This window comes from Semicossyphus pulcher, unplaced genomic scaffold, assembly GCF_022749685.1.
Source record: "Semicossyphus pulcher isolate SPU_LCO1_2020_fin unplaced genomic scaffold, fSemPul1.0.p SCAF_2, whole genome shotgun sequence".
NCBI lineage: Eukaryota > Metazoa > Chordata > Actinopteri > Labriformes > Labridae > Semicossyphus > Semicossyphus pulcher.
This window is the reverse complement of record NW_027211693.1, coordinates 7,417,328-7,557,223: the sequence shown is the minus strand read 5'-3', so window position 1 is coordinate 7,557,223 and position 139,896 is coordinate 7,417,328. Positions and strand designations below refer to the sequence as shown.

Here is a 139,896-nt window from a genome sequence, read left to right as displayed (position 1 = left end):
ATATTTGCTCATTTGTGTTAACCACGATATACATGCTGTATGAAGCGGAATGGAATGACATTACATTCACTGGAGGTATTAAAAAAGGCTGTCGCTGGATCAACAGGGTGATTACAGTTGATCCTGAGACATGACTGTCTGATCCAAATTGCGTGATAATCCCTCAAGCAGCTAACGTGCTAAAAACAAATGAAATCTTTTGTGATGAAAGTATCTTGTTGGATAAATTAATCCACATAGCTCACAGCCTTCGATTTAGGGTAGTGCTATTTTTAAAATCTAGCCCACATATGAAAGCATCAAACAGGCGAGAGAATCTTAGATCTCTTGGCGCTCTGCAGATTAGTCCATCCTGCTCCCTCACCACTCCTCCTTGGTCATTCATCGACAGACCCTCCCCTGGCTGCCTGCCATAGTTCCTAATGAGGTCAGACTCCTGCCTGCTCGGCTGCCCTGATCAGCAATATGTGTGTCATTTTGTGTGTGTGTGTGGGAGAGGCAGGGATAAAGAAAGCAAGACAAAGAGAGACTCACAGAAAGGCAGAGCGAGTGTGTGCGTGTGTGTGTGTGTGTGTGTGTGTGTGTGTGTGTGTGTGTGACTTTGAGGGAGAGAAAAGAAGGGGATAAAAGTGTGTAAGAGAGCATGTGTGTGTGTAGGGGGTACTCTCTCTGTGTGCCACAGGTATTGACCTGGAATAGGGTTAGTGCTAATGAGGAGAGGGTGACAGAGAGATGTGAGGGGAAGCGCATGGTTGCCAGGTCAGGCCTAATTCACAGATTTGAAAAGTCATGCACTGGTTGTGCTGAATAGTAGCTCCTCTCAGGGTTCGGTGTCTCGCACGTAAGCTTTGCCAGCAATTTGAATGGTGGGAAGGAACTGTCTACAGGAAGAACGGACACCCCAGCCAGCAGCAATTAGCCTACTGATACTGTAGCAACTGTGTAGCAACTTGGACTTTCAGTTATGCTAATGTGTCTCTGAGATAAACAAAGGACTAAACTTCTATAACCATGCCAACAAAGCTGTAATGGTCATTACACACCAGAAAGTTCAGTCATGCAAAATAGAGAAAAACATTTCTATTCATAGATCCTCACCGGATGATTAAAGACGATAACAGGCATGCTGGCGCCGCGATGATGCTGTCACCAAAGCAGACAAATCGCAAGCTCATGTTTCATTTGTTGGGGCTGATACGTACGATTCCCCTTCAGATTAGACGGACTTCCATCCGACCTGCTTCAATTTAGGCCAATCACAATCTCAGATCCCATCAGCTCTAGTCTGATGACGATATAGCCTCTGGGGACAACGGTGAACATGTTGGGGCATGTAGCCGGCGGTTAGCGATAAACAACTTCTTTTTCCATGTGCTGCATTGTTTACAGAAAAAGAACCAATTTTTTCTTGTGATTTACTTTAATGAACAAGTCTTACCTTTGCCTACATTTCAACATCATGATGCAGATTAGTGAAAAGTGAAAATGAAGCTTAGTCAGGTCTGTCCTTAAGAGGATTGTTAGCTGTTAGCATGCAGATGTCTGTTTATAGAGATTAATAAGAACCTTAATCATTGATAGATGGCTGCTGAGGAGCCGGGGTGTCATTGCAGCGCATTGCCTGCTTTTGCTCTCCACACGGACTGTTTTGTCCTGCATACGCTGCAGCCTGCTGATACGTGATTGGTTAATACAATACTCGGACTACAAGTGTACTACAAGCAGAAACTACAACACTTGCCATGCCTAAAATCCACGTCCCTGCCTACAGATTCTACATTTCTATGTAGAATCTGTAAATAGGGATTAGGCCAACCACAACTGTTTATCTAAAATGAGGTTGGTTTAATACTAAGACTGACAGAGGAGTGCCATTGGGTGTTTTTCATAAACATGGCTGGTGTGGAAGTGTCTGAATTTAGTCATTATTAAACAGCGGGGTTTAAGCCTGCTGCAGCTGGAGACAAGATTAATGAGATCTGTTAGAGAGAAGCAAAACAGTTGATCTGAACGCTTAAAAATCTAAACAATGAGTTGATAACCGATTAAGCTTCTTAGAGCTGAGAGGAGACGGGGGATTACTCCCTGTTGGGTTGTCGTTTAGCAACAATATTACACAAAGTCATTCTATTGTTAATATGAAAAATATTGATTGCAGCTTAAAAGGGCATATGTTTCAGCTGTGCAATCAAGTTTCTATTCTTCTAATGTGTTTTTGAATAATCGTTTTAAAAATTGTATACATATTTTAATTTAATTATTTTTCGGAGCCTCTCCTTCCTCCTGAAACGAACAAGCCGTTTTGCCATTCAAAGGTGAGAGCTTAGCCACGATCGGCTGACAGTATTTGGAGTCATTGCATAGCCCCTCCCCCACATGTGCGATCCTATGTGGCTGAGCGGCCTCACTGCACTGTCACTCCAAAGTTGTAGAAAACATGGCTGCTCTAGGATCGGTTATTCTGCCTTATATGAACGAGCCAGAATCACCAGGAGGTTTTGGAATGATAAGAAATCTTGACAACGACTCGACTACAAGCTCGTGCAAGAAGGCAGCCTCGGGTGAACGACGGTGAATGACGATTGGTCGGTTTCAGCGTAAGCAAGGTTCAATGTAGAAACCTGCAGCTGTTCTGAACGGCCCGTTTCAGAGGCGACCTTTTTAAAAATGTAATTCTGGAAAAACCCAGACTAATGCAACACCCAAAAATGTGAAACCCATAAAAAATATGAGAATATCCATTTAAAAGATACGGCCCCTTTAATATAACTGAGTCTGAATGCTCACATTTCCTGTGTTAGCACGTAAACACTTTGTATGAGGCCTTTAGCATGCTACCAACATTTACAAAGTCAGCTGATGCTAAACGAAATTAGTTTTTCATTGACCTTTTGAAGGGGCTAGAGGAAAAGTGAGGGAACACAAAAGTCAAGTGAATCATCCTGAATATCTGAATCATAAATCATGTAAATGTATTCAGTAGTTGTTGAGATATTTTAGACAGAAGAGCTGGAAAGGCGTGTTGGATGGCCCAGCATTACCATCCCCAGCGAAATGCTGCGCGTGGCTAATCTCTCTGGCTGAACTCAATTCCACATTTGGAGCGAGGGAACGACAGTCTTTCTGGCAACCCAAACGCTGCTCATTTTCCCCACTGTGTGATTTCCTTTTATCCTAATGCATCATTGTAGATAAACAAAACAGATATCTTTGTCCCAAAGCTGCCACCTAGAATCTGAGATCTCAATTTCCATCTCTGCCGTGTTGTATAGACTGTGAAAACGGATATCCAGTGAGGTCTTAAGACCGCTGATTAACATCTGCTGCAAAAGTCAAATCAGGTCAGATCTGTTGAGCTCTCCTGACAAATCAAATCCAAACACTGGCAGAAGCAAAGCAGCGTAAAAAGACTGAATCCAAGAGTGCAGAGTCTGTGCCAGTTTCTTTTTTAATGTGCGAACACTCTCTAACAGTATCCATTTGTTATATCATGTGACATTCTAGACTAAGCCTGCCTTGTCATTTTAATATTGCACACTTTGCTCTTTGCGTCAGTGAAATTGTGGGAATGTCTTTGTTTCATCGTCACTGTTCTCCATCTGTCCCCGGGCCCCGTTACACCCAAGACTCCGAATCGGTCGACAAACGGTGTGTGCGCAACAGAAACAGCAGCAGAGCGAGGTTCTGTCCTGAGATGAACTCTGCAGCAGCCGTGCTGAGGTCTGCTCGCTGCTGACGGAGGGAAGAAACAGAGGGAGCCAGAGCAAAAGGCAGGCGAGGGCAGGAAAACAGACAAAGAGAACTGAGCGACGGAGAAGGCAGACGTGACAAAGAAGAAAAAATCCGAGAGACACTGAAAAACGACAAAGAGAAAATTCCCCCAATGACGGAACAAACAGCACATGATTGAGTGTCACAAAGAGAGAGAATGAGCCACGAAGAGGCAGAGCGACAGGAAAACAGCAGAGACACCAACAGAAACACAGGAAAATATGTAAGAAAGGGGTCAAAGGGAGGACGACAAAGCCATGAACACAGAGAGGCACAGGATACGCAAATGAGGGGAAATGGCACACAACAAATAAAGATACGAAGGATTGAGGTTGGAAAAGAAAAAAAGGAAATGACAGAGCAGGAAAAAGAAATGAATCGAAATACAAAAATGGAGGGTAAACCAAAATACCAACATTGAGAATGAAAAGAGAGTAAACAGGGGAGAAAGAGCGTGACAGGAAGCAACACTCAAAGCAAGTTAAAAAGAAGAGAGAAGAAAAATATAGGAGACAAAGCCAAGAAGAGAGACAGAGCCAGGTAGCAGGAGTGAGAGAGAAAAAAACCCTTTGCCAACAGTGTGAAATTTCCTTAACTCCCGGCGATAATAGTCCTGCATAATAAGCCGATTTCGCAGCTCAGTGCCAATAAAACACCCAGGTGGTGCTCACTTTCTCAGTTTGATGAGCAAACGCTGAGTTTCAAGCTAATCTGCCTCTCAGTGTAGATTTTTTGTGCTGTACTCATGATGGTCACAGTGAAACCAGGAAGGTCGGAGAGTTGAAGGTCCTCGGGGTGGTAATTATCAGTCCAGCTTAGATGGAAATGAACACTGTGGTGCTGTGTATATTGATCGGTCCAGGGTTTTGATACTGTAGGACACAAGAAGCTTTGATAACTCTGTTCAGAGGTGGTTCAGACAAGTCAAACAGATTTCATTATTCTGTACATGAAGGTGTGCACTCTGAGTTCAGCTTTAGCAGAGGGGGTCTCCGGGATAATAAGGTATCACCTTTTATCAGACATCACACCTGAATGTTAATAACAGTGGACTAAAGTTCTATGCAGATGACACCACTTTTTTTGAACGCAAACTCCAAAACAAATCACTGATACGTGGTTATGAATGCTTAAAAAGATCAATTTAAAGCTGCTGATAGTATAGATCATATGCTCATATACTTATACTGTTAATTATTTAAAAAAGTACCTGCATACAGCTGTGGTGGAATTTGGCAAAATAATATTTAGTCATTAAACGTGCAGTAAGCAATTCTGGAGAAAGATGCGGTGTATAAAGATTGCTGCCTTAAAAACCTTGCATGGAAAAATACCATGGTATAATTCTAGAGCAAACAGAGACATAGCACGTCATGCAAGTTATGTTAGCTAGTTTGTGAGTTAGCTAACGTTGCTGCTGCAAAGCTAACATGCAGAGAGGACGAAAAGGCTTCCCAGAGCTATAGCAAACACCACAGCAACACCATTCTGCTTTGGTTGTTTTCACACCATGAATGAAACGAAATGAAACAGAAATGTTGTCACTAAAATGGTCGGACACAGTTGTTCCAGTTTACACTATCCTTGCATAAAATGTTGTAGATCGCAAATATATGTAAAAACAACAGCAATAAAACCCTTTGTTGTACTTAGCTGTCAAATTGTTTATCCCCCCCTGCCCTCACCATCTGATCTAAGGAAGGAGGTGTGGGTGGAAGCAATCAGTCACCTACACCTCTGTAAAGCTTTGATTCTACAGACTCATTTTTCTCTGAGCTACGCCCACTTTTGTGCGATCCAATCAACCACTTTTATCAAATCCCTCTCGAGATGTTACTCTGCCCACATAGTGTGTTTCACTCTGAAATACTTGACATTATGGGAACTAGAGATGCTCCGCTGTTTCACTGTGAGACCTCTGTCAGGTCAAAGTAACACTGTTTACTTTTCATTTACATGATAAGCCTTCACAGAATTGCCAGACTCTTACTCTTCCAGAGGTCACTGTGACTCACCTTTTCTTCGTTTCTTCTCTTATTTCGGAAATTCCAAGGATGAAGACAAACTGAAGAAAATGTGCTTTTAGTCACTTTGTCGTTTAGCCGTAGAATAACAATCAGACTCCGCACACCTGGTTACTCACAGTCTCCCTCTGTCATTGAAACATTGCCACAAGCTGAATGTGACTCTTTTTAATTTTCAGTTCTCTGCTTCAGTTGTGAACTTTTCATCCCCATCTATACATCTGCACATTTGTAAAACGTGTTCAGTAGAGTTTGTGATATTGCTTTGTATCTTCTTTTACCATTTGTATTCATATTCACACTCAGAGATTTTCTCTGAAGTCAAGCTCAGGAGTGGGAAGTTCAAATGCTGTCATGATGTCACACAACTGCTGTTTTCTAGGTTTTTAATTAGTCTAACTGTCGGGAATCTGACGAATCATTATCGCTTCACTGCTCCCAAGTCCTTCAGCAACTTCAAAGACCGGAGGAACATCAGCCATATCTCAAAGTAAAACAACAACCCATTAGCTTATTAGCTTAACCCATTAGACAACATTAGAAATCAACCACTTCCTAGCTAGGATTGCTGTTTGATAGTGTTACACCATACAATAAGATCAGATGTAAAATTCCTCGCTAAAGTTTATTTTTAGCTAGCTAGCTGTAATGTTAGCTTCTAATTGTTTCAATGCTAACGTAAGCTGTTGTGACTTAGATGCTGTACCTAATGGCTTATTAAATATGTTGTTTTAAAGTGATGATCTTGAAGATTTTCATTTAAACAAATGTCTTAAGTCTCTTTCTATCGCCAAGTGAGGTAACACAATGGTGATTGAGCCTATGGCCCACTTATAAAAGCCTTTGCATTTACAGTATTATTCTGGACTAGGTGTCTGGTACGACTTCGTGGAAAAGATCACAAGCGGCGCACAGTTAGTGACGCATTTTCCATCAGCCAGCGGTGGTTGGTCTGCTAGAGAGGGTAGGCGGAGCTAAGCGGCTGCTTTTTCGGTCTCTGCAAGTGTTGCGAGTAAACAGTAATCTACTATGGCTGAACAAACAAAGAAGAGATGGATAACAATACAACTTCAAAAAGAAGTGAAAATCCAAAGAAAAAGAAACAAACTCGACGCTCAGATGAAGCAAACAGTCTAAAAAGGAAAGTGACGGTCAGCCAGGAAAATCAAGAGTTACAACCGTAACAAAGGGAGCCAAACGTAGACGTCTGGTTAAATTGGGAAGTGTGCTACCTCATCTACCGTTTATCGCCAAAGGTGCCGCCATAGAGAACGCAACAGAAATCTTTGAGATTAGACCTTTAACTTGAAATATGCCGTAATGTTCTTCCAATATTTTTGCTGATCTATTCAAAGTCCCTGTGTTGATGAAAATTGCAACGCTGCTACACAGGCGGTGGTGAATATGCTGAATTTTATACAAGCTACTGAACAGGACACTCTTTAAATAGTAGCACTTGCACCCTGTGAGATCCCCTGTATATATTTAAAGCTTTCCATTCCCAGCTGCTTTGTGCAGATTCCACTCTCCCACATATCATCTCTGCTGGGTGCAAACCTTGTAACTCAAATAACGGTGAATTAGAGGATTACATGCTCCACAGGCTGGGAAAACTCTCTCACTTCTTTGGCTTTCAAAACCTGTTCAGGACAGAGAGTTGCTGCAAAACTGGATTGTCTTCAGGATGTCAACAAAGCTGTTTTTCTAAGTCCCTCGGAAGCTGACATTTTGGAGATACAGGGTTTGCATGTGAAAGTTTCTGTGAGGGAGTTAAAGCATGGAGCTGTGAAACACTGATCTCTTTGCTTTACAGGCAGCTGCTTTTGTCTCGCACCAGAATATCTCGGCCTGTGGAGCTACAGTCCTTCCATTGTGTAGAACTCTGGTCCATTTATTGTCCTTGGCTTCAGCTGTAATGATTAACGATGCACAGTATGATGGTGCATTGTAGCCAACTCACCAGCGTTCAAAAGACTTGTGCTCCAGTGTTTAGTCTCCCCAGCAAAAGACATTTAGATTTTACAGTCAGATGTTGTACCTGTACAGTGAAAGTGGAACACCTGTGTGCATGTTTGGCCACTGTGTTGAGCTTCAAAGAAGAAAACAGGTTTTCCACAGAGAGTTGATGAAAGCTTTTCAACCACGCTTCTTGATGAGAGACTGTGGGGATTATGTAAACAGGCAACAAAGAGGAATACAGTGTGTATAATCTCTCATTCTCCAGCTTTGTTGGCCGGGAGTTGCTTCATTGTTGTTGAGCGGAAACTTCTTTTAAGCACAGGCTTTTATTCCCTCTGAATTTTGAATTCAACTTCTGCTGCTCTGCAACAAATAGCAGGGTAAAGTTTGAAAAAGAATCGTCCTTTTGTAAAATGTGTATTCATGACGGTACATTCAGTCCTTTTGATGGATCTAAGAGCTGTTTATGCAAACAGATGAGCACAAGCAGGCCTCTTAAGCCATCTTTTAAATACCGGGTTTCCTGAAGGGCTCATGAATACCCCTTTCCCCATCTGCCGAGCTGCACTGACACAAATCCAGACTACAATGGCCTTGTTGAACCTAAAGGCTTTGTATTTGAACTATTGCCAGTAGAGAGTATAAAATTCAGGAGGCTGTCTGTCACAACAGCATCTTAAACCCACTTTGTGATCTCTGCTTGTTGGCAAAAGTTTATAAAAGCTGTAACTGAGATTTATACTGGCCCATCGCACAGTGATCATAATGCATCTGCAGCGGCATGATGGGGTTTTTGATCAATACCAATGACTAAATGACTTCTTCAGGAGGTTCAGAGACTTCTGGCTTTCAAACTCACTTTGGAGGTTGTTGGAACGAAAGCAAAGTTACAAACGCAACTACAATTCTATGAATTATGACTGCCGCTGAGTTTATCAGTCAGTCATTACGGGGAGGAGTCAAGGAAAACAAGTTTACACAGCATTTAAATGGATAATAAGAGAGGCTCTAAGTCTAACATGGTTACCAGCAACTAGCTATTACAGGACATATTTGGACTTTTAAAGTCAATGCAATACTTATATTATGCATGTAATAGCATAATTAACATCTCTGTGTTCCACATGAGTACTACTACATGATAAGACATCTGCAATAATGCATTTTAAAGTTCAGCTGAGGCTAAATGAGATATATTTAGCAGTTAGCTGAGTTGGTCAAATCGAGTGGGGATTTACTCCCTCGTTAGCATAACTTTCCCTGAACTGTATTTCCTTACTGAACAGCGAGTGGTGGAGGGGTACATGTAACTGCCATAATGAATCCAATTTGGCCAACTCTATTAGCTTCAATGCTATATATAAGCATCATGCAACATCTTTGCCAAAAGCAACTCAATGTAACATACTCTACCGATTAGCCAATGATAATGCTAACAGCTAAAACTTAGCGTAACAGTAAACAAAAGAGGTGAGTCATAAAGTCAGTGAACTGACACAGTCATGTAAGCTAAACAGCTATGACTGTTTGCCTACATGAGCTAACATTATCGGCATACAGTCACACCAGACCTAAAGTTGTACTAGTGTAACCTCCAACTGTATTGGATTGAGAAAGGTTTTATTCCTTCTGGGTTTCATTTTTTCCTTCCTCATCTCACTTTAAGAGTTGCTGCTAGGCACAAATTTTGTAAATAGTAAGTGGGGCTTTGCTGAGAACAGGTGTGGTCAGGAAAAGACGCTCTTGGATAAATTAGAAACAGCTACGGGATAAAAACACTGGAAAAACTCTGACTGACCCCATAACTTCTCAATCATGTGAAAACAACCAAACATTAGGTAAATGTAGCTGTGAATGTATTTCAAGCTTCTCTCAAGGTCAGTGGACCTCCAACCTCAACATTAATTTCCATTCAAAATACTTAAATTGTAGTAATTTCCTCTTCTGAATAGTCAAGTAATTGCTGTAGGTCTGGAGAAAAAAAATCATCTTTTTCAGCTCACAGTTTGAACAATGCTGCTACACTGGAAACTCCAGTCGATCTAATTTGAAACCCGGTATGATGAAGGGCTCTGCATGGCTGCACTTGTGTCATTATAAAATGGATGGACAGATTTAAAGACCTCTTTGTAAAATTTCTCCATGAGTCTGCCACTTGGCAGCCGCCTCGCCAAATCACTGCTGGCACCGATCTGCAGAAGTTGACTATTTGTGCCTGTACTGATGCAAGTTTCCCAGAACAGCGATTAACATTTGGAGCTTAAACGTGGTCCGACAAGATGTACTCTTAAACAGCGATGCACTTACTGTATACTGTGGGAGTTGTAGAATGGCTCATATTTGCAAAGTATATCATTCTAGAAGTTTGGGCACAGTCAATTGCTATTTAATTCATTAATAGATTACATTAAACGACTCTCTGGTGGCTTTTTCCACTTTGGAATAATAGATCTTAAATAAAAGAATATTATGGCAATTACATATCCGTTTTAGTGCCAGGTTATAAAGATCAAATGAAACCATATAAAACTATAACTGAACTTTCCTGAAACACAACATCTGCAATCACAGAGTTGGAGCCAAGGCACCAGGCACAGCCATGCCAAGCTGCAAAGATATCTTTTCAATGTTTGCATTCTTGTTAAGTTCCTTCTTGCAAAGGCATGCTGGGAAAAATACCCCACACAAGGTCACAAGAATCAACAGCATTTTTTGATTTGGTAATTACCTCGAGCAAGTTTAGTTCCACATGTGTGCAACAACACGCTCTGTTAGCTTGAGCTGAAAAGTGCTCAGCATAAAAATCTTTTGCTAAAGTGTTTTTCTGGAGTGAAAACTTGTAGGATGGCACGTAGATGAAGGCGTTTGGGTTAAAAGTTGCATTTGGAACGTCCCGGCCACAACTGTCGCCATGTTGTATATATTGCGTGGGAGCTTGTTAGTGCTGTATCCAAAACAAGGGCATGGGTGGAGAAGAACCAGATGTGGCCACTGGCAGATGCTTCACAAGGAGATCCTCCAAGCTTGGACAGGACATGCTACATTACATCAGTACCAGATGGTTTCCTCATTAACACCCGCCCTCTCAAGAAATGCAGAAAAGACTGTTCTCAAAGTCCCAAAATCTTAAGCTGCTCTAGCAGTTATTTTTCCTGAAATGTCGGATAACGGTCAGCAATTACGCCTAATTACTCTGTGTAACAACTCTGTCCAATCCCCGTTCTTGGTGCCAAAAGCTAAAAAGCTGCTGATTCAGTTAACTGCTTTAGAATCGCATGCATGTATCCTGAAATGAAATAACATGTGAGATATGATTGATAATGACAGCAAAGGAATCCAGTTACATTACCTCAAACTGAAAGTATGTCATTTTGTAAGATTTCATAAAATGTGAGTTGAAACTAAACAAATGCCATCTGTATTTGATCTCTCTGGCAGCTCCTGTTTGACTGGGATGAACTGAGTGAACTGAAGGGAGGGGGGCCAGTGGTAGCACTTGGCACACTCCTATGTTCCACTTCAGCTTGATCCATGTGTCGTGCTGCCTGCAGTGTCCTGGTTTGGCCCTCCACCATCAAATGACCAACAGGGACGTGAGTATTAGCAGTTATAGCCTGGGGGTGTGCAGACCTGACACAGGAGAAAATTAACTCTTCAGTGGATTAAAAAAAAAGGCCTTTGGATGGGAACAAATATCTGTGAGGAAAAAAAAAATCAGTCACAGTAGATTTCTCCGTTTCAAGTTGCAACCCCCCTCCCCCAATCGTCTTATTATCTGTCTTCACAAAAATGCCAAGAAGTCAATGGAGCATCAGCGCTAGCACAAGCTTTTCTGTTCCAGACATATCAATCAGTCTGCCTTGAATTCAGAAACATTGGCAGTTTAACTATGAAGAAGTGATAAATCGTCTTCTATAACATCCGATACCAGACGTATTTATTTACTGTTGTCTTTGATGATTCAGGGGTTGTGCAATAAATTAGATGCCCTTTTCTTTTTTGTTGTCTGTAATTTATATTTATGTCTTGGTGTACTTTTTGAATGTCTTTCAGCTACGTATTGAATGAAGAGTAGTACCTTAATGCCTAAGGCAAATTTACCCTGAGGGACAACAAATTATATCTTATATTTTCTTACTTTAAATGTCCTCCAGCTTCTATAACAAGAAGGCCCAAGACTGAATATTCAACCCTGTTTAGGTTCAAAGAAGTTTGCAAAAAGAAATCTTTTTCAGCAGTAAAGCAAATATGTTTATTAAGCACTTTAATATACATCAGAAAATTCCACTTCATATTATACAGGAATTCTTTTTTAAATGAAAGTTGAATGTACATGTTAAGCTATTTACAATCCAATCACTGACAGTCAAATCAAAGATGACAGACAAAACACAGTCAAGACAAACAAGAGAACTGTTTCATAAGACTATACAGTATGTTTTCCAACACTGATTCTATACCTGATCCTGCCTTGAATCCTTCCATTGACCCTTCATGGCATATGTTTGAGCTACTGTAGCGCTGAAGAGCAAGGATCTTTCACTAGGGCTTATAAGTGTTTGTGCATGCGATAGGTTCCTACTCCCTCTGATCCCAAAATATAGCTCACTGTTGACAATATGAAAAGCCTGCAAAAATATGACAGCCTGTAAACGCTAACGCAGCTCCCCACAGTTCATGAGAAACAGATGTTTCAGTTCCCTCAGCATCACAGTCGGGCACCTCCTCCCCTCCATCTCCCACAGGGTTAAGTCCTGTTGAGCTGATGTTCAGCTTCTCACAGGGAGGAGGTGGGACAGAGTAATGTTGTTTCAACTTTGGCTTTACAACTCTGCATTTCAAACAAAACCATTCACAGCTATGAGTTGTCTTAATGGCTGAACCCTTTCTGAGCCGTTTTTGTGTCATGCCCCCTGAAAAATCCAGCAGGAATTACTGGAAACTAACCATGTGACAAGACATTGCAGGTTAGACAAGTAACTCTGTGGACGAATGCATTTCTTCAAAGCGCTGCTTTCACTTTAAATTGCTGCATTTAGCACCAAACTTTTGCTGATGGTACACAAAGAGTTATTTAAATATTTTTATGCACACACACAAAATAATAACACAGAGGCAACTGAAAAATCCCATAGGGACAAAATGAAGTTTTTTTTTTTTTTTTACTTTTTCAATGAACCTCCCTCTTTCTCAGATATGTAATAATACACAAACGCACAAAGCCAACAAAATTGGGAGTCCAAAATAACTGCAGGCAACTTCTGAACACAGCACCATGGTAGAGCGTAATGCAACACAAAATGCAGTAAAAGTGGCTTTTTTTTCCAAAAATAAATATGCTTGTATATACTTGTGAAGTAAACTGCCGTAGCTATTAACATATTACACACAACAGAGGTTTAGCACACTGATCAAGGTTAACACAGATTATTTGGGGTCTCTAGAAAGGCAGACTATCAATGCGCTGAAATTCATACCATGGCAATCAGTTACTGTGATGTCCTGTGGTTTGTAACAATGTACTCAGTGGCACACTGCTGTCAGTGTGAAAAGTAGACAGAACGAACATTATATAAAGCAATAAAAAAAATTGGTATGTTTCTCTCAAACAACTTTTGATAAAACATGGATGGGATACAAAGTGAATCGAACAAATGCAAGTCTGTCATTTTACCCTTTTAAAAGTGCATACACTGTTTATTAAATAGCATTACATTAAATTAAAATGAAAGTTTGCATGAATACATGAAGAAGGCTGTAACAGATGTAGGCACATTGATGTATCAGTTCACATAAGCCTTAGGCAGCAATCAACAATTGTCCCCAGTATTGTTTTGAGGTCTCCCCCTGATGACAACAAATCTGGTGTTTTTGTATGCAGATGAAACAGTTGCTTTGGCACATTCCCTCCAATGTATGCATGATGAATGGCATTCAAGACATCTGAAACAGTATAGGAAGGATTTGGGTTAATGTTTTGTATGGGAGGGAGAAGTCTGCTTATCCAGATTGAGGCATTCCTCATGCAATTAAATCCAGCTAATTGTGGTTGTTTTGAGTGCAATCCAGGATCATCTTAAAGTCAGTTAGTAGCCTCTGTATCAGCCACTGCAAATGAATGGACAAGCCAAAGTCTTATCTACTCGCTGTCACCCTGACCTTAATTTCAACTTTGAGCCAAATGCTTGATGTATGTCAACAAGAGCACACACTGGAGGGTTATTTTGAAAAGTATCTCTTACCAGCTATAACGGAGTCTCCTTTTTGTAGTTAAACCCAGGGTCTGATCCTTCAATCTGCAGTTTCAGGGCTTGTTTAAGGCTTAGTTCGGTTTCCCCAATGGGATAGTTCTCTAAAACATCCTGGTGGCCTTTGTTCTGTACAGTCCGAGGAACCGATACCCTACTCAGGAAAACCTGATTACCCTGTAGATGATAGTTGGGGTTGGTCATGATGCCATTTCGCCTCTTGTCCGAACAGCTCTGCTGCTGGATAAAGTATTGATCTTGGCTTTGCCCCCTTTCCTGCCGAATTGAACCACCGATCATGATCTTGCAATGGGGATCCTTCACTGAAATGTTTGCCACTGACTTGTTGAGGGCAATCCTCTTGTCAAACTGTGTCATTTCGTACTCCAGAACCTGACCATGGGTTGATCCACTGTTTTTGACTTTCTTCTTGTCTCCCTGTGCTCCTTTACTATTTGATGTATCATTTCCGGTCTTACTTCCCTTTGTTGACTTGAGACCAGGTTTTAACATAGACCAGTCAAAGTCGCTGGATGGAGATGATGGCTGCTGACCAATGGACTTTGTTGTTGAGGAAGGGGACACAATAGACTGTCTGCTCCGACTGCGAGGCAGAGAGTGCTGTTGGATTTGTTCTGTGAATGTCAGTCCATGAAAACTGTCGATGGGCACAGTCTGCGCTGTGGCTGTGGACGATGTGGTTCTTAAGGAGGAGTTCTTTGAACTTTTGAGGGAATTATTTGAAAGGGAGGATTTCTGTCTATCTACTGTTGAATCGGGTGATTCCGATGGTGAGCTGAAAGCATGGACAGGGCCATTGGTTAGACCACGTCCGGACGACTGCAGATCTCCCGCCCCGGTGCTGCCAGAGCTACTGGATTTTATGGTGAGGGACTGCATTTTACCAGTCACAGCCAAAGGTGTTTTTTCTTCCATGGTGTGTACTGGGGATGGATTGCAGCCATTGAGAGTTGTGGCCCCATATTTTTCCAGAAGTTTGATGATCATTGAATGGCCACCTTTTGCTGCCACTCTCATTGCTGTGCGTCCAAATTGATCGGCGTGATTGGGGTCAGCGCCATTTTCAAGAAGTATTTGCACAACATCAATGTGACCTTCTTGTGCAGCTATGCCTAGTGCTGTTGCTCCCTGGTTGCATGTATGATCCACATGGGTGCCGTTCTCTATCAAAAACTGCACGACTTTCGTGTGTCCTTGCCATGCAGCAGACTGGAGGGCAGATCGCTTCTCATTGTCACAGGCATTCACATCAGCGTGATAGTTTATCAGCAGCCTCACCATTTCAACATGCCCTTGCCAGCAGGACACGTGGAGGGCTGTTCTTCCCTCGGTGTCACAAGCTTCCACATTTGCTCCATTTTCAAGAAAATACTCTGCCATGGCAAGCTGATTTTCAAGTGCCAATATGTAGAGTGTGGGGCGTCCATCTGCATCTTTGTAATCTATATCACCACCATGGCTCAGCAGCAGTTCAACAATGTCCCTGTGGCCTTCTAGTGCAGCCACCCTGAGAGCATTCCTCCCATCATACCCTCTCTCGTCAATGCATGACTTGTTTTCCAGAAGAATTTGCACACAGTCATAATGCCCCTCTTGTGCAGCTAATATCAGGGGTATTCTACCATCATTATCAACCTCTGTGCAACGAGCACCTTGCTCAATAAGGGCATTGCACACTTGGCGGTGGCCCTCAAATGAAGCCATGTGTAGCGGGGTCCAGCCTGCATCGTCCCTGTGGTTCTCATCCAGACCTCTGTCCAGCAGAGTTCTGACCACCTCCACATTACCCTGAGCAGAGGCAATGCTCAGAACAGTCCTTCCCTCACTGTCAATACTATCAACAGCAGCCCCCCAGAAAAGTAATGTGTTGACAACAGAGGCGTGGCCCATTGATGCAGCAGCAAGAAGAGGAGTGCGACCATTGTTGTCTGTGTGATCCACATCAGCCCCACCTTCCAAAAGCAGATCAACTACATCCACATGTCCTTCATAGCCAGCCACAAGAAGGGGAGTCATACAGTCTTTATCACAGTGGTCAACCTCTGCTCCTCTGTCAATAAGAAGGCTCACCACAGAAGCATGGCCTTTACTTGCTGGAACACATAGAGCAGCTACTGATAGGGCAGTCCTCCCATCCACATCTTCATGATTCACTTCAGCCCCATGGTCCAAGAGGTGCTCAACAATCTCTCTGTGTCCCATGTAAGCTGCAGCAATGAGAGCTGTTCGTCCTTCATTGTCTGCCTTGTTGACCTCCGCCCCATGCTGAAGAAGGTTCAGCACTATGTCCTCGTGGCCTCCCCAAGCAGCGGCTCTCAAAGCAGTTCTGCCATCAGCATCAGCACAGTCCACTTTGGCGCCAGCATAAAGCAGAGCAGATACAACCTCTGAATGTCCACCCCAAGCTGCTGAGCGCAGGGCGGTCCATCCATCATGATCTGTGTGGTTTATGTTGGCCTCACAACCAATTAGGCAGTTAACCACTTTGGTATGGCCCTGCCTTGCAGCAAGAGTAAGTGCTGTTTGCCCATGGTTGTCTTCTAACTCCATGTTTGCCCCTCTAGATATGAGCAAGTTGACCACATCAAGGTTTCCACTGTATGCAGCGTTGGCCAGTAGAGTTCTCCCACTGGAATCACACTGGTTTACAGATGCCCCGTTGTCAAGTAATGTCCGTATTGAATCCTCTCTTTCCAGGGCCTGTTGCACAATACATGATGCATGGTCATCCTCATTGTTTACATGAGCTCCGGCTTTGACCAGAAGTTGCAAGACCTCCTGCTCTTTTGGTATGGAGGTGGTCAGAGAGTCGTTAGCAGGAGTTCCATTCCAAACCATCCAAAGAGCCAGATTAAATGGCTCGATCTGCAGATTGGAGTTGACAAGGTGGAGTGCAAATTCCTGCACTTCAAGTGGTTTGAGCTGCTTTGCCCGACAAGTGTAACTCATCGCCAGCATCCTATGTCCCTCTGCTGCATTGCACAAGTACTTCTGGGTGCAATGCTTAACATCCAGTAGCCACTCTGCAAAACTGTAGTGAAAAAGGATTTTAGTACTCCCGAGGCCATCAACCAACAACTTGGAGAGAATGTCCATCTTTTTCTGGAACTCTTCCATTGTCAGTGTCATGTTTTTGGTCCAGACTGCATGGTACAGTTCCTTGACTGTGAGTGGCCTGCATGTTGCCAGGATTACATTTAGAATGGGCTGGACTTTGGCAAATTGTTTTCTGACAAAGAGTCTCTGGCAGAGCCAAAGGTAGAGGCCATTGAGAGTGCCAGGGATGTCACGGATCTCACGAAGCATGATAAAATTCTCCACCACGCCGTCCAGCACTCGCTCCAGGTAGAGGAAGCAGCCACTGCTTTTGATGTGGAGTTGGTTAAGCATCTCGGCTGTCTCCTTTGTCAGATGCTGCCTTAGGGCCTCCTCCTGGTCCAGCCGGTGAAGGATGTACTGTTGCACGTCCTTGACGATGTAGGCCTTCCGCAGGTCATCAAGGCTGATTTTGCGGAATCCTGAAAGAAAAGAAAGTGACATAAGAGGAGTCAGTTTACAAATGTAAAATATATAGAGGTGATCTTGAGGATTCATAAAAGGCATTTTACAATGAACATAGCGAGTATATGAGGAACATGAAAAGATTTGAAGGATAAATGGCTGTCGAAATCATATTTTATGTGCGAGTCTTTCCACAGTACCCCATGAGTCATTATTGCAGGTCTGACCTTGAGATCATACCCAGTATTTATCCAATGATCTTGAGCCTTTGGATAATTAGGTTAAGCCAACCTTTAAATTCAGGATAATTAACAGTAAAGCCATGTTGATAAAATAAGCCTTTCAGAGGAATTGAGAGCATAACCCCTCTGGCTGCTGGAAGCAGAGGTGATCAACAGGAGTTCACTATCGGTTCAGTCCATAAAGAACTAAGGAAAACAAAATCTTTGTAATTGGTGCGCTATGTTGTGGCTGGTTAAGAGGAAATTTCAGCTTTCATAATTAAGAGTCTGCCTGTAAGAGGATAGAAAATATTTTCAGTAGAAAAATGACTGAAATAACATTTAAAAAAAACCCCAACATTTTATGAAAAATATAGGCTAGTTGTGTTGTTGCTTATACATGTACAGCAACATCCAGATGTATAGATACTCGTCCAACCAACAACGAAAAGGAAAGCAACAATCAAGCAGAAAGCCCTAAAAAAATGGTACACCAGAACTATTTTTGTACAAAAGCCCATTAAAATATAATTTATATCACTAAAGTTGAGTTGATTTGTCATTCAGTACTTAATCATTATTACAATGGAGTACTTCAGTACTTATTTGCACTTAATTGGCAGGAGTGAATCTGTACTGGGGGCTGAAAATGGAGGGGGGCAAGGGAGCCATCATTTCCATGCCTGTAGCACATCAGTGCTCCGTAAAACATCTCTCCAGTGCCTCACTTATTATCATGCTACATGCTCCCATGCTCCCAGCACAGACCTTTACAAATCCTTCCGGAAAAAAAGGAATTATCACAGTGGGTCTTAATGAAAGATCTTTAATGGGAATTCCTCTAAGAGATGTGGAAAATGGCTCCATAATGGCCTCAGCTAATGGGCATTAAGTGAACTCTATGTTAAAACAATCTGTTCATGATCTGTGTGGCCACTAGCCTGAAGGCAAGGAAGGCATTTTTGCATACTTACACTTACAGTTCCCATGATTCCCAGGGTTACTGGGACAGAAAAAAACCGTCACCAGAGGCTCTCTCAGGGTTATTGACATTCTGTATTTTACTGAGACTAACAGGGCTGTAACTATGGGAAAGCAGTTGCATTTTTCTCCCTGAACGGTGCACTGATATGCCACGCTGGATGTGGGCTCATAAACACTGACCTCTTTAAAGTAAGGTATTTAAAGTTTTAATTTTAGGCACTACATTATTGACTGAACGTTTCATGTACTGACATAAAACTAAATTTTAAGGATGTTTTTAAAAATTGAGCACCAGCACGTTTATCTTCAATCGTTAACTGTGACGGCTTTGATTATATAACAACTTTTCCCTGAACATAACATGAATCAGACTCTGTCACCGAGCCCGAGGCAGTGCTCTGTTCATCTGACTGCTATTGTGTGGGTAGAAAAAGACTGTGAAATCTTACTCCACACAGGGCCGGTGCTAACCACACCTGGAAGTCAGATAACAAACCTGGCACATTTAATGAGAGTTCCCAAGCAGGCACTGACAGTTTGGACAACAGATCCTGGTAAACAGAAGGACCGGTGGGTTTTATTTATCATCTGCTTCTGAGTTTGTTTAAGATAAGCATGCTTCTGCTAGTGTGTGCCTCACAATAATCTCTTCTTTCTTTGTCCTTGAGGCCTTGGTTACATTTCAAACTGATGCAAACAAATGAAATTAAGCTTTCACACCTCAGATACTGACTGCGTTTAATTATGGCCTCTTATTCTTGGCAGAAAATAAGAATCAGAGAAGAACTGATTTTGTTTCTCATAAATCACACCCTTAGGTTGGACTTTGTTAAAGGCACAATTGACCACCCATTAAATATTTTATGATATCATTTTTAGATCCAGACAATTACGTTTGGGGGGTTTGGGACTTTATTGTAATAGCGATCATAAAGACAGACAGCTGTACGATATAAACTGAATAAAACCCTAAAAATTATATAAAAAATAGCTAAATGTTTAAAAATAACTTCCCATTAAAAACACAAGAGCCTGATTCATATGGGACTTTTCAGACTCGTCTCCACAGGCATTGTTTTCTGCATTGTATACTCAGTAAACAAACAAAAACAAACGTCACATATAGGAAAACATATACGCTGATAGCAATAGTCCTCTGATAGGCCCATAGCCACAGATGATTGGCTGACCAATCCATCTGTCAGGCTGATAACAAAAGCAATACTTTGCTGATTCTGAATATTCACGTCAATAGATATAATTTAACGTTTGGAAGAGGGACAGCTGTGCAAACACTTTAAATTAATAAAGCCGTAAAGTATAACTCCCTAGCATTATACTATATAATTGCCCAGTCATTGCAAAAACTCAATGACCCTAACCCACTTTCAGAGTGCCATTGTTTTCGGTGACTGAGTGCATTTTCCACCCTCCCTTCAACCTCTTTTCTCTGGCTCCATGACCCCCTTTACCAGCTCCCACAACAGTCCTGGAAAAGTCATTTCAAGAGAGACAGATTCGTGATAAGCATGCATAGTAGTTAAAGGGAAGTCAAGCACTTTTGCCTTCAAGTACTAAAAACCATTAAAAATGTGTGTTCATTCAAGACTTTGTCTCCCTTTGCTCGTTTTGACAGAACCACGGAGGAATAGATTTGGGTCATTCTGAGTCTGGCAACGGATTCTTTCAAGTTCATATGAAAAGATACAGAAACACTTGGAGGGACCTAATGATCCTTAGGTGCATTCCTGTTCTCTGTGTACTCACTAGTCCTCTGGCTACAACTTCAAGCATTAAAGCTCAAATTTCAGCCTCATCATCATAAGACTTCTAACTCCTCCTCTTCTTATTTCCTCTAGCCTTTTGTTTCATGTCAGGTTTTTTATGTTGTTTAGCTTTAAGGCCAAACCAGCCTGTGCACATGCTTCCTTTCCCTTTTATTGGTATTTTTGAACTCAGTCTTTTCAGGCTAATGCGCCATAGCAAGTACCTTAGTCGACTTGAGCATATAGCATGAAATTTGCATTTACAGTTGATGTGGAAAGGCAGTTATCTGATGCTTGGTGTGATCCCGACTATGTTTGTGACTCTCTTCTGCTCTGACGTCCCTGACTGGTTCTCCTACTCTTTCTGGACCCAATCCTTCTTTGGACATTCTGGGTTTGCTCCAGTTGGGACAGGAAACCCACTAGCTGAGAGGGGGGAAGAGGCCTTTTATGGGGGGAAAAGGGATTCAGGGGACCATAAGAAAAAAAAATAGTTTTCATTCAGCCAGGGACTTCAGCGAAGTGCGACATTTATGATTTGTTCTTGTTGTGATTTGTTGTATTCACAGAGGGACTAAGAAAAACAGTGAGTGTACATTACAGCCCAATTCTGGAGATGTTACTCTATCATGAATATTCTCTCAGGGGAACAAAAGAAAAATGCTTCTGTGCTGTATTTTATGATAAACAGTTTCTCCTACTTTCCACGGCTGCTGACACACCAATTACGAAGACACGGTGACTTGGAAAGTTGGAGGAGGGAGGAATAGATAGAAATTTGACTGCAGACACCATGAAATAAAGAAAATATCCATTTCTATATACACGGAGCAAAGAGTAGAACAAGCAAGAACCTCTAGTCAGAACATACAGCACCAAAAAGAGTTCTGTCAGTGACTGGACTGAGTTGAAGATGACCTACAATTTCCACTTCAGTCATCAGCACACATCAGTCCATAAGGCTTGGATGTCAACTATGAAGTCATGGCGCTATTATGGCCCAACTCCTGCAGATAAAGCACTAAAACAACCACAGGGGGGGACGTCATCCAACCTGTATTTGATGACTGTGGTGTAACAGGAACTGCTATTAAGTACTACACAAGAATGCGAGAACTTTCACTGGCAACAAATCTTCAAAGACTTTCCAAGAAAAAATGTCTTTCTTTCCAAAAGCTGAACAGTCATGAAGGCCTAGATTTCTTTTGCACCCATTAAAAAGTGGGTTAAACAAACTGTAGCCGAGTTTTTGTGTGAGTTCTGGCTATTAATATGTGTGTGTAAGAGAGGATGGTTCAGAGTCTGAACAAAAGCGACTGCAAAACAAGCAACAAATGACACATTCATCAGGGTGAGGGATGCGGCTCCCGAGTACAGGCCTCTGAGCCAGCTGCTGCTCGTTACAGAACTGGATACCAGCCACGGGAGACAGAGCCCCGCTTACAAAAGAGGGACTGTTTGCCTTCTAGATTAATTTTTTCAGATGACAAACGAGGCAGCGTGCGTGCATGTGAGAAAAAGAGGTCCGAGCTCAGAATTTGAGAGTGGCAGCGTCTCTGATTCGGCACGTTCTTTAGCAAGACACCATCTTAGGTCATCTGATCCATAAAGAAAACAGAAACCCAAGCCTCGCTGCCCTGTCCTCGGGCTCTCCAGTAAACCCCAGTTCGACAAACGTCTGCTCGACAGCTGCAGCGTTCCCGGCTCCAAAAAACCTGAGAGCGCCAACCTCCTAAACACAAGTATGTGGATGAGAGTCAGCTCCAACGGTCTGCAAACAACAGGCCTTTGAAAAGAGTGCAGCTATATAATCTTTGTAAAATCCTGTTACGTTCCTTGTTTGATTATATACACTCTCTAATTTCTGCTCTTACAGACATGGAGATAACACTCTATTTTATCTCATGGCTTATTCACGCACAGAGCAGCTTTGACTCTAATGGGGCACTAACTCAACTGTGCAAAGATAACTGTTGCTGGAGAAAATCATTTGAGATTAGCAGCTACGTTTTATGTGCACTGTATATATACATTTCCTGCCATGCTAAACGACCACCAGGCGAGACACTGAAATGATTACACTTTAACAATTAATTTATGTTACGCCAGAGGCAAAACACTCGTGCCCAAACACGCCTCGCAGGCTGAATTTCAAACGTGATGTGAGAGGATTTCCAGTCAAACCTGTTGTGGTGCAACTGAGCCGGGCCGTGGAGGTGAGGGGTGGGGCTAACAGGAATACATTAAACACACTTAAGCTCTCTTCCCTTAACATTGCAGGGAGAGAGAGAGAGAGACAGACAGAGAGTTAGGTAACATCAAGTTAAGAGTGAGTTATGATAGCTCTGAGTGTTTTCTCTCCTCTAACAGGCTTCATCACTGATGGAACATATTTTACCGTTGAGGCCTTAATTAATTACCATGGTGAGCGAAAGGGCCGCTTGCCACCGCGTTTAATAACGATCCTACTTATCACATCACTTAAATCATGTGATGTTATTAAAAGTGAATTCTGCTGCTTTAAATCATCCGGGAAGGGCATGTGAACTGAACAAAGGGATGTTGAATTGGGACTCTCATTCATTTCTTCAGTCATGCAGTTGGCATGAATGAAAATAGGAAACCACGGTTGCAATAAGCAGATATGATATAGGAAGTATATCGAGATGACATCACAATGAGCCAAAATACCAAAGTAGTAAAGTGTTATTCTATCGCAAATTAAAGGAGTTTTTCACTGGTTATGAAACAGACTGAAATTAATTCTGATGACTCTACATGACCAACAAAATCAAACCAGACCATCAGTGACATCATTGATTATTTCTATATTGTTACTTTTAATGTCTGAAACGGCTGCCTGGGGGGGTAGGTATCAGGCGAAGCGATTAACTGCACGCTGCCTTTGTTTACATTTTCCAGGACAAAAATTTTAAGTGAGTGATACATATGACTTTTTGTTAAAAATACAACTTAAGCATGTACAGGACAAAATCAGCAAAGAGATAAGAGGTATGGTTTTGTCCACAGAAGGCGCCAAAACCAACACAAACCGAACGTTCCTCACAGGAACTTTAGACTCTTTTGAGATATGCTCGGAACATCTGTGAGCATGTCTCAAAAAACAGAAAAAAGTACATGATTTAAATAACATATTTTATAAGATTTTGGGCATAAGAGACGATACGTTCATTACAATCTGGCAGACAGCGCAAGACACACATTTAATCTCTCTCCCTGTGCATGGTCCTCTCTCTCTCTCTGCATGTTTTTCCAAGTGTTGCTGCTGCAGCATTTACGTTAATCCAACAGCATTCATTTCAGTCAGCGCAGTGTTTAAGTGACACAGAACCATTACTCAGTCCAACCTTGTAGGATCTAGAGCCTTTACTTAAATGTGATCAAGGTGCTTATTCTGAAACAAGACCTACATGTTTATCTGCAGTCATGTTAACTTCCATGTCTGAAATAGGCTTTACAGCATGGTTCAGTTTTAGCAGATACTTGGTATAAAATATAAAACCACCTGCACAAAGAAAAAGACATCAATCATCCCCAAACCAAAGACAAAGTCACTGTATGTATGATTTTGAATGGCAGGAGCTCATTAAGATGGTGACAAGAGACTGATTCATAAGGCCGTGCACCTGGCCACATGTGCAGGCCTTCACTCTCTGTATCCCATTATGGATCTCCACTCTAAGAGAGTTGTCATTATATATCATGGAGCTTCTTGCAGCTGCACAAATGACTGGAAACTTCATCCAAGTGAGGAAATTCCAAAACAGAACTGTAATAACAGATTGTTAAGCCTGGGACACACAGATCAAACAAGTTCAACAGCACAGAAAAAGCATGAACTTCATTTAAACTGCTCATTTACCAATTTCTTTAAATGGAAATAAAGTAGGGATTGTACCGCCAATAATCCATCTTTTCATGCCACATGGTACTTTGATTTTTTTTGCCCTTAATTTAAAAGTTATGCACCTTTTATTGTGCTAATTACGTTCCATAAAACTCCCAGAAATATGCCCTCCTGTCAACATTAAAAAGCTTTTTCTCCCCCTGATAATCCAAGTTTTTTGTTTCCATGGTGGCTGTAAGCTCTTGTAGTGCTGGGGGCTCCCTGCCCCACATGGGATCAAATTTCCTCAATCCCTGCCCGTGTTTTTGTTCATCATTACACTGGCTGACCTCCCGCTGACCTCATTTAGCCCGACCTGCACATGTTTCCATTCACCTGCTCAAGAAACTACTCGGTCTAGCACGTCAGTTGTGTTTTATTGGCCATCAAGTCAAACAAGGCATTATCTCCTATCGACGTGCAGAGCCAGGAAGGTCTGGAACCGTTTTTAGAAAGATTTCACAGGGAAATATGTCCACAGTTTCAGTTCGAGGAAAAGCTGCGGCGGTTTGCTGTGCAATCAGGTACTTGCAAAGTCATCCTTGGCATGCGGGTCAAGAGGCGGTGAGGTATGAAATAACCCTGTCTTTACTTTAAAGGCCTTTAACCCTGCAGCGAAACTAGCCCAAAAAATGTACCAGGAATTCCACCGCATTCATTCCAACAAACTTACATTAAAATGAAATTTAAATACCCTTCAATTAAAGCAAAAGCTGACATGTCGTGCTCTGTGCTGCCGCCTTGAAGAACCAAAAATGACAAGTCCTAAGAAATTTGGCAGGGGCATGCCACATACCAAAGGGCATCACCTCAGGAGGAGGGAGGCCAGCCGGCTCGTCGGCCATGTTCAGAATCATGTTACTGCAGTGCAGCACCAAAGGTGTTACAGATACAGACAAGGTAGACCTGTAATTTGCCCGGCTGTCAGACTGCATGGTGGTAAATTACAGTATTCAGTGAGGATTATGGTCTTCAGCTCATCCAAAGTGAGGCCCGACATGCAGCCTCACAGACGACAACTCATACATGAATACGGACATAAATCAGCTTGTCTGTGTAAGCCAATTTCAAGAAAGGGGGGTGGTAAGCTAATTAAATACGTCGTCCTTGCTCTTGTAACCCGGGCATTGAGGCACGGAGACAATCAATACTGAAAACTCTGAGAGAGGGCTTTTATTATGTTCTGGTAGCGTGAGGCATTTGTCGATTGTGCTCTTTGGTTTAGAGTTGTGCTATTAAGTCTCTCTGATGAAGGCCGCAGCGTGGCCAAAACATGTTGGAAGCTCTTTTAAGTATTAAATAAAGACTTAATTTTAGTGCCTTGGAGCTCCTTCTTTATTTCAGCACTGAAAATTGTTCTTGGCATCTAATTCCTCATAAAACTTACAATGTATTTCATAGTTCAGTTTCAAATTCATCCCTCGCTTTCAAACAGCTACACATCCAACCGTCTCAATGATGCCGCAAAATGTCATTTACTGGAGAGTCGGTAAGCAGAGCCATCTTTGTCTGTCTTCAGGGTGCATTCCTCGGGCCCAGAAGAAATAAACCATCCTCACTGCTTTACGACTGTGTTTGTGTTGTCAGTCGGCCAGGAGAACTCGCGGTCCCTCCAGTGAGGTCTCTCATTTGACCGAATAGAAAGCATGCACAAAAAGAGAAACACATCCAGGGAGATGTTAAGAGTTTTGTTGACCTTTCAGCGGAGGAACGATCATGCCTTGTGTCAGATTCACCCGCAGGCCTCGAGGACAAAGGGCTGCTCAGAGAGGTGGAGGAGGGAGGATACTTTGAACAGGGCTGCTCTTTTCAGTTGTGATCATTGGTGGTAAATCAGTTCTGTCTGTGAAGAAAGCTCCATTCACAGCAGGCAGAGTGGAGGTGGGAGATGTGGTTCAAGTCCTTGCCAGGGTGGGCTACCCCTCTTGCAAATACAGGAAACAAAAACAGTGGCCCACCCTGGAGGCGCATAATTTCCTGAAAGTGTAGCTTTTATTATACAATAGCTGTGGAATTTGCTATGACTTATCTTTGTACTGCGGGGTTCAGAAGAGGACCTGCTTGGTGTAAAACTCAAAGCATGTGCAAATGTGTCATCTCAACAAGGAAATGAGTGAAACCCCCCCCTCAATCGAAATTCCTCACGGGATGAGTGTCTTCTTAAAAGTGCCCACACGCTCCTGTAACATTCCTCAGACTGAGCCAGGAATATAACAGTCTTAATTACAGCTGTGATTCATAACTAAGAGGGGCTTTTATGTGAGGTTTTGTGTGGCTATTTTCCAAGTTCCTTGCTGGTACATCTCTCCTCCCCCCGCGCCACCACCACCGACGCCTGCCAAGTGCCCCTCTGACCAACTGGAAGAGTAAAAATGGGAAAAGACTGAAAATAATAACGTATTTACGATCAGTCTAATTGAAGTTGCTATAACACTACAGAGCAGGAATGTGGTTGTTTTTAGAGGAGCTGTTATATTTCACGAGTACAGTAACAGACTGATGCTATAATATTACAACTGCTGGCACTGCACATGACAAAGCCATCCCCATCCCTTTCTAATGTCGGCTTTTCTCTCAATCCTAAGCACAGCGTGTACGAGATGTTGTTTTGTGTTCACTGTAAATTGGGCTGTATCATTGTCATCTACCTCCTCCTATATTCAAGGATTAGTCACAACATGTTCCACACGAGGGGAGAGATTGCAGTTGCGATGCTCTTCTCATTCTGGTAATCTCAGATCTTAAAACATGCCTTATACCTCTACAGGGCTGCGTTGTGACAGCTTGTGAATTGGCAGGATCTGATAAGAGATAAAGACTCCGATTTAGTCTTTAATCTCTTTTAAAGGTAGTAGTGAAAATAATATGTGATCTATCTGATAAAACTGGAGCATTTCTTAAGTATATTTTTGAATAATGCCTGCCAAGCTCTTTGTTTTATTTCTTTGAATATCAATCTTTGACATTTACTTCTAAACTATGAAGTCGCTTGTAACTTTGGCTGCTCAAAGCCTCTGGAAATGTGGCTTGAAATAGTAAAAATGCAAACACGACATCAAAGTTGTGAGTCTCATTAAGCAGCCACAAAAACGCTCACAACAATCAGAGCATCTCCCCCACACACAGCAATGGCACATGTGACAGTCAGCGCTGTGCAACCTTTAACAGAATCAGAAGAAGCAGCAGCCCTGCTATCTGTTAATGATTCATTCCGATTGGTCACTGACTGTTGAGTTACAAATGCTTTGCTAGTATCCATATCATAGCTAGCAGTTAGCATACATAGCTTAGATGCTGCTATTTGATCTCAAAGCTAGGAATGCAAGGCTAAATGATGGCTCTGTAGCGTCAGCTAGCAGCATTTCTGTCACAGTGAGTTAGTGTCCAACGGCTGTGAATGATGCATTAGAAGAAAGCAGGATATTTTATTTTACGTCTGTTGGATTGAAGGCTGCAGTGGAAAGATGCCTCAGTTGTGGGGCAAGTGCCAATCTCCTATCAGGATCTTTGCCCATTCATACCTGATGGCTATGCGACCCGGAGCAATCTGGGGTTCAGTGTCTTGCCTAAGGACACTTCGACATGTGACTGCAGCAGTCAGGGATCGAACCCCCAACCTTCCAAATGAGAGAGGACCGACTCGACCACTGAGCATAGGAAGGAAAGCATAAAGATGAATGTAAACGTGCCTACTGAAGGGCAAAGAACATCAATGATAATAAATATTACATTAATATCAGGGATGAGGGCAGTGTGTGGACTTAATCAGCAGCTATGTGGACCAATAAAAGTGTATTTTCTCTGCTTCCACCAGCTTCTATATGTCTCTTATAGAATTATTAATGAATACAAACTCCAAAGACGAAGCCTCGAGTGCCCCACACCGAACTCTCTGCTCCCCCTGGAAGCGGCTCCCCATGCTTACTACTTGAGAAACAGGGACTTTGACAAGCATGCAGCACAAACAATATCGGGCAGATGGTAGCCATTACAGTTCAGTGATGCTTCCAAACGATAAAAAGATCACACACTAGGCTGGTTCAAACGCTATGAGGGGATTATGATTCAAATGAGTCTGTAATTATTTTAATGAGACCATAAGTGAAGATATATTTTTGGAACGCAATGCAATGGATGCAAAGAGTGTCCTCAAAAAACCCTGAATAAAAAAAAGCATTTTATAAGGTATTAAATAAGGTTTATTTGGTTAATTTTAAAAGTGATTTCTGTCAGATTTTCTCCAATTTAGAGAAAAGGGTAAGAAAACGATGAGAGTTATGAGCTGTTGAAGAAATACATGTCTGAGAGGCTGTTTCTATTTAAAAGCCCAACCCCCTGTCTCCCACCTCCACCCCGCCCTCTCGTTTCCCTTCCCCTTGCTCTCCCTGCTGCCGGAGGCCTTGTTAAATTGGCACAGATTCTACCCGGCTCCCGACCAAAATCGCTGCCTAAGTGTTTCCACTCCGCTACCCCTATCATGGCCTTACAGTAGCTCAGCACACAGAGGGGGTATGAAAGGCAGGGGCAAGATTCTCTCTGTAGGTCTGCTGTCACTGGGGACTACACAGAAGCAGCACAGGGACAGATTCCATGTGCTTATTTACATCTAAAAATTGAATTTCAGCCAATTTCAAAGATGACACAAAGACTGAGGCTTAATCAAAGCCGACTGATCACATAATGTGAGTCAGCCAGAGGGATACGCTGCAAAAATTCTTGTACTCCTCCTCGCAAACAGAACAGTCTTTGTTTGTGAGGCTGTTAGCCGAGCGGATGCGAGCGAGTCATTCTGCAGCAGAAGTCAGAATGCCTCCTTCTTCCTGCTCGGTCTCAGAGGTGTTGAAAACTTCCCAAAGCACATTCCACTCCGAGACAGACACGAGGAAAAACAGTTTGAGCAAGGAAAGAGGAATTCAGACTTTTTCTGCTCCTGGGGAGAAAGTGGTCTCTGATACAGACAGTATGTGTCAGACTCAAGTGAATTAAACACAAATCAAAGACAACTGAGAAAACTTTCTTCAGAAAGGATCCTACATTATGAAAAAGTCAGGAAGCCTAAAAAAAAGCATCGGAGCGGCCTCATGGTCCGGCGAATTTTCTGCACAATGACCTTCTGGTTAAAGGTCACTCGTCAAACTTTATCGACACTATATTCACACGACCACAAAGTTCCCATTGCCGCAGACCAGAGTATACAGGGAAACCCACACAACCTCCACCCCAGACGAAGTAGGCCGCTCATATAAAACAGGAGTTGGCTCTGCACTGAGCATGAAAGTGGAGTCTTTTGGCAGGTCACCGCCATCTCTGACTTGTAAACAATATGGAGGGTATTTTTAGGGGACACTTGGCCTTGATTTCATACTCTGAAGTCCTTTTGGTCTATTTTCGGTCCAGTGCTGCATAAATAAGGAGTATTCATACTGCTGTGTTCATAATACAAGCTAATGGAGGACGAGGGTGGATGTATTTGTGTGCATGTCTACATCCGGTTATATATGAGTGGGGGGGAGTCAGTGTAGCAGAAGAATTTCCAGTGTTGAACTAAAAGCCGAAGACTGGATGTAGACAAAACAAAGACGCAGCTAAAAGCATCCACAAAGGAGAAAGACTCGGGCTTATTGTAGTTCTGGAGGAGCTTCTCAATGCACAAACTCAATAGGATCCAATGAAACGCTGAAATAATGAAAGCAAGAGCACGGACAAACAAAATCACATATGTCCTTTGCCACTTCAAATAGAGGGCATCACATCTGATGTGTTCGTCTGGCTCTGTTCAGAAAGGAGAATTGTTTTCTAAAAAGCCATCGCTGGGTGCAGAATAAAAGCGATAAAAGCTTGGCCATCGCCAAAGAGGCAGTAAAAAGGGAAAGAGATGAGAGCCTGTCCAAAAAAAAAAAATGAAAGAAAGAAAGCAAAGAAAGAAGATAACTGCTGTTTATCAGATTGCTCCAAGATGAAATTCCCTTCAAACTGTATCAAAAACAAAAAGAACAGACAGCTCAACATAAGAGGAAAAAAGGCAAATAGGCAATCACAGAACTCTCCGAGATACTCTGAAGCAAGTTACAGATAAAAAATTTCCCATTAGCATTTCCATCCATGGCAAACACAGCTATATATTCCCCCGGTGACTCCGCTGTCAACTTTATGTGCAACTGCAAATAAAATCTGACAATTTAAATCTACGGTTCGAGCCAGACACAGCAGACAGCTCGGCACACACACGCACGCAGGAGAAAGCAGAAAATACGATTTAATGCAAATTGCTGCTGAAAGGAAATCAAATATAAAAGTTCTGCTCCGTCTGTGTTGTCTGTGGGCTTAAAAGTTTGGAGAATGCTGTGAGGAGGCTTTATACTACACCAGGATACCAATCCAGAATCTAATCTACCACGGGCACCTACGTGAGAGCTTTGATGTGAGAGGGAAGCGTGGGTGGGCATGTCTTTGTGATTATGAAGTGGGCAGCTTGCAACACAGTTGGTTTGTTTGAATTAGATGCATGACGCCCACTAACGACTCAAAGCGAGTTCTACGATCCTAAAACCCGGCAAACTCCCCCCCTCTGGCTGCCTCTGTCAGCAGAGTGTAGTTTAGGTGTGTGTGCATCTGATCAGTCTGACGCTGACACTCAGGCTTCCCTTAATTCCCAACTCTGCACCCGACCAATCACAGTTTCAACTACATTGAGTTTAGGCGTAAACATACGTTAAGCATTCTAAAGGGAGGCAGGCACTCTGATGACGGTGACACAGAACTGCACAATGGAATAATACCCATCCAATACACAATGCAGCCATTTGAAAAGAGGACTAGGCCCTGTTCAGACCCGGTATTAACATTTGGTTTTCATGATCGGATCACAAGTGGACAGCTTTAAGTCTGAACACACCGAGGACTGATAGAAGACGCATTCAGATCCGATCACTCAGGCCACATACGGAGGTGGTCTGGGACGCATTTATCCACATACGTCTGGTAGTGTGTATGCACACGTGTCCTGGGCCACTTTAAGGACCGCCCACTCTCCCTCCGTATCCACGGCAACGATCACATGGAGATCACTCGCCTTCCATTCCTGTCTGATTTAACATTTCTCTGCTGGGTCTCGTAAAAATCTCATTTATATTTACTTCTCATGTCACTCCAGTATGTGTAATCGGAGTTTGTGCATAAGAGCAAAGTGTGCACGGAAATACAGACAGATTTATTTATTGATACGGGATGATCCCCAACAGACGAGGAGGGGAGACTGGAGTATGGTCAGTCCTGGTTTTGACGCGTTTTGCCCTTAACAAGTATGGTACCTCATGTGATTGGGAGGTTGTGGTGGTCCCTGAGGCACTTTCATTGAAGTTACGATTACTTGTTTGGCCCAAACCAATGCATTTATGCAATATTCTCCATTTATATAATGTCTATGTATTTATCCCTTTTATCACACAGGGGTTGTGCAGAATTAAAAACATATTTTGTTGTATATAATATGTCATAAAACATATCATTAGTAAGTCATGTATTGCTTTCCTTTGAGCTGCATATTTTGTGGATTTGCAACTTATTATTTCTACTTCTTGATGAAGGTCAATTTTTATCAATGAAAAAGTAATTTCACATGATCCAGGGTGGATCCCTCGCAGTTTTTTGTTTTGTCCATCAGTCCACAAGATATTCAGCTGACAATGAAAGAAACCTCAGAATGTGTTGCTTCATGACTGACAAGTCTGAAGAAGAGCTTGTTGACTCGAAACGTCCCTTTGTGCTAAATAAAACCCTTTATGGGAGCTTCCTGGTGTGCGGATCTTGATATATATATTTTTTTAATATACTTGATTGTTTTGGATCCAGCACCCACTAAGGGATGTGCATGTCTGTATTTGATTTTTTACCTTGCTTCATGACTGAACCAGCTGGTCTAAAACATGCCTACCCACCTTACATCTCACTTCTAGCCAGAGACTAAATTCACCTAAAGCTAAATGCTGTCAAACTTGTTGTTGGTTTGAATATCAGCAGATTTTCCCTGTCATCAAGGCTATTTCAACGCCTCCTTTTTTACCTCTTAATCGTCTTAAAATGTCTCAACAGTTCACAGCACACTTCCTGACAGAGACAAATCAATAAACGATCATGCCAGTGTTATACAGGCCCCTTGGCTGCCTCCTGCGCCGCTCTACACAACAAAGCTACTTTTTAAGTTCCAGAAAATTTGCATAATTTTTAGATGCCAATGCAGAAAACAACCAGGAAAACAACATAAAGATTTAAAACCTGCTTTTATCTCGATGCCAAATCCTCCTCTGCCTGAATCTATACATTAAATATCACTGAAAATGTGCAAAATGACACATTACATTCCTGCGTTTTAACATTATTATTTATGCAGTGAAAGAAAGAAAAGTGTGTCGCACACTGATGCATCTTTTGAGCGGGGAGTAGAAAAGAAATGATTGCTTAGACTGCTGGAATATTGCGTAATGTTTTAAGAGGCAAGCCGAGGGCTCGAGAAGCTCCCACGTTTAGTGGTTTTGGAAAGGTAGAGAGGGTACACACAGCAGCGCGAGTCTGCGGAGGAGACTTCCTCCCACACAGGCAGGTTCTTGATTAATGTTATGCCAGCTCATCACCACAGAGTAGGCTGCTGGCCTGACAAGCAGATAATAGCAGCTGGTGTGGTACAGTGTCACAGGACATCAGGGGAGCTCTGCAACCCTTCTAGGGGTCTGCCACGGTGACCCTGATCTCTTTCGGCATGTAGTGATGTTAGAGCAGCCTTCTGCATCTGTACTGTCGGAACAGCCGTGACAGAAAAGGAACAGCCGCCGGCTTTGTTTGTAACCGCATTATCAGGTGAAATGTATCATCTTAACACAGGAAAATAGCTGCCACTGAGCGGAAACAAGCATGAAGCAGGAGTGACAAGTGCAAATATTGTCTCATCTATCAAACTGTCTCCTAACATCGGTCATGCTCAGCTGTGATGAAAGTATCACAAATGTTTTGACAATGATGTATTGATTTGAAAAAAATTCTCATACGACACCTGAAAGGGGAATGTTGGTATTTTTAAACCTCGGCTCTATTTTTTTTTTTAACAGATTTTGGAGTATAAGTGACTAATAGGTACAAAAGAAAGCTGGAATTACTCCAGGAGATTGATTCAGCCGGCAGCCACACAAGACTCCTACCAAAAAACTATAACTTTTTCTACTTATGTCATTTAGACTCAAAAATATATAAAACATAAACAATAAAAATGTCCTTAATTGAACAACAGCGTGAGTAAAAGGTGGATTGTTTACCTGTGAAAAGTTTAGTAATGGCCTTGTTCTGCCGCCGTGCTGAACAGATGAGCAGCAGCCACGGAGGCAGGAACTCGTGATGACTGGCCAGGAGCTCTGCGATGGTCCTGGGGGAGCCGGGAGAGGACCTCTGCTCCCCCTCGCCCAGCTGACAGCCTTCATCGATGGAGTCCACCAGCAGAAAGAGAGACTGCTGGGGAGGTTTCACACTCAGGAGAGGCAGGAGGACACATCTGAAGACAGAGAGAGAAGAGAAAGAAAGTGTTCACATGTCGTCGTCTTTTTGATTGCTGAAGATAGACCAACATTTGTATGCACGATAAAAAACATACATTCTAACTTCCCAAAAAATTGGCGTTTGCTTCCTTGTAGGGAGCAAAGATAAGGAGATTTATTCTGTCTGAGTTACTGTGTTTTTGTCTCTTTACACGTCTTCTTGGTAAAGAAGCCTTGAACCTTTAGAGATTCTCTATGCATAAAACAAGGTTAAAGACTCCTCACCAGGACAGAAACTTTCAGACTGGGTGGCATCACATAGCGTGTGATCAAGCCTCTTCAGAATTAGATTGATTACCTTGAGGTGTACCGTTCTCAGCTCATCATCCTCAATTGGTTTAAAATGTAGGCGTTTAAAAAGTCTCCATCTACCCCAAATTGCTTCCATTAAGATGCCCTGTGCAGATGACTTGAGCTAACAGTAACATCAGAACAGACACCCTTCTTTTAATAATTCAGCGAGCCTTTTTATGCAACTAAAACCTTTACCAAAGAGCTGAATGTTTAGCCCTGAGATCGGAGATCGAAAATGTGTTCTGCAGCTCTCACGACAGCTCAACAAGCAACTCAAAGCACAGCAAAACTCCTCTCAACAACAATATTGATGTTTTAATATGAGCACCAATTAAAACCGGCCCTGTGGCATCCACAGGTAAAGCAAACATGATGTATCGCATTCCGCACGAAGCATTACATCTATACTGAGCTGAGAGCAGATTAAATGCTACATTCATCTTTTAATAGCTGCAAACTACAAGGCAGACATGGAATCTACTTGCCCCCGTGCTAATGTGTCACTTTGCACACTAACACTCGCTGAAGCAAGAGAGCCAACAAATACATTCTCTGTCCTGTGGAGTTGTGTTTGTGCTGGCAGGGCCTCTGTTCCACTGCGACCGCCACCAACAGTTTGAAGTCAGACGTCCATTTGGGGAAATGTCATTTTCCAAGACTCATAAAATTACTTCCAGCCCAACTGTGATCCGAGGATTTCACACGAGTGGCGTTTTAATCTGGGTGAAGGTTAATCAAACATTGGAGAAGCAGAAGAACAAATAAATTAATTGACATGAAAACTTGATTCGAGAGTAGATGCTCCTTCAGGGTATCAGAGGCTCTTCAATGGGCGGCTTCAGGATGATGAGACTCGTCCACTACCACTCTTCCTTAATGGAAGTGACATTGGTTGTAAGCTTTGTCATAAAACACTAAAATACTGTTTTAATGAGACTTCCTCTGGATGCTCAACAGCCTGTCACTAAGCCTGTGGCACCAAAGCCATTCCCTTTTAAGCATCTACCATTTTAGCCCAAGTTCATTATCCTTAAGCACATGGGAGCACAAATGGCTGTGGTGAAGGTCTGTCTGCTTTCAGCCCAAACGACTGAGACATTCAGAAGAGGGCATTTTCACAATGACTTCCCTTTGGTTACTTCTCTGCCAGTATTGACACAGTTATCCTGCTTGACTCAATCCGGAGCCGTGTGATGTAACACAGCTCTATTAGCATGTAATGCCATGTCTTAGTTGCAAAACATTTTACCTCTTTGCAACAGTGTGCAATATGTCAAACTGAGATTAGATGGTTTTATACACAGAAATGTTTGTGCTGACAATTTGTACTTTATAAGTCTGCTTTGCATCCATCCCACGTCTGAATTGCTGGAGACAGAAGTACATCTATTTTAAAGAAGTCTGGGATCATTCAGCTGGACAAACTTCATGTTGCCACCAAAGAAAATGTTTAATATCGGCCCATATTCGAGAAAATACAAGCTGATGCAGATATATCTGACCCTTCAAAGTGTAGCTTCCCCTCAGGTGGATGAGGGACAGTTAAACCTCTTTTTTCAGATCTTCTACAAACTTGTAACAAGCTTGTATTCAAAACTGTCTCCAAGCAGTGTGAGCTCTCAAAAGGACAGAGAGCATTGCAAATGGTCTCCAACCTTTACGCTCTGCCATGATGTTGCTCTGCCTTACAAAAACACAGTTAATCACTCCATCTGATGGCTGTAGCACACAGAGAACCTGCAGCGCCATCTGGGAGCCTTGCCAAAAGGAATGTCCATCCACAGGGGTGACTGTGTGAGTGCGTGTGAATGGCTGTGTCTGAGGCCATGTTGCCTACTGAGACAATCAAATCCACAGTGACAGCAAGTGGCACAAACAAAGACTCATTCTTCTCTCACAATCCAGCTACTTTTCGGGCTGTCAAAGAGTCAAAAGACAAGGACGGCAGACAAAGGAAACTCCACTGGATACTGGAGCTGTGGAGTAATAGGCTCAGGAAAAGCTGATTCAGTTTGCCAGAGCAACCTGCAGCATACCTGAGCCAGAACATTAAAAGTAATTCAGCCACAGGCAGTGGTCTTGGACATTATTACCAACTATTTTGTTTCTCGCTTAAGCCCTCACACATGCCCGAGTAGATGCCAATTTCTATTTAAGACATGAAAAAAAGGGTTAGAAGGGGGGATGTGAAATGCATCTAATGCACTCACCATCTGTCGTGTTGTGTTCAGGGCGGCAGCGGCCCTCGCTCCCACTGCAATGTGCAAAGTGAAGCTTTCAGCGTGACGTTTAGTGAAGATGTCGGGGCAGACGGGGCAGCACCGGGCACCCAGCCAGAGTCCTACAAATTTACACAGCTCATTTTATAGAGCCGGCGCAGAGCCTGAAATGCATGCCACATACCCAAACACAGACCACACGTACACACATAAACACTGACCAGGACACAGCAGTAGCTCAAGGAAACAGGGTGAAATATGCCATCCATGTCCGGCCTTGATGCCACTCTATTAATGGACGAAAGGCCAACTGGTGAGGCGAGCTCTTAGCTTTGGACAGATCACCACACAGAGAGATACTGACAGCGCTTTCCACCATGATCAGGAGAAAATCAGAGAGGCCTTTTCATTAGAAGAACCCCCCCCATCTCTTCATTTAGTATCGAGTCAATTTGGAGGAAGCCTGCTCAGCGTCTTTGCAAAGTCAGGAGAGCTTAGTGCCACGGAGCTGAACGACAACAGCTGACTCATGCACCGGCTCACCCAAAGTGAAGGAGACAACTATCTTGCAGATGCTTCCCTCGCACTTTCTTGTTCGGTTCGTACATTATGCATAAAGTTACTGCAATCATCTTGTTCTAAGTAATCACACTGATGAGGACAATAAGAGTGACTGATGGTGGAGGCCCAGACACTTAAGCTGTCTGCTTCCTGTTACATCAGCCATATGCTCTCGTTTCCTCCTCAATCTGTTAACATCTGACTCCAGTGTTATCTGATTGAACATAAACTCCACATCTAGGGCTTTGTCACAGTTTTTGCAAATTGATATGCAATGAATAAAGCTTGTTTTTAAAGCTTTCAGCAAATCAAGGGGCTGATGCAGAGTGGTTACACTGGAGCAGAACAGCAGTTATGTAAGCTGCGGAAAGACATATTTACATTCATTTGTGCTGAGAGCCTTTCATTAGACAAATAACCTTCTGAGGATGTCAACCTTGCAGCAGTAAATTAGTTATTTTTCAAGTATACAGAAATGGCCATTATATTCAGTTGTTCAGAACGACTGAGTGGAGAATTGGACGACATTTTGAAAAATCCTTGCAAAGCTCCATCAGCTATATTCTGTCTAAACAGTAATGAGGTTAAAACACGCTGACGTCTTTGGTGCACTTATTATAAACACGTCCCCTGACATGAATCTGACCAACACGCATCTCACCGAGTCGTTTGCTCAATGGGTAGGGTCGGGTCATAGAGTCTGTATTAGTTTAAGTTGGTTAAACAGAAATTCTGGTAAATTTTTCACGTTATATCATCTCTGTTTTTAGCCCCATGAGCGGCGTCAGGCTCTCGGCCTGTTAGTCAGTCTGTGGAAGGAATGCTATAAAACTTAGTGCAGACATTGATTGTGCCCAGTGTGTAAACTCCTACTCTGGTGATCCCCTGACTGTTGATCTAGCACCAACATCAGGCCCAATTTTTAATTTTTCCAATACTTTCATTTCTGACTAAGTACCTACTTAAAGATCGAATCTCGAAGATTTCAGTTTCATTCTTTTTGGCGGCAGCTTTGGCAATAATCGTTAATTGCTGGAGTTCACTTCCCAATTTGACCAGATGTTCGCGGTTGGCTCTGGTTGTAACTCTTGATTTTCCTGGCTGACGGTCGCTTTCCTTTCTAGACTGTTTGCTTCATCTGAGCGTCCAATTTGTTTCTTTTTCACTTATTTTTGAAGTTGTATCTGCAGTCGTCCATCTTTTCTTTGTTTGTTCAGCCATAGTAGATTACTGTTTACTTGCAACACTTGCAGAGACCGGAGAAGCAGCTGCTTAGCTCCGCCTACCCTCTCTGGCAGACCAACCACTGCTGGAAAATGCATCACTTGTCACAGACATCCAGTTCATAGCTATACTATATATCAGTGGGTCATAGGCTCAATCACCATTGTGTTATCTCATTCGCGACAGACATTTATTTGCAAGAAAACCTTCAAGGTTATACCTTTAACTAATTATATTCCCATTAGCCTTAGCTGCACTTTTTGTCTAGAGCTAGTTAGAAGGATGCTAACAGGCTAAACTCAGTATTGCTGCTGATCGCATGCTGACATGAGCAGTTAGCTCAAAGCATCTCTTTGCCAGAGTTCAGCCTCACAGAGCCTCTTCATGGCTGTTGACTCTCCACATTGTTTTATGAGCAAAGATTGGCGTCAAAAACATTCAGGTAGTCTTTAGTTAATTATACAGGCTCAAGTATTTGTTGTTTTTACCCATCTACTATTTCAAACTTTTGTTCTTCAAAAATCTTGCACACGTGTCAGATGTTATCAGCCCTACGCAGAAACTCTCGGGGCACTGCTTTCTATTCTGGCTGGGTTTTAAATAGCAACACATTTTAAGTACTAATCGATAAAGAAAACAAGTACCACATGACCATATCCTGACTAAGATCTGGCATTTTATCCCTGATTCTTTAAAACACATTGCCTGAGTTAAATAAGGACTTACTTGGTAAGTTCTCATACAGCTGTTTGTGTAAGGACACATTAAATAGTGACGCTCTGGTCTGGATTATTTTGTTACATAAGAAAAAAAAAACAAGAACAGCACATTAATATTCCAAAACTCCACCTAGCCCCGCTCTCTAAAAGCCAAAACACTCGAGCCTGTTCCACTTCAGGCCACACCTCAGCCAGAGATGTCAAAGCAGGTGCTTTCCACAAGCTGTCAACAGCAGACCTCATAAACCAGCAAAATATTCCACAGTCACCTTTAGACTCCGGCGCACTCCTTTGAACAGTCCAGTAAGTATTTAAAAGGTGTTTTTTTTTCTGCTGATCTTTGAAACGTGCTGGACAGTGCAAGAATCTGATCTCAGCTTAATGGGTTTGCACAATCGATTCTGTGCTGGATACCAAGCAGGCGAATGCCTCCAGCTGTCTGAGAAACACCGTCCTGGAGACTGCTTGGTCAGGGGGAAGCGAGGAGAGTTTGAGAGACCAAACTGGGTGACTGAGGTAAACAAGAAAAACAACAGATTCTTTTAAAACACAACCCAAAATGGTTCCACATAAGCGACCGTGTATAAGTCCTTATAAAGACAAACTATCTGCTGATCATTTGGATAAAGTCTTATGATGTTTTTGAGTCCTTACACCGCGGTCATGGGACTGGTCACACACAGCGATCACACTGTTTTAGTGACGACATCCATCTTGAAATCTAGCCAGTTCCACACCCTGCACTTACATCATACCAGACTGTAGCTGTTAGAAAAGAATGATTCTTTCATAACTCCTTTTTATGTCAACCCATCAGTTCAAAGTTCACTTTAAAAATCCAAAGCCTCAAAATACACCAAATATGAATGAAAAACATTTAAGTCGCTTCAGTCAGCGGTGAGTTTATTTAGCAGCCTAATAATGATTCGCCAAAGTGTAAACATACTGCACACTTCTTTTCTTGGCCGGCAAACAAACCCAGGATAACTATTCCAAATCTCCGAGCTCTTCCCAACCCAGACGAGGTGTGCATTCCTGGCCGGCTATCCAATACTGTCAGAGGAATCTGAAATTTCATCCCTTTCCAACCCCCCCCCCCCTCCTCCCTGCTGACAGTCCTGCACCAGTTTGGCTCCAAAACACTCTCTGCTCTCCTCCTGCTGTCCTCACACATGAAAACACAACTGTCCGTCCAAATGAGCAAAAGCCTCTACACAGGTGAAACTAGCCAAGACGGGATTTTCCGGAAGGCTCGGCCAAAATCTGACAGATTTCTTGTAACTGCAAAAAGCTAACATACTAACATTTAAACATCAGAAATGTTAATGATGTTAAGTCACATATTTTCTCAATCAGCTCCTTAAGATGTCTGTTTTTCTCTTGGCTTTTGCCCTGGTTAAAGTGGGCGGACTCAACTGGAGAAAAGGTGATGTCACACATCAATTTGGTCCAATCAGAGCTTAGGTGGTATTTGAATCAAAATGTGATGACAGCTGTGGGGTTGTTTGCTTACCTAGCCAAACCTCTGTCAATCACATGTGATTCAACCACGCCCGCACAGGCCTCATGAAGCATAAAGGCTGTGTGTTAAACTCTGCACACACAATGCCTTTAATTTAGCTGTAATTGTTGCTAATTTAGCAATGAATGGGCAACATTTAAAGCTTAGTAATATATCACGTAAAAATGTCAAATACAAGCTATTTCCAGTTTGCCAGAAGTTTGTTTCTCTTCTTTTTATCACAGTGAATTGCAAACCTCGAGTTAGTCTGACCAGACTGCAACTCAAACACTAAACTCACCAGTGTCTGCGTCTGTCTTTTACTTGTTGAGTCGCAATTTCTTAGATGCAGCAGCATTGTCATGACTTCATCAATGACAGTAAAGTAGTACAGTGCAGTTGCATGCAGCTGTTGCTTTTATGGTTTAAATCCATTAAAGCAGCATTATGTACAAAACCATCTCCTGTGGCCAGTAAGCGACCATCTGTACGCTGTCACACCACAGAGTCTTAACTTCACCACATCAGTCAATCGGTGTCACCATGGTTAAAAACTCTGCCTCTCCCAGTGTTTCCAGTGCTCATTTAGCAAACAGCTACTGGTATTTTTCCACTACCTTTTGAGTAAATGATTACTCTTAAGTTACAAAATCAAGTTATTACAAGTTACTTAATTGCCTTGATGAATGAGTCCGAACTTGCATCGACGCTTTCTTTATGAGCTTCTGTTATTGCTCTTACACAAGCTTGAGCGCTATCAAATATGAGCTTTATTTACTGCGTGGGATAACAATAATATGAATGAGTTATGGTTGCCCACACAAGAACGTAGGCACATCCACACACACACACACACACACACACACACACACACACACACACACACACGCTCACACTATCCGCCGGTGGTGTGGAGACAGAGGCAGGCCTCAGATTGCTGAGTCATCATTGCCGCCGCACCAGTGCTGCTGTTTCTCCTCATCTGCCCAACTGGGGCTGATGCGTCACACTGGGAGCCCTTTCTTTTGCTTTTTTTTTAGGTTTCTAAAACGTGGCCCTAATCTGCAGCGACTTTTCCACAGCCGTGCACCACATGAAAGGCACGGGGGGACCGCTTTCATTTAGCATCCCTTAACCCCAATAAGCAGGGGCGCCCGATGTGCAACAGTCAAAAAGTCAACACAAAAGGAAAAAACCCACAAAGCTCCCTCTGCAACTTCATAAAAATGTCTGAGTTGGTTTTATTTGAAACTGAACGGTGTTTAAAATCACAGATGGAGGCAACAGAAGTGTTTTCTAATTACATATTTGAGGATTTCTCTTGTACAGATAACCATCAGATTAAGATATCTTTAAAAAGTCTTCATATTTGTTTATACATTTGGCTCTATGCCTCACAGTTTCCTACATTTTCAAGACCCAATAACGGGAATTCTTGGAACTGGAAATATACCAAAGAAAGTTTGCTAAAGACTAGTTATGCCATGCTGTCAAGCCATCTATGTTTATTGGAGGCCACATAGATCTAGCCTAATCTTGTTTTTGTTTGGTTATGTCGCACCTTTTCTCAATTATCTACAGCTACTTGTAACAAAGCAACAAGTTTAAGCAAGACATGTTTGTGTAGCTATTAGAAAAACCATCTTGTAGAAAAATATCTGAACAGCAGCATCAATTTCTTCCATAGACAACATGAAGGACAAAAAGTCTGTTCCCGCTCATCAACACTTGTTTGGAAAAGGTCACCAGGCAAAGTTTTAGGAAGTAATGTTCGATGCAGCTGCCAGAACATTTTTAAAACGTCTCTGCTTGAAATGAAACATCAGTTTCTTCCACTCTGCCCAGAAACTTCATGTCTTGTTCACAAATTTAAGCTCAGCTCATTCATCATCTCTGAAGCCTGTGCCCTTTACAGAGAAATGGAAAGTTGTCCAGCTGCAATTGAAGCCTAGCTCATGCTCGGTGGCGAACAGCCCGACTACAGATCCACATAAGGTCACACCTAAACTAAATGGCAGCTTTGTCCCATCAGCAGAAAAGAAAAAGACCTGTTGCCTTTAGTTTGACCCACATGCCTGCGTTAACTCCACCTTTTTGAAGCCAGCTCTTTTGTGCAGAAGAGGGAGAAAGTGAGGCATGTCGGAGGGCAGGAGGCTGACTGGCTGTTTAAAACTCACAAATTCATTCATACAGGGGGGAATGCAGTCAAAACATGGCTGTGGCCTTTGACTGATGAGACAGAGGAATGTGCTTTGAAACCTTGATGATAAACTACAGCTACAAGTGTCACAGCCTTCAGATAGAACTAATGGCGGTGCATTGGTCCTATCTGAGCAGACGATGCACCACAAGTATCAAGTTTATCGTCTGGACGAGACGTCGGCTTGTCCTGGAAGACTTGAAGCAGAAGAAAAGCAAACTGAAAGGTGAACCTGCCTTTTATCTGGAGAACTGAGGCTGCTGACCTTTGCTGTCAGGCAGCTGCCCCGCTAATGCATCACATTACTTTAGGTTACACTGGAAATTAAAATGCTTTCTACTCAGGCTGAATCAATACAACCATATTGTATAAAAACTTAATATTAAAGCTGATACTTACTATTATTGTCACATGCAATTCATCTTTATTATAACTAATGTATTAGATAGATTGTTTAGTCTATAAAATGTCACCTAGTTGTGAAAAATGTTCCTATAAGCCATTTTTCATCTGTCATGTTTTATCCAACCAACAGTCCAAAACCCAACGATATCTAATGTACTGTCATAGAGGGCTAAACACCATGATAGATTCACTTTAGAGATGCTGGAAACAGTAATAGCTCACATTATTAATAATGTAGGACTCGTGTATTCATAATAGAAGGCTTAACTGACGTTCGAATCAGCACAGTTTGTCTTTCCATTATGTTTAACAAGGTTATATAACATAAAAACTTTCAGCACTAACTTTTTAAAGATCTATGCCTGGAAGGGCAAATAAGGACAACAGAGTGCATAAATTTAATTATCTGAGACCTCAGAGTATCTCTGCTTCTTGTACTACAACTTCCTCTATTGAATATTATAGCGTATCAACAAGATACTAGATATTTGTGCTCAGGGACAAAGCCAACTGTGAGGACATGAAGGTCATGTCCTCAGTTATATATAGTGGGGAATTTGAGAGAATATAACATTAAGAGGAGTTTACATTCAACTATAACTCACATAGTACACATGTTGCGTCCCTATGAGGTTTTTTATGTTCTTTTAAAACTAAAAATGTGACCGTTGTTAGACGAAGCTATGAGTTAAAAGAGGGTTTAAGTCTTCTATAACAGGATTATAAGCTGTAAGAAGTATATCTTTTGACACATAAACTTTATGTGGACATTATATATTCACAAAGAAATCTAGCTATTGGACATTTCACTCAAAGCAAATTTATTTCACATCATCATTATTAGTTTTTAGTGCCTTCAGTTACTCTGCAGAGTCAGTTTTAAACAGGAATTGTGTGATTAGCTTCTTAAATAGCACGCAATGTAAAAGAGTGCCTTACACAGCAATATACAAGGCATGAAGTAGCTACAATTAGCTCCATACCAAGCAGCTACAACACTGTAATGCTAAATACATCATACGTAATATGTCACTACATTTTGATCAACTTCTTTTGAATGCAGTCCCTTAACTTTCAGTGTTTTTCCATTGCAGTATCTCTCCTTTTACTCAAGTCAAGGATCTTAATACTTCTTCTTCTACTGACTTGTCCTCACGCTGGTTATATTTCATATGATACGGCTGTTTTCATTTATATTTTTGCAGGGATATAAAACATAACACTGAGGTAGTACAAAAACATTAAAATGCCACCCAAAAATATGTGCGAGTAAATAGGAAATGTGCAGGGTTTTAATCGGTAACCATTTCCAAAACTCAACTTAAAAAATGTCCTCCGTCTGGCTGGTTGTGGTTGCAGACGTACAGATGGGAAAAGCAATGATCTCACTGCACAGAGTGGACGTAAACCCGTGTCTGAACCAGTTTCAGTGTATTAACACAGGACTGGTGATTACTATCAACAAACAGACTTGTTTGTCTTTGACCGGGCTGAAGAATTTGACAGGGCCTCTTGCATTCACTCACTAGCTACCATTAAAGCGGCAGCAGGAAGGGGGTTTGTTGAACAAGACCCTTAAATAAATGACACGTGTGTAACTTTTATTGAGGCTGCATTTTGTTAGATCAAACCGAAGTATGCACCCCTCTGTGAGTTGTCATACCTGATGTTAAATATTGGTCATAATGTTGGACTAATATTACGTTTAACTCGCTGCCATTTCTCGCTCTGTTTTGAAGTCTCTTCGGTCGCTGCCAGATACAGTCGACAGGCTCGTCTTCCTGAAGCAAGATAGCATCTACAACAGCAGGGGAGCCGTTCACAGTGTTTGTGTACAACAGCGCCTGGAACGCTTTTACACCTGAGATGGTGATAAGGCATTCACCCAAGTGCTTATTTGGCTCACAAACAAAATAGGCGGTGATGATACGCCTGTTTTTGTTGTCCGCACATTTAGAGCCTGAGGTTTCAACTACTACACAATATTTGCTTCATGAAGCGAGGCTCACCAAATGTGAAAGTCTGGGACAAAAAAAGGCCCTCGACTCGGCGTGACACAGAGCAGAGCTGAAGTGAGCAGTCCGTCCCTGCTGGGTTCAGCCTCCGTTTATGTCCCTACGATAACCTGCCTTTTATCCGAGAGGGTCAAACTGATGTCAGAGTCGTCTGCAGAGGCCGCATGATTACGAGCAGATGACAAGAGGAGAGCTCACTTCCTTGGGAACGAGCGTGTTAAAAAAAGGAAAGGCGTGGGTTGAGCTGTTGACTCTGGTGAGCGTTTAAAAAATGATTTACCTTGCTGAACGTTTGACCTACTTTTCCCCCGTGTGTGTGATGTCGAGATGGTGCAATAAGCATCACCAGATGGCCAGACAAGAATTGTGTGTGTGTGTGTTCAGCGCTGCATTCCAGCCTGTGTTGCATACACTGCCCTGACCTATACTGTGTAGACAAGTCGTGCAAGTAACCCACATACACACATGCTCACGCGCAGCTCCCTTTAAAGCCTCTGCCTACAATAACAGTCCATCTTGATCGTGTTACATGCCCAGGCACGGTGCTGGAAGCCGACAAGCCTACTGTACTTCAGTTTCACGTGTGCACTTCATCTTTTCTGCAGCACACTCACTCTGGTCAGAGAGTCAGTGAGTCAGTCAGTCACAGTTCAAAGCTCCTTCCCTTCCTCGAGTCTCCGGCCACCTGAGCTCGACTGCGACTTAAAAATATCTGACCTTTTCTTGAATCACAAGCCAAGCAGGGACAGTCCCACCCAGCATGCCACACCAGGGGGGAAAACCAACAAACCCATGACATCAAATAAGTGGAGAGGCTGCTGAGGCGGAGCTATGCGGTGAGTGTGAGCAGTCAAAAAAAAGGGAGGGGGGGAGGGGTGCATCAGGGTCAGGAGGTGGAGAGGGAGGGGAATGGAGGGGGGAGGGGTTAGGTTTGCATTTTACAATTTGAGCCAAAGCAAATTCCTGGATTTCAAGCTTCACCTGGACCAGCCAGAGAGGATTTCTGGGAGCAAATCCGGAAGTCTTTGGTTCAGATGATACAACGTGTTGGGCTGCAACTATCTGTTGTTGTCATCAGTCATTAACCAGTTATTTATTTTTCAATATATCATTCAATCAACAAATGTTTGAACTTAATGCAGACTTTGCTCAAACACGTGTCCAACACTCTAATATATTATAATAGCAGGGCTACCACTAATGATTACTTCTGTTATCGATCATTCTGCACATTATTTTTAAGTTCAATCAACAAAATGTGTAAAACGCTCATCACAATCTCCCAGAGCCCAAACGGATGTCTTCCAATTGCATCGTCTATCAAACTCAGACTGGTCATTTATAATACTTTCATTAAAAGCTGAAACCAGCAACTGTTGACATCACGAGTCATGGATTATCAAAAGTATTTAGTGATGAATTGTCTTCCAATCTATTTAGCGCTGCTGCTTAGAAAATAAGTGAATCACAGTATTTGGGAGACACGTTTAGGCAGTTGTTGATAAATGCTTTGAACATTGGATTGACAAAACTGTAATTATTTCATTGTCTTTAGATCGACTACTCATCAGCAATAACCTCATTGATAGTTTTCTCCTCTGAGTGTGTGCTCAACAGGCTCTATTTGATAGTAAGAGCAAGAGGAAAAGGTGTGTGTTTGTGTGTGCTTGTCTTCGTTCTTACCTCTTGAAAGCCTCAGTGGGGTTCCTCTCACACTCTCCCGGCTGCAAAGTGCTCTGCACAGCTGGGTCGCGCACCTTCTCCTCGTACCCCAGCACCAGCCCGCTGCGACAGATCTGTGCCACCAGACCGCGGATGAACCCGCCGACGCACAGCGTGTCCGAGTCGTCCGCCCGGCAGAAGTGGTACGCCAGGCTCTGCTGGTGCAAACCTCGCTGTGTTCCCTGTGCTGATGTGGGCCATAACAGCTCCGTGCACAGCGCCGTTTTCCCGCTTCCCGGCCCGCCCACCAACAAAACCCCCCAGGAGCTACCTGACTTTGAGGATCCTGTTGTCAAGGTGCCAGGGTTGGACGCACCCCCGCCGGGCGCCAGCAGGGGCTGCTTACTGGGAGTGCTGGTCACTCCATTGAGGTTGTTGGTTTTCTCCTGGAGGCAATGCTGGATCTTATGGAAGACCCACTCCCGGCAGTAAAAGCGTTTCCCCTGCAGCAAACTGGTTTGAGCCATTTCGATATAGTGCTGCTGATCCACCTATTCCTCCTCTTCATAGGGGTCCCTTCATCCCCACCCTCACATTTTCAACTCCAACAAAGGCCGGCAGTAAATTCGAACATCCATTTTTGTTTCAGAAAGCAGGTTGCAGTCTCTCTTTCCGTCCTCGGTGTTGACGTTTGGAAGAAGAATGCAACTTGAGTGAGAGCGGAGAAGAGAAGCAGATGGCAGGAAAAGCAGGCGAGCTTTGGTGCGTTTCAGAATATCTAGGTCAAAATAAAAAAATGAAAATTGGGACTTAGATTTTCCACCAACTTTTTCCACAGCTTTCCCACTGGTTGAACTGAGTGCTCCTTGTTATGATGAGTATGTTGCTTTAGCATGGCGCTGGGCATGGCAGGGCACCCAGCTCTTGAGTGCATCCACTGGCAAAGTCGAGCCACCGCCGTTTGATGCAATTAGCCATGGGAGCTGCTGATATATTTCCGCTGATGCATTTCAGATGCTACCGGGGGTGACCAAAGCGCGTTTCCATTACATTAACACTGAGGAGGCTGCCAGTGCAGAGTCAGTTTCTCCAATAACATGCACAGCCTGGCTCTTGCCCTGGAAAACAGACAGAAACAAGGGCTGAATTAGGACACATTTAAAAACACAGCTTTAAGCTACTGCGGGATTAACCATCTTCTAAAAGTAAAAGTTTGTTGAGACACAATTTACAGTCTTTATGCAAAGGATTAAGTGCAAAATAAAACCACCAATACAAGCTGCAACAGTTTGCCTGTGTGTGTTATGATGCACATTGCTGCTACAGATATTTCCACCATGCAGAGAAGGGTTAACTCTATTCCTGCAGTGTACAAAAGGTGGGTATGTTGATTTTTCTGTGCTTTTATCCTCCACAACCCACATCACCGCCTGCCTGCCTGCCCTGCAACTAAATTCTTGGCAGGGGTTCGTCCAGTTTCTCTAGTCTATCCACTGATCCCCCCTTCCTTCCTATGTGGCTTTAAATCCCAAACAGTCCACATCCGTCCTGAACTGTGGGGGTGGGAAAGTCCAAATGGGAGAGGACCCCCCCCCTCTCCTTCCTTTCCTGCACTTACAGGGGTCATTTACAGGGGTGGAAGTGGTAACCTAAAAAAAGGGGTTAACAGCTCTGCAAGGTGCTGGAAACATTACAGTTTGAGAGTTTAATGCACTAAAGTCTGCGATTTACGGTGTTAATTAGGACTGATCTCTAAAAATGGGCAACGGCATTAAATTCAGCTTCTTTTGATTTGCTTTCTGGTGCTTTACAGCTAAATGCAGCTTTTATTTAGCCCCTCATCACTGCCTTATACTAGTGCTTCTCTATTATGGAGCAAATGCAAATATTACCCAGCCTCTCCAGCCAAGAAAACACACACACACACACACACACACACACATACACACGCTCAGACAGAAACACACACACACACACACACACTCTCACACTGAGTCTTGCTGGTTACTTTGTAACGCTGCCAAATAACAACACGAGCTGCGATACATTTCCACCTTTCTGTTTTTCTAAGGCGCTCCCTGCCTCCAACACAAAGCTTCGCAAAATAAATGTGAAGTCTATCAATGAATGTGTGTTGTGAGGCGGAAGGCGACAAATAATCTATCAGAGCAAAACGACACCAATTGACTCCAGTGACTGAAAAGGCAGCACAAGTCTTTTGTATGGCCAGACAAACCTCACCCATTTCACATACAATTTGCACCTATGGGGGGCTTTAAAACCCCAGTCCAGACTAGCTAACAGTTGCATGCTTTAAGGAGGAAACCCCTAAATATAACGGTAGCCTGTCGTGTTATTGCAGTCGAGCCAACGTGTTCCTTAAACTTCAATTTAGCCAATTGTGGAGCGTTTCTGTTCTCGCTACAGTTTCAAATGTCTCACATCCCCAAACGGTTTTTCCCCCTCACCTCTTGCCGATTCCTCTTGGTGGTTTTGGGGGGTCTGCTTGCTGTGTCCGTAGTCAACACCCTTTCTGTCCACGTTAAAAGCTTCAGATAAACCATTCGAGCGTTTCCTCCGCTTCAATTCAAAGCCCGAATTTCTGCGTTTGAGCGACGTTCATGCCTTTCTTTGAATCGCTCTTTTCAGTCGGTGTCGGCTCCTCCTGCTGCCCGACACAGCTCCACAGTGAGCCAGCCGACTGACTCTCCGCCTCCAAACACTCTACATTTCTCTCCACTGCATGCGGAGCACACACACATTCATGAGCCGCGCAAGGCCTTACGGGACTTGGAGTTTTAACCTTTTACTGCCATTAGTAAAATAAAATTAGGTTAGTTAGGTTATCAGAAATACTTGATCTATCCCCGGGGGGTATTCGGGCGTTAGAGTTGCTCTGGCACAGAGAGAAGCATGAAGACATACAGGAAATATAAACAGAAGTAAGAAATAAATCATGTGCAGTATACAATAATAAGAAATGAAGATAAAATGGGCTCTATGGTGATTTAAACATGAATGTCAGAATTAAATATAATAGCCAGATTAAGTAGGCTACAATAAAGTTAATGATCTAATATTTGGTGGATTGATATGTGTAAACATGATTGGACTTTATTTATTAAACAGTAAAACTTATTTGAGAATCTAAATGTTACATTTTTTATGTTTTAAATTTTAAATCTAAAATCAATATTTATTTAATATATTGATTTTATATTTATTTATATATTTAAACATGTTTTATATTATGAATATAATTGTGAACATACAGTAGGCTATATACCTACTCATATATATATTATTAAAATATATACGGTATGTATACTACGGAAGCCCTTAGCGGACATGCATCCATACATTTTATTTACTCTGTTTCTCTGTGATAACGAGTCATTTCTGGTCGGTTTCTCGAGATCTCAACTTATTTTTCCAGTTATCTCGGAAAACAAAGCTAGTTTTCCCATTATAACGGATTAATTTGGTCCATTATCTCGAGATAACAAAGCTTGTTTTCTCGAGACAACAGATAATTTCCTGTCGATCTGGAAAACAAAACAACAAGCTGCTCACTGTGATATTACAGACCAGGACATGCCATGCTGCCAGTGCCCTCACTCATGAGGTAAGTTAAGCCTGTTTGTTTTGTGCTTTTGCAATGGGGATACAAGCTATGATCATCTGATGTGACAGCGGTGTCGTTATCTCGTCATAGATAAGTCGAGATCTCGAGAAAACGACCAGAAATTACTGTATGGATTCATGTCCGATTTATATTTATTTGTATCCATGCATACACTATATACTTAGATATCACCTAATCCATACTCTGCAATCGTGTCTGTGCAACCACTGTTTTTATACTGTGCAGTTTTAATCCACAATATTTCACTTAATCTAATCAACATGTGCTCTTAACATTAAATTTTTCTGTGCAATAACGGATCCATCTCTCCATAAGTAAAAATACAGAGGTTACAGTATATAGTTTATTATTCTATTTTATGATTGACCGTTCTTTATTACTGTTTTTGCTGCATTTTGAGCTGCTAACAAATACATTTCCCTCACTGAAAGATGCCTTGTTTTATCTTATCTTACATCATCTTATCTAACATGAACTTTTGTACTCCCATTTTAAGCTTTCTTTTTTTTTTCTTATATTCTTATTAAACTGTTGCTGTGAGGTATCTTTGTCTCTGTCTGCCCTTTCAGTTGTCCGTCTCGTTGAACCATCACACAGCTGTCTTCATGTCCTTTTTTTGCAAGCCCCTCATACAAAACAAGAACAATTTACAAAGAGGACTGGGATGCGAGTCAGCACCTCCAAGTCTGAGGCCATGGTTCTCTGCCGGAAAACAGTGGATTGCTCCCTTCGGGTGGGGAGTGAGTCTCTGCCTCAAGTGAAGGAGTTTAAGTATCTCGGGGGCTTGTTCACGAGGGAGGGTAAAATGGATTGTGAGATTGCCAGGCGGACCGGTGCAGCATCAGCAGTAACGCGGGAGTTGTACCGGACCGTCGTGGTGAAGAGGGAGCTGAGTCTGAAGGCAAAGCTTTCCATTTACCAGTCGATCTACGTTCCAACCCTCACTGTGGTCACGAGCTTTGGGGAGTGACCGAAAGAATGAGATCGCAGATACAAGCGGCCGAAATGAGTTTCCTTTGGAGGGTGTCTGGGCTCAGCCTTAGAGATAGGGTAAGGAGCGCAGAGAATCGGAGGGAGCTCAAAGTAGAGCCGCCTCTCCTTCGTATCAAAAGGAGCCAGCTGAGGTGGTTCGGGCATCTGGTTAGGATGCCTCCTGGGCAAGGAGGTTTTCTGGGCACGGAGGAGACCCCAGGGCAGACCCAGAGCCCGCTGGAGGGATTGAATATCCCGTCTGGCCTGGGAATGCTTCAGGATCCCCCAGGAGGAGCTGGAAAACATTGCTGGGGAGAGGGACGTCTGGGTTCATCTTGCTGAGCCTGCTGCCAACGCGACCTTGCCCCAGATAAGCACAAGATAATGGATGGATGGATGGATACAAAGAGGACTCTCTAACCTTAAAGCATTAAAGACCATTTAAGAATGCAGAGTAGTCCTCTCACCAATTTGACTGCTAACAATGAAGCTTTTTAGGCCGGGGATCCAAAATTTAGAGCTGTAGAGTATCTACCCGGGACTCCTGGAGTAGTCGTCCCTCCTAGAACATATCAAGTAAGAATAATTGAAAGTAGCACCAAAACAATTTCTCACTTACTTAAGAAAAGGAAAGCATACACACAACCCAAAAGCTTACTAATGAAACTGTGTGTTCATGTATCATGATTGCTTGTTGCTCATGGCTTAAATCTGTGGTTTGTATTCACACACACATACACACACACACAGGCATATTGTAAAATACACCACCCACAAACAGACATGTTGTCGCTGCCAATGATGCAAATGATGAAATGTTATTCTTCATCTGTGAGAGTAAACAAACATTCTCGGTTGAAGTGTTGTGGAAGCCGTCTTGACTCTGGAATATGTATTTTGGTGATGCCATGAGATGCAATAGTTTCATCTTTAAAAACATCTTGTTGCCATTCTGCTCGAGGCCTTTCATTTTAGGACATCCTGTGCGTTTGAAAAAAATCTGCCCAAGGTTGTTGATGAATGCGATGGGACAGCTCTGCAGATTGAGAATACGACATCAGACAGCTGAGCGATCTCGTACTCAACAGCAATGCTTTATGGGAAGTTATCATTCAAGCTGTGCCACGGGTCTAACCGCATCTTTTATGAAAGGAATACATATGTGATGCGTATTTGAGCTGTCTGTTTGTGGATCTGCAGGAAAATAATGAATAAAGCATTAATCACAAATAAAATAAACACACCCAGGTTGCTTCTGCCGTGGTCCGACCGTTAACTGTGGTTTGTTTCAATCCTCACAGCTGACGCACCAGATGTTGGTGTTTGTAAGCAGCAGGCAGGTGTAGCTTTTGAGATTAAGTTTTACCTCTGATAATAATTTGAAGAGGCTTTCCACTATTACACACAGCCTGAATATAAAGGTCTGTCTTTGGAAATCTCTGAGTTATGTCCGTAGATTTTCTTCTGATTTATAGTGAAATGAGAAATAAAAGCAAAAGTTCTCTGCCTTGAGATAAATCAGCATTTCGTTGTGTAAACTCCTGTGAAATCTGAACCCTTTGACCTGCTGTTTGCTTCCTTCTCAGCTTCAGTTAAGAACAACATAATATTTGTTGCATAACCCACTTTAGATACAAAATAGTGCCAAGTTATAGCAGCAATGTTTTCCTTCTTCCTTCCTGCAGTGATGCACGTGGGAGCATGGAGGTTGACGTGTTTTGATCTAACTTGAAGCTGCTGATCTTACAACTTATTTATCACTCTCTGAAGGATCACTTCAGGGACTTCCTCTTTGAGGTGAAGTTGCAGCAGGCTGTAATAACTGACTGATGCTGTCTGTGCTTACATGAAGATAACACAGCCTTATGTTGGAGTCAGTTTCCACTTCAGGTTCTCTTTAGTGCTGCCCTCTGTGTTTGGGGTTGGGGTTTAATTGAGGTTAACAGTAGGTAGTGGTTAGGTGTCAGGAGGTGATCGGTTGGGGTTAAGGTTTGGGTCAGGTTAGTGTAAGGGCATACACACATGGGTGTGGAGACAGACTTTTAACACACATTTAACACCCCTTGTTTTCCACTCATCAGCCATAACATTATGACCACTGACAGCTGAAGCGAATAACATTGATTATCTTGTTACAATGGCCCCTAGCAGTCGGTTGGATATGTTTGGTGGCAAGTGAACCTCGGCGTTCATGTGTTGGAAGCAGGACAAATGAGCAAGTGTAAGGATGTGAGCGACTTTGAAGAGGGCTGAACAGTGATGGCTAGACGACTGGGTCAGAGCATCTCCAAAACAGCAGCTCTTGTGGGGTGTTCCCGGTCTGCAGAGTCAGGACCTACCAACAAGGAACCAAGGAAGGAAAACTGGTGAGCCAGCGACAGGGTCACGTGGGTGGCAAGGGGTCATTGATGCACATGGGGCGTGAAGGCTGGTCTGTGTGGTCTGATCCAACAGAAGAGCTACTGTAGCTCAAATTACTGAAAAAGTCAATGCTGGTTCTGATAGAAAGGTGTCAGAACACAATGCATCTCAGTTTGATGTGAGAAAGCACCTACAATGGGCACCTACAATGGGCACAAGAGCATCAGAACTGGACCACGGAGCAATGGAAGAAGGTGACTTGGTCTGATGTATCATGTTTCCTTTACATTGTGTGGATGGCCTGGTGCGTGTGCGTCGACCTCCATAATCCCCAGATCTCAATCCAGCCGAGCATCTGTGGGATGTGCTGGACAAACAAGTCGGACTCATGGAGGCCCCACCTTACAGCAACTTAAAGGACGTAAAGGATCTGCTGCTAACATCTTGGTGCCAGATACCTCAGTGCACCTTCAGAGGTCTAGTGGAGTCCATGCCTCGATGGGTCAGGGCTGTTCTGGCGGAAAAAATGGCCCTATATACACAACATTAGGCAGGTGGCTGATCGGTGTATATTCCATATCATAAGACAAGCTTGTCGAGACTATGCAGCATTGTTACACTGTTTGGTTTTATGTCTCTCAACACTGTTCAGGAGAATATTATGATTCTGATTCCATAAAGGTTGCAGTGAATTAAATCCCAAGGCACAACATGTAACTCACCACAGATAAGAGTCTGCATGCAAAGCCCGGAGTCCTTCACCTTTTAGATCCAACATCCACCCAAACGATTAACGACGGTGCCAGTCATTAATCCAAAAATGTGTAATACTTAGAGTACCTTTTTAGTAGAGACACGCTTGTCCCAGCCTGTAGATTCTACAAAACCATGGGAAGTAGCTGATCCCTCAAACACTTATAGAGTGAGCAAAGTGTCTGACTGAGGAGGACGATGATGTTGTTTGATGGAGCAGAATGACTGTAGATTGACTCAGTGAGAAGTATGACTGTGACTTACACACCCTACACAACCGGCACGTCAGGGTGAGTTCGCCGAGGGGAAAGAAGCGGATGACTCTTGTAACAGTGCAGTCTCAGGTTGACAATATGAAATACAAGCGTTCAAACACTTATATTTATAGACCATCCTTCCAAAAATACGGCTGTATGGGTTGTTCGTGCACGCCGCTTGTAATGATCCATATTTACGTCTATCCTCAGGTGGCGATCATTAAAGTACTAATGAGAGGAGCAAAGCAGGAAAAAAAGTGAGGGAGGGGCCTGGGGGATCAGGCTGTGGTGGATATTTGTCAAACATTTGTACTGTGGTAGCGGGGCTCACTCATGCTCTCTCTCATTGCAGTCAGTCTTCTTTTTTTTTAAAGACGATTTTTTTTTGGACCTTTTATGCCTTTATTGAGAGAGACAGTGGAAAGTGTCAGAAACTGGGGAAGACAGAGTGGGGATGACATGCGACAAGGGGCCAAGGGTGGGAGTCGAACCCAGGGCCGCCGCATTGAGGGCACATGATTTAACCGCTGAGCCGAGCCCACTCGCAGCAGTCAGTCTTATTTAACTGTGAATTAATTAAGTTGCAACAAGGGATATAATGACCTAATGATGCTTTGTAGAGGGGCCTTTGTTTTTTATATCTTGCTTTAAGATCTATCCATTACCCATGCCGCTTATCCTGGTCAGGGTCGCAGGGGGCTGGAGCCTATCCCAGCTGTCATTGGGCGAGAGGCAGGGCAAACCCCCAATCACAGAGCTAACCCATAGAGACAACCTTTCACGCTCACTTTCACACCTACAGGCATTTTTTAGAGTCACCAATGAACCTAACGAGCATGTCTATGGACTGTGAGAGGAAGCTGGATTACCTGGAGGGAACCCGCGCGTGCACGTGGAGAACATGCAAACTCCACACAGAAAGGCCCGCTACATCCGAACCAGGATTCGAACCTTCTAGCAGTGAAGCGACAGCGTTAACCACAGCACCAATGTGCAGTCATGTTTTATTTTAGGTTATTATTGCGCTCACATATTGTACTGTAAATTTATGTCCCCGTTGCCATTTGCAGTTGAAGTTTTGGAACAGTTTTAAAGTTTTTTTAAACGTCAGTAGAGAAACCGTAAGCTAAACACTGTCTGTCTGTTAAAACAACAATGATCAGCCTGAAACAATCATTACTGAGTTCTACAAACATATTAGAAGCTCCTATAGGAACAGAGTAGAGAAATTAAAGTGATCTTTTTGTTATTGTCGAGCAAAATAAACACTGCATCAAGATAATAACTGCTCTGAAAAAACACTGTTTGAACAGCAGGGAGCCTGCTGATTGGGGAAAACAAAACCCTCTCTCTATATTTACACGCTGTCCGCCGTCGATTCTGTGACAAATCAAGCTTGAGTCCCTGCAGAGCTTCTAAAACAGTCAAATTACTTCGCAGACTTTTATTATTGAGCATCATTCGGTGAACTTTCCTAGAGGTTGGGGTTCATTCGGTTCCCGTTCCGTCGGATGTGTTGTGTTAGCATGCAGAGCGGGGAGCGTGGAGGTGCCCCCTGTGGATGCACAGAGGAGATAAACAAATCCATATATTGATCTGCCCTCCAGAGTTATCACAAACACTGATCGACCTTACATGATACTTCATCTGCTAATGCTGGCTCCTCAACAAATAAGCACGAGACAGGCAGGAGGAAGATGAACTGCGCGGGTCGAATTTTACCTCCTACTCCAGGTAATTGAGGGGCTGCAACTAATGATTATTCTCTTCATCAATTAATCTATACATTACTTTATGGATTAAAGGAGCCACAGCAGCAGTTGCAAATCCAAACATACCCAATTATACAATAATATAAATGCATATACTGACCAACCGAAGGTTTTACAGTGTTGTTCTAAACATTTCTTATTTCCTGGGAGATTCCTTCAGTGCTCGTCTAAAGTGATGCTCAGTTCATCTGCAGTTTGTTTGGACCAGCTATTTATCTAGTTATATTGTGCCTGTTGACCTCAGGATTTCCTATTTCTAACTAACTAATAAAAGTAGTGTTCACCAGAGAACTCCATGGCTCTCCTTTAATAGCTAAAATATCTCTATTGTTAAGGCATCAAGCCTTCGTCAGGATGTCAGAAGAGGCTGATGAAGGCTCGATGCTGAAACATGTCAGAGTTTGTTATCAGGTCTAACATGACCACGCTGTGGAAATATGTCATGTTAGACTGCCTTGGATTTTTAAGTCTACATGTTTGCTTATCTATAAAGCATCTCAAACAAGCTCTTCTATCTTTTTATTCAGGGATTCTGAAATCATTTGTCTGCCCGCGCAGTCAACAGTGAACAACTGTGTGACTTCAAACATTTTAAAATGGGCTACTTGTTACAGTCATTTCTTAAATTTTAGAACCATAAAGTTAATTTCTCAAAGCCCCCCTCCAGTTAAAATCAAGTGTTTAACCTTGTAAACATCTCCATGTGGTGTTTTTCATGTGCTACAAGACATATCAGGGACAACATCAGCAGTCATCTCCATGGCTGGGCCTGTCTGCTTTTAAACTGCAGTGTACCAAGGACAGGCTGAACAACACGTTTTCAGATTGGCAGGTTTGAGACGTCACAAACCTAAGGAGCCAATCCAATTAATGGACAGGGTGATGCTATGCATATCATTATGTGTAACCTATGGCAACCACTTCAGCGATGTGCGAGCCAGCTGTAAGCGTCATCGTAATTTTTGCAAACTCACTACTGACTGCTAACGTTAACGTTACTGCTACTAATAACTACATTTCAAGCTAGATAAGTTTCAACAAGTTGCCACTAAACGATGGCAGAGACGAGTTTTTGCGACGGAGGGGGCGGTTGGACATTTGCATAGTGGGCGGGGACTATGCAGATTCTGGAATTTTTGATGAGGGAGAAGGAAGAGATGCTTCAGAAGGTAAGTAAACGTATGTGCTGAACACATCAGACACAATTTATTACTTCAAGCAGAGCATTTTATATGTCTTAACACATGACTGGAGCTGCTCTTTAACATGTTTCAGGCGCACATTTGTCCTATTTGACTTCCCTTTAAGAGTAAAAGTCAGATCCAACTTTTGAATGACTACAGACCTCTTTCTTGTGAATATACAGCTTTTTGTAACAACAGTTTTTGACAACAAGCTGCCGTGTTCATGATGTTATTTTAGTTTAAGCATTTAGCACTTGAAAATAAAATGTATTTCTGATTCAAACAAGTGCACGTTAAAACATTCCCATCTTAAAAAGACGTAGAAAACACACAGCTGAGATGATAATGATGTATTGACATCAGGTAGGCCTTACAATGCCTTTATTCTCAGAGTGCCATCTCTCATTGAGTTCTTGGTTTGGTTCTAGTGCCGTCGTCCAGCTCTAGAAGATGTCTATTTACTACAGTTTAGTTTTATGCAGTTGTTCTTTCATAGCTAAGAATAAACATCAGTCATAGAACATCAGTAGTACAGTCATATCTTTATACCACATTACCCACAGACTCTCACATTACGTGGTCAGTTCTTAGAGAGTGCTCAGCAAAACATGAGCAGTCTCCAATCTGCCTGCAGCTCCAGTATCAACAGGAGCAAAGTTACACGCTCACTCTCCCCACAGGAAAACTTCCAGCCTCATGCTGATATGTATTCCATTTTTTCACACCAAGATCAACATGTAAATCTACTCCGGACCACACTCACCGATCTGCCAAACTCACATAATTACAGTGCTTTTTTACCCTTTTGCCGACTAAATACTAACATGTCCCAGTCCCCGTCCCCGGGAGGCTGGATCAGCATGAGTCACCACCATTATTCCCCCTCTTTTGCAAATATTCAGAAATATTCTCCATGTTGTTATAAACAGCGCGATGACGCACGTTTGGTGATTGGGGTTTGGCTGGGGAACGCTGGGTTGGACTGCTTCATGTCTTCTCTGTTTTGTGCCTCTTCTTCTCCCAGACTTGGCTGCTGCTGCTGTAACAAGCAGGCGATAGATGGTATAGTTAATGTGGCTTTTCAGGATGGTTTTATGTTCGTTAATGAGCTTATTATCATAAAGCGCACTGCTGCAGCCATATCTGTTTTTTAAGTTGTTTTGTTATTAACTGTAAGTCATGAGTTTTTGTAATGTGCTTCAGGGAAAATGTCTTCAAGTAGTATTAAAGCAATTACTTTGGAAATGCTGCTGTATTAAGCATTGTGAATCTCATATTTGCTGAGCAAAAAACACTAATTGTTGACAGTGTTGACGGGGTTAATGTTGCTGTAGAACCAAGGGTTCATATTGGGTGTTGCACATTGTTTACAGTGGCAGTTCCCAGTAAGCAGAGGAGACAGAAGCACAAAGAGAGAAAAGGTTGAGACAGCTAAAGGAAGATTTGTTGTAAAGCGGGTTTAAAGCAGCAGAATCCTGCAGCTGAATAATGATGACTGAAAGTTTCAGCAACAAGGACTTACAGACAAACAGCCAAAGTATGTGTGTGCCTACGTCTTTATTCAGCTGTCAGTAACTCGGCAGAAAGATCACGAAGAACTCACTTGGTTATGCTCTAGTATAGAGAAGAATATGGTGGGTTATCAACATATTTGCAGAAACTGCTGTTTTATGTGATCATGACAAATATAATAGGTTTAATTTGGTATCATCGGATCAGTTTTTTATCCACCTATGCAGTTAAAATTGAGAGTGGTAGTTTGCTTATTGAATTCTAAGAACTGAGCGGGACTATTGTTGAGTGTTGTTTCAAACTGTTTAATATAAACGCTGAGATTTTAAAGCTCCTATGAGCAACTTTCAGTTTGCGTTGATTTTGGCGACACCTGTGGACAAAGCTGTACCTCTTATTTCTTTGCTGATGTTGTCCTGTACATGTGTAAGAAGTGTTTAACAAAAAATCTCATCTTTCTTTCTTTTAACATTCAAACGTATCACTCGCTGTGAATCATTGCCATGGAAAATATACTGTAGAATAAAGGCTGATTTGGCAGCACGAAGTTACTACCTTGTCTGACACCTACCCCCCCCCAGCAGTGGTTACAGGCATTAAAAATAACAATGAAGACATAATCAGTTTTGTCGCTGATTGTCTTGTTTGCTTTTGTAGCTCATAAAGAGGCCTCAGTGTTTATTTCAGTCCGTTTCATAATCAGCAAAAAACTCCTCACAGGGGCTTTAAAGTGATACCAAAAATAACTTTTTCTTACACCAACACCAATTAGCACCTCATGGTGCTTTTTCATCTGCTTACCAGTCAAGTTGCAGCCACCCATGTGTTGTTTAAATGTATTGAAACATTTTTCAGAAGGGATGTATAGCATGATACACCAAATTGAACAAGTCGAATATATATTCCAGGTTAAATAACTTTCTCCTAAATGGACTCTTTCTCTTAAATAGCTCCTTCTCCTCTGAATCTGCATCGTCTCTGCCACCTCTGTACTCCCTTTATAAAATGAAAGCTGAAAACTAAAAATTACGATGACAGTTACAGCTGGCTCGCGCATCGTCAAAGTGGTTGCCATAGGTTACACATATTGACATGCATTGCGTCACCCTGTCCATTAACGGGATTGGCTCCTTAGGTTTGTGACGTCTCAAACCTGCCAATCTGAAAACGTGTTGTTCAGCCTGTCCTTGGTACACTGCAGTTTAAAAGGAGACAGGCCCAGCCATGGAGATGACTGCTGATGTTGTCCCCGATATGTCTTGTAGCACATGAAAAACACCACATGGAGATGTTTACAAGGTTAAACACTTGATTTTCACTGGAGGGGGGCTTTTAAGGGAGAAAAAAAATGGTGAATTTGTCGCTGTAGAAGTCACAGGATGACCAGGTATTTTACAATACCTCGAATAACAGAGCTTTTTAACAGCAGACATTTTGACCCATAACAGCAGGAAAAGCACCCGTGAAACAAATTTCCCTCATGATGGCTCAGTTCCACTAAGTGTACCATTAAGCCATGACAGTGAGCCAGCACACACAATACCCTGGAAGTGGCTCAGCCAAATGGCATTAATCCTTTTAATTACACCTGTGCTCTTCCTGCTATGACAAGCCAAAAAGTCTGCTGTGAAAAATGTCTGTTCAACAAATAGAAAAATTCAAAATCCATTAATACTGAACCCCAGGACACAGAGGGAGGTGTGACTGCGCGTGCATACTTATGAGGGATGAGTGTGTGACGATTCAGACGGGGGAGGGGGGGACCCTTTTTTAGAATTCAGCCACCACCTCTCAAAATGTCCGCGCACGTCCTTGCAGAACAAATACTGCGTCACATTACGAGGATGACTTCTGCGCAATGACAAGCGAAATCAATATTTCACCACCCAGAATGATAATGTGGTAATAATGAACAATGAGGATGCTGACCGGGATAACTCATGCAACAGCTCCTCACTCAGACTCTGAATAGAAGCTGAGTAAAACATAATTGGCAATCATGGAACCCGGAGCTACAGGCCTGTAAGTGCTAATTTGCAATCACAGGACGGGGCAACGATAGCACTCCAGGAGTTATATATACGTGTGTGCGTGTGTGTGTGTGCTCGTAGGCCACAAAGTGCAGAAGTAATTCAGATGCATGATCAATTTCTCTTATTGTAGAAGATGATAAGCTGTGCGAAAACTGATGAAAGCTGGCGTGTACCTTGGTAGCATTCGCAGCTGATTAGCGCGTCCATTTATTTAAAGAATCATTCTTCATTGAAGCTCCGTGTGGTGGCACATTCTCAACTCATAAACTAGTGCGCTGCTACGCTTAAATTCAATGCAATGCTTTGAAAGTCTCCCTGCAAGCCACACACTACAAATATTTCTCTTTTGTTTTTGATGTTCAGATCCTCATTATTTTTTATTTCTTATATATTTCATCCATATTTTATTGTATATGCCTATAATAACTTGTCTTGTCTTGACATATTTTTTATATTTTCTCATATTTTTTGTTTAAATTGTTTTATTATATATTTGAGTTTCTTGACTGTTGGGACACTTATTTTACCTGCTGCCTATTCTCTTATTATTATGCACCAATATACCAAGGCAAATTTCTGGTGTGCATAAATCTACTTGGCAATATAACCTATTGTGATTCAGATTCTGATAAGCCCCTTTCACACATGCACTGCACTGCATGTGTGAACATAATAGCTGAATGTTTCCCCCCGACTTTATGCAGACTTTTTCCTGTCAGCCTCCCAGTAAAAATGTCCGCAAGAAGTTGGGATGAAACGATGTGTGAACGCAGCAGGTAACAGTCAGGAACATTCACCGCGAGAGGGTGGGAGGGGTGATGACGTTCATATCATGCAACTGGTGCAAAACCAAAAAAGCAGGACGTAACAGGATAATTAAAAACATCCGAGGTTAAAGAAGAAAGATCCTTTACAAGACGAGAACAGCAAAGATGTCTGCAAATTGGAGAGATGAAGAGATTGGGGAGCTTCTGGCTGTGAGGGCCAACAGCAAAATTGTTCACCAGTTGCTGGGATACTTGCGGGGGCACTGTCTTAAAATTTACTGGAAATTGTCTGCAGTGCGTGTGTGAATAGGGCCAATAGTTTAGTCTGTGAAATGATTAATGCTCGAAATAAATGCAATAAAAGCGACCTCACACTATTGTTGTAGTCCCACCTCTGCCAGACCATCAATCCTATTCCCATTTCCATTGCAGTCTTAACTTTACAATTGTGCAACATCGTAAGGATTTCAAAACTCTGAACAATCCCCTGAAGGAAGGGTGTCCACTTAGGTCATCCACTTAGCTCACTCGCCCCATGCATAGGGGATCACATTCGCACACTGCTTTGATTCCCACCTCTGCCAGACCATCAATCATATTCCCCCTCCCGGTGAAGTTATTTAACTTTAACTCTTGCGACCACTCAAAGAGCTTTTACACTACATGTCACATTCACCCTTCCACACACACATTCACACACTGATGGCAAAGGCTGTTGCGTAAAGTGCCCAACAGTCAATCAGTCATCACATTCACAAACCGATGGCTATGCCACTGGGAGAAATGTGGGGTTCAGTGTCTTGCCCAAGGACATTTCAACATGTAGACTGAGGGAGCTTGGGATCGAATCACCGAGTGTATTCCCCATTCCGGTGCAGTCATTTAACATTACAATTGTGCAACATGGTGAGGATTTCACAACTCTGAACGATCCCTTTAAGGACGGGCATCCACTTATTTCATTGGATAGAGCACCTGCCCCGTGTATCAAGGTGTACATTCGCACCATGGTTCAAATCCAACCCCAGACAAAACAAACAACAGTGGGGGCGGGGCCTTTCTTTAAATTATCATAATGTAATGGAAAATAAAAATACTTAACGAGGTAAATACAGCAGGGTTGCAAGGTGGTGTGATGGTTGACTTGCAGGAAGAAGGCTCCAGGTTGGATGCTGGCTGGGTTTTTCTGTGTGGAGCGTGGTCGTCTCACTGTGCATCTACAGGCACTGGTTAGTCTGGCTTCCTGAGCGTGCAGCGATTCAGATGGGTGACCCCTCAGAAAATGAGGGAGCACATTTGGCAGTTTCAAGGCTTCCGAGCCGCACAGAGTTTGAAAGCAGAAAATTATGTTGTGTTTCGCAGCAGTGCTTTCCTCAGATCAGAGAGATGAGGTGATAAACATGTCAGCAGTCTGGAAGCATATTTACTTCAGGGGGGAAACTGGAAGCGTCTGCTCGGGAGAGGAGACCAAAACTAAAACTTCTTGTTAAAATATGTTTGGAAGAAAAGTTTGAATATTTTTATGGATTAGTTTTTGTGATACTTTCATCTCTAATTACACTTCTAAAATCCTGCTTTACTTAAAGCCAGTGTATTTATTAATATTGATGTAATATCAGTAGGATATTCTTCATTCTACATGTCAACACTTGATTCTGTGAATATAAATTTGTCAAATGATTCAAAACGCTATGTTTGAAGATTAGTCAAATATATTTACTCGGTTTGTGATTGCAGAGACTGAATCTTATAGTTGATGTTTAAGTGAATAACTTGACAACTATGGCAGTTGTAATCGAATATCTGGAAACTCCGATACTATAATGAGACTAATTGATTTGATGGGAGTCACAGGTCAAGTCGAGCCTGTCTGACCCCATCCATGTTCAACACAGATTCATGAAATAAGAAAGAACTTACACAAAACAACATTTACCGCCGCCTTAAACACCTGAATTTATTTTTTTACATTATAGTTTCTCCCTAAAAGACTTCCTCTAGCAGAACAAACTATAAAGTCATTAAGCCAGATTGCTTCTGCTGACTTTATTTCTTCTATGTGGGTCATGAACTCGTGTCCCTTTCGTCTAGAAATCAGTGTTAGCTCCTTCGCTACGGGCACGTCCAGCCCAGCAGACTGGAACTAACAACAACTCGCTGAAATATTAATGTCCCTGAAGAGCGAGAGTGTGTGTGTGTGTGTGTGTGTGTGTAAAAGTGGCACAACATAACATCTAAGCTAATGCAAGCAAAGGTTCCTGTTTGTGTGTCTGCAGGCTGTATCTTTCTCTGTCACTGTCAACAATATCTTGAGTTCCCTTAATTACCTTTGTCGTGAGCACACCGGGATTCCTTGCAGATTTCTTCTAGGATATTTACCATGACAGGATTATCTTAAAATAAAGCGACATAGTGGTTATTTTTTATGTGTCAGTTTAAAAGTTACTTTAATTTCAAGAAAACTTTAACTAAAATGATTTTTTTCTAAAAAGTGAGGTTTATTTATGCAACATCTTTGGTGTTATATTCATATTTTAGTGCAAACATGTCTGAGGTCTGGAAACATGTTATCGCCATAACAATGTCAGACCAGGGAAGACATGCGGGCAGTTAGATGATCAGACAGGTTTCAGACAGTTTAACTGGATTATGTAAACCACTTTGTTTGAAGGTAAAACAGAAAGCGAGCAAAAGTAAAAGGTCATTAAAGAGCAGCTCCAGTCTTGTTTTAAGACAAATAAAATGCTCTGCTTGAAATAATAAATTGTGTCTGATCCGTTAAAAAAACAAACAGTTTAATTACCTTGTAAAAATCCTCCCAAGGCGTCTCCTTCTTCTCCCTCATTAAAAATTCCCAAATCTGCGTAGGCCTCGCCAACAATGCACATTTACAACCGCCCCCTTGGTCGTGCGCCTGTAGCTCACTGTCGTTACGTTAGCTTCCCTATGCTACACAATGGCAAGTCGTCATATAGGGGTAATTCAGCCACAAATATGGCGCAACTACGTTATCAGTCACTTAGCATTGGTTGCTAATGTTAGATAAGCTTAGCTAGCTTAAAATGTAGTAATGAGTAGCAGTAACATTAACGTTAGTAGTCAGCAGTGAGTTTGCAAAAATTACGATGACGGTTACAGCTGGCTCATGCATCGCTGAAGCGGTTGCCATAGGTTACACATAATGATATGCATAGCGTCACCCCGTCCATTAACAGGATTGGCTCCTTAGGTTTGTGACGTCTCAAACCTGCCAATCTGAAAACGTGTTGTTCAGTCTGTCCTTGGTACACTGCAGTTTAAAAGCAGACAGGCCCAGCCATGGAGATGATGCTGATGTTGTCCCTGATGTGTCTTGTAGTACATAAAGAACACCACATGGAGATGTTTACAAGGTTAAACACTTGATTTTCACTGGAGGGGGTCTTTAAGAGTCCATTATTGTGCACACACCTACAGCAGGTACACTGTGTCCATGTTAAAGCAGAGAAGTCAGTTTGCAAACTGTGGTGGATGAGAAGTACAGTGTTGGTGATAATTTTATTGTTTTCCTTCTTCTGCTTGTTTACAATCTGTCTAATTGTCCGACGGTTCTTAAATCTGAGCAATAAAGCTCATCAGTACTGATTTTGTTACCGATAGGGACGGTGGCCAAAACTATAAAAGTTGCACAGAGTGTGTAATAAAACAAAGTTGTCCTTTAATTGCTGCAGTCAAGACACACTTTATTACAACAATAAAACAAGGAAGCGTTTCTTCTTTTTATTTCTAGTGTCGGCCTGTTGGTGCACAGCTCCAGTCTATAGCTGAAATATGTCCCCCACAATGACTGCCATGGTCCACAGGGGATGAACAACTTCAGGGGTCCTCTTACTTACCAGCATCAACATTTTGAACGAACACACATTCAAGCTTCCAAGACAGTGAATCCCATTTTCCGATGTAGACTACAGTTTGCAACACACAGCCTCTTACCTGTTTATAGTCCTCTTGTGCGATGTAAACAAACCAACTCACCAGCAGTTAGCAAGGCAGATATAGACTGAGTATTAAAAGTTGACGTAGCCACTGTGAGGAAGTTTGGCATCATTATCTTGTTTTTTTTTGCACCCAGAAGCGACCATATTTGGACAAGAGGGTATACACGCATAGCTAAGTCTCAATCCAGTCTCTCCTATAGTGCCCTGCGACATCAGTAAAGCACCTCACTGCTGTTGGCTCATGGCATAACTCCAGTTTCGGTTCTCAAATTTGACACAAAATTCTCATTTTAAATTCATAACCCCTCTGAATAATTGATCCTAAAACAACACAGGAAGACGTCTCACGCTACATGTCATCTCCACAAATCTAGGACATGGAAACGGCTGGTAAAACTGCGCATACAGTTTGTGCATCATTAATGACGGATCTGTGAAGGAGATGATAGAGGTGAGTGAGGTGTGTGTGATGTTTGTTCCTCTACCTCTGCACAGGGCCGGGTTTAAAAATATCATCCTGTTTTTGTTTCGGTTACATAACCACTACAAAGCCAGTTACCGGCGTCATTCTTCTTTGCTTTTCTCCTCTTTCCTGAATCCTGACATTTAATATTTTTATTTCAAAGGCAGTTTTTTACTCTGTAGCCTAAAGGTTTGACCCACTGAGTGAAATAAAAACGTTTCTGTGTGTGTGTGTGCAAGGAAATGACACCACACAGATAGCAACAGCTTTTATCATGTCTCTTTGCTTCTTCTCTTACTTTTAAATCGTACATGTATAAACCTTTTTCATTTGATCCAGGTTTGGATGCACAGACATTGCTAATACAAGTGTGAATATTGCTATATTGTCAATAATTTATAATCCAAAACTTTAGCTGAAAACAATCACAGGATGATGCTGCTTGAGATTGCATCCACTGAGAGAGGCAGGTTTCTCCCTGCAGAGGAGACAGCACATAAGGGGACATTAACTAATAGCCAATAATCCACTGTTGTTAGTCTTCAATATCAACAAGTATAAGCTACTGGTACAGAACCAGAATTCCCAAAGTTAAAAGAAGTGAGTTGCTGGTGGACGTAATGAAGCACATGACAGTAAATGAGTCTTTGTCTCGTTAGGTGGTGGAGACCAAAGCCGAGCTAAAAGGAGAGAGTTTGGACTTACATTCACAGAATGACCAGAAATACAACTTCAAGTGAATGCCGTATTGTCTACAGATGTAAACCATAGACTGTATAAAAAGATGGACGAAATGACAGCTCCCTAAAAGTGAAGCCAAAACCTCTCTAACGCCCCCTGCTGACTGGCTGCAGTATAGGTCATAAAGCCCGCCTCCTCCATGTTAACAGATGGGACATGTCAAACTATAAAATCTAAATACACAGCAGATACATTTTTCTCAAACATGGTTTCTGTCACTATAGTTAGTTCTTGTGCTGATTTAGGACCAAGTGTTCATTTTTCTGACAAGTTTATTTTTAATTAGTTATTTAATGCTGTAAAAAGGATGATTGACAGCTCTGTTGACAAATACGGCTCCTGCTGCCGATCTGTTCTGGATTAGCAGCATAGAGGAGACACGGCGAGAGGAGAAAAATCAAAAGTACAAATAAATGATTTGAAATAGTAAAACACAGTGGTAGACTTTAGTAACTCCCTTGTTTTGTTGTCTGTAACAATAAAAACCACAAATTGAGAGTCTCAGTCCCGGTATTGGTTGGTTTATGTTTAATTGCAAACAGACTGCATGAACTAGAAATGCAATGAAAGCCCGAGTCTGCTGCTGTAAAATACTGTTGTACCAAAATGGATCTTATGATGTTTGCTGCAAAGAATGCTTGATTAAACAGGATTCAGTGAAATGAAACGAATAAAAGTTTCTTTTTGTCGTCTGGTTCTAGCGTCTGTTTACATCCACTCGTTTCTTCCAGTGTTTAGAGAGGAGCCTGTCTGTGTGATTTTATGACCATGAGTCTGGTTGTTTAAAGGACACACACTCTCAGCTGAGGCTGCAGCTTGAGTTTGCCGAGGCCATAAAGTCAATTAGAGCGAGGTTTCACCAGGCTTTCCTGTTTATTGTGCTTCCTTTTTTTAAATGGAGAGAATAACTGATGTGATGCAAAGACTTGTCCCAGAATATTAAGAGATCTGAATCAGGTACATCAACCATACAGGATGATATTGTGAATGTCAGAGCAATCTGATCAGCTGTTTGTTAATAACAGATTTTTTTCACTGTAAAATAACATTTGTCGACCTGTCTAAGTAATTTTAACACTAACATTACAGTAAGTCAGTGAAAGAGTTCAACTGAGAATCAGTTAGTTGCTTTTTTGCACATCCAGCAGTTATGAAGCAACAATGAATTCATGTGCAAAAACTAAAAACAACAAAAAAAGTTATAATCTGGAAGATCTCAGTTTCGTTCTCTTTGGCACCACCTTTGGATTTTCACTTCTTGTTGAAGTTGTATCTGTAGTCATCCATCTCTTCTTTGTTTGTTCAGCCATAGTAGATTACTGTTTACTCGCAACACTTGCAGAGACCGGAAAAGCAGCCGCTTAGCTCCGTCTACCCTCTCTGGCAGACCAACCACTGCTGGCTGATGGAAAACGTGCACCACTTGGGTTTTTTTTCTGCGAAAGTCCACACACACACACACAGGGGCTGTGTTCAAAATGCCGTACTATATACTACATACTACATACTACATGCTATATACTGTATACTGCGTTCGGCAGTAGTCTGTAGTATAGAGGAGCTTTTCATATTCATTTTGCCGTTTCTTTAGCTATCGCACCCCTTTTGCTGGAATGCTGTTGCTTTTCTACCAGCTTGTGACTAACTGATCCTTTCACGCTGTTTGGTTCTGAACAGGTAGTGGACAGTAGGTTTTTAGAGCTTGCAGCTGAGGCCAAGTGCTATCACAGCTGTGAGAGTGAACCAAAACAGTTCAGTTGTGGGCCAGACAGCTTCAAAAACCAAAATGAAGCTCACTTCTCATACAGTCCTGATACTGTGAATACGGCAAATTAAAACAGAATGCAACAACTTTCTTGTTATACATAGACATAATAATTCCATTTGATGCCATTATTTGAATATTGCCAATTACTTTATCAAATTGTTTCATCCAACATTTTTAAAATCAGGCCTGTAAATGCAATGCTGAAAAAACAGAACTGGAATGATCGTCTACCCAGTAAGTCCTGTTTTTAAATTCCTGCATTCTATGTGTCCTGATGCTCCACCTCTGTATTCTCATAGATTGAGATAGAAAATTGGCCACAAGAAGTCCTCACCATTCCTCTGCATATTTGCTGATCTTACAAAAGCATGACTGCCGCTCTGGTCAAGGCTGCTGATAGCTCGAGGTCTGTGGGGGTTTGCTCTGCAGTGACCTTGCAACAAATGGCTCAATTATCCGAGGTACCAGCAGACTGCATGCATTCTTTGGTTAACCCCTTGCTGTCACACACAGTCACACACACACTCACTCAAGTGTGCACCGGCCGAGGAGGTCAGAGGTCACCGCACTCTTAACTTTTCTTCTCTCTCTTCCACTTGGACTAATTTGGTGACTTAATGACCGCTGCCTCGCAGGAGGGCTCGGCTTGCAGAGGCTTATAAGAGAGGCAGTTTAAGTCATATGCAGTAAAACTTCTCATAAATGCCAGGTAAAGTGTATTGAAGCCATAAAATGCATCGTTAAGACTTGTTGCAGTTAAAAAAAAAGTTGTATGAAACAAGGAGCCCTTTATACTGTAGAAGCTGCTTCTGGTTGTGTGACAGTCATGGACAGTGGAAACCATGGTCTCAGTGATTAAACATCTGAATCATTAGCCTTAAAATAAAAACTCTGCAACATTTTAAAGTCCAATGTACTGAAAGAAGAGTGTGTGATGGGATGTGAAATTAAAATGAATCACTAGTGCTTTGGCTGTCAAATATGCCTCCTTATTTTGAATAAGATGTATATATTTGGAGCATTTAAATAAGAAGACAAACCTTCTGAGGTATACTGCAAACTATGCAACTGTGATGGTAAAATTCATCTCATTCCTCTCCTCTCAGAGTTGAACTTAACGCGAAAATCAGATGATGTTTTTCAAAGTCTGTGTCGTGACCCGCCCATGAGCTGTGGGAGTGTTGAGAGGGTCACCAGGAGGTAACCAAGAAATTATTAAATTATTAACCAAACGCTGCAAACGGTCTCGCTTGTCCCTGAAGGCCCCGCTGCCCACAACTTACACTTGTTAAGATCCTTTCATCATTCGGGGTAATACTAAAATAAGCTGTATGAGCATGTTTCCTGCAGTAACATCCAACAGTGTTAAAAAGTTTAGTGAGTTATTTAAAGGATTTTAAAAACAACTTAATAGGACCAGTGTGTAAGATTAAGTGCAATCTATTGGAAAGAAATGACCTTATAATTAGCTCTTCATATATACAGAGGGAGCAGGTCCTCTTCCACAGAGTAGGCCATGTTCAATTTATTTTTCTCAGGGATGCTGGGGTGAGTTAAACATTTCCCGCATGCTGGTCAGTGATAGTAATCCAGTCTGTAGTCCGCATTTATATCAGCATTTATATTGTTGTCATCTTAGAAAAATCTTGCTCAGTATGGTTTTAATACTCAGCTTCATCCTTGAAATAAATATAATTCCTATAAATCTTGCAAGCATCATGTTCCCCCTAATCCAGTCATACAAAAGCACCATGAGCTGATTCAATAAGTGTCATCTGGAAGCACGAAAGCAAAACACCAGGGACTAAATACCTGCAGAAATATACAAATGATGTTCAACATATGCCGGCTGTTCTCCTCTCCTCTTTCCATCTCCTCCTCCCCTCTCCCTCTGAGCGTGCTTCAGCGCTCCTCCGATGCATTTCAGAGAAGATTGCTCTGTCAACCTCTTTAAGGTGGCGATTCACAGCGTGTCACTTCCTTCCCTTCTACAACCAATATGCAATTATCGCCTAAAGTGGGCTCTACGCCGTAGCGGCTGCTGGAAGATGTGTGTTTTGTCGGAATGCTATCTGTTCAGAGTATATTGACATTAACTTTGTTCCCCCTGTGCTATTATGGACCTTTTATGGAAACGCACTGTTTTTTCCTAAGCAGGCCTTAAAAATAATACAGTCTGAAAATATGAATTGACACTTCTGGGGACTTCTGGGGACTTCTGGGAAACTGCTCTTTTTTCTTCTTATATAACGTTGGCTGTCTTCCTCTATTGTTGATTCTGTGGGAGTCAGAATAAAGAAGAGGGGAAGATGCAAAGAACTCTGCACAGCTTCCTTCACCCAGCTCTTAAGTTTTTTTTATTCAAATTGTTACTTATGTTTATTTTTTTACCCAAATAAAACCAAACTTTCTGTAAGTTTTGTAGGTTTAGTTTCTGTAAAGAAAAAAGAAAAGAGTGGGCGTGTTTACTCCTTCGCTGAGGCTCAAAGTAATGTCTGTGTCTGTCCAGCAGCATCGTGTCCCCAAAGCATCACAGGATTAAACTTTCTAATTAAGCAACATTTATAAGAAGTGTATCAATTGTAACTGATGGTTAATGAAAGATATACTTATGCTGCCAGGTTTTGAAAAATATCTTTTGTTAAAGGGCTGCCGAGGATTTAAACCAAAACCCATTTAATGCACTAACATTTGAGTAAAATGTTTTACTGATGCATTACTTATTAAATCATTTATAATAAAATGGTAAACGCCCACCAAGAGGGATTTTTCACAACCTGGCAATCCAAATTGTGTTTTTATTAATGGCTTATAAATGATCCATCAAACATTTGTTAATTATTTATCAACCACTTCTAAAGCAATTAGTCATAACTTATACAATATTCATAAAGGATGCCTGTCAAGTTTGGTATAAACACGAAAAGGGGAGCGGACCCAGGTGCATTTAAGATTTATTGAAACACAAAAGGAAAAACAAAAGTCTTATTTCCAACAAAAAAATAAAAATGAAAAGGTAGAATAAAAGGCTTACTGTAAAATCCACATGGGGCGCCACAAGGAAACTAGTGCTGTGTTTGAAATGCCATACTATACTAGCAGTGCTGATTTGGCCCAAATGGTATGCAGCGTGTAAACAAAAGCAAAATGTGCAGTACGCCAAAAACACCCGGATCTCGTACTGATTTGGAAAAAATCTCCAGCATGCATCGGACCAGTCTGCCTCACCTACTGTATCCCACAATGCAAAGCGCTGGAACGTCACAAGTAATAGATACAATAAAGACCGTAACATCTTCACTGTTTACTAACCCTGTTTCGGGCACGTCTATGACGCCAAGAGACCAGCAGGAGTATACTTCACTGGCAATGGGAAAAGAGACAATCGACATCTATACATCGGGGCTTCACGGGTCTGAAAAACCTGTGTCAATGTGCTAATTTCTGTGGGAAAGGGGTATAAGATTAATGTGATGAACATTGTTTTTTGGATACATTGAGTGCACAAAGACAATTTCTATTTCTATCTATATTCACCTTTTTTCACATTCTTTGCAACACTGTTTGTTCTCAGCAGTTCAGCTTTTTCTTTTTCTGTGTTAATAAACTGAAACAATGTAAAGTAACTCCTTTTATGTGAACACACAGTTTGCCAGTAAAGCTGATTGTAAAACATTAAGTTCTCTGACTTTATATCATAGTGTTTGTTCTTCGGCAAAAACAGAGCGTGTTTGTTCATAAATATCTCTGTTCATGTGTTGGCTTTGCCTTCTAGTGTGGATCATTGTCTGAAGTATGTCACTCAGAATCATGTTGAATGAGGGGTGTTCTTGTGGTCCAACATACTACAGTCATTTACATCTCACCCCTCTGTATCTGCTACAATGACTTATGTGTGTACAGCATGAAACAACAATGCTGCATTCAGAGACACAGAGAGTCTGCAGGCCTTTTCTATCACTTGTTTATTTTCTGTGGGACAGTGGCACCAGCCACCAACACAGGCCTGCTGGGTATACAGACACTCCTTATGTGAAGATGGCTTCTCTTTAAACTGTGAAAAGATGCTTCTTGTTAGAGGGGAGAAAAACTTCCCTGAAGCTGAAGTGAAGCGAGCTCACAGAGTGCGCAGATGGCCGGGTCTGTGTGACTGTTGAGCAGTGGAAGTGCTGAAGAAATGCAGAGCGAGCTATGAAAACGAGCAATGGACGTTTTTTCATTATGAGTTCAGCCAGAATAAGGACTAAATGCCTTCAGAGTGGTGGGGAAAGGTTAGAAAGAGGTGACATTATAAACGTTTCTGCAGCTGCAGTAAAGAACGATCAAAATTCAACTGAGCAAATGGAAGAAGAATGAATATAGTAGGTTTGCTCAGTGATTCCTTTGCATTATATTATGAATATTGCTAATAAGGTGCACGTATTTAGTACATTCTTACTCTGAAAAAATCTCAACACATATTATTCGAGTTATTCTTGGTCTGTTGGTTTAATAAAAACAAGTTTTGGGCCTTTTTACAGGCCATACAAAATAAGTATGCCTCAGTTTCTACACTAATAGATAGTGTAGTATGTCATGATGATAACAAACGCAAAACCAAGAGAGTAGGTAAGTTTATTTAGATAAATGGATATATAACTGAAAACCTGACACCAAATGTCTCAGAGGTGTTGCTGCAGCAGGATGGAGAGAGAGAGAGAGAGAGAGAGAGAGAGAGAGAGAGAGAGCAGAACAAAGGCCCTGCCTCCTGCAATCATCCTGCACGGGTAACAAGTCCATATAAAAGGGCAGCAGTACTTCAGCTCATGTCAACAGTGCTGGGATTTCAAACTATTTCAGAACAGGATTTTTAGTATTTTAGAAACATATTCCAAGATTTCCCAGTACCTAATCTCTGATCCCATCAGCTATAGCTGGAGACGATATAGCCTCTGGGGACCCCGGCGAACGTGCCGGGCGGTAAGCGATAAACAACTTCCCGTCAAGACTTCCTGTTCCGCGTGCTGCATTGTTACAGAAAGAGAAACCGTTTTCTTGTGATTTACTCCTTATTAACAGGTCGAACCTTTCAATTCTAATTTCAACATCACTTTCAAAATGCTCGTTTGTTGAATGGAGGTCGGATCGACCTGATGCATTCGAGGAAGTCGGGAAATCTGAACGGCTTTCGTGGAACAGCATGGATTACCTGTATGGACGTATTTTTGTGAAAACGTCTGAGTTTTTAATATGATTCTAAGGTTTTATATAAAGTTTAATAGCAGCTGAAAATCCTGATTTCACTGACCTCCAGTTTTTGAAGCGCTCACCTTGCAGCAGTGATGTAGACGTGTACTTCATAGTGTGCCAGTACACAGTGACATCACTTCTGGGTGACCTCGGACAGTGAAACACACACATAAAAGTGAAAAACAGCTTTTCAGCTTGGTGTTATTTTATACTTTATGGACATATATATGCGCTTCAGTGATAAACATTAAAAGAAACCATGTTTGTTTACAAGAAAAGCCTCAGTGTGTCTTTAATCCAAGTATTAAAACAAATTAACAAAATGAGCCGCAACTTGCAGACTAATTGAATTTATCCAGCATAATAAGTTTCCATTCATTAATTTATTTTAATTAGCCTGATATTTTGTTGAGCAGAGACTCATCAAGTTGAATGAGTCTTTTGATGCAGGGTAATGGGGGAAATTAGTTGATTAACTTTAAGTGACAAACCTGAAGGGTATGCGGCACCGTGACGACAATGACTGACAGCTCGGCAACACAAAGCATCATTATGACGAGGAGGTTGAGAGCAAACATCCTGACCGCAGAGATGTTGTGCTCTAAGAAAAATATGAATAGATAATGGGTTCATGTGGTTGTATAAGCATTAGGAATTAAGTCTAAGCTAAATCCAAAAGGCAACAGGACTTCTGGTTTTGGGAAATTTGTGTTTTTCAAAATAAAAGTAACAATGAAGGATGTTAAACATGCCAAATTGTTTAGTAAGTATAGGTAATTCTTGGTACACATTCTTGGGATATTTTCATAAATGGTGTTTCAGTTTAATTGTCAAGGGATTTATTTTTCTTTAAATCACAAAAAGAAATGTTAAACTGCTTCTTAAAGTGGTTGGTGCATAAACGTCACATTCTGGTTTGTAAACTGGTTTAGAACATAAATCCATCATCTATACTGTTTGTCCCGTTCAGAGTCACGGGGGCTGGAGCCTTTCCTAGCTGTTATTGGGCCAGAGGTGGGGTACACCCTGGACTGCTCGCCAGTCAGTGACACATGGAGACAACCATTCACTCATATTCACACCTACAGGTCATTTTAGAGTCACCGATTAACCTAACGAGCAGACCTATGGTGCACAGACAGTCACAGGACATGAAAACTCCACACAGAAAGGCCCCCTACATCCAGCCAGTATTTGAACCAGGAACATTCCAGCTTTGAAGCTAACCACTGCACCCCCGTGCAGCCTGCATCAGAACAGTTCAATGTCAAAAGCTGACCAGTCATCTAAGCAATCAAACCTTTATTTATTTTTGTATTTCCAAACAAGTTTTTTGGTATGATACAAAATGTGAATAAAACGACTTCATTTGAACGGTTACGGATTTGTTTCCTGTCTTTCTCCTCTGTAGGAGCCATTTCTATGTGAATGTGTGTAAGGTACCAAATTGGGCCAGTAGGTGTCCTCGTGGTGTTTGGTGTACATTTTTATATAGGTGGGAAACGGAGGAGCACACAGTTTTTCGACCGCTCCGGGCTCCGTCGCGTTTGTTTGTTGTATGTTGACACAGCTGAATGGACTTTATATGCACTGGCAATGGATTCTTGCATGTTATTGAAGATCATTGAAACTGTGAGAAATAAAGATCGCATCCAAAGAAGAAGCGAATCCAGAAGCTGTTTGTTTCACTAGACACAAGTTATAGTCGTACAGTAGCCAGCGCGTCGAATAGTTCTATAATCTATGCAGCCCCTCAGTGGCTTTAATTTCAGATTCTTCTACCTGCTTCCCTTTCTCTTTTTTGGGGGGTGAGAGTAACTCCAGCAGACATTGTGAAGAAAAATCTGGTAAAACAGTGTTTTCAAAACTCATTGGGCTCTGCCTGGTGGAAAAGTCTGGGAAACTGATAGAAACCAGAGAGCTCAGACTCGGCCCGCTGGCTCACGAGTCAAAATCTGCCATGTTCCTTCCTCACACCATCTGCTGATGTATTCTGGAGACCTGTGGGTGATATGTAAGAGCTGTGTGTCTGCATGCGTGTGAGTGTGAATGTGTATGCTCTGTGTGTTGAGCATGTCAAGTGTGAGTCCACGTGTTTGTGCAGGAAGCGAAACCGGAGCATATGGCCTGTGAACTTATACATCAGAATAGACAGAGGGGAGGCTGAGAGGCTGCGAGGTGACGGTGAGGCTGTTAAACCGCTCGCATCGCTCATTAAAAAACATTCTGAATGAAAGATAATGAGATCAACGACAGGTTTCACATCTTTCTCTCATCTTTACACCCTCTCCTTCTGCTTTAGAGCGGATTCATGAGACTTTCACGCCAACCTTTGTGTCATTCATGTACAAAAACATAAATATAAATGTGCTGCAGCTGCAAGGAAAAGAAGGCGTTAGATTTAATTTGGATTGTGTAAATTTTACCGTTTAACGAGAGTAAAACCTTTAATCCAATAAATTAACTGATTGATCGCATTGTGTACTTTAAATTGGTTCCAAATTTGCTTTAGTTTTCTTACAAAATGCAGCATGTTCAGTGAATAATGAATGATTCACAGGCCGTGTTGCCCTCAGCTCCCAGTTCCTCCCACATAATTAACTCAACGCCTCCAAAATGCAGCATTATGTTATGTGTGAGCAGACAGTGAACAATCTCATCTGAAAACCTCATTCTTAACCCAAAAAAGGAATTTAAAACGTGTGTGTTTTACTATCCCCATGTTGGTACATAGATTTATTATCATCTTTCAGTTTGCTCTTCAGATTGGATCTCTGTTGTAATTTGCCAGATTAATCGTTTGAGGAATTTTGATTTTACTGCTTCTGTCAATCTAAAATAAGACTTTAAATTGTGCAGAAATGTTTGCCTAGTTGTCAAACATTGAGCATTCTTAAAATATTCTTTATATTAAAGTAATAATCTCAAAGATTTTTTATGTAAATAAATGTCTGTTCGCTATCAATCGCTGAGTGAGGTAACACAATGATTGAGCCTATGACCCACTGATGAAAGCCTTTGCCGTTGCAGTATTATGTACTGGATGTGGCTCTCGCGTTTTCCATCACCCAGCAGTGGTTGGTCTGCCAGAGAGGGTAGGCGGAGCTAAGCGGCTGCTTTTCCGCTCTCTGCAAGTGTTGCGGGTAAACAGTAATCTACTATGGCTGAACAAACAAAGAAAAGATCAATGACTACAGATACAACTTCAACAATAAGTGAAAATCCAAAGAAAAACAAACAAACTCGATGCTCAGATGAAGCAAACAGTCTAAAAAGGAAAGCGACCGTCAGCGAGGAAAATCAAGAGTTACAACCGGAGCCAACCGTGGACGTCACACATGCAACACTGTCTGATATCTGGGAAGTGTGCTCCCGCAGTTACTGTTTATCACCACAGGTGCCGCCAAAGAGAACAAAACAGAGATCTTTGAGATTATAACTTTAATCATGAACAAATTTGATAAATGATTAAACAAATACTGCCAGAGGAAAACATATTGAAAAATGTAAATGGGAAAACAAACAAAAAACTAGAATAACCACAAATGTGTGAGTAGCCATGCTGCGATAATCAGCGTGATTTACACGTTTTAAATTCTTCAATGTGTTTATGTTGTATACTAAATATCTTTATCAAATTAAAATGAAATTTTGATGTGCAATGTTCATTGTTGTGTGCTATTTAATATAGATAACATTTTGGGACAGACTAAAGATAATCTATAATTTACACAAACAGTTATATAATGAACAAACCAGAACAGGAAATCAGAAACGCTCCTGACAGCAGAACAGTTCTGGGAGGAAACAAACTAAGAAACCTTCAGTCAAAAGCTTGTAAATATTGTGGATCTTCGTAACTGGTGAACTTCCAAATAATGTTTTTGTGTTTATGTGTTAAAGCAGAACGAGACCAATTGTGTACATTTTTTTTCACTGTCACATGAGAAAAGAGTCAGATGTCATCTGCCTGTAGGAGTCCTCCATCACAATCACTGAATCGTTACACAAAACAGATGAAGCCAAAGTCTTTTCCAGCACTCGGCCACGTCTCGGTGGCATGTGAAGTATGTGTGACGCTTCATAAGGCGTCAATTGTCTGACTGTAGCTCGAGAGGCCAAAGACGTCAGTGTTACAGTATGAGTGATCAGCCGTCACAGTCTGAGATTTTACAAGACGTTAACAAAGAAAAAGCAAATGTAAAGCCAGATTTCAGGAAAGACTGTTGTTTTATTTTACTTCTTAGCAAAAATTAAAGCTAAACAAAGTCAACAACATTAAGTTACTGGTTGGAATTATTGTAATATGTCATCCAGAAAGACTGTGATATATAAATATCACATTAAAGGAGGGGGATTAAAAGTAATGCAAACAAATGTTTGTCATTTTAAATTAGTTTGAACTTAAATTCTTGAAGTACTGACAGCCTGAATACCCAACAAAAACCAGAGCAGGACGATAGGCAGTTAAGAAATACTGAGACATGTTGTAGTAACAAGTCAGAGGCCTTTTGACTGACAAAAAGGGATAAAAGAAACATGTAACACTGTCTTCTTTTGGTTAGCCCCATCTACATGAACACTTTCACACAAAGGAAACACACAGAGATCCACAGAGGTCTCCGCTGTGACAACAAACAGAGCGGCGTGTGACCTGCAGAGTCAGGAGGCGTCTCTTAAAGCAGCTGTCCTCAAGTAAAAACACTCTCCTGTTGCTTTGTACAATCAGGAACTTCCTAAACTCGGCAGCCTGGGTGGAAACGTGCAGGGGAGAGCCATGAATCTCCAGATAACATCTCTCTTTTAAAGGTCGATTAACGTGCTACACTTACACAGTTGTGATCCTTGGGAAGCTTTTTCACACGATGCAGATGGACAGCACTGCACTGAGCACAGAGAGGAGCTGGTGAAAGACAGAAGTTGATGTTTAAACATTTCTTTAACCGACACTTAACAAAGAACACATTCTAGTTTACAGACATGGTCTGTCAACGTGGCTGCAGTGAGACAGAGAGCTCATACAAAACACAGGTGTCTAAAGCACAGCCTCCCCCTCAGTGTGGTGATGGTTTGCTCAAGGGCAACTGGGCAGAGGAATGTTGCTCTCTGCAGTCCTCTGATCTGTTTCACTTGATGGAATTCAAAGAGACTTTACAGCTTCTCTTCAAGGCTCACCAGGGTATACTTTGACTTTTTGTTCCTTTACCAAATTCTTCATAACAATTGGCAAGGAACAAGATTTTTGGTGTTGTAAGCGGCTGTGGCCTAGAGGTAGAGTGAGTTGCCCTACAGTTGGAAGGTTGGCGGTTTGATCCCCAGCTCCACCAGTCTACATGTCCAAGTATCCTTGGGTAAGACACTGAACCCCAACTTGCTCCTGGAGTCATAACCTGGGAGTATGAATCTGTGTGTTTGATTAGTACATCAGTTGCCTTTGGTGGCACTAAATTAGTCTATGAATGTCTGAAAAGGTGACTGCAACATGTAGAGTGGACTACAGACTAGAGAGACGCTATATACCAATCAGCCATAACATTATGACCTAGCATTAAGTAGGTCCCCCTTTTTCCGCCAAAAGACCCCTGACCCAACAAGGCATGGACTCCACTAGACCTCTGAAGGTGTGGCTGAGGTATCTGACAAGACTTTAGCAGCAGATCCTTTAAGTCCTGTAAGCTGCGAGGTGGGCCCGCCACGAATTGTCCAGCACATCCAACAGATGCTCAATTGGATTGAGATCTGGGGAAGTTAGAGGTCAAGTCAACACCTTGAACTCGTCATGTTCCTCAAACCATTCCTGAACCATGTTTGCAGTGTGGCAGGGCGCATTATCCTGCTGAAAGAGGCCACTGCCATTAGGGAATACCGTTTCCACGAAGGGGTGTACTTGGTCTGCAACAGTGTTTAGGTAGTTGGTACGTGTTAAAGTAACATCCACATGAATGGCATGACCCAAGGTTTCCCAGCAGCATCAATGAGCCATGACCCTGTCGCCGGTTCACCGGGTTTACTCTCAGGTTTCTGGTTGAAACAAAAAGGGAGGAGAGGCCCCAGATACAGACAAAAATTAGTTTAATAAACAAAAAGGCAGCACAGAGACTAAGTAAACTTAGGAGGTGAGGCTAATCAGACACAGGTGAGACAATCAAGGGGCAGGTGAAAACAATAAGGGCAGGGCACATAATAAAACAGGCGGGAAATACACAAAGGCAGGAGGTGCATCAACACGAGAGACACGATGACAAAGTAAAACAGGAAATTATCAAACCAACAAAACACAAATTAAATACATAACTAAACGAGACTAAATGAAAAGAACATAGATTCGATTAAATACAAAACTAAAAAACAAGAACCCTTTACCAGTCAGTGGTCATAATGTAATGGCTGATCAGTGTAAGTGCAGTCCATTCAATGATGATTGCATTGATATCAACACATGCTTTTGGACTTATTCACAATATAAATGAAAGACTGGAAAACAATTAATAGGCAAGGAGAGAAGAGCACGAAGCAGCTGAAGCAGTCACTCAGCAACAGGCCCACTTGGAAATTTGGAGCTGGAAGGGTAAAGTCACATAAGTTGATTTAGACATTTGTGGTCTGTTTCACATCAGAATAAGTTCATGGTTGCTGTACATGTATGAACGTGGCAACCCAAACATATGAAAGAGAAAAAGAAAAACACATAAGCTCAGAAATACATCCGTTTCTTGCTGGCAGTGTAAACCAGGTCGCAGTGACAGCTTTTATGCACCAAACAGGAGCATCATGGCTGGTAAAGAGTCTCCTCCCCCCGGCCCCTCGCCCTCCTGCAGACAGCAAGTCAACTGTGTCATTGGCCTGCTAATGGGAGGGATCATGCCTGGCTGTATAACAAGAGCAGGACAAGCTGTCAGTGGTCCTGTGACAGGTGCTGCTTTCCCAGAATTCCTTGCAGCCGTGCTGCAGAGCGCCGTAGAAGCCCCTGAATCTCCGGCTGCTCTCTGCTGACGAGCCAAACGCGTCCGTCTCCCACAGACACAAGTAATTAGGTTTTCACCCGGGTCTTACACAGCAGACTGGGAGCATACTCTGCTGCTCCCTCGCTCTCACTGACTCCCACTCTGCTTCTCTTTCACCTCCAATCAAACTACCTCCAGCTTTCAGGAGGCTGTGTGTGTGTTTCTGACACACAAGGGAAAAGAGAAGGGAGAATACGAGAGAATGAATGACGATGATGCATAAAGCTCCAACAGCTAATAATGATTCTTTACAATACAGTACCAAAACATCTCATGGAGCAAACAAGTGTGGGGGTGGAGCTCCTGTCATTCAGTAATGCCCGCTGAGCAAACACTTCATCTCAACATCAGCTATTTATTTCCACACTTACATAATACATATGAATCCTGATGCAGCACTATGAGGTTAGTGCTAATCAGACTGCTCAGGGTAAGAGCTCTCAGAACAATCAGTTTGTAATAATGCAAGTTATTGTAATCAGATGTGAGTTTTTTTTTGTCACCTAGGTTTGTATATTTCTAAATCTGTGATATTAGTTTCAGCTTCCATGAGTCATAATCAGCATCTGAGCAGCATCTATAGCTGTGAGTTTATACACCTTGGCTTTGGTGGAATGTGAACACTCAAAAGTTCTCAACCCTGGTCATTAAATATCCATATTATTAATGTGCGTTCACACCGAAGGCGAAGTGAATATTTGACTGCCGATTCCAAATTTGCATTTAAATAACAGGCGAATATTCGCCCTTCGCTTCCGGAATGGAGGAGAGGAGCAGGGCTTATCTCCATGGTTACCAACGGCGTCAGGAGAATCTCGATGTTGATAGGTTTTTTCTACACCACGTGACGCAAATTCGTAGAGGAAGTTAAATTTTTTCAACTCAGGCGAATTTGCGTCAACTCGCTTCATCGCATTGGCTTTGTATTGAATCTCGCAGCAGATTCGCATCTATTCACATCTGGTTTGAATGCCCAGTTGGTATCTCATACAGAACACAAGGAACCCTTTAGCGGCTGTTTACTTTTGTTTTGTATGGTAGTCAAACCCTAGTTTCCTGGGTAAAAAGCCTGTGTTATAAAGTTTGAGTTTATTAACAAAAAGGGAGAGGACCCAGATGCACACTATGTAGATTTCTTCCAAAAGGCAGAATAAAAGGCTTACTTTGTTACTGAGTCCAGGTAAATCAAAATCCAAAAGGAAACTACAAGGTCCAACAAACAGTCCAACTAAACAGGTGAAAAACCCAGGAGGAACCTTGAGGAAAATCCAGACAGGTTACAAGGATAGAAAAGTTTGACGAGGATCAACAGAAGTCCAGGAATACACTGAAAACACTGGTTCAGTCACACAAGGAAGAAGGTTGCATGGTATGACGAAGATTTGATGAAATTGCTGGCAAACAATCACTAAAGTGGGAAAAGAAGCAAAAGAAGGAAGTAAATCAACTCGAAAGTGATAACAGTGACAAAGTAAAACAGAAAATGAAAATTCAACAACCCAAAGCAAATGAAATACACAACTTAACAAGAATAATTCACCACATGCCTTGTTTTTAGCTCTTAACATTTACCATTATTTTGCCGATCTTTTGCGACCACAATCTTCCCACGTGCCGAACGGCTTGTGAAGTTTCTCTGACCATCTACTGTAGCGTTACTATCAATTAAAACTGCGGGCCTTCCAAGTTGAATACATCTGTTTTCTATGCAAAGAGAATTTCAGTCATTATTTCAGTCATAAGTTGAAGCTACAGAAGGAGAATGTACTGAAATGTACTAGATGCTGGATAGCTGTTTATATTCTGACAGACTTTTTTAAACACTGGATGGAGAAAACATATGTTTGTCTGCCCCTTCACTTTTACGGCCATTCCACATAAGTAGGGCAACAGGAAGAGACACAGCATTTTTCAAAAGGCTGTTTGGAACACACACACACACACACACACACACACTTAAGGCCAGAAGTAATGTTTTTGATTCTGTCGCTGAAAAATGTGAAATGATGCATCTCACTGTGTGCATTTTCTAGGCCAGGACTGTATGCCAGATTCACAGCGCGTCCCGCCATGAAGAGGGAACAAATGTATCTTGGCACTTACTTCCTGGCTGCAGCAGAACAAGTCTTCTAGCTGTCGCGTTGTTTCTGCTCCACGACGAAAAAAGTATTTTTGTCGAGCATGGAGTGACACAGTCTGTTTTGTGTTTTGTTTGTGTGTGCTGGTGTAAGTATGTGAAAGAAGGGAAGAAGAAAAGAATTGCCTGTTGGTTGAAGTAGTTGTTCTTCTAAGCCTGTTTATAATAAGACATGTTCAAAAAGTTTCTATTAACTTGATTCTCTTATAATTTGACATTCCCAGTGAGAGTTGACACATGGAGCATATAAAAGTGTTAACTTTTCAGGAAGTTCCACATAGTTACAACTTTATACAGGGGGGTTTGAAAGGTTGTCTTCAGTCCAAAGATGGTAAAACTTTCTGAAACTGTGCCCTGAAAATCTCCAACTGTTACACAAGCTTGCCAGTATTCACGACAATTAAGGCTACATTTTTTTTATGTTCTCTGATTAATTGGTTTAGTTGATGCCAGGATGTTTACAGTTTACATCTGCACAGTAAAATAACTTTATTTTGGAGCCTTTTTATTACTGTTCTTGTTTGGTTTTCTTTATGCTTTAGAAAACAATAATCTAGATCAATGTACACATGATTACTATTTTTGTCAATGCATATGCTGTGTTCGAAATGCCATATTGTACTAGCAGTACGTACTGATTTGGCCCAAATGTAGTATGCAGTATGCAAACAAAAGCAAAATGTGCAGTATGCCAAAAATACCGGATATCGGATATACGGATGTCGTACTGATTCAGAGAAAATCTCCAGTATGCATCGGACCAGTCCACCTCTCCTACTGTATCCCACAATGCAAAGCGTTGGAACGTCACAGCGGCAGTTGAAATAACGGACAGCAGCAGCATTCCAGCAGAAGGGGGCGCGATAGCTAAAGAAGCGGCGGTTATTGTTTACTTCGGCCTGACGTAGCATACTGCAAAATGAATTTGAAAAGCTCCTCCATACTACAGACTCCCGCTGAATGCAGTATGTAGTATATAGCATGTAGTATATAGTATGTAGTATGTAGAACGGCAAATGACTGAAGCCATTTTAGAAGCTCACAGTGGACCAACAGCTCGCTAAGATATTTATTGCTTTTTCCTATCATTTGTCAACAATCTCTAAGTCTGAACGTACAACAATCACTGTGAGAGGAAGGAGGGATTATTTGACCCTCAATCTTACAGATTACATTTTAAATCCTCTTGTATATTTTTAATATATTTTTTATTCATACATCAAAAGATGAGTTTGTTTTTCTTTAATCCTTAATAGTTGACTTTGTTGAGATGTAGGGCTTTAACAGCAGCAGCCAAAAACACCAGCATGTGTGGAGAAATAGTGTGTGGAAAGGTAGAGGAGGTGCTGAGAGAGGGCCAGATCTGCCAGCTGACAGCTTCCATTAAAGACAGACTGAGCTGCAGATTGGGGTTAACTGGTGCAGATCAAGCTGATATGGCATGCCAGCAGCTGCTTTCTCATTCACTGCCTGCTCTGTGCAGCACTGCTTAACGAGGATCTTTATTGTTAGAATATGAGACTGTGAATGTCTAAAAAGAGAAACAGTTCTAACTCTGTTGTTACCATTCTATGTATACCTGTGTATCTGCTATAACAAAAAGTTAAGCTACAGGTACTTTGTCCAAAACATTGGTGGTCGTATAGTACACTGTGTTTTTATTCAAATGTATAAGTAAAACAATAGAGAAGTAAAACCTTGGCCGTGCAAAGCCAGTGTTTAATTTGTCCCTTCTGGACTACCATAGAAGAGTGTAACATGGTGGAATACACTAATTAATATACACTATATATATATATATTATACACTAATTAAAGCATACTAATGAATATTATTTTCCATTTCTGCTAATAGATCTCACAGGTTACATAACTGTGATGCTGCTTTCACATGAATGACATCTAACACTTTCCAGAATTTAGCTCCTGTCACTTTGCCAGAGACCAAGGTTTCAGTACGGCAACAACAGACAACAGTGTTTTTTTTAATTTTGTGTTACGTAGATCAGGGAGTTCTTCTTCCATACCCCCCCTGCTTACATGTGTCACCACGGAGGCAGCGGAATAGTGGAATGGAGGTGCGTAAAGGTCTCTACAGCAGTAGAAACAGAAGAAGGTACAACAATGTAAAGGTTTATGTGAAAAATCTGTCAGCACTTATACAATCATGTGATGTGCCAACCTTTTCACCTCTTACTTTTGCTGTATATTTTAAAAAATATATATTTTTTCTTTTTGAACTTATCTTCCCCACCAATTTTCTGGAATTCTTATGTGCAAATTGATTCATTGATGTGAGTTTGACATGCTGTAGTTCTACTGTAGTACTATATCCACTCAGTTATTCTTATTCAGAACATACAGTTGTTTTGGTGATTTACTATCAGTTAAACTATTGAACCAGTTCTGCAAAAGTTAAATGTTACACAGTGAAGTTCTGTTACATTAAGACTGAACCTTTGATGGGCAAATTAGAGTGGTGTGTGAGAGTCATTACTCTTTCATTTCTATTTCTGCAGATTGCAATTGTCTCACCTGTTTCTGTGATCCACATTTCAGTGCCTTAGATAGATGTTTGAACTCTAAAGAGGAGTGAATGGGAAGTAAAAATTGATATCAAAATTTGCAAAAAGGAACTTATAACTTTAGACAATTGTGCAATTGTTGTACACTCAGAAACATTGGCTGTGGTAATCAACGATTAACAGATTTGTAAACTTAACCCAGTTTCATATATAATTCCTTAGCATGCAGCAAAACTATTTCAAGATTCACTGCCTTGGAATAATGTTCTGCTGCTTTGAGTGAAATATAAGTGCAAATGGTAAAAATGTGCTTGTGCCAAATGCGGAGAAGAAAGCTCTGTCGCTCTGTTGGAAAATATGTTTCAAAATGAAACCCTACTGCAGTGGAGCTCAGCAATACCTCTTTAAAACAGACCTCTGACATCCATGTACGAGTTGTTTCTCTTTTTTTAAACTGAACCACTGGGAGTATAGGATGGAAAGTTTGGCTCCTATTTTCATGTTTACATAAAAATGTGATTCAGGATTTCTAGATTACCATATGAACGTAATTCAAGTGAAAATGGTTAAAGTTTTTTTTGTCAAAATGCCACCAAAAAAAGAACTAAAGCTTTGAACTGGCTTATTACAAAGATCTCTATTCAAGAATTATGACATTCAAAAGTCTACTATTTCTGTGTAGCATACTGCTGCTACGGACTATTACTTGGAATGCATCTCAGATCACATGTTGTTCTGGAACTACAGTTTATCCAGTAAGGTTTGACTAAATGAACCATGCGTGCCGTGAGCGTTGCTCCAGGTCAGTTCCTAAGTCAAGGTTGTCATGGGCATCCTTGTGCAGAGGCAATTTCATAGTCTATGAAGTTCTACTGAGATGTGATTATTGCTGGTTGAAAACTTAACCCAATACCCCGCCTGGATGACTTGAAATATAGTCAGCTGTGGCAATTTTTGTTAGTCTTTAAGGAGACTTTACTGTTTGTACCAATGTCAAAACCTGAACCGTTCAGTACTGTAAAATAGGTTTAGTTGAAGGCTGGCTTACATGAGTTTAAGCTTACAAAACGTTGCTTAATATTTGTTACCCTGGTTAATATAAACATTATCACAAATTAAATTATCTGAACAGCATTTGATGTCAACATCCAGCTACGACTACCATAAAATGCAAAGGGTGGGGTTTGTAGTGGAGCAGCCAATCAAGTGGCATTGTTCTGAAACTACAGTTTATCCAGCAAGGTTTGACAAAATTAACCACGTGTGTAGTGAGCGTTGCTCCAGGTCAGTTCCTAAGTCAAGGTTGTCATGGGCATCCTTGCGCAGAGGCAATTTCATAGTCTATGAAGTTCTACTGAGACGTCATTATTGCTGGTTGAAAACTTAACCCAATACCCCGCCTGGATGACTTGAAATATAGTCAGCTGTGGCAATTTTTGTTAGTCTCTAAGGAGACTTTGTGTGTACCAATGTCAAAACCTAAACCGTTCAGTAGTCTGGAATAGATTATTATCAGAAATAAAATTATTTTCACAGTCTTTGATGTCAACATCCAGCTACGACTACCATACAATGCAAAGGGTGGGGTTTGTAGTGGAGCAGCCAATCACGTGGCATTGTTCTGAAACTAGTTTATCCAGTAAGGTTTGACAAAATGAACCATGTGTGCAGTGAGCGTTGCTCCAGGTCAGTTCCTAAGTCAAGGTTGTCAAGGGCATCCTTGTGCAGAGGCAATTTCATAGTCTATGAAGTTTTACTGAGACGTGATTATTGCTGGTTGAAAACTTAACCCAATACCCCGCCTGGATGACTTGAAATATAGTCAGCTGTGGCAATTTTTGTTAGTCTCTCATGAGACTTTACTGTTTGTACCAATGTCAAAACCTGAACCGTTCAGTAGTCTAGAATAGATTTAGATGAAGGCTGTCTTACATGAGCTTGAGCTTACCAAACTTTGCTTAATATTTGTTACCCTGGTTAATCTAAACATTATCACAAATTAAATGATTTTAACAGTCTTTGATGTCAACATCCAGCTACGACTATCATACAATGCAAAGGGTGGGGTTTGTAGTGGAGCAGCCAATCACGTGGCATTGTTCCGAAACTACAGTTTATCCAGTAAGGTTTGACAAAATGAACCACGTGTGCAGTGAGCGTTGCTCCAGGTCAGTTCCTAAGTCAAGGTTGTCATGGGCATCCTTGCGCAGAGGCAATTTCATAGTCTATGAAGTTCTACTGAGACGTGATTATTGCTGGTTGAAAACTTAACCCAATACCCCGCCTGGATGACTTGAAATATAGTCAGCTGTGGCAATTTTTGTTAGTCTCTAAGGAGACTTTATTGTGTGTACCAACGTCAAAACCTGAACCGTTCAGTAGTCTAGAATAGATTTAGATGAAGGCTGTCTTACATGAGCTTGAGCTTACCAAACTTTGCTTAATATTTGTTACCCTGGTTAATCTGAACATTATCACAAATTAAATGATTTTAACAGTCTTTGATGTCAACATCCAGCTACGACAACCATGAAATGCAAAGGGTGGGGTTTGTAGTGGAGCAGCCAATCACGTGGCATTGTTCCGAAACTAGTTTATCCAGTAAGGTTTGACAAAATGAACCATGTGTGCAGTGAGCGTTGCTCCAGGTCAGTTCCTAAGTCAAGGTTGTCATGGGCATCCTTGTGCAGAGGCAATTTCATAGTCTATGAAGTTCTACTGAGACGTGATTGTTGCTGGTTGAAAACTTAACCCAATACCCCGCCTGGATGACTTGAAATATAGTCAGCTGTGGCAATTTTTGCTAGTCTCTCAGGAGACTTTACTGTTTGTACCAGTCAAAACCTGAACCGTTCAGTAGTCTAGAATAGATTTAGATGAAGGCTGTCTTACTAGAGATGTCAACTCTCGTTCACTTCAGTGACCCGGATCTTCGAATCTCGTTCAGCTGAACGATTCGTTCATTACATTCGTTCACCAGGTCGTTCAGCGACATTTCCGGTTTACCCGTAACTCACTCACTCTCACTCGTTCACGAACAATACGGCTCCCATTGCATTACTGGTCTACTTGGCCCAACTTGCCCATTACAAAACCTTCTGACATTATAATTTCTAAATAAATGTGAAGTAGAGATGTCAACTCTCGTTCACTTCAGTGACCCGGATCTTCGGATCTCGTTCAGCTGAACGATTCGTTCATTACATTCGTTCACCAGGTCGTTCAGTGACATTTCCGGTTTACCCGTAACTCACTCTCACTCGTTCACGAACAATACGGCTCCCATTGCATTACTGGTCTTCTTGTTCAATCATCACAAAATAACAGTTACTTGTCCCAACTATATTAAAAAGAAAATATTATATTTATATAAAAATAAACATTCATGTGTTATCTCATCTTGCTGTTGTGTCAGTTTATTTTTGAGCTGTTGTAATATCGTTTCTAGTATTGTACTTTACTTTATTTCTTTATTTCAGACACATACGTCCATATCTGTACAAAACACAATACATAAAATAAAATACGAAGACTACAACTTCATTGTGCGATCAGTTCATCATAGTTTATAACGCAGCGCGGGGAGAACACAGACGTTTAATAACGTGGACCTGTGTTCAGATCTGTCTGTCAACAGAGACTGCAGTCCGCTGTGTACTACATATATTTTACACAGAGCTGTAGATGATCAGGCTTTATGATCAAACTTTTATATCTCGTCATCACTTCAGTCCGCGATGACCCGCTCCCCCCCTCCCTCTGTGCAGATGCTCTCTCCCTCTCAGCGCTGCGAGTCTGCATCACCGTTTTTATGATATGTTGTTTTTAAAGTTTAACGGAGGTGAATGAGGCTCCTTATATATTCACAGGGCCTGATGATGTAATATATTTAATCAGAGTCTGAGTCTGTGAATTGACTTGTATGTACAGATGCACCTAATCAGGTCGCTTCGTTCAGTGAACGAGAGAGAGAGAGAGAGAGAGAGAGAGAGAGAGAGAGAGAGAGAGACATTCGGTCAAGCGATACGTTCAGTCACTGTCACTCGTTCATGAACGATGATACGTTCAGTCGTTCTCCTAACCAATGATGGTGATTTGATACATTAGATGTGATACAAACAGCCCTCCTCTGAAACGCAATTGGCTCGTGCTAACATCAATCAGTCTGGTTTCCTAAAAGAAGAAGTGGGGAGCCAAGTGAACGAAAGGAACGACTTTGATGCTTGAAAGTGAACGGATCATTCCGTTCACTGAAAAGATTCGTTCTTTTTGAACGAATCGTTCAGGACCGAAACATCTCTAATAGTCAGCCGTGGCAATTTTTGTTAGTCTCTAAGGAGACTTTATTGTGTGTACCAATGTCAAAACCTGAACCGTTCAGTAGTCTGGAATAGATTATTATCACAAATAAAATTATTTTCACAGTCTTTGATGTCAACATCCAGCTACGACTACCATACAATGCAAAGGGTGGGGTTTGTAGTGGAGCAGCCAATCATGTGGCATTGTTCCGACACTAGTTTATCCAGTAAGGTTTGACAAAATGAACCATGTGTGCAGTGAGCGTTGCTCCAGGTCAGTTCCTAAGTCAAGGTTGTCATGGGCATCCTTGTGCAGAGGCAATTTCATAGTCTATGAAGTTCTACTGAGACGTGATTATTGCTGGTTGAAAACTTAACCCAATACCCCGCCTGGATGACTTGAAATATAGTCAGCTGTGGCAATTTTTGTTAGTCTCTAAGGAGACTTTATCGTGTGTACCAATTTCAAAACCTGAACCGTTCAGTAGTCTGGAATAGATTATTATCACAAATAAAATGATTTTAACAGTCTTTGATGTCAACATCCAGCTACGACAACCATAAAATGCAAAGGGTGGGGTTTGTAGTGGAGCAGCCAATCACGTAGCATTGTTCCGAAACTAGTTTATCCAGTAAGGTTTGACAAAATGAACCATGTGTGCAGTGAGCGTTGCTCCAGGTCAGTTCCTAAGTCAAGGTTGTCATGGGCATCCTTGTGCAGAGGCAATTTCATAGTCTATGAAGTTCTACTGAGACGTGATTATTGCTGGTTGAAAACTTAACCCAATACCCCGCCTGGATGACTTGAAATATAGTCAGCTGTGGCAATTTTTGTTAGTCTCTCAGGAGACTTTACTGTTTGTACCAATGTCAAAACCTGAACCGTTCAGTAGTCTAGAATAGATTTAGATGAAGGCTGTCTTACATGAGCTTGAGCTTACCAAACTTTGCTTAATATTTGTTACCCTGGTTAATATAAACATTATCACAAATTAAATTATTTTAACAGTCTTTGATGTCAACATCCAGCTACGACTACCATACAATGCAAAGGGTGGGGTTTGTAGTGGAGCAGCCAATCACGTGGCATTGTTCCGAAACTACAGTTTATCCAGTAAGGTTTGACAAAATGAACCACTGGTGTAGTGAGCGTTGCTCCAGGTCGGTTCCTAAGTCAAGGTTGTCATGGGCATCCTTGTGCAGAGGCAATTTCATAGTCTATGAAGTTCTACTGAGACGTGATTATTGCTGGTTGAAAACTTAACCCAATACCCCGCCTGGATGACTTGAAATATAGTCAGCTGTGGCAATTTTTGTTAGTCTCTAAGGAGACTTTATCGTGTGTACCAATGTCAAAACCTGAACCGTTCAGTAGTCTGGAATAGATTATTATCACAAATAAAATGATTTTAACAGTCTTTGATGTCAACATCCAGCTACGACAACCATAAAATGCAAAGGGTGGGGTTTGTAGTGGAGCAGCCAATCATGTAGCATTGTTCCGAAACTAGTTTATCCAGTAAGGTTTGACAAAATGAACCATGTGTGCAGTGAGCGTTGCTCCAGGTCAGTTCCTAAGTCAAGGTTGTCATGGGCATCCTTGTGCAGAGGCAATTTCATAGTCTATGAAGTTCTACTGAGACGTAATTATTGCTGGTTGAAAACTTAACCCAATACCCCGCCTGGATGACTTGAAATATAGTCAGCTGTGGCAATTTTTGTTAGTCTCTCAAGAGACTTTACTGTTTGTACCAATGTCAAAACCTGAACCGTTCAGTAGTCTAGAATAGATTTAGATGAAGGCTGTCTTACATGAGCTTGAGCTTACCAAACTTTGCTTAATATTTGTTACCCTGGTTAATATAAACATTATCACAAATTAAATTATTTTAACAGTCTTTGATGTCAACATCCAGCTACGACTACCATACAATGCAAAGGGTGGGGTTTGTAGTGGAGCAGCCAATCACGTGGCATTGTTCCGAAACTACAGTTTATCCAGTAAGGTTTGACAAAATGAACCACTGGTGTAGTGAGCGTTGCTCCAGGTCGGTTCCTAAGTCAAGGTTGTCATGGGCATCCTTGTGCAGAGGCAATTTCATAGTCTATGAAGTTCTACTGAGACGTGATTATTGCTGGTTGAAAACTTAACCCAATACCCCGCCTGGATGACTTGAAATATAGTCAGCTGTGGCAATTTTTGTTAGTCTCTAAGGAGACTTTATCGTGTGTACCAATGTCAAAACCTGAACCGTTCAGTAGTCTGGAATAGATTATTATCACAAATAAAATGATTTTAACAGTCTTTGATGTCAACATCCAGCTACGACAACCATAAAATGCAAAGGGTGGGGTTTGTAGTGGAGCAGCCAATCATGTAGCATTGTTCCGAAACTAGTTTATCCAGTAAGGTTTGACAAAATGAACCATGTGTGCAGTGAGCGTTGCTCCAGGTCAGTTCCTAAGTCAAGGTTGTCATGGGCATCCTTGTGCAGAGGCAATTTCATAGTCTATGAAGTTCTACTGAGACGTGATTATTGCTGGTTGAAAACTTAACCCAATACCCCGCCTGGATGACTTGAAATATAGTCAGCTGTGGCAATTTTTGTTAGTCTCTCAAGAGACTTTACTGTTTGTACCAATGTCAAAACCTGAACCGTTCAGTAGTCTAGAATAGATTTAGATGAAGGCTGTCTTACATGAGCTTGAGCTTACCAAACTTTGCTTAATATTTGTTACCCTGGTTAATATAAACATTATCACAAATTAAATTATTTTAACAGTCTTTGATGTCAACATCCAGCTACGACTACCATACAATGCAAAGGGTGGGGTTTGTAGTGGAGCAGCCAATCACGTGGCATTGTTCCGAAACTACAGTTTATCCAGTAAGGTTTGACAAAATGAACCACTGGTGTAGTGAGCGTTGCTCCAGGTCGGTTCCTAAGTCAAGGTTGTCATGGGCATCCTTGTGCAGAGGCAATTTCATAGTCTATGAAGTTCTACTGAGACGTGATTATTGCTGGTTGAAAACTTAACCCAATACCCCGCCTGGATGACTTGAAATATAGTCAGCTGTGGCAATTTTTGTTAGTCTCTCAGGAGACTTTATCGTGTGTACCAATTTCAAAACCTGAACCGTTCAGTAGTCTGGAATAGATTATTATCACAAATAAAATGATTTTAACAGTCTTTGATGTCAACATCCAGCTACGACAACCATAAAATGCAAAGGGTGGGGTTTGTAGTGGAGCAGCCAATCATGTAGCATTGTTCCGAAACTAGTTTATCCAGTAAGGTTTGACAAAATGAACCATGTGTGCAGTGAGCGTTGCTCCAGGTCAGTTCCTAAGTCAAGGTTGTCATGGGCATCCTTGTGCAGAGGCAATTTCATAGTCTATGAAGTTCTACTGAGACGTGATTATTGCTGGTTGAAAACTTAACCCAATACCCCGCCTGGATGACTTGAAATATAGTCAGCTGTGGCAATTTTTGTTAGTCTCTCAGGAGACTTTAGTGTTTGTACCAATGTCAAAACCTGAACCGTTCAGTAGTCTAGAATAGATTTAGATGAAGGCTGTCTTACATGAGCTTGAGCTTACCAAACTTTGCTTAATATTTGTTACCCTGGTTAATATAAACATTATCACAAATTAAATTATTTTAACAGTCTTTGATGTCAACATCCAGCTACGACTACCATACAATGCAAAGGGTGGGGTTTGTAGTGGAGCAGCCAATCACGTGGCATTGTTCCGAAACTACAGTTTATCCAGTAAGGTTTGACAAAATGAACCACTGGTGTAGTGAGCGTTGCTCCAGGTCCGTTCCTAAGTCAAGGTTGTCATGGGCATCCTTGTGCAGAGGCAATTTCATAGTCTATGAAGTTCTACTGAGACGTGATTATTGCTGGTTGAAAACTTAACCCAATACCCCGCCTGGATGACTTGAAATATAGTCAGCTGTGGCAATTTTTGTTAGTCTCTAAGGAGACTTTACTGTTTGTACCAATGTCAAAACCTGAACCGTTCAGTAGTCTAGAATAGATTTAGATGAAGGCTGTCTTACATGAGCTTGAGCTTACCAAACTTTGCTTAATATTTGTTACCCTGGTTAATATAAACATTATCACAAATTAAATTATTTTGACAGTCTTTGATGTCAACATCCAGCTACGACTATCATACAATGCAAAGGGTGTGGTTTGTAGTGGAGCAGCCAATCACGTGGCATTGTTCCGAAACTACAGTTTATCCAGTAAGGTTTGACAAAATGAACCACTGGTGTAGTGAGCGTTGCTCCAGGTCGGTTCCTAAGTCAAGGTTGTCATGGGCATCCTTGCGCAGAGGCAATTTCATAGTCTATGAAGTTCTACTGAGACGTGATTATTGCTGGTTGAAAACTTAACCCAATACCCCGCCTGGATGACTTGAAATATAGTCAGCTGTGGCAATTTTTGTTAGTCTCTAAGGAGATTTTATTGTGTGTTAGAGATGTCAACTCTCATTCACTTCAGTGACCCGGATCTTCGGATCTCGTTCAGCTGAACGATTCGTTCATTACATTCGTTCACCAGGTCGTTCAGTGACATTTCTGGTTTACCCGTAACTCACTCACTCTCACTCGTTCATGAACGATACGGCTCCCATTGCATTACTGGTCTTCTTGTTCAATCATCACAATATAACAGTTACTTCGCCCAACTATATTAAAAAGAAAATATAATATTTCTATAAAAATAAACATTCATGTGTTATCTCATCTTGCTTTTGTGTCAGTTTATTTTTGAGCTGTTGTAATATCGTTTCTAGTATTGTACTTTACTTTATTTCTTTATTTCAGACACATAAGTCCATATCTGTACTCGTGCTAACATCAATCAGTCTGGTTTTCTAAAAGAAGTGGGGAGCCGCGAGAGGAGCCAAGTGAACGAAAGGAACGAATTTGATGCATGAAAGTGAACGGATCATTCCGTTCACTGAAAAGATTTGTTCTTTTTGAACGAATCGTTCAGGACCGAAACATCTCTATTGTGTGTACCAATGTCAAAACCTGAACCGTTCAGTAGTCTGGAATAGATTATTATCACAAATAAAATTATTTTAACAGTCTTTGATGTCAACATCCAGCTACGACTACCATACAATGCAAAGGGTGGGGTTTGTAGTGGAGCAGCCAATCACGTGGCATTGTTCCGAAACTAGTTTATCCAGTAAGGTTTGACAAAATGAACCACGTGTCCAGTGAGCGTTGCTCCAGGTCAGTTCCTAAGTCAAGGTTGTCATGGGCATCCTTGTGCAGAGGCAATTTCATAGTCTATGAAGTTCTACTGAGACGTGATTATTGCTGGTTGAAAACTTAACCCAATACCCCGCCTGGATGACTTGAAATATAGTCAGCCGTGGCAATTTTTGTTAGTCTCTCAGGAGACTTTACTGTTTGTACCAAAGTCAAAATCTGAACCGTTCAGTAGTCTAGAATAGATTTAGATAAAGGCTGTCTTACATGAGCTTGAGCTTACCAAACTTTGCTTAATATTTGTTACCCTGGTTAATCTAAACATTATCACAAATTAAATGATTTTAACAGTCTTTGATGTCAACATCCAGCTACGACAACCATAAAATGCAAAGGGTGGGGTTTGTAGTGGAGCAGCCAATCACGTGGCATTGTTCCGAAACTAGTTTATCCAGTAAGGTTTGACAAAATGAACCATGTGTGCAATGAGCGTTGCTCCAGGTCAGTTCCTAAGTCAAGGTTGTCATGGGCATCCTTGTGCAGAGGCAATTTCATAGTCTATGAAGTTCTACTGAGACGTGATTATTGCTGGTTGAAAACTTAACCCAATACCCCGCCTGGATGACTTGAAATATAGTCAGCTGTGGCAATTTTTGTTAGTCTCTAAGGAGGCTTTATTGTGTGTACCAATGTCAAAACCTGAACCGTTCAGTAGTCTGGAATAGAATATCACAAATAAAATTATTTTCACAGTCTTTGATGTCAACATCCAGCTACGACTACCATACAATGCAAAGGGTGGGGTTTGTAGTGGAGCAGCCAATCACGTGGCATTGTTCCGAAACTAGTTTATCCAGTAAGGTTTGACAAAATGAACCATGTGTGCAGTGAGCGTTGCTCCAGGTCAGTTCCTAAGTCAAGGTTGTCATGGGCATCCTTGTGCAGAGGCAATTTCATAGTCTATGAAGTTCTACTGAGACGTGATTATTGCTGGTTGAAAACTTAACCCAATACCCCGCCTGGATGACTTGAAATATAGTCAGCTGCGGCAATTTTTGTTAGTCTCTCAGGAGACTTTACTGTTTGTACCAATGTCAAAACCTGAACCGTTCAGTAGTCTAGAATAGATTTAGATGAAGGCTGTCTTACATGAGCTTGAGCTTACCAAACTTTGCTAAATATTTGTTACCCTGGTTAATATAAACATTATCACAAATTAAATTATTTTAACAGTCTTTGATGTCAACATCCAGCTACGACTACCATACAATGCAAAGGGTGGGGTTTGTAGTGGAGCAACCAATCACGTGGCATTGTTCCGAAACTATTTTATCCAGTAGGGTTTGACAAAATGAACCACGTGTGCAGTGAGCGTTGCTTCAGGTCGGTTCCTAAGTCAAGGTTGTCATGGGCATCCTTGTGCAGAGGCAATTTCATAGTCTATGAAGTTCTACTGAGACGTGATTATTGCTGGTTGAAAACTTAACCCAATACCCCGCCTGGATGACTTGAAATATAGTCAGCTGTGGCAATTTTTGTTAGTCTCTAAGGAGACTTTATCGTGTGTACCAATTTCAAAACCTGAACCGTTCAGTAGTCTGGAATAGATTATTATCACAAATAAAATGATTTTAACAGTCTTTGATGTCAACATCCAGCTACGACAACCATAAAATGCAAAGGGTGGGGTTTGTAGTGGAGCAGCCAATCACGTGGCATTGTTCCGAAACTAGTTTATCCAGTAAGGTTTGACAAAATGAACCACGTGTGCAGTGAGCGTTGCTCCAGGTCAGTTCCTAAGTCAAGGTTGTCATGGGCATCCTTGTGCAGAGGCAATTTCATAGTCTATGAAGTTCTACTGAGACATGATTATTGCTGGTTGAAAACTTAACCCAATACCCCGCCTGGATGACTTGAAATATAGTCAGCTGTGGCAATTTTTGTTAGTCTCTCAGGAGACTTTACTGTTTGTACCAATGTCAAAACCTGAACCGTTCAGTAGTCTAGAATAGATTATCACAATTAAAATTATTTTCACAGTCTTTGATGTCAACATCCAGCTACGACTACCATACAATGCAAAGGGTGGGGTTTGTAGTGGAGCAGCCAATCACGTGGCATTGTTCCGACACTAGTTTATCCAGTAAGGTTTGACAAAATGAACCATGTGTGCAGTGAGCGTTGCTCCAGGTCAGTTCCTAAGTCAAGGTTGTCATGGGCATCCTTGTGCAGAGGCAATTTCATAGTCTATGAAGTTCTACTGAGACGTGATTATTGCTGGTTGAAAACTTAACCCAATACCCCGCCTGGATGACTTGAAATATAGTCAGCTGTGGCAATTTTTGTTAGTCTCTCAGGAGACTTTACTGTTTGTACCAATGTCAAAACCTGAACCGTTCAGTAGTCTAGAATAGATTTAGATGAAGGCTGTCTTACATGAGCTTGAGCTTACCAAACTTTGCTAAATATTTGTTACCCTGGTTAATATAAACATTATCACAAATTAAATTATTTTAACAGTCTTTGATGTCAACATCCAGCTACGACTACCATACAATGCAAAGGGTGGGGTTTGTAGTGGAGCAACCAATCACGTGGCATTGTTCCGAAACTATTTTATCCAGTAGGGTTTGACAAAATGAACCACGTGTGCAGTGAGCGTTGCTTCAGGTCGGTTCCTAAGTCAACGTTGTCATGGGCATCCTTGTGCAGAGGCAATTTCATAGTCTATGAAGTTCTACTGAGACGTGATTATTGCTGGTTGAAAACTTAACCCAATACCCCGCCTGGATGACTTGAAATATAGTCAGCTGTGGCAATTTTTGTTAGTCTCTAAGGAGACTTTATCGTGTGTACCAATGTCAAAACCTGAACCGTTCAGTAGTCTGGAATAGATTATTATCACAAATAAAATGATTTTAACAGTCTTTGATGTCAACATCCAGCTACGACAACCATAAAATGCAAAGGGTGGGGTTTGTAGTGGAGCAGCCAATCACGTGGCATTGTTCCGAAACTAGTTTATCCAGTAAGGTTTGACAAAATGAACCACGTGTGCAGTGAGCGTTGCTCCAGGTCAGTTCCTAAGTCAAGGTTGTCATGGGCATCCTTGTGCAGAGGCAATTTCATAGTCTATGAAGTTCTACTGAGACGTGATTGTTGCTGGTTGAAAACTTAACCCAATACCCCGCCTGGATGACTTGAAATATAGTCAGCTGTGGCAATTTTTGTTAGTCTCTCAGGAGACTTTACTGTTTGTACCAATGTCAAAACCTGAACCGTTCAGTAGTCTAGAATAGATTTAGATGAAGGCTGTCTTACATGAGCTTGAGTTTACCGAACTTTGCTTAATATTTGTTACCCTGGTTAATCTAAACATTATCACAAATAAAATTATTTTAACAGTCTTTGATGTCAACATCCAGCTACGACAACCATAAAATGCAAAGGGTGGGGTTTGTAGTGGAGCAGCCAATCACGTGGCATTGTTCCGAAACTAGTTTATCCAGTAAGGTTTGACAAAATGAACCATGTGTGCAGTGAGCGTTGCTCCAGGTCAGTTCCTAAGTCAAGGTTGTCATGGGCATCCTTGTGCAGAGGCAATTTCATAGTCTATGAAGTTCTACTGAGACGTGATTATTGCTGGTTGAAAACTTAACCCAATACCCCGCCTGGATGACTTGAAATATAGTCAGCTGTGGCAATTTTTGTTAGTCTCTAAGGAGACTTTATTGTGTGTACCAATGTCAAAACCTGAACCGTTCAGTAGTCTGCAATAGATTATCACAATTAAAATTATTTTCACAGTCTTTGATGTCAACATCCAGCTACGACTACCATACAATGCAAAGGGTGGGGTTTGTAGTGGAGCAGCCAATCACGTGGCATTGTTCCGACACTAGTTTATCCAGTAAGGTTTGACAAAATGAACCATGTGTGCAGTGAGCGTTGCTCCAGGTCAGTTCCTAAGTCAAGGTTGTCATGGGCATCCTTGTGCAGAGGCAATTTCATAGTCTATGAAGTTCTACTGAGATGTGATTATTGCTGGTTGAAAACTTAACCCAATACCCCGCCTGGATGACTTGAAATATAGTCAGCTGTGGCAATTTTTGTTAGTCTCTCAGGAAACTTTACTGTTTGTACCAATGTCAAAACCTGAACCGTTCAGTAGTCTAGAATAGATTATTATCACAAATAAAATTATTTTAACAGTCTTTGATGTCAACATCCAGCTACGACAACCATAAAATGCAAAGGGTGGGGTTTGTAGTGGAGCAGCCAATCACGTGGCATTGTTCCGAAACTAGTTTATCCAGTAAGGTTTGACAAAATGAACCATGTGTGCAGTGAGCGTTGCTCCAGGTCAGTTCCTAAGTCAAGGTTGTCATGGGCATCCTTGTGCAGAGGCAATTTCATAGTCTATGAAGTTCTACTGAGACGTGATTATTGCTGGTTGAAAACTTAACCCAATACCCCGCCTGGATGACTTGAAATATAGTCAGCTGTGGCAATTTTTGTTAGTCTCTAAGGAGACTTTATTGTGTGTACCAATGTCAAAACCTGAACCGTTCAGTAGTCTGGAATAGATTATTATCACAAATAAAATGATTTTAACAGTCTTTGATGTCAACATCCAGCTACGACAACCATAAAATGCAAAGGGTGGGGTTTGTAGTGGAGCAGCCAATCACGTGGCATTGTTCCGAAACTAGTTTATCCAGTAAGGTTTGACAAAATGAACCACGTGTGCAGTGAGCGTTGCTCCAGGTCAGTTCCTAAGTCAAGGTTGTCATGGGCATCCTTGTGCAGAGGCAATTTCATAGTCTATGAAGTTCTACTGAGACGTGATTGTTGCTGGTTGAAAACTTAACCCAATACCCCGCCTGGATGACTTGAAATATAGTCAGCTGTGGCAATTTTTGTTAGTCTCTCAGGAGACTTTACTGTTTGTACCAATGTCAAAACCTGAACCGTTCAGTAGTCTAGAATAGATTTAGATGAAGGCTGTCTTACATGAGCTTGAGTTTACCGAACTTTGCTTAATATTTGTTACCCTGGTTAATCTAAACATTATCACAAATAAAATTATTTTAACAGTCTTTGATGTCAACATCCAGCTACGACAACCATAAAATGCAAAGGGTGGGGTTTGTAGTGGAGCAGCCAATCACGTGGCATTGTTCCGAAACTAGTTTATCCAGTAAGGTTTGACAAAATGAACCATGTGTGCAGTGAGCGTTGCTCCAGGTCAGTTCCTAAGTCAAGGTTGTCATGGGCATCCTTGTGCAGAGGCAATTTCATAGTCTATGAAGTTCTACTGAGACGTGATTATTGCTGGTTGAAAACTTAACCCAATACCCCGCCTGGATGACTTGAAATATAGTCAGCTGTGGCAATTTTTGTTAGTCTCTCAGGAGACTTTACTGTTTGTACCAATGTCAAAACCTGAACCGTTCAGTAGTCTAGAATAGATTTAGATGAAGGCTGTCTTACATGAGCTTGAGCTTACCAAACTTTGCTTAATATTTGTTACCCTGGTTAATCTAAACATTATCACAAATTAAATGATTTTAACAGTCTTTGATGTCAACATCCAGCTATGACAACCATAAAATGCAAAGGGTGGGGTTTGTAGTGGAGCAGCCAATCACGTGGCATTGTTCCGAAACTAGTTTATCCAGTAAGGTTTGACAAAATGAACCATGTGTGCAGTGAGCGTTGCTCCAGGTCAGTTCCTAAGTCAAGGTTGTCATGGGCATCCTTGTGCAGAGGCAATTTCATAGTCTATGAAGTTCTACTGAGACGTTATTATTGCTGGTTGAAAACTTAACCCAATACCCCGCCTGGATGACTTGAAATATAGTCAGCTGTGGCAATTTTTGTTAGTCTCTAAGGAGACTTTATTGTGTGTACCAATGTCTAAACCTGAACCGTTCAGTAGTCTGGAATAGATTATTATCACAAATAAAATTATTTTTACAGTCTTTGATGTCAACATCCAGCTACGACTACCATACAATGCAAAGGGTGGGGTTTGTAGTGGAGCAGCCAATCACGTGGCATTGTTCCGACACTAGTTTATCCAGTAAGGTTTGACAAAATGAACCATGTGTGCAGTGAGCGTTGCTCCAGGTCAGTTCCTAAGTCAAGGTTGTCATGGGCATCCTTGTGCAGAGGCAATTTCATAGTCTATGAAGTTCTACTGAGACATGATTATTGCTGGTTGAAAACTTAACCCAATACCCCGCCTGGATGACTTGAAATATAGTCAGCTGTGGCAATTTTTGTTAGTCTCTCAGGAGACTTTACTGTTTGTACCAATGTCAAAACCTGAACCGTTCAGTAGTCTAGAATAGATTTAGATGAAGGCTGTCTTACATGAGCTTGAGCTTACCAAACTTTGCTTAATATTTGTTACCCTGGTTAATCTAAACATTATCACAAATTAAATTATTTTAACAGTCTTTGATGTCAACATCCAGCTACGACAACCATAAAATGCAAAGGGTGGGGTTTGTAGTGGAGCAGCCAATCACGTGGCATTGTTCCGAAACTAGTTTATCCAGTAAGGTTTGACAAAATGAACCACGTGTGCAGTGAGCGTTGCTCCAGGTCAGTTCCTAAGTCAAGGTTGTCATGGGCATCCTTGTGCAGAGGCAATTTCATAGTCTATGAAGTTCTACTGAGACGTGATTATTGCTGGTTGAAAACTTAACCCAATACCCCGCCTGGATGACTTGAAATATAGTCAGCTGTGGCAATTTTTGTTAGTCTCTAAGGAGACTTTACTGTTTGTACCAATGTCAAAACCTGAACCGTTCAGTAGTCTAGAATAGATTTAGATGAAGGCTGTCTTACATGAGCTTGAGCTTACCAAACTTTGCTAAATATTTGTTACCCTGGTTAATCTAAACATTATCACAAATTAAATTATTTTAACAGTCTTTGATGTCAACATCCAGCTACGACTACCATACAATGCAAAGGGTGGGGTTTGTAGTGGAGCAACCAATCACGTGGCATTGTTCCGAAACTAGTTTATCCAGTAGGGTTTGACAAAATGAACCACGTGTGCAGTGAGCGTTGCTTCAGGTCGGTTCCTAAGTCAAGGTTGTCATGGGCATCCTTGTGCAGAGGCAATTTCATAGTCTATGAAGTTCTACTGAGACGTGATAATTGCTGGTTGAAAACTTAACCCAATACCCCGCATGGATGACTTGAAATATAGTCAGCTGTGGCAATTTTTGTTAGTCTCTAAGGAGACTTTATTGTGTGTACCAATGTCAAAACCTGAACCGTTCAGTAGTCTGGAATAGATTATTATCACAAATAAAATTATTTTCACAGTCTTTGATGTCAACATCCAGCTACGACTACCATACAATGCAAAGGGTGGGGTTTGTAGTGGAGCAGCCAATCACGTGGCATTGTTCCGACACTAGTTTATCCAGTAAGGTTTGACAAAATGAACCATGTGTGCAGTGAGCGTTGCTCCAGGTCAGTTCCTAAGTCAAGGTTGTCATGGGCATCCTTGTGCAGAGGCAATTTCATAGTCTATGAAGTTCTACTGAGACGTGATTATTGCTGGTTGAAAACTTAACCCAATACCCCGCCTGGATGACTTGAAATATAGTCAGCTGTGGCAATTTTTGTTAGTCTCTCAGGAGACTTTACTGTTCGTACCAATGTCAAAACCTGAACGGTTCAGTAGTCTAGAATAGATTTAGATGAAGGCTGTCTTACATGAGCTTGAGCTTACCAAACTTTGCTAAATATTTGTTACCCTGGTTAATATCAACATTATCACAAATTAAATTATTTTAACAGTCTTTGATGTCAACATCCAGCTACGACTACCATACAATGCAAAGGGTGGGGTTTGTAGTGGAGCAACCAATCACGTGGCATTGTTCCGAAACTAGTTTATCCAGTAGGGTTTGACAAAATGAACCACGTGTGCAGTGAGCGTTGCTTCAGGTCGGTTCCTAAGTCAAGGTTGTCATGGGCATCCTTGTGCAGAGGCAATTTCATAGTCTATGAAGTTCTACTGAGACGTGATTATTGCTGGTTGAAAACTTAACCCAATACCCCGCCTGGATGTCTTGAAATATAGTCAGCTGTGGCAATTTTTGTTAGTCTCTAAGGAGACTTTATCGTGTGTACCAATGTCAAAACCTGAACCGTTCAGTAGTCTGGAATAGATTATTATCACAAATAAAATTATTTTCACAGTCTTTGATGTCAACATCCAGCTACGACAACCATACAATGCAAAGGGTGGGGTTTGTAGTGGAGCAGCCAATCACGTGGCATTGTTCCGAAACTAGTTTATCCAGTAAGGTTTGACAAAATGAACCACGTGTGCAGTGAGCGTTGCTCCAGGTCAGTTCCTAAGTCAAGGTTGTCATGGGCATCCTTGCGCAGAGGCAATTTCATAGTCTATGAAGTTCTACTGAGACGTGATTATTGCTGGTTGAAAACTTAACCCAATACCCCGCCTGGATGACTTGAAATATAGTCAGCTGTGGCAATTTTTGTTAGTCTCTAAGGAGATTTTATTGTGTGTACCAATGTCAAAACCTGAACCGTTCAGTAGTCTAGAATAGATTTAGATGAAGGCTGTCTTACATGAGCTTGAGCTTACCAAACTTTGCTAAATATTTGTTACCCTGGTTAATATAAACATTATTACAAATTAAATTATTTTAACAGTCTTTGATGTCAACATCCAGCTACGACTACCATACAATGCAAAGGGTGGGGTTTGTAGTGGAGCAACCAATCACGTGGAATTGTTCCGAAACTAGTTTATCCAGTAGGGTTTGACAAAATGAACCACGTGTGCAGTGAGCGTTGCTTCAGGTCGGTTCCTAAGTCAAGGTTGTCATGGGCATTCTTGTGCAGAGGCAATTTCATAGTCTATGAAGTTCTACTGAGACGTGATTATTGCTGGTTGAAAACTTAACCCAATACCCCGCCTGGATGACTTGAAATATAGTCAGCTGTGGCAATTTTTGTTAGTCTCTAAGGAGACTTTATCGTGTGTACCAATGTCAAAACCTGAACCGTTCAGTAGTCTGGAATAGATTATTATCACAAATAAAATTATTTTAACAGTCTTTGATGTCAACATCCAGCTACGACTACCATAAAATGCAAAGCGTGGGGTTTGTAGTGGAGCAGCCAATCACGTGGCATTGTTCCGAAACTAGTTTATCCAGTAAGGTTTGACAAAATGAACCACGTGTGCAGTGAGCATTGCTCCAGGTCAGTTCCTAAGTCAAGGTTGTCATGGGCATCCTTGCGCAGAGGCAATTTCATAGTCTATGAAGTTCTACTGAGACGTGATTATTGCTGGTTGAAAACTTAACCCAATACCCCGCCTGGATGACTTGAAATATATTCAGCTGTGGCAATTTTTGTTAGTCTCTAAGGAGACTTTATTGTGTGTACCAATGTCAAAACCTGAACCGTTCAGTAGTCTGGAATAGATTATTATCACAAATAAAATTATTTTCACAGTCTTTGATGTCAACATCCAGCTACGACAACCATACAATGCAAAGGGTGGGGTTTGTAGTGGAGCAGCCAATCACGTGGCATTGTTCCGAAACTAGTTTATCCAGTAAGGTTTGACAAAATGAACCACGTGTGCAGTGAGCGTTGCTCCAGGTCAGTTCCTAAGTCAAGGTTGTCATGGGCATCCTTGCGCAGAGGCAATTTCATAGTCTATGAAGTTCTACTGAGACGTGATTATTGCTGGTTGAAAACTTAACCCAATACCCCGCCTGGATGACTTGAAATATAGTCAGCTGTGGCAATTTTTGTTAGTCTCTAAGGAGACTTTATTGTGTGTACCAATGTCAAAACCTGAACCGTTCAGTAGTCTAGAATAGATTTAGATGAAGGCTGTCTTACATGAGCTTGAGCTTACCAAACTTTGCTAAATATTTGTTACCCTGGTTAATATAAACATTATTACAAATTAAATTATTTTAACAGTCTTTGATGTCAACATCCAGCTACGACTACCATACAATGCAAAGGGTGGGGTTTGTAGTGGAGCAACCAATCACGTGGAATTGTTCCGAAACTAGTTTATCCAGTAGGGTTTGACAAAATGAACCACGTGTGCAGTGAGCATTGCTCCAGGTCAGTTCCTAAGTCAAGGTTGTCATGGGCATCCTTGCGCAGAGGCAATTTCATAGTCTATGAAGTTCTACTGAGACGTGATTATTGCTGGTTGAAAACTTAACCCAATAACCCGCCTGGATGACTTGAAATATATTCAGCTGTGGCAATTTTTGTTAGTCTCTAAGGAGACTTTATTGTGTGTACCAATGTCAAAACCTGAACCGTTCAGTAGTCTGGAATAGATTATTATCACAAATAAAATTATTTTCACAGTCTTTGATGTCAACATCCAGCTACGACAACCATACAATGCAAAGGGTGGGGTTTGTAGTGGAGCAGCCAATCACGTGGCATTGTTCCGAAACTAGTTTATCCAGTAAGGTTTGACAAAATGAACCACGTGTGCAGTGAGCGTTGCTCCAGGTCAGTTCCTAAGTCAAGGTTGTCATGGGCATCCTTGCGCAGAGGCAATTTCATAGTCTATGAAGTTCTACTGAGACGTGATTATTGCTGGTTGAAAACTTAACCCAATACCCCGCCTGGATGACTTGAAATATAGTCAGCTGTGGCAATTTTTGTTAGTCTCTAAGGAGACTTTATTGTGTGTACCAATGTCAAAACCTGAACCGTTCAGTAGTCTAGAATAGATTTAGATGAAGGCTGTCTTACATGAGCTTGAGCTTACCAAACTTTGCTAAATATTTGTTACCCTGGTTAATATAAACATTATTACAAATTAAATTATTTTAACAGTCTTTGATGTCAACATCCAGCTACGACTACCATACAATGCAAAGGGTGGGGTTTGTAGTGGAGCAACCAATCACGTGGAATTGTTCCGAAACTAGTTTATCCAGTAGGGTTTGACAAAATGAACCACGTGTGCAGTGAGCGTTGCTTCAGGTCGGTTCCTAAGTCAAGGTTGTCATGGGCATTCTTGTGCAGAGGCAATTTCATAGTCTATGAAGTTCTACTGAGACGTGATTATTGCTGGTTGAAAACTTAACCCAATACCCCGCCTGGATGACTTGAAATATAGTCAGCTGTGGCAATTTTTGTTAGTCTCTAAGGAGACTTTATCGTGTGTACCAATGTCAAAACCTGAACCGTTCAGTAGTCTGGAATAGATTATTATCACAAATAAAATTATTTTAACAGTCTTTGATGTCAACATCCAGCTACGACTACCATAAAATGCAAAGCGTGGGGTTTGTAGTGGAGCAGCCAATCACGTGGCATTGTTCCGAAACTAGTTTATCCAGTAAGGTTTGACAAAATGAACCACGTGTGCAGTGAGCATTGCTCCAGGTCAGTTCCTAAGTCAAGGTTGTCATGGGCATCCTTGCGCAGAGGCAATTTCATAGTCTATGAAGTTCTACTGAGACGTGATTATTGCTGGTTGAAAACTTAACCCAATACCCCGCCTGGATGACTTGAAATATAGTCAGCTGTGGCAATTTTTGTTAGTCTCTCAGGAGAGTTTACTGTTTGTACCAATGTCAAAACCTGAACCGTTCAGTAGTCTAGAATAGATTTAGATAAAGGCTGTCTTACATGAGCTTGAGCTTACCAAACTTTGCTAAATATTTGTTACCCTGGTTAATCTAAACATTATCACAAATTAAATAATTTTCACAGTCTTTGATGTCAACATCCAGCTACGACTACCATACAATGCAAAGGGTGGGGTTTGTAGTGGAGCAACCAATCACGTGGCATTGTTCCGAAACTAGTTTATCCAGTAGGGTTTGACAAAATGAACCACGTGTGCAGTGAGCGTTGCTTCAGGTCGGTTCCTAAGTCAACGTTGTCATGGGCATCCTTGTGCAGAGGCAATTTCATAGTCTATGAAGTTCTACTGAGACGTGTTTATTGCTGGTTGAAAACTTAACCCAATACCCCGCCTGGATGACTTGAAATATAGTCAGCTGTGGCAATTTTTGTTAGTCTCTAAGGAGACTTTATCGTGTGTACCAATGTCAAAACCTGAACCGTTCAGTAGTCTGGAATAGATTATTATCACAAATAAAATTATTTTCACAGTCTTTGATGTCAACATCCAGCTACGACTACCATACAATGCAAAGGGGGGGGTTTGTAGTGGAGCAGCCAATCACGTGGCATTGTTCCGAAACTAGTTTATCCAGTAAGGTTTGACAAAATGAACCATGCGTGCCGTGAGCGTTGCTCCAGGTCAGTTCCTAAGTCAAGGTTGTCATGGGCATCCTTGTGCAGAGGCAATTTCATAGTCTATGAAGTTCTACTGAGACGTGATTATTGCTGGTTGAAAACTTAACCCAATACCCCGCCTGGATGACTTGAAATATAGTCAGCTGTGGCAATTTTTGTTAGTCTCTAAGGAGACTTTATTGTTTGTACCAATGTCAAAACCTGAACCGTTCAGTAGTCTGGAATAGATTTAGATGAAGGCTGTCTTACATGAGCTTAAGCTTACCAAACATTGCTTAATATTTGTTACCCTGGTTAATCTAAACAGTATCACAAATAAAATTATCAGAACAGCATTTGATGTCGACATCCAGCTACGACTACCATAAAATGCAAAGGGTGGGGTTTGTAGTGGAGCAGCCAATCATGTGGCATTGTTGTGAAACTAGTTTATCCAGTAAGGTTTGACAAAATTAACCACTGGTGTAGTGAGCGTTGCTCCAGGTCAGTTCCTAAGTCAAGGTTGTCATGGGCATCCTTGTGCAGAGGCAATTTCATAGTCTATGAAGTTCTACTGAGACGTGATTATTGCTGGTTGAAAACTTAACCCAATACCCCGCCTGGATGACTTGAAATATAGTCAGCTGTGGCAATTTTTGCTAGTCTCTCAGGAGACTTTACTGTTTGAACCAATGTCAAAACCTGAACCGTTCAGTAGTCTAGAATAGATTTAGATGAAGGCTGTCTTACATGAGCTTGAGCTTACCAAACTTTGCTAAATATTTGTTACCCTGGTTAATATAAACATTATCACAAATTAAATTATTTTAACAGTCTTTGATGTCAACATCCAGCTACGACTACCATACAATGCAAAGGGTGGGGTTTGTAGTGGAGCAACCAATCACGTGGCATTGTTCCGAAACTAGTTTATCCAGTAGGGTTTGACAAAATGAACCACGTGTGCAGTGAGCGTTGCTTCAGGTCAGTTCCTAAGTCAAGGTTGTCATGGGCATCCTAGTGCAGAGGCAATTTCATAGTCTATGAAGTTCTACTGAGACGTGTTTATTGCTGGTTGAAAACTTAACCCAATACCCCGCCTGGATGACTTGAAATATAGTCAGCTGTGGCAATTTTTGTTAGTCTCTAAGGAGACTTTATCGTGTGTACCAATGTCAAAACCTGAACCGTTCAGTAGTCTGGAATAGATTATTATCACAAATAAAATTATTTTCACAGTCTTTGATGTCAACATCCAGCTACGACTACCATACAATGCAAAGGGTGGGGTTTGTAGTGGAGCAGCCAATCACGTGGCATTGTTCCGAAACTAGTTTATCCAGTAAGGTTTGACAAAATGAACCATGCGTGCCGTGAGCGTTGCTCCAGGTCAGTTCCTAAGTCAAGGTTGTCATGGGCATCCTTGTGCAGAGGCAATTTCATAGTCTATGAAGTTGTACTGAGAAGTGATTATTGCTGGTTGAAAACTTAACCCAATACCCCGCCTGGATGATTTGAGATATAGTCAGCTGTGGCAATTTTTGTTAGTCTCTAAGGAGACTTTATTGTTTGTACCAATGTCAAAACCTGAACCGTTCAGTAGTGTAGAATAGATTTAGATGAAGGCTGTCTTACATGAGCTTGAGCTTACCCAACTTTGCTTAATATTTGTTACCCTGGTTAATCTAAACAGTATCACAAATAAAATTATCAGAACAGCATTTGATGTCAACATCCAGCTACGACTACCATAAAATGCAAAGGGTGGGGTTTGTAGTGGAGCAGCCAATCATGTGGCATTGTTGTGAAACTAGTTTATCCAGTAAGGTTTGACAAAATTAACCACTGGTGTAGTGAGCGTTGCTCCAGGTCAGTTCCTAAGTCAAGGTTGTCATGGGCATCCTTGTGCAGAGGCAATTTCATAGTCTATGAAGTTCTACTGAGACGTGATTATTGCTCGTTGAAAACTTAATCCAATACCCTGCCTGAATGACTTGAAATATAGTCAGCTGTAGCAATTTTTGTTGAGAGATTGAAAGGAAACAGTCATGATATCTTACACGTCTGACCCCACCCATCGTATGTCCGACCCCACCCACATCTGACCCCACCACATTCCGCGTGCTGCAGCCAGGGATTATTGGTGTAGCCCACTACCTTGCCTGGATGGCGTGGTGGCAGTTGGCCTGCAGGCATGTGTAGGCAAATGAGGTCAGATAATTTGCCAAAAAACACAAGAATAGTGAGTTTGCTCCCTTACTTCTCTGTTACTTTTTTGATATGCTGGCTCCCAGCATGCTCTTGCAGAAGTTTGAGGTTGTAGATGCCCTTTAAAGACAACAGAAAAACTCACAAGATAACAGGAGCAGCTGCGACTTGCAGGCACGGGTGCAGCGCCATCTTTTCATGCACCGAGTGAAGGTAATGACATGACATGTCTGGAGCAGATATGTTTTCTACATGTGTTGAAATAGAGGTCTGTTGTGATCACCCCCCTTTTTTTCCCCTTCTCATTAAACCTTGGATTTTGTCCTTGTTGAACGTTTGTTTTGACTACAACGGATTTGAACAGATTTTATCTGAGAGGAGTCATAACTCTTTCCACATTTGCTAACCTCGAGAGAGTTCTAATCAGGAGCCACTTCTAAAATCAAAGAGAGCTGTAGTCAACACTAAGTGATAAAACAGGAAACACCAAAGTAGCTGTACATTATTAACAGCAGGGATTTCAAAACAGCTTGTTTAAAAGGGCTTCTTTTCTGTACAAAACAACAAAGATGCTTATATTTTGTTGGCGGAATTTCTCCTCACAACATAAATCCCAAAACAATAAACCAGTCAGTTGCTCACTGAAACTATTTAAGCTATTTGCATATTCACAGAAATTGACTAAAGATTGATATATTCACACCTGGTAAGTTTAATATTCATGTCCTGATTTTAATCATTCTTTGTTATGCCATATGGACAGTTTAAATTAATTCATCTTTAGAATCTGTTGTTCATGCTATGCTGCATTTTGCCTTTGTTTTATACCTTCTTTTTCAAATTAATATTAGTCCTTTTTAGTTAATCTAAAGACTGGATAAAGAAATACAGATTGTTGATTTCATCAGAGCTGCATAAGGTTATTTAGTTATAAAAAAAGACGTTGTAAATGCTCCAACTAAAGAGAATTGGCGGCCCTTGCCTCGACACAACATCATTAGGAAATATTTTTCTTAACTTTAACGATTATGTTCATTATTGTTTCATTTTTGTGTTTTCGTTATGTGTATTTTGATTGATGGTGATTCGACTGATTTATTGGAGTAATCCACTGTGATTAAGTTTATAGGTCATCTCACTTGGCCAATGAAACCTTTAAGCATGTTCATTTGCACAGCCTCAGAAGCAGGAGACTAAGAAGGTGGAAACATTGTTACTCTTCTGTGTAGCTGGCAGGTGTACATTTGTTATCTCACATGAACTGACCGCAGTCAGTTATGTAAATGGTTCACACTGTGTTCCGCGTGTAGTATTATGTTACCTTCATTTGTCCAGCGCCCACTGCTCCCTTTACCAATTTGAATCAAAAAGAAAACTCACCGAAACAATCGCACAATCACCGAAATGGTTGAGAAACTAAAAGAATCAAGCTTTGCACACATTCAACACTAACAAGCGCTAATGAGCTAAAGTGTTTGCAGGTGAAGGACTGCACTTCCCGGTCCACAGGCAGTAACAAGTGGACAGAGTGCACTGGAGTGTAGGGTTCTATCAGAGGTCAAATATTTCATTATAATGTCAGCATAGCAAATATTTGACAATATAAAAATTGCCATTACATTTCCATTAAACCCAAAATGTAGTATCCATTGCTCTTCTAATGCCTGGCCCACACTAAAACATTTTACCTGATGTTGAAAATGCGAGAGAGCCCACACATGACGATTTATAATCATAGATTTAACAGTTATGCTTCTACAGTGTGTGGACGCCATAACAGCACACCACACACTAACAGATTCATTCACCAACAACCAGAGTCCGACTCTCAAAACTGGAAATCTCGCTTAACTCGCAGTCAAACGTGACTTTAGAGTAAACAAAGATGGTGGACAACTGGCAGGAAGAATTGGCGATGATATTTTTTAGACTCTTTTGGATTCAGGAAGAAAAAAGAACAAACTGTGGATGAAGTGGTGGAGACGGCGTGAACACGGGCTGTACACGTTACTTTATGCTCCCCGTTTGCTTTTGTCGCCATGGCTGCGCTTGTTGTGCTTCCTTCTTCAGTCAGCTTGCTTCCCCATTGGCCATTGTTTGGTTCCACGTGACGATCCACAGACTGCGGGCTCGGCTGCCATCGTGGTTCCCCCACTCAACAGGATATCAATGTTATGTAGGACTTGAAATCGGAGCGGCCCGACGTTCCTCCGAGCAGATTGGGGGAAGTACAATCACTCTTAACATCCCTCACACCACAGGATCATCTGGAGAGATAATCTCTAGAACCATCGAAAAATCGGGACTTTGCTTATGATTATCTGAAGGCGGGAATCGGGCCCAAAATTGGCCCGATTATCTTGTAGTGCATACCCCACTAAAGGCCCTTGAAGCCAGCTATTACTTTCAGCAAATTAAAAGCTCAGTGCTGCAGAGGATAGACCTGACCTGCTCCTGTAATTCACTCCTCACTGACTGATTAAACTTGACAGATACTTAACCATCCAACGCCAAGTGAAGAATACACGTCTTCTCCAGCACGTTGTGCCAGACAGATTCTGCCTGCTGCAAATCAGCAGATTGAATTCTGTTCTCCGCTCGCTGATGGAGTCCGGCAGTTTTAATTATATTGTTTAGTGTCTTCAAACTGACAATTTAATCCTGGTGTTCGAGTCAAAGGCTAGAAACAGCAGGGGGAGCAGCTGATTCAAACTCACACATTTTCTAACAGGGAATTCATTTCAAATGATTATCATTCAGAGGCAGGTATATTCCTGGAGGTGAGAGTTATTTAATCTGTTTCCAAAGAGAGTTGAATTTTAGAATTAATGGCACCATTTAAAAAAAATAGATAAACTACATAAAATTATATGTTATCAGTGAAAAAAAATACTTTAATTTCAAAGCACATGGCCAGGGAACTGTTACTGGAGGGAAATAAAATGTGCATATTTGTTGTGTGATTTGTTTGTTGGTTTAGATAGTTCCTGTCCTGATAAATGTCCTTACAATCTCTGTTGCCTTTATGTTTGTCTGTTGGACAACAGTCATATTTTCTTTCATTAATAAAGAATTAAAAGCAAATGATAAAAACAAAATATAAGCTAACATTTAGTCTTTAAAAATAAAATCACGCAATTTAGGGATCGAGTGATTTTGTAAGCTCCAGATAATCAAACACAAGCGTTGTTTCAGATGTAATCCTGCCTCAAGCCCTGGACATAATAAATTGTAACCTTAAAATCAATCTCGGATCCCATCGGCTGTAGAATGAGACGATATAGCCTCAGGGGACCCTGGTGAACGTGCCGGGCGGTAAGCGATAAACGACTTCCAGTCAAGACTTCCTTTTCCGCGTGCTGGACTGTTACAGAAAGAGAAACCGTTTTCTTGTGATTTACTTTAATTGACGGGTCTTACCTTCGCCGAAATTTCAACATCATGATGCAGATTAGTAAGAAGTAACAGTTCAAGCTTTGTCAGCTCTGTCCTGAAGAGGAAAAGAAAACTTTTAAAATGCTCGCTTGTTGAACGGAGGTCGGATCGATCTGATGCATTCGAGGAAGTTGGGAAATCTGAATGCTGAATGGCTTTCCTGACACAGCATCAAGGGAATTCACCTCAAGTTAAATGTTAGATCTAGAACAGATTGTTAGCTGTTAGCATGCAGATGTCTGTTTATAGAGATTAATAAGAAGCTAAATCGTCGTCAGATCACGCTGATGGGAGCCGGGGTGGCATTACGGCTTATTACATTCTGCCTGCTTTTGCTCTCCTCCCTGTTTTTCTTGCATACACCACAGCCTGCTGATACGTGATTGGTCAGTATTACTCGGACTACAAGCGTAGTTCCCTTCCCGGAAATCCACGTCCATGATTCTACATAGTAGAATCTGTATGTCCTCCTCTTGTGGTCAGACCAAGGCCTGTGACGTCAACCACTGTCCCAGGGGAAATTTTGTCAACACCTAAGACAGATCACATCACGCAAATCAATGAACAATGCACAAAGAAATGACATCCACGTTGAAATCACCTGCATTCAATCTTGTAAAACCCCTTCATATAGCGAAAGATAAGAAGAGATCCCTGGTTAGTTCTGTACTGTAAAGTATAAAGTGTATTCATTTTTCAACTTCATACATATTTGCTGACTCATGCCATATATGGCAGCTTCACATCTGCTTTAAATGTACCAAAGGGCTTCAGAAAGAAGTTTACTTTATTTTTTGCCATGTGCCATTGGTGGTAAACCGACCTGTATTTGTACTTTGAGTGACAGCCTGATGAACATTTGCAATGTACAGATAATACGTTTAAATCGTACTTTCCATGGTTGCACCACTAATTACACGCTAGAAAAGAAAACATACCCATAATTGATCTTGTCGGGAAAGAGCAGCACAGAGGCTTTAATACTGCTGCAGGATTGCACATGAAATATGGTGTCGTTAATTTGATACAGAGTGATCCCTCCCTGCTGGTGTAACTCTCCAATATGGATTCCCTTTGGCTCTCTGACTCCAAAATTGGATCTCTGGAGCCCACAGGGTGTTAGTGTTCTTATTAATGTGGCCAGTCCAAACAGCGGAGAACGGATCCAGCTGTGATCTGAAACCAAACACATCTGTCTATCTCCCCACTATCCCGTCTCTGTCCTGTGTTTCTCCATAGGAACTCCATCTGTCTGTCTCTCCGTGCAGCTAAATTCACACTGCATCTAAAAATGTCCCATTTTTCCTTCACTTGTGATGCAGACATGATGTTCTCTTATCAGTGTGAAGAGTGAAAGGCTGCACTGCATTCCCGCTTTCTTAAACCAAGAACAAAATCGCAGCATGACACTTTGAGAAAAGACATGACGTACGTTTCAACTCCTGCGACCGGATTTTGTCAGCGTTGAGCTGATCCCGAAGACAGTTGTCACAGTTTTGGCACCACATTGTTGCCAGCTCCTCTGAATCATTCTCAGCCTAGAGTGCAAGAATAGACATGCTGAGAAATATCGACTGATCACTGTTTGCAGAAATAAATGAATTCATTCCATTTTCCAAATTCATAAATAGTTTAACACTTTGACAAATATGTGCTCTTGTGAGGAGTTGGCTAAGATTGTTAAAACATAGTTTGTGTAGTTAATCTGTGTTGAGAATGTCATACACCAAAAAAACAATGCATATATATGCTAAGCTAAAATAATAACACTGTTGTGGTACTGTAATGCAAGAGAGCAAGAGATTGGAATATGGTGTTTGGTCGATCATATCTCTGTTGTCACTTTATCATTAGCATTCTATCCGGTATCATTGGAAAGCTTGTTCATTTCCCTGTCCAACGATGTCCCATTTGTAAGGATCATGCTTTCGTGGGATGACCAGCATATCTGAGGAGTGGGTGAGGTCCCAAGGAAAATATGCCAAATATCCCTCCCATTGAAAAACAGTTTAGACTGTTCACCTGTTGGTATTGACTCTATTGTTTTGTGTTGTTTGGGAGATTGGATGATTCAACTCAGTAACAAGAAACAAACAAGACAGATTGGTAAGTTTATGTTTTATTTATTGAACAAAATAAGGAGCGTCAGAAGTGGGTGGAAGCGATAAATTAGAGGAATGCAAAAAACAAGTGCAATATAACTGAAAATATAAAGTGTATAGGTTAATGTAAAAGAGACAGTGCCTGATAGAAAAACAATATTACAATAGTTATTTACAGAAGTAATTAATTCATTGTGTGTGCTTCAGTCTTGATTTGGTTAATATTCAAATGTGGCCTCTGGTTCTATTTGTATTAATGCCACAAAAAATTCATCATCACCTTGATAATCGAAAATGAATAATCAGGCCTCAGATATGAATTCAGACTCTCTCTCTCTCTCTCTCTCTCTCTCTCTCTCTCTCTCTCTCTCTCTCTCTCTTCTCTCTCACCTCTGAGACACCTAATTGGCCTCAGTGTCAGGTTTGCTCGCCCCCCTTCATGACGCCTGCCTGCTGGGCATACATCAGCTCAGGATTAACGGCAGGCGGAGGTCAGCACATAATCACCCCTGATGAATATGGAGGAGGGCCTTTGGGTTTACACGGGAGGACTGCCAAAAATGATAACGACCCCTCCTCCAGTACCTCCCCGAGGACCCGTATGCTCTCATCTCAAGGTTGTAACTAAAACAGAGGCGGTGCTTTATGCGGGAGGGCGGCATTGGAACGCTTTGCCTCTTCAAGTCATGAGCTAATGTGATATATAGAAAAAAAGCCTCCGGTATGTTCTGAAATGTGACCTGTGGAACATCATCTGCATGTCAAAGCTGAAACATCAATGTGTGACACAGTTGAGACTTGAAAGTAAAAGGGAGGTGGATTGACACAAGAATAAAACATGAACGCATGCAGCATTTCACCTTAAAATATTGGGATTTTCAGAGTCAGGCAAAGACGCAGAACTTTTACAGCAACACCGAATTTAGCACAGTTACATTTTAATTTCTTTAAAAATGTAGGACTGTTTTTCCCCCATTAGCCACAAGGGGCAGCAAAAAGCCCATCCCACATTCAAAAATCAACATAGACAAGTGACACAATGGTTAGATTTATGCCTGAATGGAGCCATCCTTACTAAAACATATAAAATACCAGCTACCACCAGGAACAAATTTCCCATTGATCACATCAGTTTTGTTCTCTTTGACGGCACCTACGATCACACAACATATAGCGGAGAACACCTAATTTAACCAGACATCTACGGTTGGCTGCCTTTATGACGGTTGTAAGTCTTTTCCTCGCTGACGGTTGCTTTTCTTTTTAGATGGATGGATGGTAGGAAGGATGGATGTTATCGATCCCAAACTGGAAAACTGTGGCAACTACAGCACAGGAGAAATAAATACACAGTAGACTGTTTGCCTTCATCTGAGCATTGAATTTGTTTCTTTTTCTTTGGATTTTCACTTATTTTTGAAGTTGTATCTGTAGTCATTGATCTTTTCAGCCATAGTAGATTACTGTTTACTCGCAACATTTACAGAAACTGGAAATGCAGCCGCTTAGCCCCCCCTACCCTCTCTGGCAGACCAACCACTGCTGGCTGATGGAAAACGTGTCACTAACTGGGCGCCACTTGTGATTTTTTTCTGCGAATGTCACCACAGACACCCAGTCTATTCTACTATATACTGCAAATGCAAAGGCTTTCATCAGTGGGTCATAGGTTCAATCACCATTGCGTTACTTCATGTGGCGATAGCTAACAGACATTTATTTACATGAAAATCTTTGAGATTATTGCTTTAATGGAGCCATCCTTACTTAAAAAACATATAAAATAGCAGCATCAACTGGGAACAAATCTCCCCTTTCAGTGAAAGTTAATCAAATGTGAAAAAAGTCATCTGAAAATAGCATTTTTCTTCCACAGACTGTGGGCTTAAAAATGTGGCTTTGAATAAGTTTTGAGCTTGCTCCTTTTTGAAGGACAGCAACTATAGTCAACTCAACTTGATGAGGATTTGGCAAAAGTTCAGTAAGAAAGATTAGGCTCCAATCTTCCCCCATCAGCGTCCAAACTTTGGGGAATTCTCCTTATCCCCTGTCTTTATTAGCCTATGCTTATTGAAAATGCATTACATCAGTGGACTCTAATCGCCAAAGTTCTTTTCTGATGTTAACCCTCAATGTCACTTCACTTACACTTTCAACTGACCCTTCCTAAGTTCTGTCCCCGTTTACTCTGTGCTCCAACAGTTACACCTTACTCAGCCCACTTGCTCCTTTTCTGTTTACTGAAATCAGATTTAAGTGTTATAAGTGTCATATTTAAGATCACAAACAGAAGTCAGTGTGTATTCCTTTAATGAAGACAACATGAAATATTCACCAGATGGCTAATAATCTGACCTCTGACGACCCTTTTTTAGTCTGCCGGTCAAACAGCTTCAGACCCCCAGGAACAACTCAAGGAACCAGCTAGAGAAGCTGTTGCAGAGGTAACAACCTTTAACAAACATGAATATGGTTATTTAATCAATAAGTATGACTGATGATGGAAATACTTGAGCTCTTGCGTTGATTACTGTTTTGTTTTTGCATGAAGGCATACACGAGAAACTTTTCATTTGTGTAATGATTAACGACTAATCAATGTGGTTTTCCATTCATGCAGCTGTTCACGTATACTCATCATCAGATCAGTTATTTCAAAACATCAACGTTTTTTATTTCTCAATAAAGTCTAATGCGAAAAGCGAAATCAATATCATTCTTGAGATCAATAGAATCTAACTGATACGTTTCCATTCGTTGTCATTTGTCAGAGTAGGTGTTACCATGTTTAAAAGATTAAGCACTTTTAAACAGATCTCCAGTCTGGATGCAAATAAGTTCTCAAGGACAAAACTTATTACAGTAAACTAAGACAGCTGCTGTTGCTCATGCCAAATTCCTCCACACCACTTATATCAGGGATTCCCAAAGTCGGGTGCACGTGAGGAACAATGTAATGGTGTATTTATTTCACCAAGTGGGATTTTTCACTTGAAAATCCTCAAATGGATCCGCTTTATGTCCATGTGATCTGTTTCTGAGCCTCTGCATGTGTCAGTCCAATTTTTCTTTACTTGGATCGTGTGTAGCTCCACTGCAGTTGGATTCAAATTAGGCTACTGATGTTCTAATTTCCGTAACTGCTATGTTATGTTTGGTAATTGTAATTTAAACCTGATTCAATGTTTCTTTAATGTGGCTGAAAATATGACGGCATGTTCCCCATCTTCTCTCATGACGGGCCTGTCTGCCTGTACGTTTCTCCCCACCCTCACTCGTCTTCTTTGCTCTTTCAAAGTGAGGACTTGTTGTTGCGGTGTAGTTTCAGTATCGAATGTAAGAGCGCATTGTTGTGATCTGTTGAATATTTTTAATATCTTTATTATTTGTGCAGAATTAAACTTAATGCCTTTAATGCGCCTATAAATAGGCTGTGTTGCGTTTTTGTTTTTGTTTTTTTAAGTGTCGGGGGATGGGGGTACATCAACCCGGTCGGGATGTAGAAGGGGGTTCGTTGCATAAAAAGTTTGGGAACCGCTGACTGATATAAACATCCTATAAAATGAATTAGTGTGATGCTGAATTTTTGTATCGGTTTCCATATTACACGATGAGAAAAAAAAAAGGGCCCTTACATAATATAGTTCCTTATTTCAGCTTAACGTGGACTGCAGGTCAAAGTTGATTTACAAGTAATGGAAAAATAAAAATGATTTATTTGGTACATAACTGAGATTAAATAAATAATAAGCAAAAGTCAAATGCAAATTAGAGTTCCAGATGAGTTCAGCAGCATATATGGGATAATAAATGTCAAATTCATCATTTTATCACGCTACAGTGAAGATCATTTCACAATGTGATCAAATCAGTGTCCCCATATGACACCCATCACTGTGTTGTTTTTGTGCGGAGATAGCAGGATCCTGAGATGTCGATAAATCCTCTCCTTTTTCTCCTGAAGTGGCTGTTTCAGATCAGATCCGGAGTTATTGAGGCTAATTCATATGGGCAGTGCAGAGTGTGACAGGCTGAAGGATGGAGCCTCTCAGCCACACTCATTTCCCCTTATCTCCATCAGACACTCAGCAGCTTCACCTCCTCACTCACCGCCTCCTTTAGCTTGGGTGGGAGGTGTGTACAGCTGTATGATAATGGTCACTGGGGTCACGAACGGCTGCATGACAAAAATCACATTCAGCGCTCAGTGGGGTTTGGAGACATTGAAATGCCACTGACATGTTTTGGTTGCTGGCTTGGTTTTGTGGTGTTATATTACTGACAAGATATTATTCATTATTCATTCAGGAGTCCTGGAGGTGATTAGGAAATTCAGTCCAGCCACTGAAAATAGACCAATGTTGTCTGTCAGCTGAATTTTTATCTGCTTTCGTAGCGCCTGAGCTGAACTAGTGAGGCCTGGCAGATCGAGAAAGCAGATGACTGATTCCTATCTCTTAAAAATGAAAGCATCAAAATAAAATACTAAAATTATTATAATGTTACGATTATGAGGGTGTATAATCAGTCTAACTCTAAATATCAGATGGATGACGTTCTGTCGCTTGGTCCAAATTGTAAGACGGGGATTAAATATTTACTGGATGGTTTACTTTTCAAGGTGGTTCATTAGGTTTTAGTGTGCATATATTGGTTATGGCATGTTAAAGTGGACATATTTAAGCTGTGCAATCTATTTTCTATTATTCTAATGTGTTTTTAATCACGTTGGTAAAGTTTGTTTCATTTAAAAAATTGTGTACATATTTGGAGCCTCTCCTTCCTGCTGAAACGAACAAGCCGTATGCCATTCAAAGGTCAGACCTTAGCCACGATTGGCTGACAGTATTTGGCTGTGCAGTCTGGAAGGCAGTCTGAGGGGAATGACGATTGGTCGAAAGCTACGTAGAAACCTGCAGCTGTTCTGAACGGCCCATTTCAGAGGCGACCTTTTTAAAAATGTCATTCTGGAAAAACCCTGAATTATGCTGTTTTCACTGTGAACAATAAACACACAAAAATGCGAAACCCATGAAAATATGAGAATATCCAAAGATATGGCCCCTTTAAATAAAGTGTTACTAGCCCAGTTACTGGTTTTCTTTATCCTACACAAAAGTGCATGTTTGGATATTATTACAGTCAGAAGTTGGATGAAAAGAACTGCCCAAACTGTATTCAACCCAAGAGTTAAATGAGTTTTGAGACTACAGAGGAGAAGATGTGTTGTTACCCACAAACAGGCTGCTATGTTTGCCCACTGCCCCAAATCACATTTAAATCTTGTACCAGTGTCAGGCGAGGGTACCTAACTTAAATCCATTCAACCCCTTTCAGCAGTCAGAGATGATAAAGCTTTTATAAACAAAGCCGCTGTACAGAAATGTGAGGGAATCTTGACACAATCAGACGGAGAATAAATTAACCACAATCTCACCCTTGAAAAAACTGATTTGGATATTTCCACGTGTTTGTGAATCGTTGAACTTGATCGTACTCTGTGTGTCACATGATGTCTGAGACTTTATTATTCTTCCAACTTGAAACAATGCATTGGCTTTCTCTTCCTGACAGATCACTGGGATTCTTTCACAGTACGTGTAGCTGCAGAAATGAAAGTACAACAAAACTTTAACTGACACGTCTCTAATGTCTGATGCAGCAGCAAAACATCAACCAGGAGGTCTGCCACTGTCGACTTGACAACCGTTTCTGTCATGTTGAAAACTCCGACAAATGACACATTTCTTGCTGTCATGTTTCTTTAAATCTTATACCAGCTTTTTGTTGCAGCCGCAATGGAGGCTGACGTCCGTGCTACAGATGTATTTCAAGAGTTCTTCAGGCTGAGGAGTGCAGATATTTTGCAAATAGTTTCTTTTAAATAAGTGCTTACTCAGCAGTGTTTTAACTTGTGATTGTTCAGGATAATTTATCATAAAATAATTAAAAAATACATTTTTGTTTTTTCACGGAGCGATTAGAGTATTTTATATAGTCAGGTCCAAAAGTATGATTTATGACTTAATACCCACACTAATTTGCTCATTTCCTCATAAACAAATGATAGCATGCTTAGACTAAAGATTTGAATATGTTTGATATTTATAACTACTTAAACATCAGCATGTTACTGTAACATTGTCATCGCAAACATGTTAGCATGCTGACATTTAGCTCAAAGCCCTGCCGAGCATAATTTATACTTCAAGAGGAAAATATTCAGACAGATCTTAATATATGTGGCTTTGAACTAAAACACTAGTGTGAACGATAGATAGGCCGAGCGACTTTGGATTACTTATGTTTTATTTAGTCAATAAACCTGTCCTGTGACCCTGTCACTGTCTCATTTGACCTCAGCTGGAAGTTCATCTGTAGGAAAAAGGAACAGAAAGCACAGAGCACGAAGGGCTGGAGCCTGAGAGGTAACACCCTCCATGTGATTACCGGTGAACACCAGTTTGTTTCTCAGAATCAATTTGGCCAGAAATTACCTGAAAATCTGACCGGAGAATGTGAACACACAGTGCACCAGTAAGGACTTTTGTTTTGTAGACCAATCAGAGCAGAGTTTAAGGTTAAACATTTGATGACATGGGCAGAAGGAGCATCCTGTTATCTGCACAATAAATAACGCTGCGTTATCATTTGCTTTTGTTGTGTTTGTTATAAATCAGTGGCAGCATCTTCATGTGGACGCAGTCGTACTGATACTGACTTCATTTCACCTCCTCAGATCCAAGGTAAGTGCACATTTAGAGACCGTTCCAACCTTTGATTATGGATAATTGTACTGTAACCTTCATTCACTTTGACTCTAGTTTTGAGAGTGCTTGAAAAGATTATTTCTGCAAGTTTAAATTATTTCATTATGACTTAAATACTTTTGTACGCAGTCCAAATCACTTAAAAGACTGTAGACTTTGGTTAAATGCTCATATAAAGGCCTCTTTACATTACCAACAAAGTTTGCATTAATTATGAAGGACTTCATGTAAATGTCACATCTTACTTGAGTCCATTTTTTTTATTAAACAGAGGCATGCAATGTTAACACAAATAATAGAACACAAACTTATGAATACTGATTTTAAAAAATGTATAAAAGAACATTTAGCAGTTTATAATGTTGTAGTGTATTAACAAACTTATATAAATGTATTTTTTTAACAGGAAAAACAGTGAGACCGGTACCCGAATGGATCCAATGGAGATCAATGATGATGTATATAAGAAGAACAACCTCATCAGTACCAGCGGTACAGTATTAACCTGAAAACACACTACAAGGGAGAATATTTAGACTCAAAGTATTAACAAGTGTAATCCATGTGCATTGGGAAACTGACTTATGGGACTTATTTGAATGCCATATGTATAATTTAGCTCATAAAATAAGTTTTTACACCAGAGTTTCTTGTGCTTTTATTTCCATGGGACAATTAGGTAAAGTGGCAACTTAGTGCATAAGGAATTATTTGTAATTATTTTCTTACTTTTGATTGAGTAGATTTTCAGAGAAGAAACCCCCCGTCCAGATGTGTTTCTGTGTGTCTTGGAATTATGTGTGCTGTCTTGTTGGCTGGAAACGTAGGACAAGTCATCTACTGTAAGTTAGTTCTTTATCATTTAAAATATGAATTTTGTAACTTCCATGCAATTGTCTAAAAAATATGTAATTTTCTTTATAATTTACAGATGAAATCTTGAGCCAGCCCTGGTCAGTAGACCCAGCACAGGCCGATTACGGCACTGGAGCAGATCGGCTGCAGGTCACTTCTGATGCGTCAACTGCAGAGAGAAAACAGTTTGAGGCCAGACTGAGTAACTTGACTAAAGAAAAGGAACAGCTACAGCAAAGCTACAGCACCTTAAAACAAGAGAGCGATCAGGTAAAGACAAACTATGATGACAAGCAGAAGAAGCTGGATGAGTTACAGACCGCGTGCACCACGATGAGGACAAGCAGAGATGAGCTGCAGAGGAAGTACTCTTCACTGAAGAGTGACAAGGACCAACTGCAAGTAAGTTACAATAAAAATGTCAGTAAGTGAATATGTACTACAGATCAGATACCAATCACTGTGGACAGCCAAATCAATGTTGCAAATACGTTATAATACTCTGCAGAGGGAAAAAGATGAGCTACAGACCAATTACAGCAGTTTGGCAACAGTTAGAGATCAATTAGAGAAGAATATCAACAACGTAAGAGGTAAGATGTTTCTCATAAAAGTTCAATCAATTGTCTATACAGTGCTCTGCATAGCCTGTTTTTGATAATTTATTCTCTATCTCCACTGGAGCAGATCGACTGCAGGTCACTTCTGATGCTTCAACTGCAGAGAGAAAACAGTTTGAGGCCAGACTGAGTAACCTGAATAAAGAAAAGGAACAGCTGCAGCAAAGCTACAACACCTTAAAACAAGAGAGCGATCAGGTAAAGACAAACTATGATGACAAGCAGAAGAAGCTGGACGAGTTACAGACCGCGTGCACCACGATGAGGACGAACAGAGATGAGCTGCAGAGGAAGTACTCTTCACTGAAGAGTGACAAGGACCAACTGCAAGTAAGTTACAATAAAAATGTCAGTAAGTGAATATGTACTACAGATCAGATACCAATCACTGTGGACAGCCAAATCAATGTTGCAAATTCGTTATAATACTCTGCAGAGGGAAAAAGATCAGCTACAGACCAATTACAGCAGTTTGGCAACAGTTAGAGATCAATTAGAGAAGAATATCAACAACGTAAGAGGTAAGATGTTTCTCATAAAAGTTCAATCAATTGTCTATACAGTGCTCTGCATAGCCTGTTTTTGATCATTTATTCTCTATCTCCACTGGAGCAGATCGACTGCAGGTCACTTCTGATGCTTCAACTGCAGAGAGAAAACAGTTTGAGGCCAGACTGAGTAACCTGAATAAAGAAAAGGAAAAGCTGCAGCAAAGCTACAACACCTTAAAACAAGAGAGCGATCAGGTAAAGACAAACTATGATGACAAGCAGAAGAAGCTGGACGAGTTACAGACCGCGTGCACCACGATGAGGACGAACAGAGATGAGCTGCAGAGGAAGTACTCTTCACTGAAGAGTGACAAGGACCAACTGCAAGTAAACTTCAATGATCTGACGAGAAGTAAAAGTTCACTTCAGATCAAATACAATTCACTGTTGACAGACAAATCAAGACTGCAAATACGTTATAATACTCTGCAGAGGGAAAAAGATCAGCTACAGACCAATTACACCAGTTTATCAACAGTTAGAGATCAATTAGAGAAGAATATCAACAACGTAAGAGGTAAGATGTCTCTCATAAAGGTTCGATTCAGTTACTATACTTTGCTATTTGCAACCTGTTTCTGATTTTTGTTCTTTCTGCCCTGGAGCAGATCGGCTGCAGGTCACTTCTGATGCGTCAACTGCAGAGAGAAAACAGTTTGAGGCCAGACTGAGTAACCTGAATAAAGAAAAGGAAAAGCTGCAGCAAAGCTACAACACCTTAAAACAAGAGAGCGATCAGGTAAAGACAAACTATGATGACAAGCAGAAGAAGCTGGACGAGTTACAGACCGCGTGCACCACGATGAGGACAAGCAGAGATGGGCTGCAGAGGAAGTACTCTTCACTGAAGAGTGACAAGGACCAACTGCAAGTAAACTTCAATGATCTGTCGAGAAGTAAAAGTTCACTTCAGATCAAATACAATTCACTGTTGACAGACAAATCAAGACTGCAAATACGTTATAATACTCTGCAGAGGGAAAAAGAGCAGCTACAGACCAATTACACCAGTTTATCAACAGTTAGAGATCAATTAGAGAAGAAGATCGACAAAGTAAGACGTAAGATGTCACAAAAGTTCAATCAATTGACTGTACTGTGCTATGCATAGCCTGTTTGTGATATTTTTTCTTTCCAATGTTTCAATGTTGCAGGCAGGCCTTGTCAGAAAGGCTGGAAGAAGTTGGACATCAGCTGTTACTTTGTTTCAACTGTGAAGAAAAGCTGGACTTCAAGCAGGTCAGACTGCATGGCTGAGGGAGCCGATTTGGCCGTCATAGACAGCAGGCTGGAACAGGTGAGAAAGAAAGAAGATGCATGAGATGTATGACTGAAGGATACACAAGATCCATGTTAGAAGTAGTTTTAAGATCAGATAAGATAGACTTGATTGATCCCCCATTGGGGCAAATTCCCTTGTTACAACAGCTCAAAGTAAAGCACAGGGTTAAACAAGTGATGGATAAAAAAAGACAAGAAGACAATAAAATACAATAATAATATTAATAATAAATATATACACTATGAAACACCTTTCACTTATTGTGAATGGTTAAGTTTTTGTTCATAAGTCAGAAACACACACATCACACAGTTTGTGCTGTAAAGTAATAAGTGAACAATGTTTATTACTTCAAGAAACAAATCTAGCGAACAAGCAGAGCCATGGATCTTAACAAGGTGGTGGATATTTTTACGCATAGTTAAAAGGAGGTCGAGCATGTTTTTATTCAGTTATGTTTTATGAATTTATGTTTTTAAGTATGAATATTATTATGAAAAAGTCTGATGTTAAACTGGTGGTCTGAATCAGAAGACATGACGGTAGAAACAAAATGTTTTAGGATATTTAGAGAATCATTCCTGTATGCTACAATTACAGATATTTGTGCACGGGCTGCTGAAATCAGGCGTAAATGCCTGGATTGGTCTGCATGACATTACTGAAGAGGGGACTTGGACGTGGGTGGATAAGACTCCAATCACCACGACGTAAGTTTAAACTGTCAGGCTATATTAACTTAAATCTCATAGGATCATGAAATCTAACTGCAGATTCCTTAGTTAATCATCATTTAAAGCTCCTGTGAGGACCTTTCGGTTTGTGTTGATTTTGGCGCCCCCTGTGGACAAAGCCGTACCTCTTATCTCTTCGCTGATTTTGTCCTGTACATGCTTAAGTGGTGGTTTTTCCAACAACAATACAATAATAAACAACAATAAATCTCATCTTGCTTTCTTTAACAGAACAGAAAATGTAAACAAAGGCAGCGTGCAGTTAATCGCTTCGTCTGACACCTACCCCCCGCCAGCGCTTTCAGACATGAAAAATAACAATATAGAAATAATCAGTGTTGTCACTGATGGTCTGGTTTGCTTTTGGAGGTCATATAGAGTAATCAGAATTAATTTGAGTCTGTTTCATAACCAGTGAAAAACTACTCACAGGAGCTTTAAGTCTATTTTCTGAAATGTGTTTTAGTTTTGATCCTTAATTAAACAATGCAGCAGTAGAAAATGTGGAGGAAGGTTTTAAATGTATCGCACTTTCAGCTCAAAGACCTCGTCGGCTCAATCAGGAGGTGATGCACTATCAGGCTGAGCAATTGAAAAGACATTGTCTTGAGTAAACTTTATGATTGTGTGATGGTTTAAAAACTCTGAGGGGTGGTGACGGGGCCTGTCAAAAGGTTTGATGACTCTACAAAGTAGTTTTTTAATGCACATGAGACCTCTATAGAAGAAATACTGTGTTACAGTCTCTTTAGTTACAGTTGGAGTGCGGAACAACTTGTCTGACATGAGAGAGGAGAAATAAATGTCTGTTATCCTTTTCATCAGGTACTGGCAGGAAGGTCAGCCCAACGACTTTGGGAACCAGGACTGTGGATTACTTATGCAGGGATCATCGCTACGAGAAGGACAATGGAATGATATTAACTGTTTAAATAAATATGTAGCGATCTGTGAAAAATAAGATCCCAATCATTAACAGTTAATGATGGTGTGTGGGGGTGTACTTGGTGATAAACCTTTCAAGTCTTCTGATTTTTCACATTTGTTCTTTTTCAACCAATCGAATTTTGTATTCATCCACAGTTGCAAATAGTCCCCACCAAAATATATTATTTAATCCAGTTTAAGAAGTGTCCCCTACCTGACAACCACTCAATCTCATTAAATCATGTGTATGTTTGAGGCCCATTTGTAAAGATTATCTACAGAGGAAAAGAATAAGGTCTGCTTTTTTTTAAAAATCTTTGACACCTGTAAAAGGGTCCAAATTATAATGTGTTTTTAAACTTCCAAACCTGTAAAGTTATCTAATCATGTAGATATTTGTGACATTATTTGTCCAATTGGAATTAACGTTTTGGTGTGACGACATTAAAAAAATGGTAAAAAAAAAAACAGCAGGAAGTTCTTGTGACTTGAGTTATTGTTTATTTTTTATATTTAGTTTGTATTCTTGTTCAAATTTTCATTTCCTGTTTTACTTTGTAGCTGTTGTCACTTTGTCTCTCGTGATGCTTTACTTCCTTCCTTTGTTTCTTTACCCGCCTTTTGGATTGTCTGCCCTGCCCTCACTGTTTTCACCTGTGTTGATTAGTCTCACCTTTCCCTCTTAACCCCCAGTGTATTTAGTCTTTTCCTGTGTCCCAAATCAGACACTTATTCACTACTTCCTACATAGTGAATTGATTGCATTGGAATATATAGTGAACTCATCAGCACAATAAAAAATCTAATTTCAGACGCTACTCGCCACGTCATTGCTGTCGCACACATAAAACGTGTAGCTCAATGCCGGTTGGGGATCAATAATAAATAACAGCATGAATTTCACAAGCGTATTTCCATAAAATAAAACAATATATAAATCATAAATATAAAATACTTTATTGTTATTAAAAAAAGAAACATACATGTATGTATATCCATCTCTTTGTATGTAAGAAAATGTAAGAACAAGTTATGAATATATTAAAAACAAGACACACATTTATCAATATAATTATTAATGAAAATAGATAGCTTTTTTTTCAAGTAAATTGTATGATAAAATGACACATCACAATAAGAAAGCCATTCGGAAGAATCTGACACGTCTGCAGCAGCAAAGCGTTTCGGTGAAGAGCAGAATCAGTTTGGGCACATCGTCGTCGCTCCCTGCAGAGAATAAAATAACCTGACAAATGATATTTCTCCAGAGCGAAATAAAAACATTAGCCCGTCTGCTCAGCGCAAGTAGCGTTGCCAATGGCGATTACTATACATAACAAGGCTAAAGGCTGATGTTAATCTGGTTCACTAGCCGTGATTTGTACTGAAGCGACGTAATTTTTAGATAGAATTCAAAATGTATAACGCGGATAAGAAACCAGTAAAACACACTTCATGATCAAAAGTAAAAGCTACGAACAAGCCGTTTGCCATTCAAAGGTCAGACCTTAGCCACGATTGGCTGACAGTATTTGGAATGACTGCACAGCCACCACGTGGGATTGTACACGTGGTGGCTGTGCAGTCTGGAAGGCAGTCTGAGGGGAATGACGATTGGTCGAAAGCTACGTAGAAACCTGCAGCTGTTCTGAACGGCCCATTTCAGAGGCGACCTTTTTAAAAATGTCATTCTGGAAAAACCCTGAATTATGCTGTTTTCACTGTGAACAATAAACACACAAAAATGCGAACCCATGAAAATATGAGAATATCCAAAGATATGGCCCCTTTAAATAAAGTGTTACTAGCCCAGTTACTGGTTTTCTTTATCCTACACAAAAGTGCATGTTTGGATATTATTACAGTCAGAAGTTGGATGAAAAGAGCAGCCCAAACTGTATTCAACCCAAGAGTTAAATGAGTTTTGAGACTACAGAGGAGAAGATATGTTGTTACCCACAAACAGGCTGCTATGTTTGCCCACTGCCCCAAATCACATTTAATCTTGTACCAGTGTCAGGCGAGGGTACCTAACTTAAATCCATTCAACCCCTTTCAGCAGTCAGAGATGATAAAGCTTTTATAAACAAAGCCGCTGTACAGAAATGTGAGGGAATCTTGACACAATCAGACGGAGAATAAATTAACCACAATCTCACCCTTGAAACAACTGATTTGGATATTTCCACGTGTTTGTGAATCGTTGAACTTGATCGTATGCTGTGTGTCACATGATGTCTGAGACTTTATTATTCTTCCAACTTGAAACAATGCATTGGCTTTCTCTTCCTGACAGATCACTTGGATTCTTTCACAGTACGTGTAGCTGCAGAAATGAAAGCAGCAGCAAAACATCAACCAGGAGGTTTGCCAATGTCGACTTGACAACCGTTTCTGTCATGTTGAAAACTCTGACAAATGACACATTTCTTGCTGTCATGTTTCTTTAAATCTTATACCAGCTTTTTGTTGCAGCCGCAATGGAGGCTGACGTCCGTGCTACAGATGTATTTCAAGAGTTCTTCAGGCTGAGGAGTGCAGATATTTTGCAAATAGTTTCTTTTAAATAAGTGCCTACTCAGCAGTGTTTTAACTTGTGGTTGTTCAGGATCATAAAATAATTAAAAAATACATTTTTGTTTTTTCACGGAGCGATTAGAGTATTTTATATAGTCAGGTCCAAAAGTATGATTTATGACTTAATACCCACACTAATTTGCTCATTTCCTCATAAACAAATGATAGCATGCTTAGACTAAAGATTTGAATATGTTTGATATTTATAACTACTTAAACATCAGCATGTTACTGTAACATTGTCATCGCGAACATGTTAGCATGCTGACATTTAGCTCAAAGCCCTGCCGAGCATAATTTATACTTCAAGAGGAAAATATTCAGACAGATCTTAATATATGTGGCTTTGAACTAAAACACTAGTGTGAACGATAGATAGGCCGAGCGACTTTGGATTACTTATGTTTTATTTAGTCAATAAACCAAATACACAGATGATTTTATCCAAAAGCAATATTGATATTCTTAAATAAGGTCTTAAGATGTGCTTGATGCCCTTAAAAAGTGCTTGAACTTGTGTTTTTCTGAACTGCACACTACTGGCTTTGCATTTTTTGAAATTTGCAACACGGCTAATACCGTCTACCTCTGTCCTGTGACCCTGTCACTGTCTCATTTGACCTCAGCTGGAAGTTCATCTGTAGGAAAAAGGAACAGAAAGCACAGAGCACGAAGGGCTGGAGCCTGAGAGGTAACACCCTCCGTGTGATTACCGGTGAACACCAGTTTGTTTCTCTGAATCAATTTGGCCAGAAATTACCTGAAAATCTGACCGGAGAATGTGAACACACAGTGCACCAGTAAGGACTTTTGTTTTGTAGACCAATCAGAGCAGAGTTTAAGGTTAAACATTTGATGACATGGGCAGAAGGAGCATCCTGTTATCTGCACAATAAATAACGCTGCGTTATCATTTGCTTTTATTGTGTTTGTTATAAATCAGTGGCAGCATCTTCATGTGGACGCAGTCGTACTGATACTGACTTCATTTCACCTCCTCAGATCCAAGGTAAGTGCACATTTAGAGACCGTTCCAACCTTTGATTATGGATAATTGTACTGTAACCTTCATTCACTTTGACTCTAGTTTTGAGAGTGCTTGAAAAGATTATTTCTGCAAGTTTAAATTATTTCATTATGACTTAAATACTTTTGTACGCAGTCCAAATCACTTAAAAGACTGTAGACTTTGGTTTAATGCTCATATAAAGGCCTCTTTATATTACCAACAAAGTTTGCATTAATTATGAAGGACTTCATGTAAATGTCACATCTTACTTGAGTCCATTTTTTTTATTAAACAGAGGCATGCAATGTTAACACAAATAATAGATTAACACAAACTTATGAATACTGATTTTAAAAAATGTATAAAAGAACATTTAGCAGTTTATAATGTTGTAGTGTATTAACAAACTTATATAAATGTATTTTTTTAACAGGAAAAACAGTGAGACCGGTACCCGAATGGATCCAATGGAGATCGATGATGATGTATATAAGAAGAGGAACCTCATCAGTACCAGTGGTACAGTATTAACCTGAAAACACACTACAAGGGAGAATATTTAGACTCAAAGTATTAACAAGTGTAATCCATGTGCATTGGGAAACTGACTTATGGGACTTATTTGAATGCCATATGTATAATTTAGCTCATAAAATAAGTTTTTACACCAGAGTTTCTTGTGCTTTTATTTCCATGGGACAATTAGGTAAAGTGGCAACTTAGTGCATAAGAAATTATGTGTAATTATTTTCTTACTTTTGATTGAGTAGATTTTCAGAGAAGAAACCCCCCGTCCAGATGTGTTTCTGTGTGTCTTGGAATTATGTGTGCTGTCTTGTTGGCTGGAAACGTAGGACAAGTCATCTACTGTAAGTTAGTTCTTTATCATTTAAAATATGAATTTTGTAACTTCCATGCAATTGTCTAAAAAATATGTAATTTTCTTTATAATTTACAGATGAAATCTTGAGCCAGCCCTGGTCAGTAGACCCAGCACAGGCCGATTACGGCACTGGAGCAGATCGGCTGCAGGTCACTTCTGATGCTTCAACTGCAGAGAGAAAACAGTTTGAGGCCAGACTGAGTAACCTGAATAAAGAAAAGGAACAGCTGCAGCAAAGCTACAACACCTTAAAACAAGAGAGCGATCAGGTAAAGACAAACTATGATGACAAGCAGAAGAAGCTGGACGAGTTACAGACCGCGTGCACCACGATGAGGACGAACAGAGATGAGCTGCAGAGTGACAAGGACCAACTGCAAGTAAACTTCAATGATCTGACGAGAAGTAAAAGTTCACTTCAGATCAAATACAATTCACTGTTGACAGACAAATCAAGACTGCAAATACGTTATAATACTCTGCAGAGGGAAAAAGATCAGCTACAGACCAATTACACCAGTTTGGCAACAGTTAGAGATCAATTAGAGAAGAATATCAACAACGTAAGAGGTAAGATGTCTCTCATAAAGGTTCGATTCAGTTACTATACTTTGCTATTTGCAACCTGTTTCTGATTTTTGTTCTTTCTGCCCTGGAGCAGATCGGCTGCAGGTCACTTCTGATGCGTCAACTGCAGAGAGAAAACAGTTTGAGGCCAGACTGAGTAACCTGAATAAAGAAAAGGAAAAGCTGCAGCAAAGCTACAACACCTTAAAACAAGAGAGCGATCAGGTAAAGACAAACTATGATGACAAGCAGAAGAAGCTGGACGAGTTACAGACCGCGTGCACCACGATGAGGACGAACAGAGATGAGCTGCAGAGGAAGTACTCTTCACTGAAGAGTGACAAGGACCAACTGCAAGTAAACTTCAATGATCTGACGAGAAGTAAAAGTTCACTTCAGATCAAATACAATTCACTGTTGACAGACAAATCAAGACTGCAAATACGTTATAATACTCTGCAGAGGGAAAAAGATCAGCTACAGACCAATTACACCAGTTTGGCAACAGTTAGAGATCAATTAGAGAAGAATATCAACAACGTAAGAGGTAAGATGTCTCTCATAAAGGTTCGATTCAGTTACTATACTTTGCTATTTGCAACCTGTTTCTGATTTTTGTTCTTTCTGCCCTGGAGCAGATCGGCTGCAGGTCACTTCTGATGCGTCAACTGCAGAGAGAAAACAGTTTGAGGCCAGACTGAGTAACCTGAATAAAGAAAAGGAAAAGCTGCAGCAAAGCTACAACACCTTAAAACAAGAGAGCGATCAGGTAAAGACAAACTATGATGACAAGCAGAAGAAGCTGGACGAGTTACAGACCGCGTGCACCACGATGAGGACGAACAGAGATGAGCTGCAGAGGAAGTACTCTTCACTGAAGAGTGACAAGGACCAACTGCAAGTAAACTTCAATGATCTGACGAGAAGTAAAAGTTCACTTCAGATCAAATACAATTCACTGTTGACAGACAAATCAAGACTGCAAATACGTTATAATACTCTGCAGAGGGAAAAAGAGCAGCTACAGACCAATTACACCAGTTTGGCAACAGTTAGAGATCAATTAGAGAAGAAGATCGACAAAGTAAGACGTAAGATGTCACAAAAGTTCAATCAATTGACTGTACTGTGCTATGCATAGCCTGTTTGTGATATTTTTTCTTTCCAATGTTTCAATGTTGCAGGCAGGCCTTGTCAGAAAGGCTGGAAGAAGTTGGACATCAGCTGTTACTTTGTTTCAACTGTGAAGAAAAGCTGGACTTCAAGCAGGTCAGACTGCATGGCTGAGGGAGCCGATTTGGCCGTCATAGACAGCAGGCTGGAACAGGTGAGAAAGAAAGAAGATGCATGAGATGTATGACTGAAGGATACACAAGATCTATGTTAGAAGTGGTTTTAAGATCAGATAAGATAGACTTGATTGATCCCCCATTGGGGCAAATTCCCTTGTTACAACAGCTCAAAGTAAAGCACAGGGTTAAACAAGTGATGGATAAAAAAAGACAAGAAGACAATAAAATACAATAATAATATTAATAATAAATATATACACTATGAAACACCTTTCACTTATTGTGAATGGTTAAGTTTTTGTTCATAAGTCAAAAACACACACATCACACAGTTTGTGCTGTAAAGTAATAAGTGAACAATGTTTATTACTTCAAGAAACAAATCTAGTGAACAAGCAGAGCCATGGATCTTAACAAGGTGGTGGATATTTTTACGCATAGTTAAAAGGAGGTCGAGCATGTTTTTATTCAGTTATGTTTTATGAATTTATGTTTTTAAGTATGAATATTATTATGAAAAAGTCTGATGTTAAACTGGTGGTCTGAATCAGAAGACATGACGGTAGAAACAAAATGTTTTAGGATATTTAGAGAATCATTCCTGTATGCTACAATTACAGATATTTGTGCACGGGCTGCTGAATTCAGGCGTAAATGCCTGGATTGGTCTGGATGACATTACTGAAGAGGGGACTTGGACGTGGGTGGATAAGACTCCAATCACCACGACGTAAGTTTAAACTGTCAGGCTATATTAACTTAAATCTCATAGGATCATGAAATCTAACTGCAGATTCCTTAGTTAATCATCATTTAAAGCTCCTGTGAGGACCTTTCGGTTTGTGTTGATTTTGGCGCCCCCCGTGGACAAAGCCGTAAGTGGTGGTTTTTCCAACAACAATACAATAATAAACAACAATAAATCTCATCTTGCTTTCTTTAACAGAACAGAAAATGTAAACAAAGGCAGCGTGCAGTTAATCGCTTCGTCTGACACCTACCCCCCCGCCAGCGCATCAGGCTGAGCAATTGAAAAGACATTGTCTTGAGTAAACTTTATGATTGTGTGATGGTTTAAAAACTCTGAGGGGTGGTGACGGGGCCTGTCAAAAGGTTTGATGACTCTACAAAGTAGTTTTTTAATGCACATGAGACCTCTATAGAAGAAATACTGTGTTACAGTCCCTTTAGTTACAGTTGGAGTGCGGAACAACTTGTCTGACATGAGAGAGGAGAAATAAATGTCTGTTATCCTTTTCATCAGGTACTGGCAGGAAGGTCAGCCCAACAACTTAAGGAACCAGGACTGTGGAGTACTTATGCAGGGATCATCGCTACGAGAAGGACAATGGAATGATATGAACTGTTTAAATAAATATGTAGCGATCTGTGAAAAATAAGATCCCAATCATTAACAGTTAATGATGGTGTGTGGGGGTGTACTTGGTGATAAACCTTTCATGTCTTCTGATTTTTCACATTTGTTCTTTTTCAACCAATCGAATTTTGTATTCATCCACAGTTGCAAATAGTCCCCACCAAAATATATTATTTAATCCAGTTTAAGAAGTGTCCCCTACCTGACAACCACTCAGTCTCATTAAATCATGTGTATGTTTGAGGCCCATTTGTAAAGATTATCTACAGAGGAAAAGAATAAGGTCTGCTTTTTTTTTAAATCTTTGACACCTGTAAAAGGGTCCAAATTATAATGTGTTTTTAAACTTCCAAACCTGTAAAGTTATCTAATCATGTAGATATTTGTGACATTATTTGTCCAATTGGAATTAACGTTTTGGTGTGACGACATTAAAAAAATGGTAAAAAAAAAAACAGCAGGAAGTTCTTGTGACTTGAGTTATTGTTTATTTTTTATATTTAGTTTGTATTCTTGTTCAAATTTTCATTTCCTGTTTTACTTTGTAGCTGTTGTCACTTTTTCTCTCGTGATGCTTTACTTCCTTCCTTTGTTTCTTTACCCGCCTTTTGGATTGTCTGCCCTGCCCTCACTGTTTTCACCTGTGTTGATTAGTCTCACCTTTCCCTCTTAACCCCCAGTGTATTTAGTCTTTTCCTGTGTCCCAAATCAGACACTTATTCACTACTTCCTACATAGTGAATTGATTGCATTGGAATATATAGTGAACTCATCAGCACAATAAAAAATCTAATTTCAGACGCTACTCGCCACGTCATTGCTGTCGCACACATAAAACATGTAGCTCAATGCCGGTTGGGGATCAATAATAAATAACAGCATGAATTTCACAAGCGTATTTCCATAAAATAAAACAATATATAAATCATAAATATAAAATACTTTATTGTTATTAAAAAAAAGAAACATACATTTATGTATATCCATCTCTTTGTATGTAAGAAAATGTAAGAACAAGTTATGAATATATTAAAAACAAGACACACATTTATCAATATAATTATTAATGAAAATAGATAGCTTTTTTTTCAAGTAAATTGTATGATAAAATGACACATCACAATAAGAAAGCCATTCGGAAGAATCTGACACGTCTGCAGCAGCAAAGCGTTTCGGTGAAGAGCAGAATCAGTTTGGGCACATCGTCGTCGCTCCCTGCAGAGAATAAAATAACCTGACAAATGATATTTCTCCAGAGCGAAATAAAAACATTTAGCCCGTCTGCTCAGCGCAAGTAGCGTTGCCAATGGCGATTACTATACATAACAAGGCTAAAGGCTGATGTTAATCTGGTTCACTAGCCGTGATTTGTACTGAAGCGGCGTAATTTTTAGATAGAATTCAAAATGTATAACGTGGATAAGAAACCAGTAAAACACACTTCATGATCAAAAGTAAAAGCTACTCAGAAAATAGGAGAATTACTTACATTGTACGTCAGATCACGCCGGTCGCGCTCATCTCGTCTCCTCTTGCGCCGCAATGCATTATGGTATATATTGCTTGGTTAGTGACCATCGGTTGTACACTTCTTTTCACAATGCATTGTGGGATACAATGAGTCCACTATATAGCATATAATAATTCTCTGATAATGAGTAGTCATCATCCTTCCTTTGAAGGCCAGCTCTCAGGTAAAGTAAAGGGAACTCACTCACTTTAATTTCAAATGTTTTACAATTGATTGTAAAACATTGAGACATTGAGGCTACAATTGACGCATGTTAGAGTGGACATATTTAAGCTGTGCAATCTATTTTCTATTATTCTAATGTGTTTTTAATCACATTGGTAAAGTTTGTTTCATTTAAAAAATTGTGTACATATTTGGAGCCTCTCCTTCCTCCTGAAACGAACAAGCCGTTTTGCCATTCAAAGGTCAGACCTTAGCCACGATTGGCTGACAGTATTTGGAATGACTGCACAGCCACCACGTGGGATTGTACACGTGGTGGCTGTGCAGTCTGGAAGGCAGTCGGAGGGGAATGACGATTGGTCGAAAGCTACGTAGAAACCTGCAGCTGTTCTGAACGGCCCATTTCAGAGGCGACCTTTTTAAAAATGTCATTCTGGAAAAACCCTGAATTATGCTGTTTTCACTGTGAACAATAAACACACAAAAATGCGAACCCATGAAAATATGAGAATATCCAAAGATATGGCCCCTTTAAATAAAGTGTTACTAGCCCAGTTACTGGTTTTCTTTATCCTACACAAAAGTGCATGTTTGGATATTATTACAGTCAGAAGTTGGATGAAAAGAGCAGCCCAAACTGTATTCAACCCAAGAGTTAAGTGAGTTTTGAGACTACAGAGGAGAAGATATGTTGTTACCCACAAACAGGCTGCTATGTTTGCCCACTGCCCCAAATCACATTTAATCTTGTACCAGTGTCAGGCGAGGGTACCTAACTTAAATCCATTCAACCCCTTTCAGCAGTCAGAGATGATAAAGCTTTTATAAACAAAGCCGCTGTACAGAAATGTGAGGGAATCTTGACACAATCAGACGGAGAATAAATTAACCACAATCTCACCCTTGAAACAACTGATTTGGATATTTCCACGTGTTTGTGAATCGTTGAACTTGATCGTATGCTGTGTGTCACATGATGTCTGAGACTTTATTATTCTTCCAACTTGAAACAATGCATTGGCTTTCTCTTCCTGACAGATCACTTGGATTCTTTCACAGTACGTGTAGCTGCAGAAATGAAAGCAGCAGCAAAACATCAACCAGGAGGTCTGCCACTGTCGACTTGACAACCGTTTCTGTCATGTTGAAAACTCCGATAAATGACACATTTCTTGCTGTCATGTTTCTTTAAATCTTATACCAGCTTTTTGTTGCAGCCGCAATGGAGGCTGACGTCCGTGCTACAGATGTATTTCAAGAGTTCTTCAGGCTGAGGAGTGCAGATATTTTGCAAATAGTTTCTTTTAAATAAGTGCTTACTCAGCAGTGTTTTAACTTGTGATTGTTCAGGATAATTTATCATAAAATAATTAAAAAATACATTTTTGTTTTTTCACGGAGCGATTAGAGTATTTTATATAGTCAGGTCCAAAAGTATGATTTATGACTTAATACCCACACTAATTTGCTCATTTCCTCATAAACAAATGATAGCATGCTTAGACTAAAGATTTGAATATGTTTGATATTTATAACTACTTAAACATCAGCATGTTACTGTAACATTGTCATCGCGAACATGTTAGCATGCTGACATTTAGCTCAAAGCCCTGCCGAGCATAATTTATACTTCAAGAGGAAAATATTCAGACAGATCTTTATATATGTGGCTTTGAACTAAAACACTAGTGTGAACGATAGATAGGCCGAGCGACTTTGGATTACTTATGTTTTATTTAGTCAATAAACCAAATACACAGATGATTTTATCCAAAAGCAATATTGATATTCTTAAATAAGGTCTTAAGATGTGCTTGATGCCCTTAAAAAGTGCTTGAACTTGTGTTTTTCTGAACTGCACACTACTGGCTTTGCATTTTTTGAAATTTGCAACACGGCTAATACCGTCTACCTCTGTCCTGTGACCCTGTCACTGTCTCATTTGACCTCAGCTGGAAGTTCATCTGTAGGAAAAAGGAACAGAAAGCACAGAGCACGAAGGGCTGGAGCCTGAGAGGTAACACCCTCCATGTGATTACCGGTGAACACCAGTTTGTTTCTCTGAATCAATTTGGCCAGAAATTACCTGAAAATCTGACCGGAGAATGTGAACACACAGTGCACCAGTAAGGACTTTTGTTTTGTAGACCAATCAGAGCAGAGTTTAAGGTTAAACATTTGATGACATGGGCAGAAGGAGCATCCTGTTATCTGCACAATAAATAACGCTGCGTTATCATTTGCTTTTATTGTGTTTGTTATAAATCAGTGGCAGCATCTTCATGTGGACGCAGTCGTACTGATACTGACTTCATTTCACCTCCTCAGATCCAAGGTAAGTGCACATTTAGAGACCGTTCCAACCTTTGATTATGGATAATTGTACTGTAACCTTCATTCACTTTGACTCTAGTTTTGAGAGTGCTTGAAAAGATTATTTCTGCAAGTTTAAATTATTTCATTATGACTTAAATACTTTTGTACGCAGTCCAAATCACTTAAAAGACTGTAGACTTTGGTTTAATGCTCATATAAAGGCCTCTTTATATTACCAACAAAGTTTGCATTAATTATGAAGGACTTCATGTAAATGTCACATCTTACTTGAGTCCATTTTTTTTATTAAACAGAGGCATGCAATGTTAACACAAATAATAGATTAACACAAACTTAAGAATAATGATTTTAAAAAATGTATAAAAGAACATTTAGCAGTTTATAATGTTGTAGTGTATTAACAAACTTATATAAATGTAATTTTTTAACAGGAAAAACAGTGAGACCGGTACCCGAATGGATCCAATGGAGATCGATGATGATGTATATAAGAAGAACAACCTCATCAGTACCAGCGGTACAGTATTAACCTGAAAACACACTACAAGGGAGAATATTTAGACTCAAAGTATTAACAAGTGTAATCCATGTGCATTGGGAAACTGACTTATGGGACTTATTTGAATGCCATATGTATAATTTAGCTCATAAAATAAGTTTTTACACCAGAGTTTCTTGTGCTTTTATTTCCATGGGACAATTAGGTAAAGTGGCAACTTAGTGCATAAGAAATTATGTGTAATTATTTTCTTACTTTTGATTGAGTAGATTTTCAGAGAAGAAACCCCCCGTCCAGATGTGTTTCTGTGTGTCTTGGAATTATGTGTGCTGTCTTGTTGGCTGGAAACGTAGGACAAGTCATCTACTGTAAGTTAGTTCTTTATCATTTAAAATATGAATTTTGCAACTTCCATGCAATTGTCTAAAAAATATGTAATTTTCTTTATA

General features: G+C 40.9%; 2 protein-coding genes, 48 non-coding genes and 1 pseudogene across 51 annotated transcripts; 50 read left to right on the top strand and 1 right to left on the bottom strand.

Annotated features, from left to right (window-relative positions):
* Nucleotides 1-11,981: 11,981 nt before the first annotated feature.
* ankrd50 (ankyrin repeat domain 50) lies at nucleotides 11,982-49,464 on the bottom strand. 2 transcript variants are annotated; one of them, XM_069669629.1, is made up of 5 exons: nucleotides 49,252-49,464; nucleotides 46,805-47,901; nucleotides 33,708-33,940; nucleotides 13,997-17,541; nucleotides 11,982-13,697 (listed from the first exon to the last, which is right to left on the bottom strand). In XM_069669629.1, the coding sequence occupies exons 2-4, from the start codon at nucleotides 47,308-47,310 to the stop codon at nucleotides 14,000-14,002; spliced, it is 4,281 nt and encodes a 1,426-aa protein (XP_069525730.1). In that variant the 5' UTR covers nucleotides 47,311-47,901; nucleotides 49,252-49,464; the 3' UTR covers nucleotides 11,982-13,697; nucleotides 13,997-13,999. The 2 variants fall into 2 exon arrangements, with proteins under 2 accessions (XP_069525730.1, XP_069525728.1); XM_069669627.1 differs by having other exon boundaries at nucleotides 11,982-17,541.
* Nucleotides 49,465-86,715: 37,251 nt separating this feature from the next.
* LOC138598829 (U4 spliceosomal RNA) lies at nucleotides 86,716-86,856 on the top strand. The gene has a single exon (XR_011308700.1). It is a non-coding gene; the product is annotated as a U4 spliceosomal RNA (small nuclear RNA).
* Nucleotides 86,857-87,197: 341 nt separating this feature from the next.
* LOC138598836 (U4 spliceosomal RNA) lies at nucleotides 87,198-87,338 on the top strand. Its single transcript, XR_011308706.1, has one exon. It is a non-coding gene; the product is annotated as a U4 spliceosomal RNA (small nuclear RNA).
* A 261-nt stretch (nucleotides 87,339-87,599) lies between these two features.
* Nucleotides 87,600-87,740, top strand: LOC138598814 (U4 spliceosomal RNA). Its single transcript, XR_011308685.1, has one exon. It is a non-coding gene; the product is annotated as a U4 spliceosomal RNA (small nuclear RNA).
* A 341-nt stretch (nucleotides 87,741-88,081) lies between these two features.
* LOC138598794 (U4 spliceosomal RNA) lies at nucleotides 88,082-88,222 on the top strand. The gene has a single exon (XR_011308666.1). It is a non-coding gene; the product is annotated as a U4 spliceosomal RNA (small nuclear RNA).
* A 339-nt stretch (nucleotides 88,223-88,561) lies between these two features.
* LOC138598827 (U4 spliceosomal RNA) lies at nucleotides 88,562-88,702 on the top strand. The gene has a single exon (XR_011308698.1). It is a non-coding gene; the product is annotated as a U4 spliceosomal RNA (small nuclear RNA).
* Nucleotides 88,703-90,488: 1,786 nt separating this feature from the next.
* Nucleotides 90,489-90,629, top strand: LOC138598805 (U4 spliceosomal RNA). Its single transcript, XR_011308677.1, has one exon. It is a non-coding gene; the product is annotated as a U4 spliceosomal RNA (small nuclear RNA).
* Nucleotides 90,630-90,893: 264 nt separating this feature from the next.
* LOC138598817 (U4 spliceosomal RNA) lies at nucleotides 90,894-91,034 on the top strand. The gene has a single exon (XR_011308688.1). It is a non-coding gene; the product is annotated as a U4 spliceosomal RNA (small nuclear RNA).
* A 341-nt stretch (nucleotides 91,035-91,375) lies between these two features.
* On the top strand, nucleotides 91,376-91,516 carry LOC138598804 (U4 spliceosomal RNA). Its single transcript, XR_011308676.1, has one exon. It is a non-coding gene; the product is annotated as a U4 spliceosomal RNA (small nuclear RNA).
* Nucleotides 91,517-91,780: 264 nt separating this feature from the next.
* Nucleotides 91,781-91,921, top strand: LOC138598832 (U4 spliceosomal RNA). The gene has a single exon (XR_011308703.1). It is a non-coding gene; the product is annotated as a U4 spliceosomal RNA (small nuclear RNA).
* A 341-nt stretch (nucleotides 91,922-92,262) lies between these two features.
* Nucleotides 92,263-92,403, top strand: LOC138598803 (U4 spliceosomal RNA). Its single transcript, XR_011308675.1, has one exon. It is a non-coding gene; the product is annotated as a U4 spliceosomal RNA (small nuclear RNA).
* A 264-nt stretch (nucleotides 92,404-92,667) lies between these two features.
* LOC138598806 (U4 spliceosomal RNA) lies at nucleotides 92,668-92,808 on the top strand. Its single transcript, XR_011308678.1, has one exon. It is a non-coding gene; the product is annotated as a U4 spliceosomal RNA (small nuclear RNA).
* Nucleotides 92,809-93,149: 341 nt separating this feature from the next.
* Nucleotides 93,150-93,290, top strand: LOC138598816 (U4 spliceosomal RNA). The gene has a single exon (XR_011308687.1). It is a non-coding gene; the product is annotated as a U4 spliceosomal RNA (small nuclear RNA).
* Nucleotides 93,291-93,554: 264 nt separating this feature from the next.
* Nucleotides 93,555-93,695, top strand: LOC138598815 (U4 spliceosomal RNA). The gene has a single exon (XR_011308686.1). It is a non-coding gene; the product is annotated as a U4 spliceosomal RNA (small nuclear RNA).
* A 341-nt stretch (nucleotides 93,696-94,036) lies between these two features.
* Nucleotides 94,037-94,177, top strand: LOC138598801 (U4 spliceosomal RNA). The gene has a single exon (XR_011308673.1). It is a non-coding gene; the product is annotated as a U4 spliceosomal RNA (small nuclear RNA).
* Nucleotides 94,178-94,518: 341 nt separating this feature from the next.
* On the top strand, nucleotides 94,519-94,659 carry LOC138598793 (U4 spliceosomal RNA). Its single transcript, XR_011308665.1, has one exon. It is a non-coding gene; the product is annotated as a U4 spliceosomal RNA (small nuclear RNA).
* An 814-nt stretch (nucleotides 94,660-95,473) lies between these two features.
* LOC138598802 (U4 spliceosomal RNA) lies at nucleotides 95,474-95,614 on the top strand. Its single transcript, XR_011308674.1, has one exon. It is a non-coding gene; the product is annotated as a U4 spliceosomal RNA (small nuclear RNA).
* Nucleotides 95,615-95,953: 339 nt separating this feature from the next.
* On the top strand, nucleotides 95,954-96,094 carry LOC138598820 (U4 spliceosomal RNA). Its single transcript, XR_011308691.1, has one exon. It is a non-coding gene; the product is annotated as a U4 spliceosomal RNA (small nuclear RNA).
* Nucleotides 96,095-96,355: 261 nt separating this feature from the next.
* On the top strand, nucleotides 96,356-96,496 carry LOC138598819 (U4 spliceosomal RNA). Its single transcript, XR_011308690.1, has one exon. It is a non-coding gene; the product is annotated as a U4 spliceosomal RNA (small nuclear RNA).
* Nucleotides 96,497-96,835: 339 nt separating this feature from the next.
* On the top strand, nucleotides 96,836-96,976 carry LOC138598800 (U4 spliceosomal RNA). The gene has a single exon (XR_011308672.1). It is a non-coding gene; the product is annotated as a U4 spliceosomal RNA (small nuclear RNA).
* A 264-nt stretch (nucleotides 96,977-97,240) lies between these two features.
* LOC138598809 (U4 spliceosomal RNA) lies at nucleotides 97,241-97,381 on the top strand. The gene has a single exon (XR_011308680.1). It is a non-coding gene; the product is annotated as a U4 spliceosomal RNA (small nuclear RNA).
* Nucleotides 97,382-97,642: 261 nt separating this feature from the next.
* LOC138598813 (U4 spliceosomal RNA) lies at nucleotides 97,643-97,783 on the top strand. Its single transcript, XR_011308684.1, has one exon. It is a non-coding gene; the product is annotated as a U4 spliceosomal RNA (small nuclear RNA).
* A 339-nt stretch (nucleotides 97,784-98,122) lies between these two features.
* LOC138598799 (U4 spliceosomal RNA) lies at nucleotides 98,123-98,263 on the top strand. The gene has a single exon (XR_011308671.1). It is a non-coding gene; the product is annotated as a U4 spliceosomal RNA (small nuclear RNA).
* A 264-nt stretch (nucleotides 98,264-98,527) lies between these two features.
* Nucleotides 98,528-98,668, top strand: LOC138598826 (U4 spliceosomal RNA). The gene has a single exon (XR_011308697.1). It is a non-coding gene; the product is annotated as a U4 spliceosomal RNA (small nuclear RNA).
* A 339-nt stretch (nucleotides 98,669-99,007) lies between these two features.
* Nucleotides 99,008-99,148, top strand: LOC138598798 (U4 spliceosomal RNA). Its single transcript, XR_011308670.1, has one exon. It is a non-coding gene; the product is annotated as a U4 spliceosomal RNA (small nuclear RNA).
* Nucleotides 99,149-99,409: 261 nt separating this feature from the next.
* LOC138598839 (U4 spliceosomal RNA) lies at nucleotides 99,410-99,550 on the top strand. Its single transcript, XR_011308709.1, has one exon. It is a non-coding gene; the product is annotated as a U4 spliceosomal RNA (small nuclear RNA).
* A 264-nt stretch (nucleotides 99,551-99,814) lies between these two features.
* On the top strand, nucleotides 99,815-99,955 carry LOC138598797 (U4 spliceosomal RNA). The gene has a single exon (XR_011308669.1). It is a non-coding gene; the product is annotated as a U4 spliceosomal RNA (small nuclear RNA).
* A 264-nt stretch (nucleotides 99,956-100,219) lies between these two features.
* Nucleotides 100,220-100,360, top strand: LOC138598824 (U4 spliceosomal RNA). The gene has a single exon (XR_011308695.1). It is a non-coding gene; the product is annotated as a U4 spliceosomal RNA (small nuclear RNA).
* A 339-nt stretch (nucleotides 100,361-100,699) lies between these two features.
* LOC138598812 (U4 spliceosomal RNA) lies at nucleotides 100,700-100,840 on the top strand. The gene has a single exon (XR_011308683.1). It is a non-coding gene; the product is annotated as a U4 spliceosomal RNA (small nuclear RNA).
* Nucleotides 100,841-101,179: 339 nt separating this feature from the next.
* Nucleotides 101,180-101,320, top strand: LOC138598833 (U4 spliceosomal RNA). The gene has a single exon (XR_011308704.1). It is a non-coding gene; the product is annotated as a U4 spliceosomal RNA (small nuclear RNA).
* Nucleotides 101,321-101,584: 264 nt separating this feature from the next.
* Nucleotides 101,585-101,725, top strand: LOC138598807 (U4 spliceosomal RNA). The gene has a single exon (XR_011308679.1). It is a non-coding gene; the product is annotated as a U4 spliceosomal RNA (small nuclear RNA).
* A 339-nt stretch (nucleotides 101,726-102,064) lies between these two features.
* On the top strand, nucleotides 102,065-102,205 carry LOC138598796 (U4 spliceosomal RNA). The gene has a single exon (XR_011308668.1). It is a non-coding gene; the product is annotated as a U4 spliceosomal RNA (small nuclear RNA).
* Nucleotides 102,206-102,544: 339 nt separating this feature from the next.
* Nucleotides 102,545-102,685, top strand: LOC138598838 (U4 spliceosomal RNA). The gene has a single exon (XR_011308708.1). It is a non-coding gene; the product is annotated as a U4 spliceosomal RNA (small nuclear RNA).
* Nucleotides 102,686-102,949: 264 nt separating this feature from the next.
* Nucleotides 102,950-103,090, top strand: LOC138598811 (U4 spliceosomal RNA). The gene has a single exon (XR_011308682.1). It is a non-coding gene; the product is annotated as a U4 spliceosomal RNA (small nuclear RNA).
* A 339-nt stretch (nucleotides 103,091-103,429) lies between these two features.
* Nucleotides 103,430-103,570, top strand: LOC138598823 (U4 spliceosomal RNA). Its single transcript, XR_011308694.1, has one exon. It is a non-coding gene; the product is annotated as a U4 spliceosomal RNA (small nuclear RNA).
* Nucleotides 103,571-103,834: 264 nt separating this feature from the next.
* On the top strand, nucleotides 103,835-103,975 carry LOC138598792 (U4 spliceosomal RNA). The gene has a single exon (XR_011308664.1). It is a non-coding gene; the product is annotated as a U4 spliceosomal RNA (small nuclear RNA).
* Nucleotides 103,976-104,314: 339 nt separating this feature from the next.
* Nucleotides 104,315-104,455, top strand: LOC138598822 (U4 spliceosomal RNA). The gene has a single exon (XR_011308693.1). It is a non-coding gene; the product is annotated as a U4 spliceosomal RNA (small nuclear RNA).
* A 264-nt stretch (nucleotides 104,456-104,719) lies between these two features.
* LOC138598831 (U4 spliceosomal RNA) lies at nucleotides 104,720-104,860 on the top strand. The gene has a single exon (XR_011308702.1). It is a non-coding gene; the product is annotated as a U4 spliceosomal RNA (small nuclear RNA).
* Nucleotides 104,861-105,124: 264 nt separating this feature from the next.
* On the top strand, nucleotides 105,125-105,265 carry LOC138598837 (U4 spliceosomal RNA). The gene has a single exon (XR_011308707.1). It is a non-coding gene; the product is annotated as a U4 spliceosomal RNA (small nuclear RNA).
* A 339-nt stretch (nucleotides 105,266-105,604) lies between these two features.
* LOC138598830 (U4 spliceosomal RNA) lies at nucleotides 105,605-105,745 on the top strand. The gene has a single exon (XR_011308701.1). It is a non-coding gene; the product is annotated as a U4 spliceosomal RNA (small nuclear RNA).
* A 264-nt stretch (nucleotides 105,746-106,009) lies between these two features.
* Nucleotides 106,010-106,150, top strand: LOC138598825 (U4 spliceosomal RNA). Its single transcript, XR_011308696.1, has one exon. It is a non-coding gene; the product is annotated as a U4 spliceosomal RNA (small nuclear RNA).
* Nucleotides 106,151-106,489: 339 nt separating this feature from the next.
* LOC138598821 (U4 spliceosomal RNA) lies at nucleotides 106,490-106,630 on the top strand. The gene has a single exon (XR_011308692.1). It is a non-coding gene; the product is annotated as a U4 spliceosomal RNA (small nuclear RNA).
* A 264-nt stretch (nucleotides 106,631-106,894) lies between these two features.
* LOC138598810 (U4 spliceosomal RNA) lies at nucleotides 106,895-107,035 on the top strand. Its single transcript, XR_011308681.1, has one exon. It is a non-coding gene; the product is annotated as a U4 spliceosomal RNA (small nuclear RNA).
* Nucleotides 107,036-107,374: 339 nt separating this feature from the next.
* On the top strand, nucleotides 107,375-107,515 carry LOC138598828 (U4 spliceosomal RNA). The gene has a single exon (XR_011308699.1). It is a non-coding gene; the product is annotated as a U4 spliceosomal RNA (small nuclear RNA).
* Nucleotides 107,516-107,779: 264 nt separating this feature from the next.
* Nucleotides 107,780-107,920, top strand: LOC138598795 (U4 spliceosomal RNA). Its single transcript, XR_011308667.1, has one exon. It is a non-coding gene; the product is annotated as a U4 spliceosomal RNA (small nuclear RNA).
* A 339-nt stretch (nucleotides 107,921-108,259) lies between these two features.
* LOC138598818 (U4 spliceosomal RNA) lies at nucleotides 108,260-108,400 on the top strand. Its single transcript, XR_011308689.1, has one exon. It is a non-coding gene; the product is annotated as a U4 spliceosomal RNA (small nuclear RNA).
* A 339-nt stretch (nucleotides 108,401-108,739) lies between these two features.
* On the top strand, nucleotides 108,740-108,880 carry LOC138598835 (U4 spliceosomal RNA). Its single transcript, XR_011308705.1, has one exon. It is a non-coding gene; the product is annotated as a U4 spliceosomal RNA (small nuclear RNA).
* A 264-nt stretch (nucleotides 108,881-109,144) lies between these two features.
* Nucleotides 109,145-109,285, top strand: LOC138598840 (U4 spliceosomal RNA). Its single transcript, XR_011308710.1, has one exon. It is a non-coding gene; the product is annotated as a U4 spliceosomal RNA (small nuclear RNA).
* Nucleotides 109,286-109,624: 339 nt separating this feature from the next.
* LOC138598841 (U4 spliceosomal RNA) lies at nucleotides 109,625-109,761 on the top strand. Its single transcript, XR_011308711.1, has one exon. It is a non-coding gene; the product is annotated as a U4 spliceosomal RNA (small nuclear RNA).
* A 12,910-nt stretch (nucleotides 109,762-122,671) lies between these two features.
* On the top strand, nucleotides 122,672-126,262 carry LOC138598462 (interaptin-like; annotated as a pseudogene).
* A 4,991-nt stretch (nucleotides 126,263-131,253) lies between these two features.
* On the top strand, nucleotides 131,254-134,271 carry LOC138598461 (C-type lectin domain family 4 member M-like). Its single transcript, XM_069670253.1, has 9 exons — nucleotides 131,254-131,314; nucleotides 131,563-131,664; nucleotides 131,754-132,255; nucleotides 132,404-132,633; nucleotides 132,670-132,799; nucleotides 132,948-133,177; nucleotides 133,214-133,336; nucleotides 133,430-133,572; nucleotides 134,158-134,271. Exons 1-9 carry the CDS (start codon nucleotides 131,254-131,256, stop codon nucleotides 134,269-134,271), a joined length of 1,635 nt encoding a protein of 544 aa, XP_069526354.1.
* Nucleotides 134,272-139,896: the final 5,625 nt, after the last annotated feature.

Coding starts and splice junctions, on each gene's coding strand:
- ankrd50 (XM_069669627.1), bottom strand. CDS start 47,310: ATGGCTCAAACCAGTTTGCTGCAGGGGAAACGCTTTTACTGCCGGGAG. Junction 33,941..46,804: donor CCCACTGAGGCTTTCAAGAG/GTAAGAACGAAG, acceptor CTCTGTCTTCAG/ATGTGTCCTCCTGCCTCTCC. Junction 17,542..33,707: donor CATTACTAAACTTTTCACAG/GTAAACAATCCA, acceptor CTTTTCTTTCAG/GATTCCGCAAAATCAGCCTT.
- LOC138598461 (XM_069670253.1), top strand. CDS start 131,254: ATGGATCCAATGGAGATCGATGATGATGTATATAAGAAGAGGAACCTC. Junction 132,800..132,947: donor AACAACGTAAGAGGTAAGAT/GTCTCTCATAAA, acceptor GGCCAGACTGAG/TAACCTGAATAAAGAAAAGG. Junction 133,337..133,429: donor GAAGATCGACAAAGTAAGAC/GTAAGATGTCAC, acceptor TCAATGTTGCAG/GCAGGCCTTGTCAGAAAGGC.